The sequence below is a fragment of the Silurus meridionalis genome, chromosome 8, assembly GCF_014805685.1.
Source record: "Silurus meridionalis isolate SWU-2019-XX chromosome 8, ASM1480568v1, whole genome shotgun sequence".
NCBI classification, from domain to species: domain Eukaryota; kingdom Metazoa; phylum Chordata; class Actinopteri; order Siluriformes; family Siluridae; genus Silurus; species Silurus meridionalis.
This window is the reverse complement of record NC_060891.1, coordinates 10,105,703-10,249,881: the sequence shown is the minus strand read 5'-3', so window position 1 is coordinate 10,249,881 and position 144,179 is coordinate 10,105,703. Positions and strand designations below refer to the sequence as shown.

The 144,179-nt window shown below is 38.9% G+C and overlaps 1 protein-coding gene across 3 annotated transcripts; it reads left to right on the top strand.

The window, feature by feature from the left end:
* Positions 1–38,125: 38,125 nt before the first annotated feature.
* On the top strand, positions 38,126–142,615 carry insyn2ab (inhibitory synaptic factor 2Ab). Of its 3 annotated transcripts, none has more exons than XM_046855003.1 (4): positions 38,126–38,916; positions 49,169–50,288; positions 70,999–71,073; positions 142,565–142,615. In XM_046855003.1, the coding sequence occupies exons 2-4, from the start codon at positions 49,174–49,176 to the stop codon at positions 142,593–142,595; spliced, it is 1,221 nt and encodes a 406-aa protein (XP_046710959.1). In that variant the 5' UTR covers positions 38,126–38,916; positions 49,169–49,173; the 3' UTR covers positions 142,596–142,615. The 3 variants fall into 3 exon arrangements, with proteins under 3 accessions (XP_046710959.1, XP_046710958.1, XP_046710960.1); XM_046855002.1 differs by lacking the exon at positions 142,565–142,615 and adding an exon at positions 83,072–84,841; XM_046855004.1 differs by lacking the exon at positions 142,565–142,615 and adding an exon at positions 79,217–79,352.
* Positions 142,616–144,179: the final 1,564 nt, after the last annotated feature.

Sequence of the window (144,179 nt, the reverse complement as noted above, 5' to 3'; positions counted from 1 at the left end):
AGTACAGATATGTCAAAAAAAGCAACTTAAATACAGTAACGAATTACAGTTACTTTGTTACTGTATACCACTGCATAAAGTGTATATGTAAATCAACAGATGCTTAGTTCAGCTGCTGAACACTGAAATTAAATCTTGATTTTAATGTAATATTGTAAAACATCAAATGAGCTGAATAGTTAGGTCTCACCTGTACATGAAATCATTATCATGCATTGTCAGAATTAGAATCAGGTTTATTAGCCAAGTATGTTGACACACACAAGAAATTTGGTTCCAGCTGTTAGTTATGGTATCTGTCTTCATGATCATAAAAACGGCTCTATTTTGATTGATAGTCTTCTGCAATCAACCAATCAATCAATCTATTAATCAATCAATAAATAAGTCAAAATATTCTGATTTCATTACAATACACTCTAAAAAGTACCATTACACTGAAACACATTCAAATACTGTAGGGAGAGTCCATGTAGTTTATTATATTCCAGCCCTAATAATAGCATTAAAAAAAACATCTGTTCTATCCACCAGAGTGAAAACTAATCCATCTAAACAGGCCTAGAAGGAGATCTCAGTCAGCCTGCAGATGGCCTGCAAGCATCCAGCAGTCACCAAGAGACTATTAATACACAGCTCACACTGTTTACAGTAATGCACATGTGATTTGGCCTTGTCACATACCTGAACAGGCCATAGCTTTGTTTTTTTTAAATCAGCACTGTAAATCAAACCTACTAAAAGCAGGTGTGTGTTTTTCCCCCAGATGTTTAATTCTTGACATTGATGAATGTTGATTGAGCAAGGAGATATTGGTCGCACAGACTGCAAAAATAACATCTTTTTACTAATCTGTATGTTTTTATCTAACATTAGCTATCATTGTCATTTACTACTCTGACAAAAATGTAAACTCTTCCTAATCTTCAATAAAACTGAAGAAGGTGGTTGTCAGGGATCCACCTACCACGCCCCCCTCGGTAGCTGTCACACAGCCTCGTTCTGAGAATCAGGTGTCTCTCGTTACAGATTCCCCTATATAAGCCTCCATTCCCATCTCACTCGTGTCGAACCTACTCAATGGCTACGGACACCGACCTTACTCAGGTCTGCCAGCATTCCCCGCTGGTTCTGTGCATTTCCTTCATTCCGAGGATTACCTTAGTTCTGTGGATTACTCTCCTCCCGTGGATTACTATCCTCCTGTGGTATGCTTGCGTACCGTAGATTACTTACATCCCGTGGATTCTTTTCGTGATTCAGTTCATCTCCACATGACGTGTGTGTGTGTGTATGTATGTGTGTGTGTGTGTGTGTGTGTGTGTGTGTGTGTGTGTGTTCACAATAAACATGATAAAGCTACTTCCATTTCTGGTTCGTGGTCCGAACCCTGACAGTGGTCTTATTTATCTATGTAATTCATTATTTTAGTATTCAATTTTGTACTTTAAAAAACTTCTCAAATGCACTGCATATTTATGTACCCTATTTTTCGGACTATAAGCCGCTACTTTTTCCCCACGTTTTGAACCCCGCGGCTTAAACAACGAAGCGGCTTATGAATTTTTGCTGGGTTTTTCCTGGTTTCACAAACTTCAAGCCAAAAAACTGAGCCCCATTACATTACATTTCCGAACGGAAACAAAAAAACGCACCTCACCTGTGTTCTGAGCTGCACGGCATCGGGAGAAAAAAAGTTTTTTTTTTTTACGCACGACGATGCCAGAAGAAAAACTCCCGAGAGGAATAGTTGTGAAAGGAAGGAGGAAGACAGTGAACAATGACTTTCTTGGTAGGCTACTGTTTAGATACAAGCTGTTGTAACATGTTGAGTCTGGGTCAAGGGAGAGCTCGCTAACTCCAGTTGCAACAGAAATCCTATAAGCACAGACAGGTTTCCAAAACTCATGCTTTTGTATTTTTCTTGGCAACAGTGTTACGGGTTAGTCAAAGAAACTTAGAAATGAGCATCAGAAAATAATAAGGACATGCACACATGCAGTAATAGCGGAAAAATGCGATGGCAGGCTATTCCCAAAATGCCGCTCTGCTCTTAAAGGTGCCACAACATATTTCACCCGTGTAACAGACACTGTCTTTCGTTAAAAGCCTGTGTAAAGTTAATTAGTTTCAGTGTGGCTTATACACAGGTGCAGCTTATTTATGTTGTCAAATTCAGTGGGTGCGGCTTATATATGGTGGCGCTTTATAGTCCAGAAATTACAGTAACTCAATTGCTTTATTTCCATGTTTGGTCAGAGAAACCAAAGCATCCTTAATTATAATTTGGAATTCCCCCTTGGAGTTTGATGTAAATAATTTTTTCACTGAAAATGTATTAATAAAGTGCAAACACAAAAGAAGGATCAACAAGCAACATATTCATATTAATTCCTCCATTCATTCAAGTCTTAAATAGGCCTATCTCAATTTAAATACATGGCACTGCGACGCAGTGGGTAGTACTCCTATCCTCACAGCCCCAGTGTTCCCGTTTCTCAGCCTTGATCAATTTGGGCCCTCAGGAAATGGAGAGACGCCAACAATGGCCAGACAGGTGCAGAAACATCTCTTGTAGAATAAAATATCAACTGAGTAGCTGGATTATATATGGGCTTGTAATGGCTGATCTAGTCAAATGTCTATCTGTTTTGTTACCTTGTGTATAAACCATGGAGTCAGACTTATAATGCTAAGAAATGAAATACTGACAAATATTATTTTGAAGTAATACAACACAATACTTAAATTTTGTCCTATTTGTATTGTCATCTTTTTTTTAACAGTGTTATAAATAGATTTTCAGATGATGATGTGTAATCTTGTTTAAACAGTCAAACATGTTTAAAACATGTAACATTTAAAACATGTAACATGTTTAAACAGTCAAACAGACCTAAGGGTTTTTCAGCAGCCTGAATAAGATGTGTGGCTTTTCAAGCAATGTGTGGTTCTCCTCCAAAATTTTACCACAATGCTGCAGCCACACAATTGTAAACAAAGCTTTACAAAGGTATGGTTAACATGGGCTGGAGTGGAACATCTTGTGAGTGGCCTGCGGTAGAGCTCTGACATCAACCCTGGTGAACACCTTTAAAATAAATTGAAACTAGTGTGCAGTCAGTGTTTTAGTTCATCTTAAAGGTGTTCACTAGGGTTGATGTCAGAGCTCTATAGCAGGCCTCCTCATCCTACCTGAGTACCTGACTTTGCTTATGCTCCCCTTTTGTGACTGAATGAGTACAACCACACTTCAAAATCTAGTGTAATATCTTCCCAGAAGAGTGGAGGTTATTATGATATCAAATCAGGAATAAATGTGGAATTGGATGATTAATAGGAACACATGAATCTTATGGGTCAGGTGTTTGCAAACCTTTGTACATTTAGTGTACCTGGATATTATTTAGGGAGGAACAGAACTATAGGTCTCAAAGGTGCCGCACAGAATATTGCTTAGTGTGAAGCAGATGCAAGCAGATTATTTTAATAGCATGCAAACTGATAAAACACAAAACAAACAAGCCATAAAGTTAGCATAAAGACAACTGTGAATGACAAGTGTGAGACATAGCGTGTTGTGAAAGATGAGTTTATATACTAAGTGCTAATGAGCTGTAAATGTGATTCAGGTGTGCAGACAGTCACGTGACATGATTCAGTGAAGTGCATCAGTCTGGCAGATATTATAGCATCAATTTAGAGACAAACAATCCAGAACACAGGAAACATATGAAAAAACAAAGTGCACATTAATAATAATAATAATAATAATAATAATAATAAATAGCTACAAACAGTCTCATGGCTTTCCCCTTTAAGCACATCCACAGCTCATAAACAGGCCATAAAAGTGGCTCTAGAATTTATTATTTTCCTGGATAATAGTCATTATGAATTGTCAAAGCCTCATATTCAGTTTTATACTACATTGTTTAAAATGAAAGCGTCAATATAAAATTGGTTCACATTAAACAAACTTTTAATTATGCTAAGTAAAGTAATAAAGATTTTAAGGCCTGGTCAATAGATTTAGATGGTCAAAATGTTTCTTTTTTCCAACCAGAATCTGAGAACTGTTTTTAGTGGCTCTTTTTCACAGACTTTGTTCGAACAAAAGTAATTTTAGTAAAAAACAAAGGATGTCAGACAATACTATAATAAAAAACTGAATATACAGTATAAGAAGAAATGTTCCAGTGTCATTAACAATGTGATTAAGTAGCTTTTATTTTAACTCATGCTGATTGACAGGATTTTGTACTTAGCTAATGGTCGAATTGAGAAGATCAAAAGCTTTCCCATCTTCTCCCAGGATATGAATTTTAAAAGCTATACAAGTAGCCAGCAAATTTAGCTGACTTGAACATCTTAAACCATCTAACTCAGTGCAGCACTGCTGAAATAACACTGAATGTCACTTTTCCAGGGTGTGATTTTTTACTCATCCTGAAATATTAGACTAGCCAAGTTGAGTTATTCAGGTGTACAGCCTCCTTCAGCTCACCTCAGATTATTACTGGAGTCTGTAAGGTGAAAAATCTAATTTTTCTCTCTTTCACACATAACACACAATTTACACACATTTACACTGCCATTAATCTGTATTAATTACTCATGAGAGCAGAGAGCTTCTCTGCTTTAAGTGGAAGATTTACTGTGTTTGCCATCTCCAGCTTACTTACTATAAAGGACACTAGCCTAGTGATTTATATAATAGTCTTTATGTTTTAGAATCACATATGCTGTAATTCAGTATATACATTCAAATTGCTCAGAAAGTGTTGATTATTCTCCTACAGTATAAGAGCACAACTCTATGGCAGTATGGTAGAGCAGCATGCATTTTCTTGTCTGCCTGAGTTCTCTTCCAGGTTCTCTTGTTTACTCCCCCTCCAAAATTCACACTGGTACGAGGATGTGTGACTTTAATATGCTCTCAGGTGTGAATAGGTGTGTAAATTTGTGTGTGTGTGCACACGCTTGTAAGAATAGGATTTGGATTCACTATGACCTTAAATTTAGAAAAATCTAATGCAAAATGTTTTAGATTTGAAATCTAATGTAAAGCTATAAAAGGAAATGTATACAAAATATCTTGAATATTTAATATTCTGTGCTATTTGCAAAAAAAATAAATAAATGCAGTTTTATTAGACATACTGACTTGTAATAAACAATTGTATTGAATATTCATCTTGGTTGTTATTGTTGTTGTCAAGGCTGTGGTATTCTTGCTTGTGTTCATAGTCATTGTGTGTGTGTCTTTGTTACACATCTGCAGTGTTCAAAATGTTCTGCACTTGCCCTAGCCTTTGCTCATATTGAATGACACTGAGGCTGCATTTCCAGCTGGCCTACAGATTCGTGATCTTGCTAGGAGTTAGGTGTTAATGCTGCCATGTGTTAGTGCATATTAAAACTGTACATTAACATTAAACTTGGCATCTCTAGCTTTAGGCTGGAAGGCTGAGTGAACTAACTAGTTAAGCCGCAGATCTCATACTACTGGTTCCTGGCTCTTGGTGTCCAATTAAATAGTCTAGTTTCTAGCATTTTCATCTATTTTCAGATCGATTTTTTTATTTCTTTTCTTTCCCAATTACTATCATGCCTTTTTCTTTTTCTCGAGGTGGTGTGCTTTGTATAATTGGCTGATGGCTTTGGGTGATTTACATCTTTTTGTAAGAGCATCGCATGCTATGTAGAGCAGTCTTTGGACATCATTTTGTGCAAAAACAAACTAAATTTGACAACATTTTTAAGCAAAAGTGTATGCTTTTACATAGAAGTAAATGATTATAACTCACTCATAAATGTTTACAAAATGCCATTTTGTGCCCAAACAAACTGAGTTTGACTTTGCAGCATTGAGCGTAGGCCTGCAAGAAAAAGTTCAAGTGGATGAGTGCAGGCTACTACTGAGGTTAATGTGCTGTCTGTTCTGTTCTGTGATCGGCGTGACAATGTGCTGATTGTAATTGCAGAGCTCTAATAACGAGGAGGTGCTCTGGTGCTAATTAACCCTCGGATGCAGATTACAGGAGGAGAGGCAAGAGGCAAACAGAGAGGCGGCCCACTCTCTGCATTGCACACACACACACACACACACACACACACACACACACCAAATCTATCTATCTATCTATCTATCTATCTATCTATCTATCTATCTATCTATCTATCTATCTATCTATCTATCTATCTATACTGTATCTACCTCTTCTTATGCATTCTCAATAAACATTTTGGGTGTTCAGGATATAGCTTTTGTAACCATATCCCACTCCATTAAACAGTATGTAAAAATATTGTGCCATCGACATAACAATTTAAAGAGAAAATTACTTCATATAAATTAGATGAATATTTTTTTTTTATGCTTATACTTTAGTTTATGTTTCTATTGTAACAGTGGATGTCCAATCGTTCAGGTATGCATTTTTGAAATGTTGGTTGCATTTTAAAATTCTGTATCCACAGTGAGCAAGGTGGCCAAATACAGCACCTTTACTGTGAACCTTATGCTTCAGGGTCCTCGGTTATTTTCACTTACTCTTGTACTCAGTCAATCATTTTCAGTACCTCTTTTATTCTGGTCTGAGTTAAAGGGATTCTGAGTCTAGGCTGGCAACAATGGAACACGCCAGACTAAAACATTTCATAATTTCATATCCATTAACAAGTGGAGAGAGGGGTTTGGATGTTGGATGTTGTACAACTTTTTTGCAACTTGCTTGTATCTCTGACACGAGCTAGCTTACTTTACCATGAGGTGAAAAACTTGGTAACACTTTACAGTACAATTTATTTATTTATGCTAATAAATAAGCAGTAATCAAGTGTTAATGTAGTAGTTTTTCCATTTTGTGTCAGTTTAGTCATTAATCATCAAATAAATATTATGCTCATAAACAATTGTTCTTGGCACAGTGAATCTGTTTAGAATAGGCTGATTACACAATCAGTGTTAGTTTGATTTTATGCAATACAGAATCAATATTGGAATAAGAACTTAACTGTATAACAAATCCAGGCTAAAGGTTCCTTTTTTATGGTGATACTGTAAATTAGGTTGTACATGATTATGACACTGTATGGTCATTATTCCTATAGAATTCACTATTATAGCTATTTATATATATCTTAACAGCCTCATTGCATTTCAAAAGCTCTTTCTTCTTGGTGTTTTATTGTCTGCTTTTAGGGTTTTATATTTATTTTTACTGTGTTATTGCATGTTTTCCATCCTTTGAATATAATGTTCCATATTAGCTGAAAAGTGCTGAAGTAAATTCTACTAAAGCCAACTCTCTTTGTATAGCAAATAAGTTTAATCTCAAATCTCTTTGCTGGTGTCCTTTTAAGTCTCTCTGTTTAGCAAAGCCATTTAAAGTCTCATTTCAGTCTAGATACTGGATACCAAACCTTGCAATACCTGCCATTAATTTTAGAGTAAATTCTTATATAAACTTTATAACTTGTTTCTTGAATAATAACAAGACACAGCATGAAGATTCTGACCTGGAAGATATTCCAAATGGTTTAAATAGAGTAAAATGCAGTGGTTGCTGATCGGTATTTTTAACTGCCCATAAACTCATAATTGGTGTTTCATAGTAAACATGTAAAATATTTTTGCACTAACAAAATGCAACAAATTAAAGAGAGCTATTACATAACACTAACAACATAACAAGGATACCAGAGATCATTATGGGTATGTTAATTAGCACCTGCTAATTGCAGTAGTGTTACATTATTTTAATTTGACTGTTTTCTGATTTAAAAGAAAACTAAAAAAGATACTGTACTCAGCCAATTTGTGTCTAATTAAATGTCGTTGAGAATGCATATGACTTGCTCATGTAAACAACTGCTCTGATCTGAATGGTCATATTAAATTAAATCATGCAGCATCCAGCACTTATATACTATATATTGTGTGTGTGCTAATTACCATTTCAAGATCTTAAAATCTCTTTGGACCATCACCAGTTAAACCTAAGGAGGACTCATTAGAATTTGAGTTTTTTGCTGGAGTTTCTCTATGGATGTAGGCTGGAGTGGTAATGATGTGTGTGAGATATAGAGCAGCAGCCAAGAATAATCTTTTATTGAAAACAAGGTGATGGAATCTTTTGAAGAATGAACCATGGCATCCAGCATCATGGATGCAGCATTTTATATTTAATTGAGATGGTGTTGCATTCCCCAAACATAAATAGAATTGTAATCTAACACAACTGCAAATGTGGCTCTATGCTGGTGTGCTGCATTTGGAACCATACAATGGGACAAAGTAATTTTGTGTAAATGTGATTACAGGGCCCCACAGATTTACATCATTTTTATATAAGTATTTTCAATACTGCCAGATTATAAATAAAACATTTTAGAAGCTTGTGATAATGATATTTATTAAAAATGTAAACCATGGAAAGCAGATGAGTTGTTTAAAATGAAGCAAATCTACACAAATCTGTGCCTTATTTGTTTCTGCATGAAGGCAGAGGCATTTAATCAAGTATAAGCGTAATGCCTACAAACACTGCAAAAAATAAAAATACAACATTTAAATTACTGTGAAATATCAAAAATATCAATCATTCCCCAAATGCACTACATTCCACTGACAAAAAAAGGAATCACCTTTTATAACATCTCACTCATATTTTACTCCAGCTGTAAAAAAAAAAGTTTAGAGTGAAACAATGCAGACATGGAAATAATATTTAGGAAAATAACATTAAATCTTGGTTGCTAAGTACATTTCTGTATTTGAAAATTGAAAGGTACTACTAGTGCACCAATAAATGGTTTCTAACCTTTTTTTCGCTAAACAAACATCACTTTTATAGACCAGTGTGGGCAGTTAAAGGGTGGTAGGCTCACCATTAAGTAGGTTTTTATTCAGGGTTTTAGGCATTGCTGTGTTTATGTAGCCAACTATCAGCCTACAGCCCAACGGTTTTAAATCATGTATACAATGTTATAAATTAATAATGTGCCGTGTGCCAACTTAAAGTCAGAATTAATGATAAAACTGTCTTGTAAAATGGAGGCCAGTGTTTGTCAGTTTTAATTACATTCAGGCTACATTATATTAAAAATAAGAGCAATATTTTGACTGGGTATAAACATTTGAGCACACGTTTTAAATCCTGTGACACAAAACATACTGACTCATTCCTTTCAGAGGCATATTTACTCGCACCTACATAAGCCCTAATAAACAATTACCTTAGATAAATAAAAATAGGACAAGTAACCACTGGCCTACACCAAGCAACAATTCATGCGAATGTTGCTCTATACTTTTTCCTTTGTTTCTGAGACATGATTATGATGCCATGTTTGAATATAGTGTTGCAGTGCAGCTGACAAATGAATATTGAATTATAAATTCCACAGTTTTCATTGACAGAGATTACTACTACTCTGCCACATAAACATTTCCTTATGAATGTGGAGTCGCAAATTCATCAACTATTTACAAAGAAATGTTTTGTCTTAAATTAAAATTTATCATAAATGTCAGCACACAGCTGGGGCAAACAAGACTATAATCATAAATACTGTACATGTGTGTGCATATATATATATATATATATATATATATATATATATATTAGATTCAATGAAATGCAGTCTAACTAGAAGTGCACAAGTGTACTATTTACAATAAATAACAGTAAAATAAATAGGGTATAAGGTCCATATATACAGGGATGAGGGTGATTAATGTACAGAAGGTGTAGTAGATAAAATTGTATGGTAAATATTACAATATACAATATACTGTCAAGATTATGCATAGATGGACATGTCAGAAAATAATATGACTCAAATGACATGATATAGTTATGTACAAGTATGAATGTATGTATGATACAGTATATACAGTTTAAATATGGAAGGAATGTACAGTAGTGCAGATGTGAGTTATGGATGGTGCAAAATATATATATTTTTTTATATATACCATGAGCCACCAGAACAGTCTTTGCATTTGCAATCCATTCTACACAATCTTTCCATTTGTAATCCAAAACTGGTGGATTACAGTTCTCGATTGGTGTTTGTTTTGTTTTCTATAATATGCTGATTTAAAATCCCTATGTTTAATTGAATTAAGAGTCATTGTGTCCTGAGTAAAAATGATGTCCCTACCTACATCATGATATAAATATTTTATCATAGGATACATGTGATGACTAAGAATAACCTGTTAAAGATATGCAATGACTCTGCCCTCTAAAGGTCCAAGCTTATGCCAGTAAAATACATTCAAATATAAGAAGTAATTCCTTCCTTCATTTTCCTCTATGACTTAATATCAGTTGCTGAGTCTTCCAAAAGCTTGATAATTTCTATCAGCTTTATCTTTTTTTTCTTTTTTTGTATCTATCCTGTAACCATATTTCAACCTTCCTGTCCTACAAAGGACACTAAAGATTGCCTGAGTGTCACTTTGTCTCTCTGTTCTGCTTGCCATTCCTACTACGTTAAGGACTTTGCTCTGCCTCCTTACCCTGCTAAGGATTACAAACCACCTACCTGTTTATCCTTGGAAATCAATTTGCCACCTTGAGTCATTGAGGACACTGCTCCATCTCTTTGCTTCACAGTGTACATCACATTCTCCTCTTCATCGTAGATGTTGCTTTCCTCTGGCACTGCCTTGGGCTGTGCTTTCCCTCACTGGCTTTTCGTGGCCATTGCTTCACTCTTGAGCTATTCCTTAGGCCTCACACCAACTTTTAGCTGTGTGGAGATCACGCCGCCTCTCCGCTCAATAGAAAAAGTGGCGTCGCCTGCCTGCTGTGCTAAACATACCACACCCTGTCAGTGGAGAGTCTTTTTTGTCATAGTGGTGCTAAAAACTACAATTCTGAATTTTATCCCAAGTTAGGCAAAGCAAAAACCAGTGGAACAAATATTAATACAGGGGAATTAAAAATGTAAGGTAAAAACCTTATCCAAATATTATTATAACATTATACCACTGCTTTATTCCTGCTTTCATTAGTTTAATCAAATCCCTTATCCACCAGCTCCTAACCAAAAATGCTAGCCTGGACTTCCAGTTCAGCTGGCTCTGACCAGTTTAACTATTTAAGGATCCAAGCTGGTCTATATAAAATGTCAAAAACTTTTATTAACATATTTATGGTTCCTTTACTGAACTTGCATTTCCTCTTTTGCCACAAGCTTTTATCATCACTTTGCTTCACTATTTTCACCATTTTAGAGTAACATTTACAACTGTAATGTACACCTTATACAGAGTGAAAACAAAAGTCAAACACACTGGTATTGCTAAATTACTTCGCAAATGAAATAGAGGAGGAATGCAAGCAAAGTCTCAAAATCCATAAAGGTTTAAAGAGCTTGCCCAGCTTTGAAGCCTTTTAAATCAACTACCCTGTCAAAGTCACCAAAACTACCACTAGCACTAGTTGTTTAGTGTGTATATGAGCAGATGAGTAGATGTAAATATGTGACTGTATTAAGTGCACAACATAATGACAAAGTACATACTCATTTGCGCACCTTAATATGGATTTAATTTACAGAAATTTGTTAAGTTCATTTCAGGCAATAAAAAAAATTACTATTTTTCAAATAGTTGTTCTAACATTTTTAATAAAAATAAAGTGTTAGCTTGTTTACCTGACATTTAATAATCTAAATTATGTAAAAAAAAAAATAATTGCAACATTTTAATGTGTTGTTTTAATTGATGTGCTAGGTGGATATTCATGGTAATAAGGTAAGACTTTGATATTAAGAATTAATTTTGGGGTCATCAGTAATTATTATTAACAAAACACTCAAATATAGTTAAATAGTAGTTTGCCAGGAAAAATATAATTATTAATTAATTAATTGATCATATTAATAGATGTGAACTCATTAACATACTTACTGAGTAATTATCTTTTAGTTATTAGTATTTAAGACAGTAACTCATTTCCTGTATAGTTACCCAAGAGTTGTAACAGTTTTGCTCATTTAATAAATGTTATGCTTTTTAAATAAAAAATGTAGTTGAAATTGGCTCCTGATAATAAATTATGATGAGAATTAAGATTTAAAAAATGTATATTACATTATATAATTACATTTATGTTGACAAATAAAATTTTACCTTATTTGGGACTATATATTCATGTTGTAATATGTTCTCTGTAACATCATCTTGGAATTCTAATCCTTTTTAACATTTATGTACATTAAGTCAATTTGCTTTATTGTCATATACATTTGGTACAGTACAAGTGTGTGGTCATCCACAATGCTAGTGGCTTTGCGGATACAGCCTGTGGCATTAATGTCCCTGATGGGGGAAAAGAGAACCTGGTGAATTTCTGATTTTCTCAGCTGTCCTTGCTATATAGCAGGGTCTTGCTATCCGAGTCTGTGCACATTTTAAACCAGGCAGTGAAGCAGCTGTTTAGGATGCTCTTGATAGTCTCTCTGTAGAATTATGTTAAGCTGGGTTAAGTTGGGCTTTCCTCAGCCTTCACAGGAAATGGTAGCTGTGGGGAAAAATATTTTCCTGAACATGCTTGTCTTGGTTCGGAAGCTCCTGTAGCACCTCTGTGTGCAAACAATGTATGAGCAGGGTGAGAGAAATCATCTTTAGGTTACGTATGTAACCTTAGCCCCTGAGGGAATGAGAAGCTGCATCACAATGCTTTGGGAAGGATCCCGCTTTGCTCACGCTCTGAATCACTTGTGAAATCTGGCCAATGGCAAAGCGCGACGTCACCGGCAGAGTGACGTCACAACCAGGAAGCTACAAAATGCGCATGCAGTGGAGCCGGGAGATGGATTCTGAAAATGAGAATGGAAGCGTGGCAGGGATGCAGGGAGTGTGGCTTGGAGATGCAGTGTCTCATTCCCCTTAGGGAACTAAGGTTACATACATAACCTAGAGACGTTCCATTTTGGGAACTCGAGCTGTGTCACAACACTTTGGGAACGAGAGGTGGACCAGCCTGCAGCACTGCAAATGTCCTGGAGTGGAACTCCAGCGGACCAGGCAGTAGAAGCTGCCACACTCAGAGTGGAGTGAGCCTTTACCCCGAAAGGGTGTGGGGGCAGTGCCCGGCAGCCGTTGGGGCCTCCTGAGAGGTGGCGGGTCTCCTCCATCCACTACGACTCTGTGCAGAGGTGGAGGGAGACACCCACTGGAGGTGGCTGTGCCCTGAAGCACATCCTGTGGCAGGGTTAACAGCCTGACCTCCTGGTGGCACTTAGAAGAGACGGGACCGTGTAATGATTTGTACACCACCCTCCCAAGGTTGAGGCTCTCTGGTAGTCAGGGCCTGCGTGCCATGGTCCGCTTGCTGGAGAGGCTGACCCTCAGGTCTGCAGGTCCTTGGGCTTGGGCCTAGATCATCGTCGAGGGCCTTTGGGCCCCTCCAGAGGGGTGCGGGTGGCAATGGTCTGTTTTTGGGCTTCGCAGTGGCGGGCTGGGGCTGCACTTGCAGAGCAGGCCCCATGGGAGTGTCGAGGGAGATACCGCTGGAACGCCACTGACTGCTTCTTGACCTCCCAGATCTTGTCAACGACTGCACCTATGGCGTCACCGAACAAGCCAGGAGGGGCCATTGGGGCATTCAGCAGGAAAGCCCTGTTCCTATTGGAAGAATGCCTCTTCAGCCCCAGAGCTGAATCCCTCATCCATCTCCCGCAGCAGGTCAGCCTGGTATGCCTGCAACATACCTGTTGTGTGGAAGCAACCCGCAGCCTGACCCGCTGCCGCATAAGCCTTGCCCACTAGAAACGAAGTGGCTTGCAACGGTTTAGTGGGCAGTAACAGGGCCTTAAGGGACGATACTACACCCGGGGAGAGATAGCTAGCATCTCTTCCATCCACGGCATCGTCCCATAGCTGCACTCTTTCATCCCCACTATGTTCACATACAGTGAGGTTTGTTGGGTGAAGAGGTGGGCCGCATATGGGTTATCCTGAAACCTTGACACCTCAATGTGCAGATCCAAGAAAAATGGCAGGCACCGGCATGAAGGCTATGGTGCAAAAAGCGCTCATCCAGCTTTTTTCCGCTTCTCGTCCGGCCAAGGTAGCTCGAGCTTGGACAGGCCTGCGTCACTACCTCCAAAAGCTCCTCGTACAGCCCAGGCTGGGGGAAGTCTGTGGGCTCACTAGCTTCCATGATCTCTTCCTCCTCAGAGGAAGAAATGTGGAGCGACGCACTGTTCGCACCGGGGGAAGAAACCACTAAAGGGAAAGCACTCTCCCCGGAGAGTGAGCGCCGTTACCACCCCGGAAGACGCAAATCCAGATAACCCAACACCCCCCCACCCACCGCCCCCACACGCAGACACACACACACTCACTCACTTATTTACTCACCAAAAGGGAGCATACTTTTTATTAATTGAATAATAAATAAAGTGTTCCAAATTCGATGACATATACCTTTATCTTGTATGTGTATTCTCCTTTAAATAAACCTAGTGTTTAACTCTGTCTCAACAATAGTTACACTTTAAAAGTGTATTAATGTATCTCTGCTTTAATGCTCTCTTCTTTTAATGCTAAATATCAAAATGTTCACAAAATTATCTGTTCTTTATTTTCCAAAAATAGATGGAAAGGATGCATTTCTGTTCTCCAAACTAAGTATAAAGCGGAAAGCCTTCACAAACCCATTAACAAAGGATGTTTCTCCCTCCGAAAAGTTCATGCCTGGCATTGGCAATTCCACCAAAGATGGGTGTGGCTTGGGGACCTTTAAAATGTCCTGAACCCCACCATTCGGCGCTCAGAACCTCTTCTCCGAGACGGGACTCAAACCCTTTGAGGCAGATTTCCAGCAAGCTTTACCTTCAAGAACTTCTCCTACTTTTATTTTCAGGAGAACCTGGAAGAACTTCTAACTTTCTCCTAACAGACTCTGCAAAAATTTCCTTTGTCTACCGCATCTGGACTCTTGTCTCAACAAAGTAACCAATGCAAGTAACCTGTCAGGGTAGTGACAACGCGAAGGAAACGGGAGTAACTTAATTATTGTTTATTTAACTTTCCTCACACAAGCACAAGGCTGGGAGCGTTACGAACCGTAATGCTGGTATAGTCCATAATTCGTGGGCAATCCGTAAAGCGGGTAGGATCCGTGGTGCGGGGATAATCCGTAAAGCGGGTAGGATCCATAACATAGGGATAATCTGTAAAGGCAGGTAGAATCCGTAAAGCGAGTACAATCCGTAACACGAGTATACTCCTAAGGATCGGAACACAGAGTAGGAACCAGCAGGGAATGCTGGCAGTCACGGATCGGCACACAGAGCAGGAACCAGCAGGGAGTGCTGGCATTCGGGAATCCAGGAGATTACATGAGTGTGTAGAACCGACAGCCAGTGGGGTCGGGACGGGAACTTATATAGGGGAATGGTAATGTGGAACAGGTATCTGCGATTAGCACCGGGAGCAGCTAAAATAGAGACGCTGAAGTCGCGTAGCAGGGGGATCCCTGACATATCTGTTTTACCAATAAGTATAAATGCATGATTTAGTTTGAGCACCTTATTTTCAAGGTGAATTTGAATTTCTTGATGATTCTCATTTAGGTTGTGGTTATTTTGAAGTTAAACTTGCCATTCCTTTTCTTTATTTCTCTCTCTTTCTTTCTTTTTCGTTCTCTTCCTCCTTTTTATTTATTATTACATTTTTTTTTGTATGTTTGTGTAGTTAGTTCTATGTTGTGTTTGTCTCATTCATTAAAGCCGTATTTTTCATAAGTGATTGTCTCTGCTCAGATTTTAAAGTTCCGGCGATCTTAGCTAGATTCTCTATTAATTGTATGGTATAAAGTAAAAGGGGGTCGCATCTTTCTTTGCCCGGGGAGATACCCCTTTTATAGAATTAATAAAAGATTATACTGTTAACCCAGCCATTAGGTAGGCACAAGCCAGTGCACTCTTAGTGCTGGTCCCAAGCCCGGATAAATGGGGAGGGATGCGTTAGGAAGGGCATCATGCGTAAAACGCGCCAAATCGAATATGCGGATCACAAATAAGAATTTCATACTGGATTGGTCGAGGTCCAGGTTAACAACGACCGCCACAGGTATCGTTAGCCGACAGGGTACCGGTGAAAATTGGGCTACAGTTGACCGAAGGAGGAGAAGGAGAGGAGGAAGACGTCTACAGAGACAGCAGGAAAAAGAGAAGTGGAGGAGAGTGGAGGTTCGGGTTGGTACTTTAAATGTTGGTACTATGCAGTGGTTAAGGCTCTGGGTTACTGATCACAAGGTCAGCGGTTCGAACCCCAGCACAGCCAAGCTACCACTGTTGAGCCCTTGAGCAAGGCACTTAACCCTATCAGCTCCAGGGGCGCCGTACCATGGCTGACCCTGCGCTCTGACCCCAGTTTCCAGATGAGTTGGGATATGCGAAAAAACTAGAAATTTCCCCACTGTGGGACGAATAAAGGTTAAATTATTATTAATTATTATTAATTATTATTACATTGGAAGTGGGTTTAAACGGTTCTATCATGGTGTGGATGGAAAGAGAAATGGTGTAGGGGTGATTCTGAAGGAAGAGTACAGTAAGAGTGTAGTGGAGGTGAAGAGAGTTTTTGATAGGGTGCTGAACGTGAAGCTGGAAGTTGAAGGGATGATGATAAATGTCATCAGTGCCTATGCTTCACAAGTCGGCTGTGAGATGGAGGAGAAGGAAAGATTCTGGAGTGAATTAGATAAAGTGGTAGATGGTGTACCTAGGAAAGAACGATTGGTGATTGGGGCAGACTTTAATGGGCATGTAGGTGAAAGGAACAGAGGTGATGAGGAGGTTATGGGTAGGTATGGCCTTAAGGAGAGGAATGTGGAAGGGCAGATGTTGGTGGATTTTGCTAAAAGGATGGAAATGGCAGTGGTGAATACGTATTTTAAGAAGAAGGATGATTGTAGGGTGACCTATAAGAGTGGAGGAAGGTGCACACAGGTATGTTCTATGCAGGAGATGCAACCTGAAGGAGATTGGAGACTGTAAGCTGTTGGCGGGGGACAGTGTAGCTAGACAGCATCGGATGGTGGTCTGTAGGATGGTTTTGGAGGTGAAGAAGAAAAGGAGGAGAGTGAGGACTGAAAGAAGAATAAGATGGTGGAAGCTGAAGGAGGAAGGGTGTAGTGTGAGGTTCAGGGAAGAGGTCAGACAGGGGCTCGGTGGTGGTGAAAAGGTGTTGGATGATTGGGTAACTACTGCAGGAGTGATGAGGGTGGCAGCTAGAAAAATACTTGGTGTGACATCTGGAAATAGAAAGGAAGAAAAAGAGACATGGTGGTGGAATGAGGAAGTGCAGGAGGCATAAGGAGAAAGAGGTTGGCAAAACAGAAGTGGGATCGACAGAGTGATGAGAAAAGTAGGCAGGAGTACAAGGAGATGCGGCAGCAGGTGAAGAGGGATGTTGCGAAAGCCAAGGAAAAGACTTATAAGGAGCTGTATGAAAGGTTGGACACTAAGGGAGGAGAAATGAACAATGGACAATGGACAATGAACTGTCTTTTTTCCCACATATCGCTAATGTTGCTCGTTCTTGTCGATTTCTTCTCTATAACATCCGAAGGATTCGACCATTTCTGTCCATACAGGCTGCCCAGTTGCTTGTTCAGTCTCTTGTCATTTCAAGACTGGACTACTGCAACTCTCTGCTGGCAGGTCTTCCCCTGAACGCTATTCGTCCACTGCAAATGATCCAAAACGCAGCTGCACGACTTGTGTTCAATCAGCCCAAGTTTTCCCACACCACCCCACTGCTGCGCTCCCTTCACTGGCTTCCAGTAGCTGCGTATCAGATTCAAAACACTGATGCTTGCCTACAAGGCCAAAATGGACCAGCACCATCTTACCTCAGTGACCTCATCACATCTCGCACTGCACCACGCTGTCTGAGATCCTCCAGCACTGCTCGACTGGTACCACCTTCTCTCAGAATGAGAGGTAAGTACAATTCAAGGCTCTTCTCTGTTCTGGCACCGAGGTGGTGGAATGAACTTCCCCTAGATGTCCGTACAGCAGAGTCCCTGATTATCTTTAAGCGACGACTGAAGACCTACCTCTTCCTGAAATACCTAAATTAGCACTTTCCAAGTTTGTAGAATTCGAGTTATATTTATATTGAGTTTGTATTCTTGCATACCAGTGTAGATTTATTCACTACTAGAGATTTAAAGCACGTTTGTACGTCGCTCTGGATAAGGCGTCTGCTAAATGCCGCAAATGTAAATGTAAATGTAAAAGGATTTGTACCGATTGGCCAGACAGAGGGACCGAGCTGGGAAGGATGTACTGCAAGTTAGAGCAATAAAGGATGGAGATGGAAATGTGTTGACTAGTGAGGAGAGTGTGTTGAGAAGATGGAGGGAGTATTTTGAGCAGCTGATGAATGACGTATTTTAAGAAGAAGGATGATTGTAGGGTGACCTATAAGAGTGGAGGAAGGTGCACACAGGTATGTTCTATGCAGGAGATGCAACCTGAAGGAGATTGGAGACTGTAAGCTGTTGGCGGGGACAGTGTAGCTAGACAGCATCGGATGGTGGTCTGTAGGATGGTTTTGGAGGTGAAGAAGAAGAGGAGGAGAGTGAGGACTGAAAGAAGAATAAGATGGTGGAAGCTGAAGGAGGAAGGGTGTAGTGTGAGGTTCAGGGAAGAGGTCAGACAGGGGCTCGGTGGTGGTGAAAAGGTGTTGGATGATTGGGTAACTACTGCAGGAGTGATGAGGGTGGCAGCTAGAAAAATACTTGGTGTGACATCTGGAAATAGAAAGGAAGAAAAAGAGACATGGTGGTGGAATGAGGAAGTGCAGGAGGGCATAAGGAGAAAGAGGTTGGCAAAACAGAAGTGGGATCGACAGAGTGATGAGAAAAGTAGGCAGGAGTACAAGGAGATGCGGCAGCAGGTGAAGAGGGATGTTGCGAAAGCCAAGGAAAAGACTTATAAGGAGCTGTATGAAAGGTTGGACACTAAGGGAGGAGAAATGAACAATGGACAATGGACAATGGACAATGAACTGTCTTTTTCCCACATATCGCTAATGTTGCTCGTTCTTGTCGATTTCTTCTCTATAACATCCGAAGGATTCAACCATTTCTGTCCATACAGGCTGCCCAGTTGCTTGTTCAGTCTCTTGTCATTTCAAGACTGGACTACTGCAACTCTCTGCTGGCAGGTCTTCCCCTGAACGCTATTCGTCCACTGCAAATGATCCAAAACGCAGCTGCACGACTTGTGTTCAATCAGCCCAAGTTTTCCCACACCACCCCACTGCTGCGCTCCTTCACTGGCTTCCAGTAGCTGCGTATCAGATTCAAAACACTGATGCTTGCCTACAAGGCCAAAATGGACCAGCACCATCTTACCTCAGTGACCTCATCACATCTCGCACTGCACCACGCTGTCTGAGATCCTCCAGCACTGCTCGACTGGTACCACCTTCTCTCAGAATGAGAGGTAAGTACAATTCAAGGCTCTTCTCTGTTCTGGCACCGAGGTGGTGGAATGAACTTCCCCTAGATGTCCGTACAGCAGAGTCCCTGATTATCTTTAAGCGACGACTGAAGACCTACCTCTTCCTGAAATACCTAAATTAGCACTTTCCAAGTTTGTAGAATTCGAGTTATATTTATATTGAGTTTGTATTCTTGCATACCAGTGTAGATTTATTCACTACTAGAGATTTAAAGCACGTTTGTACGTCGCTCTGGATAAGGGCGTCTGCTAAATGCCGCAAATGTAAATGTAAATGTAAAAGGATTTGTACCGATTGGCCAGACAGAGGGACCGAGCTGGGAAGGATGTACTGCAAGTTAGAGCAATAAAGGATGGAGATGGAAATGTGTTGACTAGTGAGGAGAGTGTGTTGAGAAGATGGAGGGAGTATTTTGAGCAGCTGATGAATGAGGAAAATGAGAGAGAGAGAAGGTTGGATGATGTGGAGTTAGTGAAGGATGTGGATAGGTTTAGTTAGGAGGAAGTGAGAGCAGCGATTAAGAGGATGAAGAGTGGAAAGTCGGTTGGACCAGATGACATACCTGTAGAAGCATGGATATGTTTAGAAGAGATGGCAGTAGAGTTTTTAACCAGGTTGTTTAACAAGATTCTGGAAGGTAAGAAGATGCCTGAGGAATGGAGAAGGAGTGTGCTGGTACCGATCTTTAAGCATAAGGGAGATGTGCAAACCTGCAATAACTACAGGGGATTTAAGTTGATCAGTCACACCATGAAGTTATGGGAAAGAGTAGTGGAAGCCAGGCTGAGAGGTGACCATCTGTGAGCAACAGTATGGTTTCATGCCGAGGAAGAGCACCACAGATGCCTTATTTGCTTTAGGAATGTTGATGGAGAAGTATAGAGAAGGACAGAAGGAATTGCATTGTTCATTTGTGGATTTAGAGAAAGCGTAAAACAGAGTGCCAAGAGAGGAGTTGTGGTATTGTATGAGGAAGTCAGGTGTGTCAGAGAAGTATGTGAGGTTGGTGCAGGACATGTATGAGGACAGTGTGACAGCAGTGAATTGTGCAGTAGGAAGGACAGACTGGTTCAGGGTGAAGGTTGGACTGCATCAAGGATCGGCCCTAAGCCCTTTCCTGTTCGCAGTGGTGATGGACAGGTTGACGGATGAGGTCAGACAGGAGTCTACCTGGACTATGATGTTTGCAGATGATATTGTGATTTGTGGTAAGAGTAGTGAGCAGGTTGAGAAGAGCCCGGAGAGGTGGAGATATGCGCTGGAGAGAAGGGGAATGAAAGTCAGTAGGAGTAAAACAGAGTACATGTGCATAAATGAGAGGGAGGGCAGTGGAGTGGTGCGTTTACAGGGAGAAGAGGTGGAGAAGGTGAAGGAATTTAGGTACCTGGGGTCAACAGTGCAAAGTAATGGAGAGTGTGTTAGAGAAGTGAAGAAAAGAGTGCAGGCAGGGTGGAGTGGGTGGAGAAGAGTGACAGGAGTGATTTGTGATAGAAGAGTATCTGCAAGAATGAAAGGGAAAGTTTATAGGACTGTGGTGAGACCTGCAATGTTGTATGGTTTAGAGACAGTGGCATTGAGTAAAAGACTGGAGGTGGAGCTGGAGGTAGCAGAGCTGAAGATGTTGAGGTTTTCGTTGGGAGTGACGAGGATGGACAGGATTAGAAATGAGTTTATTAGAGGGACAGCCCATGTAGGATGTTTTGGTGACAAGGTGAGGGAGGCTAGATTGAAATGGTTTGGACATGTGCAGAGGAGGGACATGAGTTATATTGGTAGAAGAATGCTGAGGATGAAGCCACCAGGTAGAAGGAAAAGAGAAAGGCCAAGGAGGAGGTTCATGGATGTGATGAGGGAAGACATGCAGGTAGTTGGTGTGAAAGAGGCAGATGTAGAGGACAGGGTGGTATGGAGACGAATGATCCGCTGTGGCTACCCCTAATTGGAGCAGCCGAAAGAAGAAGAAGAAGAAGAAAAGATTATACTGTTGTTGTGTTTTATGCAATTCCTTGCGCTAGAGACGCTGGATAGGGAAAAGAAGGAAGATGAAGAAGGGTTAGCTGGGCTGGAACCTGTGAAGTTGCTGTTAAAAATAAAATGCAAAGTTTTGGAATTCTTGTCATCTTGCTTTTGCCTACAGATCTAACAACTGTCTGTTCGGTGGACAAACAGACCAAATAATTATACCGGTAATTCTATTACTTTTAATTCAACAACTTAATTTTAATATTTAGTTGTAAGTATAACCCATTATAATTACTTATAAATATTTATCTTTTTGCAAGCTAAATTCACTACAAGTCAGTAGGATCATAAAAATAAATCATGTTTTCTTTAATTTCTTTTAGCTGCAAAACGCAAGAAACATTCACACTCCTGATGAGCTAATTACTAATGAAGCATACGAAGAGGGATCTGTGTGTCATTAAAAAAAAAGGTTTATCACCACCTTATAAATCACATCCTTCAGTAAGCAGAGGCCAGCCCAGACCACAATTGTTGGACTCAACTCATCTCATTTATTGAAACCATAACCCTAACCTGACACTTTAAATCAAATTTTAATGCCTGTAATTACACTTTAACAAACCTAGCAGCAGGAAAACAAGATTAAATTACTTAATAATATGTTAGATTTTGGTATGTATTAGTCATTCAAAAGCAACATAGGATGGCTGTGATTACTAATTACACCTAAATACTCCCATTTTATTCGACAGGTTCCTTGTGACACTATTGACATCTGCAGGCATTGATTAATACGGTGATCTGAGATGGAGCTGCTGTTGATTATCATGCTTTAAGTTCATTTATTACTTCTACGTCTGCATATATTCTCTTTACAATATCTACAATGGACAGGTAAAAAAATCCTAAGAGAACATATTCAACCAGTAACACTGAGCATACAATTTATAATTGCTCTACTGTCCCAGTTGTGACATTAGCTAGCAGCCCAGTACTGCAAACACATTTCAATTTGATAGTTTTTTGTTCTTTGCTCCCTGATGTGACAAGTGTACGGTAAACAGCTGTGTGCTCTCCTTTGGGAAATTCAAGCCTGGGATATCCTCTGATAAAAAGACTGTCTTCTGAACTTATCACAGAACAACAGTTTTTGTCAAGCAGAGAGGCACATAGACTCCCCATGTTGAACATACTGAAGCATAGTGTAGGACATGCCACAGGTTCTAGTGTTTGTGTGACTGAATTAAAAATATTGCAGTCACTTGCTGCAGCATGAAACCTATGGTTGTTTGTAGTATATCCTTGCATAGTAGTGTCCAACAACAATACTTTGCATTTGTGCATTTTACAACCACAAAAAATGTCTTGTTTATACCATGCTTAAGTCTAAATTTTAATTGTTAAAAATGTGTATTCAAACCTATGTTTATACAGTTCCACTTTGGTTTATTGATGTTTTAATTGATGTGCTTGTAAACAGCCATAGTAACATACAATTACAGGTATATACAGAACAAGACAACTATTCTAAAGAAATATTAATGATCATGTTGTTTTTTTTTGTCATTTAACTGATATGGTGAATATGTGTCATGACAATGAACATGCGTAGGAAACAGGAGTAACTCTATCATTGTTTATTGAAAGTCAGATCAAAAACCAGAGCCAGAGAGAGCTACTAACCATAACACGGGGATAATCCATACAGCAATTATAATCCTTTAACTCGAAACATAGAGCATGAACCAGCGGAAAATGTTGGCAGTCTGGAATCCGGAAAATCACAAAACATGACAAGTAGATCCAACAGCGAGTGAGGTCTGAACGGGAACTTATTAAGGGGCGAGGTAATGTGGAACAGGTGTCGGCGATTAGCGCCGGGAGCGGCAGAGAGAGAGCCGCGAAGGGAGGCATAGCAGGAGGATAGGGGCAGCACCTGGGCACTCCGTGGAGGGTCTTGCCACCTGTCCAGGGCTAAAGGAGGAGGCATGGACGAGGGAAGACTTGGACAAGCCCGCATCGCCAAGAATCAGGGGAAGGCCAGGACGGACCTGAGGCGAAGCGAAGCCCTCTGCCAAAGTTGTAGTTTGTAGTAAAGGGACGCCCTTGATGGAGATCAGAGACTCAGGGGACGCCCTCGGTGGAAATCAGAGACTGAGTGACGCCCTCTGCGGAGGTTTGAAGCAGACACTGGGGTGCGACGGTGCCCTCGGTAGGACTCAGGAGCGCAGTGACGCCTTTCGCGGAACTCTGGGCCATGACGGCACCCTCCATGGGGTCCAAGGTGCAACAACACCCTCTGTGGCTGTTCGAGGCACGACGGCACCCACTATGGCTGTTGAAGAGACCATGGACCGTGACATCGCCTTTGGGGAGACTTTGAAGTGCGACGTCACCTTCAAAGGAACTTTGGGATGTGACAGCACCTTCAGAGAGACCTGGGACAGCGGCATTGCCTTAGGAGGCAATGCCTTGAAGCGCGACTGCGGGACACTGGAGCGGAGCGGCGCCCTCAGAGGGACACTGGAGCGGAGCGGCGCCCTCCTTTCAGCCTGGCAGCGGTGAGATGCCTTCCTTGCTCCCAGTAAATGTCTCCGGCGAAGCAATACCCCTAGCCGGATTAACGAACTGAGCGGCACCCCCAGTGGCATCAGAGACGGCTGGGGCGATGCCCCAAGTGGAACTTGGAGGCTGGGCGGGGTACTTCATGGAGCTTGGAGACTGAACTTGGGTTGGCTCCTCCTGACGTCGGTAACTCAGTCCGGGAACTTCCCAGAACCACGGGGCCTGTGAATTTCCTGGTAAAACTGGTAAACAGGCCAAAATTGCCCCGCAACATTTTCCAGGCCCAAGAGAGAGCTATCATTTATCATCATTTATTGAAAGTCAGCACAAAAACCAGAGTCAGGGAGAGTTACTAACTGTAACGCGGGGATAATCCGGAAGGCAGGTATAATCTGTATAGCGGGTATAATCCTTCCATCCTTCAAGTGCTGGGAAAGCGGGAAATGCTGGCGGTCAGGAATCTGGTAAATCACATAACATGACAAGTAGATCCGACAGCGAGTAAGGTTGGAACGGAAATTTATAAAGGGGCCATGTATTGTGGAACAGGTGTCGGCAATTAGCGCCGGGAGCAGCAGACAGAGAGCCACGGAAGGAGGCGTGGCTTCAGGATACCTGACAATATGGCAATATTGATAAATAAGCCAGGGCACAAAATTGGTAATGTTAAAATAAGAAACATAAACAACATAAAAATTTATAAGACACACACATAAAACTTTATAAGTTTTCCAAACCAAGCATAAACAGGTAATCCCCACAAATGCAAGATATCCTTAACTTTTTTCCTCTTTTATGTATGTTTGTGTACTTAGTTCTATGTTGTGTTTGTCTCGTTCATTAAATCTATTACTTGTAAGGTATAAATTAAAGGGGGGTCACGACTTTCTTGGCTGTGGAGATGCTACCCCTTTTGTAGAATTAATAAAAGATTATACTGTCTGTTTGGTGGACGAACAGACCAAATAATTGTAACGTTAATTCCACTACCGCTAATTCAACAACTTAATTTCATTATTAATGAGTAATTATAACCCATTAAAATTACTTATAAATATTTCTCTTTTTGCGAGCTAAATTCGCTAACGTATGCCTGCAAAAAGCTGTCTGAAGCCAAGAACTACCCCTCTACTCAACCGGGCCAGATGGTTTGGCTAATCACATGCATTTTCAAACTAAAGCTACTATGGAGAAAACTAAGCCATTTTTTCATCAGACCGTTCAAGATAGTAAGTAACAGGGTTGATCTGGCACTCTGTTTGCAACTGCCTTCTCAGTACTGTATTTCACCTTTCGTTCATGTCACTCTTCTCAAGCCGGTTTGCACACCACTGAACAACAATGACTTATTGATAAGTATGTTTGTAACAAAGGAAAAAAACTATCTTTCGTATGGCGAACTTTTAACTGTTTTTTAATGTTTGCTTTTTTAGCACTGGAAAGACAACTTTGCACTTTTTTGGTTTATCTATAACATTAATGTAAAGAGAGACAGAGGGTAAAAAACAGGCTGCAGAGAAAATTCACCTATTTATGGGTGCAGTAACATAAGTATTAACTGGAACAAACTTGCCTCACAGATGTTAGACAACATTAAAAGTAACTATGAACTGATGAAAAAAACAAACAAAGTGGAACTTTTTGTAGAACTCGGTGTGTGAAGGGTGTGTGTTTCCACCTTATTCAAGTTTCCATCACTCGCACAACACAACAGTGACTGAAAACATAACCAGACCCAACCTGACCATGCTCCCACAGCCTTACTTGCCTAAGCTTAAAGGGAAATCGTAATTCTAAAGCATACAATCTACATGTGTAATGACAGTAAAGTTGAATCTAATCTAATCTAATCTAATCTAATCTAATATAATATAATCTAATCTATGCAATATAAGAGTTGAGAAGGATCCACATATGGGCATGATGTCATAAATCTACATACATTTGGCGACATTGAGTAAGTGACATTGAGAAACCAGTGTATGTTTATTATTACTTTCCATATTCCTATAGAATGTTAAATTCCTTAGGTTTAAGAAATTGCTTTATTAGCATAGCATGTAACAGTGCAAGAGCATTACATTACAACAAAAATAATTTGCAGTTACCCTAAACACATCATTTTATATTGCATCCTGTTTGTTTAGATTAATTCCAGTAAAAATCTGACATTTTGTGATTTTTATGTTTGTATGTGAAGTGCACACATACAAACCAAACACAATAAAACAAAACACAAAATAAACAACAAAAAAAAAATTTAACACAACATAAGACATAGAACAATGGTACAAAAACAACCATGAACAAAAAAACATGAAAAGACAAACAAGAGACAAAATGTGCCCCTAAACACAGTTCATAAATTAATCCTGAAGTCTTTTACTTTCAGTCAGTGTTTGATTTGTAACACCATATTTAAATTACGATATGTTCTGAAGCACTGCTTTTTGAAAGAATTGGGGTCAGCGTGTTGCAATAAGTAGTACAGATAACAATTAAAGTTTGGCCATTTGAGCAGCCACCATCTGTGTCTAATGATCACTAAACCCCATGTTATTATGGAGATAACATTGTGTATTTGTGTGCATACAAGTATGTAAAGAGGAGAGAAACTGCTGAATGTGGGGAATGTACAAGTATTACTTACCTCTCTGTTTTCCTTTTAATGTACATACCAGCAGTTGTGCTCACACTGCAAAGATGGAATTGGAATTTAAACAATCAGCAATTATGATACTAATCACATCTGCTTTCCATCGACCATATGCTGCACTGGAGAGGACATTTAGATGCACTAGTTTCCTAAGGTCTCATTACATCTGCCCAAACCACATTTATAAAAATACACCTAGTAGTTACACAGCAAGCAGTTACCACAGGATTATAGTAAAAGACCTGGAGGCACTTACAGAGCCAAGCAGCCAAAGGATGATGTGCCCAAAAATGTATACTTTCTGTCCCAATTTAAAAAATAAACAAATAAATAAAATACATGTCAAAATGTCAATAGGTGGACTAACTTTCCTAATTTTAGATTCACACACATTCACACCTAGGGGCAGTTAAAAGCAAATAATCCACCTACTGTCATGTTTAAAAAAATGAGTGGAAGTTCTGATTAAACCCATCGACCACAGGGAGGACATGTAGCTCAGGAAACCCTGGATCTAAAAAGCAAAAATGATATCAACACTATGTCTAATTTCTTTGTGCTTTACATTTTAATAGATGGAAAATAAACAAATGCCATTGACTATAAATTAATTGTGACAAACCACACTACTAAACAGCAAAAAGGAAGTAAAATGACCTACAAGGGCACAGCTGAGGCATGAGTCAACAAGCTTATTCATGTGCAGGGAGATAAGAAAGCTTGAGCTTTCACTAGAGGAGAAGAGAGCAGATGGAGCAAAGAATTTTCCTTCTCATCATCACACTATATTTAGCTTTGGAGTATGGTTAACTATCAATGCAATGCAACTGTAAATAAGTGAAAAGAGTTTCTTTCCCTCCCAGGTACTTGCACGTCAGCCACAATCTTGGTATGTCCAATGGGTGGATAAGCAATTAGAGCTAAAATTATATTTATTAAAGAAAATGTTTTACTGTATTGAAAAAAATATATATAGATATTCATATACATTCACTCATTGCAGTGTTGCATTTCAGTGCTGTTGTAAATTTACATTATTAATAAACACATCATGAATGAACACATCAAAACATTGCAAAAGTAAGATTAATATAGAATCACAAGCCCAAGAACCAGATCATAATAAAAACGGGATTGCTGTAAGTATGAGAACAAATAGGGCTTCCTATAATTTCAACAAAAGCTGGACACTGGCATCTTTTATAGCAATGTGTGCATGCAAGTGGACAATAATCCACTTGTGCAATAATGTATAAATAATGCCTAAGATCAAAGAAAAATACAAGCAGGAACAAAACATCATTACCAAGGGAAGAAAAAATATACTTATATATAATAATAATACAAATAAAAATAACATAGCTAAATACATTTATAATTTTAACTGTAAATATTTAAACTTAACTAAATATTTAGAAGTCATTTGCCACAGTTGCAACAAAAAGTCTGATTTTACACTGTTTTTTCTTTTCTTTGTATTTGTATTAGCCCTTAGTTGAACACTGGATAGTGCAGACATCGTTTCATTCACATTTTTGTGATCCTGAACAGTGTGTTTACCATCATAGTCATTGCTTCCTTGACAATGTCACGATACGAGAATTATTATTTTGTGTTTTGTCAAAAAAACTAGGAACCCCAAATGAAGCTTCAGTTGCAAGGTCTGGATAAAATAAATGTGCCCTGCTTAATGTTGCTTTCAATTTAAACTTTTTTTTTTTCCTGTGTGATGTACCCAGAAGACAGCTGGCATTGAAGTTCCTGTGTGTTGTGTTTCTTGGCCACCGCTATGCTAGCTTTACATATGAGGCATACACTTTTTTCATTGACATTTGAAAAGAGGCAATCTGTCTCCCACTCCTTTTTACAGAATATGTCTTTTACTTTTTGCACAACTTGGTACATCATCAGCCATAGCATAGTTATTTTTCTCATTTTATACAAGTATAATGAAAAAAAAAAAAGGATTCAAATTAAGCCTATTTATAGAATCATGGTTCCTCGTTATCCTGTGCCTGCCTGAACGGCCGACAGCTGTGGTTCGTTACGGATCAGACTATATAGACTCACGTTCTCGAGTCACAGGCTGTCGGTTCTTAAATTGTCATGCTGGTCATTCCGCGACCACCTGCCTTCCCGCTGGTTCTGTCTCCAAGACTCTGTTTCCGCGTTGAGTTGCTTTCATTTTAGGTATTGTTTTCCGTGGGATATTTACTTTCGTGTTGGATTACTTGTCCCGAGCGGATATTCTTTGTTTGCTTTCCTTCGCGGCTTGTGAGTGTTTCTTTTTGTTGAACTGATTTTAAATAAAGACAATGATAGAGTTATTTCCGCTTCCACGTCATCAGCCTGACAGAAGAACCGACCTAAACCGAAAGCGGATTCGCCCAACCGCGATGCCAACCGCTATGGATCGGCAGCTGAACCTGGCTTCGGATTTCCACCGGAGCTCAGTGCTGCTCCTCGCGGTTCGGAACCACAGACGCCGGACCATGAGACCTCGGCTGCGCCACGCCCCTCCGCGAGCGCGAGGGGATTTCCAGCTCGCTTCTACGGGAAAGGAGAAGATTTGGGCAGCTTTCTGAGGAGCATCGGCGAGTATGTGGAGGAAAATTTTTCCCAGTTTCCCTCCGAACGAGCCAAGATCGCCTTCTGCGTTTCTCTCCTGTCTGGTGACGCTCTCTCAAAAACCAGCAGATTATGGAGCAATTTTGGCTCACTCGCCGAATTTTGTGAGCTTCTTCTGGGGATGTGTGGGATAGAGGTGGCGGATCTCCACGACAGTCCCCTCAGTGAGGACAATGCTCCGTTCCGGGGTTCTGCAGAGCACGTGACTTCGACTCAAGGTCCTCCCAAGCAAGCTGCTCTGGTTCAGGTGTTTTCAAGGTTTTCCTCATCCCAAGGTTCTTCAGAGTGCGCGGCTCTGGTTCTGGATTCTCCATCCGAGCGCGCCATGGCATCCCAGCATTCCCATGAGCTGTCCGTGCCGCCACAGAACATCTACAAGCGCGCTGCCCTGTTTCGAGGTTCCCGTGGGTGTGCCTCTCCGTCACAGTGTCTCCAGGAGCACGCCTCTCTGTCACAGTGCCTCCAGGAGTGCGCCTCTCCGCCACAGTGTCTCCAGGAGCGCACCTCTCTGCCACAGACCCGTCAAGAGAGCGCCGAGCCGCCACAGACCCGTCATGAGAGCGCCGAGCCACCACAGATCCTTCACGAGCGCGCCTCTCCGCCTCAGAGTCGTCATGAGAGCGGCGGGCCGCCACAAACCCTTCACGAGAGCTCCGGGCCGCCACAGACCCGTCACGAGGGCGCCGGGCCGCCACAGACCCGTCACGAGGCGCCAGGCCGCCAGGCCGCCACAGACCCATCACGAGGGCGCCGCTCAGCCACAGAGTTCCGCCGAGGGCGCCGCTCCGCCACGAGTTCCGCCAAGGTGCCGCTCCGCTGGCTCGCCCGGGCTCCACAGATGGCGAAGGCTCGCCCCAGGCTCCACAGATGGCAAAGGCTCACCCCCAAGTCCTCCTCAGGGCGAAGGCTCGCCCCCAAGTCCTCCACAGATCGACAGCGCTCCTCCAGGTTCTCTGCAGGTCGACGGCTTGCCTCCAGGTCCTCCGCAGGACGACGTCGGGCCTCCAGGTTCCCCGCAGGGCGATGTTGGGCCTCCAGGTTCCCCGCATGAAGACGTCAGGCCTCCAGGTTCCCCGCAGGGCGACGTTGGGCCTCCAGGTTCCCCGCAGGGCGGCGTCGGGCCTCCAGGTTCCCGCAGGGCGATGTTGGGCCTCCAGGTTCCCGCATGAAGGCGTCAGGCCTCCAGGTTCCCCGCAGGGCGACGTTGGGCCTCCAGGTTCCCCGCAGGGCGACGTCGGGCCTCCATGTTCCCCGCAGGGTGATGTCGGTCCTCCAGGTTCCCTGCATGACGACGTCAGTCCTCCAGGTCCCCCTGACGACGGCAAAGCTCTCCAGAGGCCCTTCGAGGGTGTCGTTACAGTTCAACGTCCTGCCGAGGGTGCCCCTGTGTTCCTGGTCTCTGCCGTGGACGTCGCTCGGCCTCTGGTCTCCGCCGTGGACGTCGCTCGGTTCAGGTTCCCCGCCGTGGAGGTCGCGCCACTGCTGATCTCCGCCAGTAATCCTGCTCAGCTTCCGGTCTTTTCGAGGGCCGCGGACCCGTTCCTGATCCCGACCGAGGATGCCGCTTTGCCTTGGGCCCCTTCCGATCTTCCCCTGTTCTGCTGCGATGCTCACGGGGCTTGGGTTTGCTCAGGTTTTGTTTTCCGTGGGACATTTACTTTCGTGTTGGATTACTCGACCCGGGCGGATATTCTTTGTTTGCTTTTCTTCGCGGGGTGTGAGTGTTTCTTTTTGTTGAACTGATTTTGAATAAAGACAATGATAGAGTTATTTCCACTTCCGCGTCATCAGCCTGACAAAAACAGACCACTTTATAGCCCAGAGACCCAAACAGACCAAAATCTTAATGTGCTAAAAAAAGAAATGAATGTTTATTTTTACATTTATTTAATTTAGCAAAAAAAATTTTAAAATAAATAAATAAATAAAAATAGTGGCCTTAACTTGAACAGATTAGGTATTTAAATATGCAAAATTTTCCATCATATAAATACATTGTAAGTAAAGGAAGAGATGACTACACTGCATGTCTAGATTTCTGAAAAGCTGCTTCACAGCTATAACTTAATGTCCTGAGAGAAAACCAATTCAGTACACATCGTGCTTCCTTTTCTTGGAATCACTTCTGGAAGTGCTTCGCCATGGAGTTCTCCATTTCCCATAGCTGGGCAGCTGAGACTGTCTTAACACCAACAGACAGAATGTGAGAGGCAGCTAAACCTTGTCCTGCTCTGCCTCTAGCACAAACTAATAGGGCTCTTAGAGACGTTACACACACAGCATTACAAAAACTCTCCCACAAGTCCCATCCAGATTGTTTTTCTTTTTGAAAGAATAATAATCATTCTGAAATATGTTGCACATACTATAACTCCAGTTCTAAAAAAAGTTGAGACACCCAGTAAAATGTAAACAAAACCAGGATGCAATGATTTGCAAATTTACACATCAAATGTACTGTCAGAATCTTCCGGGTTTGTGACATGCACTTTCGGGTTGGTGGCACGCATTTCCGGGTTGGCAACCATCTTGGCATTCTTTCCACGCCACCCAGTGTTTAAGGACACCAAAGACATTAACTTGACTGGGCCAGATTCTCTCACCAGCTTTTTGGACTTTGGACTAGAGACCTGCACTGCACAAAACGGATTTTTCCGCAAGGTTCTGTCCAAAAGGTTTTGTTTTACTTGCTTCCCTTCTATATATAAATAAAAATTAAACATAAAATAAATGTTTTATTTTATTAACATTTGGTTCTTGTGTACATGATGAACATAGAACATGAACAACAAACTTCTTAGAACATAGAACATCAATGGAAACAATATCATAAAAAAGGAAAATTTTCAATATTTAGCCTAATAATAATAATAATAATAATAATAATAATAATAATAATAATTAGAATTAGAATTAGAATAATAACAGAATTAACCTAAATTACACCTAGTTAATGAATAGGGCTTCAGATTATGCATCTTCGTTCGAGCATAATGAATACTGAAATAGTATACTGAAAGTTTTTTCTGATGGTGCACTGGAAGATGGAATACCCAATACAGAGCGTGGTAATTTGCTTAATCTTGAAAATTCTTGACCTTGTTTTTTCTACCACTGGAGAACATCCTTGGGCCCATGTGCTTCTGATCCATCCAAATTTATTGACACGTCTCTGTCTATGGTATCAGCAGCATCCCTCCATTCCAAGAAGTCATAAATAGTAGCCTTTTTTGCTTTTGGTGGTAGAATTCCCTGTGTCTTCATCAAACCCCAACTCCTCAACTAGCACTTTGACGGCATGTATCACAGCTTGTCTTTCATTATCATCAATCATCTTTAACTGTCGCAGTTTGGGAGTCATGAATGTAGAATGTGGCCAACTACGGGTGTTTTGTCAAATGTTTTCGCCATTTTTTAAAATGCCTGCATCAAATGGAATTGCAAACAGCATTCTTGACACCAAGTCATAATTTGCATCTATGTAATGTATTGTGGCTGATAGGAAAGAGGTTTTCCGATAATTTTTGGTCCAGATGTCAGTTGTCACTGTGGAATTACGTATATTTTACAATTGTATCGATCATGTCATTGACAACAGCTCTTCTTAGTGTTCGTGCCCTTTCACTCAGTGACAATGTCGTTAAATAAGGCAGCATTTCCTTCACATCGACTTTTCCAATCTTGGCTGCTGTGTCAACGAGGTGCTGTGCTAGTTTACTGAAACCCTTGCCAGAAACGGTGTTATAAGTTCTTAAGTTGGAACAAACAAAATCAACACATTTTTCTCTCATTTCATCTTTTAGTGCACTTTCGATTGCTTTGCGATTAACGACATAAACGCATTTGTTGCAGCAAAGTACTCATGCTGCTGTCACATACACTTTTCCTATATTTAGTTTTATTGTCTTATATGTTATGTTTTTTACCAATGATTTAATATTTGCAGCACTCAGAGACTCACCTCTGTCTTGTGCTTCAGACATTTTTGATTAGTGTATTCTAGATTATAGATTGTTCTAGTAGTCTAATAGTCTGCGCATGAACCACATGAGAGTTTGCAGTAGATATATATTTAATGAATAATATTTTTTAAATATATTTTTAACAGAATTTTGCAGAAGGATTGTATTCTCCCTCAACTCACACACACAAGTATTTTACTGCCCGCACCCGCGTTCACCCATCAAATCTTGTCCCGCGCCAAACTCTTTTGTGCTGGGTCCCGTGGGAGTGGAGGTCTCTTCTTTGGACTTTGATTTTTTTTTTTTTGCCTTATATTGCTCTGTTTGCTGTGCCTGATTTTGGAACTGTTATTGGATCTGATTCTGTCTGCCCTTTGTTGTTCTGTTTGCCTGTGTTCTGACCCCCAGACTGTTAATAGTTTTTCCTGACACTTTTATATTACCCTGTAGAAATTTTTATATGTTTTGGGACAGTCAGTATTGTCTCTGTTTGCTTTAGACTGCTTAATTATACTCCAAATGCGTCCTGCATTAGAGTAATTTCAGTCACACTCCTGACAAAACAGCTTTACAGAACTTAAGAATTAAAGGCAATTATGTGGTGATCAAGCCTGGGGCAACGGTGGCAAGGAAAAACTCCCTTAGATGGTATTAGGAAGAAACCTTGAGAGGAACCAGACTCAAAAGGGGAACCCCTCCTTATTTGGGTGATACCAAGAGAGAGAGAACTACCATGAGCACCCGAGTGTTTGATTATGAGTAATGTATGAGTAATGTTTACAGTCTTATACAGTCAATTGACATTGTGGAACCGGGGGCTACTAAGCAACTAAAAGTATAGCTCAACAAAAACTGTAAAATAGCTTACCAAACAAGGTCATTTTAAAAAAGATGGGACAGGGTGATCTTTATCACTGTTCAACATCCCTTTTCTTTTCAACAACAATCTGGGATCTGAAGAGATCATTTGCTGGAGTTTTGGGAGAAGAATGTTGTCCCATTCATTTGGCACAGGATTTTAACCCAACAGCAGTCCTGGGTCTTCTTTATAATATTTTAATATTTCATGATGCACCAAATGTTGATGTTGCAAACAGCTGGTAAACCAGGAACAAAGTCATAAGTTTCTGAAGACTTATAGATGTGTGTCGGGAGTGAATGTTAGCCTGTCTGGTCTGATGAATCACATCTTCTTTTACATCATGTAGACGACAGTGTTTATTTTTCTGTGATAGAGATGGCAGCAGGATACAATATGCCAAGAAGTCAAGCCAGTGGATGCAAGGCAATCTTTGCAATGCTTTGCTGGAAAATCTTGGACCTGGCATTTATATAGATGTTACTTTGATGCTAGCAAGCTAGCTAAGCACTCTGATGATAAGTATTAATATCTCTCAATCGCAAGCTCCGAGGTTCCACTGTGTGTATATATATATATATATATATATATATATATATATATATATATATATATATATACACAGTGGAACCTCGAGCTTCTAGGTTAGGACCAAGACCGGTCGGGAGTTCAATTTTCGCGACCTTTGATACGCCTTCCAACCCAGTAAAACCCAAAGAACACTATGAAATCGATTTAAATGAGTAAAAACACTTTCACTCCATAACACTTAATTATTAGACTATTTTAACAATACTTTATGTAAATTAACAGCAATTACAATGTTAAAGTACAGGTACAGTAAAGTATGCAGTAGAGAAGTACAGTATAAAAATACATAATAAAAATAGTTTTAAAGCATTTTTTAGACAATTTTAATGAGATAAACCTTGATTAGAAATGTTAAAACTAGCATTTTGAGCAGCTCGCGGTTGCTCACGAGCCGATCTGAATGAGAGTCGCCGGTTGGAATGAAAGTCGCGAGCATGCGAGGTCGCGAGCGCTGAGGCTGCGAGCTCCGAGGTTCCACTGTATATATATATATATATATATATATATATATATATATATATATATATATATATATATATATATATACAGTACAAACCAAAAGTTTGGACACACCTTCTCATTCAAAGAGTTTTCTTTATTTTCATGACTATTAAAATTGTAGATTCACACAGAAGGCATCAAAACTATGAATTAACACGTGGAATTATATATGGAATTATATACATAACAAAAAAGTGTGAAACAACTGAAAAATGTCATATTCTAGGTTCTTCAAAGTAGCCACCTTTTGCTTTGATTACTGCTTTGCACACTCTTGGTATTCTCTTGATGAGCTTCAAGAGGTAGTCACCTGAAATGGTCTTCCAACAGTCTTGAAGGAGTTCCTCAAGAGATGCTTGGCACTTGTTGGCCCTTTTGCCTTCACTCTGCGGTCCAGCTCACCCCTAAACCATCTCGATTGGGTTCAGGTCCGGTGACTGTGGAGGCCAGGTCATCTGGCGCAGCACCCCATCACTCTCCTTCTTGGTCAAATATCCCTTGATGCCTTCAGTGTGACTCTACAATTTTCATAGTCATGAAAATAAAGAAAACTATTTGAGTGAGAAGGTGTGTCCAAACTTTTGGTCTGTACTGTATATACTCAGATACTCAGACAGTCAGATGAAGTACATTCCACCACAGAGAAGATGCCTTGATGCATGTTTTCCTGTTACCACAAAAGATGGTGGTTCCAATTAAATTCATTTGGATGTTACCTTTAACTCTTTATTTTTCTTTTCTCTGAGCAGCAGGGTGCATTATTCCTACCTATTAGGAAATAGGAAATGTACAGTGAAATTATGTATTTGGTTTGTCACAATGCGTAGGTAGGTGATACATGTGAAGTAGTTGATAATGTTGTGAGCTCTGCACAGACCTCTGCTGTGGTAAAGGTGATCAATGGCAGGTAGCTGGGTGCCAGTGATGTGTTGGGTGATTTTGCCCACATTTTGCGGGGCTTTAAGTTCACACACAGTGAAGCTCCATACCGCACCCTGATTTAAAGCAGGATGCTTGCAAAGATGCAGTGATTAATATCCCTGGGGACATATGGACTTTCTTAAGTCTCCTCAACAAGTACAGATGCTGTTGCACCTATCTAAACAGAGCTAAAGCGTGCTGGTGCGAGGACAGATCCTCAGAGATGTGGACTCCTAAGGACTCAAAGCTGGAGACCCCAGTTCTGTTGATTTAGACAGGGGCGTGTCTCCTGCTGTTGCATTTCTGGAAGTCCACAATGAGCTCTTTAGTCTTCATGGCATTAAGAGACATGTATCACCTACCTACGCATTGTGACAGACCAAATACATAATTTCACTGTACATTTCCTATTTCCTAATAGGTAGGAATAATGCACCCTGCTGCTCAGAGAAAAGGAAAATAAAGAGTTAAAGGTAACATCCAAATCAATTTGATTGGAACCACCATCTTTTGTGGTAACAGGAAGACATGCATGAACTGTCTTTTTTCCCACATGTCGCTAATGTTGTTCGTTCTTGTCGATTTCTTCTCTATAACATCCAAAGGATTCAACCATTTCTGTCCATACAGGCTGCCCAGGTGCTTGTTCAGTCTCTTGTCATTTCAAGACTTGACTACTGCAACTCTCTGCTGGCAGGTCTCCCCCTGAACGCTATTCGTCCACTGCAAATGATCCAAAATGCAGCTGCACGACTTGTGTTCAATCAGCCCAAGTTTTCCCACACCACCCCACTGCTGCACTCCCTTCACTGGCTTCCAGTAGCTGCACGTATCAGATTCAAAACACTGATGCTTGCCTACAAGGCCAAAAATGGACCAGCACCATCTTACCTCAGTGACCTCATCACATCTCGCACTGCACCACGCTGTCTGAGATCCTCCAGCACTGCTCGATTGGTACCACCTTCTCTCAGAATGAGAGGTAAGTACAATTCAAGGCTCTTCTCTGTTCTGGCACCGAGGTGGTGGAATGAACTTTCCCTAGATGTCCGTACAGCAGAGTCCCTGATTATCTTTAAGCGACGACTGAAGACCTACCTCTTCCTAAAATACCTACATTAGCACTTTCCAAGTTTGTAGAATTCGAGTTATAGTTATATTGAGTTTGTAATCTTGCGTACCAGTGTAGATTTATTCATTACTAGAGATTTAAAGCACATTTGTACGTCGCTCTGGATAAGGGCGTCTGCTAAATGCCGCAAATGTAAATGTAAATGTAAATGCATCAAGGCATCTTCTCTGTCCTTACATATGTGGTGGAATGAACTTCATCTGACTGTCTGAGTATCTCTAAACAAAGACTAAAAACCTACCTTTTCACCAATCTCTTATAGCCACCGGATTATACAATCAAACCAACCTTTCAATCTTTTTATCATTCCTGTTCTTTCTTCCATCCTGTCCATAGCCAAAAAAGAGGCAACAGGGTTTCTTTTCAGAGAGGGTCCTTAGGAGTTAAGCGGCAGGCATTTAGCCTTGTCTAGCCTCCTTGTCTTGATTAGCTGGTTGATGGTGAGCCAAAAGTTTTTCAGTTTACAAAGCCTGAGGTGATGCAGATAAAATGTTTTTGCCTTTGAGTATGTTTTATAGATGGCAAAATATACTAAGAAATGAAGAGATTAAACAAGTATTCGAAATGCATACAAGACGTTCACATAGCATTTGGCCTAAGCTTGTGGTATCTTTGAATTAGGATCCCATCTGACAACAACAAAAACATACTACTAAGAAAAAAATGACAATGCGTGTGTGTGTTCCTGCTGTGTCAGAAGCAGTAGTTAAGTGGTTGATCCAGTCCCAGAGGATTGCTGTTAATTACTAGTCAAATAGTAGACACACATTAATTAACATTCTAATTACTGATGCATCCACCTTTCTCCTTTCTGTTGCCCTCTCTTTTTTTCTCCTCTCTTTTTCTGTGTCATTTTCTAATAAGCTAAAATCAATCTGACAGAACAGAAGACAAACATCAAGGCATACAAACACATACACGCACACACACACATTTCTCTCTTCCCTGTTCAGTGATTATATAACTGCTTACTGATCAACGCATGCTGACTAGTATGAGTCCGGACTTCCCCAGAGCACTCTCTCTCTCTCTAGCCTCTCTCTCTCTCTTTCTCTCCACCACACTTCTTTTCCTTCTCCTCTTTCTCACACTTCCCCCTCTCTATCTCTTCCCTAACCCTTTCCAATTCAATCTCCTGTTCTGCCTCCCTGTACACCCCTTTCCTTTTTTTTTTTTACATCTCCTCCTTACACACATCCACAAGACTGCAGCAGTGGGAGACCGAGAACCTCTGTGAATCTGTGCATGAGCGTGTGTGTCCGTGGTGTGTGCCAAGAGCGTGTTGAAGTGTGAGACCCCCTCAGTGATGCGAGAAACTGAGAAATATATCCTGGACTTTTCTGGAATTTAAACCCTCCTCCCAAGCTTCTTCGAGCAGATCCTCACTTTTTTTTATTCAGCGTGGACGTGCAACACCGTCCGTGTCTTCGCACTCACGCACACACTTTCTACGACGTGAGTGTGTGTGCTTGTGTGTGAGGCACAGTTCCGGCATCACCTTAAGCAACACTGCGAGTGTCTCAGCTCCTCGAGCCTTCCCCAGAGAGATGCGCTAAGTGAACGGAGATGTCCCAGTGCAACGGGAGGCTGCAGCTCTCGTTCTGCTCTCATGCTCCTCTCAGGGTGAGTGTGCCTTTCTGCGTTTCTCTTTTCTGCTTGCAATCAGATATGAGAACTGTGCGGCTGATGCAGACAAGCTGACGTCCAAGCAGTTAGAGAGTAAGTGCTTGATGAAGATATGCACAGCTGATGCACCTTTTTTTTGCTCAATAGCTTAGTGATTCTGCTAAATCATTTGTATTCTGTTTGTATAGCTTATTTTCAGTTTAAATGATCTTACATTGTAAAATCTGTACAATATAAAAAAAATTGCTGAATTGTTGTTATTGACGTAATAATACTTTTATGTAAGAGGTTTCAAAACCATTGGATTACCTGCACCATCATTTATTATAATTATAGACTTGGAACCCATTTGTCATATAGATTATGTGTTTTAAATCAATAATAGATAAATATGTTCAGGTCCATTTTGGTTAAATATTTTAGTCTCCAAACCAGTTGGCTGCCTTTAGACAGACCAGTGTTGTAATGCTTTTAGTTCCACCAGTTTTAAGTGGTTGGATTCAGAAATATCCTGAAGCACATAAGGGTTACTGGGGCCAACTCTGAGTGATAGAAGCTAAACTGGAACATTTACAGAAACAGAAAGGCTGTGTGAGTGTGTGAGAATGTGTATGTAGGTGCATATGGGAGATTGTGTGAGTGAAAGAGAAACATTTCCTTCTTGATGCTGCCTGAGCATGTGATGATCTCTTTTTCTCTGTGAAAGAATGATATAGTTCTTCAGTATGCGACAGTGGTTTACATTTATTCCTCAGAAAATAACTTTCTTGCTCGTGTGCTTGCTCACTGTACACTACTGGAAGAAATACCATATTACTTTTCAACATCTTCAGGAGGACATCAAACTCACCTCTATTTCTCCTTCTCCTTCTCATTCCCTTAACCATTCCATTTCTCTCTCTCTCTCTCTCTCTCTCTCTCTCTCTTTCTCTCTCTCTCTTTCTCTTTCTACCCCTCCCCACCTACTGGTGCATTCCCTCTAATTGTCCTGCTCTCCAATATATATATTTTTTCTACTTTCCTGTCACACTTTTCAAATGTCCAACCTATGTTTTCCATGGCAGGAAAACAAAGATGTTTTAAATTAGTTATGTCTCATCTTTGCAAACTCAACTTTTTTTCTGTCCCCTCCATCATTTGTCCATGGAGGCCAAATATTTTAAACACATTTTTAATTAGATTTAGTGACTTAAACAAAATAAATGTTTACTTACACAATTGTTCAAATATATAGATGGGTACAGCCTAGTTCAAAAGCACATAATTTTCTTTTATGCTTATTCATTCTATTACTCTTTTTGATATATGTACTTCTATGCCATCAATTCACCAGGATTTTCATCAGGATTTACAGGGATTCCTTCCCTCTCAAATATTTCCATTCGTCTGCTTTTTTTCCTTAGCAGGATTAGCTCTGAGTTTCTGATTCACATCCTTCCCTGCCGAGCAGTTGTAATAACAACCATTTGATCCTACTGTGCTCCTCCTCAGTTTGAAACCGTGGTTTGCCAATAAGGTGGCTAATCCGTAGTCTTGAAGAGCATCTTTATGTTGGCAGCAAGAAGAAGTAGAAGAAGAAGAAGAAACAAGGTCAGCCGAATCCAATACAGCAGGAATAGTCAGAGAACAGTCATTCATCTGCTAGGCAAAGGAATCGGCACAAAAGCAGCTGCTGATCAAAACAGAGCAGCTATAAATCCATTACTGCTAAAAATGCAACTAGGCCTGACAAGCTACCAGGTGAAAAAAACACAGGCAAAACTGGGAGACCAGTTTGCAATTTGCTTTTAACCTTTTTTAATAGATTGATCCAAAAATGTTAGTATTTTCCAATTGCCTTACTTTTCTGTTTTATAAATAACTACTAGCATTAGTAGCAGTAAGTCAGAAACTCCACCAGCACTATTCTTACATGCTGTATTTACCTGTCTTTTGGTAGCCGGCCTATCTTTTGATCACTTAACCCATCTCAACTCGGATATTGCTGGTACTTAAGTAAACAGTACCTGCATTTCTATTTTCTTTTGAATCCTATCTTTTTTTTTTTTCACATCACTTATACAGCACAAATACTGATATGACTATGTACATATCCCACATTGAATGGAGGTTCACAGCATATAGGAAGTGTAATTTACTTACTTTACTCACTGTGAGTGAAAGTGAAAAAATTGGGACAGCAAAAAATTAAATCCAGTGTCACACATGGGCTTGCATTTTACCTGCCTCTAAGGCAGCTGGTGTTGAATGAATTCTTTAAGATGGACAAGTAACTGCTGCATGTGGCACTCATCAGAAATGCGTCCAGTCTAAATTGGCTCGAATGGAGCCCGAAGATGACATAACATCGTCTCAGAATGAGAGTGACCCTGAATTCAACCAGATGCATCACATAGGGGTGGGTTTATGCAATTTTCCTTTGTTCATGTGTACACAAAATGGCAGGCACAAGTATCCGGCTTCATTCTGTGCTTTGATTGTGGAAGTGTGAAAAAAAAAAAAACACTGCAGTACTTATATAAATAGTGATGGCAGTATAATGTGACGTCTATAATAGATAAAAAAAAACTAGACCTGGGCTTTAAATTGTATACTTTTGCACTATTCCAGACATTTACAAGTATTCCCTATCATGATTACTGTATGGGAGTTGGCTTCAAACTTACCAAACCCAAAATTATTTATGTTTGTAAATACTTCAGATTATATGATCATGCATTACTACACATGTTTAAGTGTTGCAGCTGAATTTTGCATGTTACTGGCATGTGCTTGTCAGTAAATCATAAAGGAAAGCTGCAACTGAAGTTGGGCCATCTGTAATTATAACACAGCTTAATAAAAACATGACCTGAGATAATGAGCCTTTGCATAAACAGTCTATTTATCATTGTGTTCCTGGTTATATAAGATAATGCTTTTCAAAGAAACTACAGGGAAACAATTACTACATTAAATAAGGCATATAAAAATTGTTTTGGTGTGATTCCAGTGATTTTCTATTGGGTGTATGTTTCACTTACATTTGAGATAAAGATTACATAGAGAACTATAATAAGCATGCTTAAGGTTGACACACCTCTAGAATCAGGTTTATACTTTGCAGGTTGTGTGAACCCTCTGGGTCAAAATGATGTTGTGTCAACAGACAGGATTCTGCACAGGGCCTTGTGTGGTTGTCTCTCATCCCCTTTTGTCTGCATAAACATTTTTGTGTGTTAATGGTAGTGAAGCCATAGAAAGCACAACAAACATGGATAAACCACTAGTTTAAAACAAACAAAAAAACCCCTTTATGACTCATCCATGAGGGACTGTACAAAAAATACCTAAACTTTTAGCCTAAATTATTGAATGTAATTATCTATATCCAGTAAAAGGTTCCTAAGTTCAGGCTGAGTGAACTTTTCAGCTAACTTCACTTTTCACTTAATGGCAGTGCCCTTGGGATTTTAGATTGGTCGACCATGTGGAATAAACTTAACGCTACACTAGCTTCAGAAATCATTATGATTTTGGCTAGGCTAAGGTTTAGGGCTACTGCATCATCAACACAGTGTCCAGTAGAGGGGAAAAATCAGCTCAAGCCACACACACCACCCCCACTACCACCTGCAAAATGGGATTATGAAGAGAAAGATAAATCATGGATTAGATACATTATGTCTAATTAAAGACAAGTATAGAGAAATAAAAATAATTAAAAGTGAGAGAAGCACAATGCAATATAAATATCAAGATGACATAAATACAAATCAAAGTGACAACTGTATACTTTTTATATTCTTTGTAGTATATAACATTTTTGAAGGACTTACCCAGAAGATATGAAAGGAAACCAATTACTGATCATTTATAGACAGAAATCACCTATAGAGCAAAGTGTGTTTAAAGAAAAAACAACTATACACAAGGCAATGCCAGAGATATCAGTAATAACTTCTGTAAACATATGACCCCATTTTCTGTGTAAAATTTAAATAAAAACAGAATTGCAAAAATTTTTATAAACCCATATTTTATTCATAACATGACATAACATATCAAATGTTTAAAATGAGCAAATGTACTATTCTCAACAGTTCACATACTGTATGGCTTTTTCTTTGTATGATAGGGGTTTAACCTATATTTGTGGATGGCTGACTGTGTTCACAGATATTTAATTCTGGAGTTCATGCAGTGAAGAAATTAATTATGCATAATGAGTACATAGGGTCTAATACAAAGATGAAAGTACAAAAAATAACAATAGTGTGTATTAATATTTATTTCATCCTAATCACACCTCAAAAAAAATCACACCACCTGACAGGTGTGCTACAAGCATGATGTTATTTAAATGATCAAATCAATAAATCAATCAGCCATTGCCATCTGTTTACATAAGATAACATACTATAGTATCAAATGAAAGGTAGGTGAGACTGCACCTAAGGCTGTTAGTTCAAGTTTATAAAATTTAAGAATTTAAGTGAATTATGTGTATTTATCCCTGATGACACCTGAGGTGCAAACCTGAGCAAACCTGGGGTGACTGTGGCAAGGAAAAACTCCCTTGGATGAATAGGGAAGAAACCTTGAGAGGAACCAAACTCAAAATAAGAACTGAATCTCATTTGGGTGATATCAAGGGTGTAATTATAAATCCTAAAACAAAACAAAACACCAAAGAGTGAGAACTACCATTAGTACTTGAGTGTGTGATTATAAGTAATGTTCTGTCTACAGTCTTATACAGTCAGTTGACTTTGTAAAACCAGGAGCTACTGAGCAAATCATAAAATAGTTAAACATTTGAGATCATCATAGATCCAACACCAACTGCTCCATGCCAAAACCTTTAAACAAATGTAGAGGTTCAATGTCCAAACTCTGCATGAAGTGGGATTAAAATCGTGCTGGTACGTCTCTAGATGGTTTGGAATGTTTGTGGGGTCGGCATCTACTTCTTTGATAATCTTCATTAGGTGGGACACAACTGGAGTTGGTGCAACCTCGGGATGCCTCAGGAAGGGTAGAAAAATAAAAGCAGTGTGAAGGAATTAGCATAGCTGCTGTTTATAATATTAACAAGCAAAAGTTGATACTGTGCATTTGATCAGATGTACTGGAGCACAAGGTTATGATATGTGATATGTGTAGGCCTTGTTAAAAAGATGCGTCTTTAATCTATGCTTAAACTGGGAGTGTGTGTCTGATCTCCCAACACTGTCGGGAAGGCTATTCTAAAGTTTTGAAACTAAATGTAAGAATGCTCTACCAACTTTAGTGAACTTTGCTATTCTAGGAACTACTAGAAGTCCAGAGTTTTGAGATCTCAAAGAGTGTGGCGGATTTTAGCGTGTTAGAAGACTGGATAGATATATGGGAGCCAAACCATTTAGGGCCTTGTAGGTAAGTAGCAATAGCCAGTGTAGGGATAAGATCTAGTTATATGGTCATATTTTCTCAACCTTGTGAGAACCCCGCCTGCATTCTGGACTGACTGTAACCTGTTTTTTAATGATGCCGGACATTCACATAGTAATGCATTACAATAATTCAGTCTGGAGGTCAAGAATGCATGAACGACCTACTCTGCAACATATATAGGAGATATGGAGCCTTGGGCAGACCTTGTACAAAGGTCATCATCGACACACAGTTCTGTTATAGTTTATACATCTTACTTTCATTACTGGATGTATGATGTGTGATCAAATAATACATTAATTTGGCTTTTTTTTTTGCATCCTCTTTATTTGTTTGACAGAGCCTTCTGTTTGTTTATTTTTGAAAGGGCAAATTAGAATTAATGGTAGCTTATAAAGACAGCTTCATGATAAAGTGTGGATAAGTGTATTACTGTCTACTCAGATGAGCTTACACAGTGAAAATCAGACAACTAAAGACACTGAGGCTGCTGGGCAGCTCTGAGTGATTAAGTTGTCCAGCGATAGACTAAACTAATATTCATTGATAAATTAAGTGTGAAATGTCAAAAACACTTACAAAAAGCAATTGTAAATGTGGTATTGTGATGTTGCAGCTATTATTTAAAGAAATTAGTATATAGGAATACATCTATCTCTGCATCCAGTGTCATTTTGTAACATTGTGTATGAAATCATATCACTTAGTTAGTGTTTTAAGGTCTTTTTATTTGTTCTCTTTTAACCAGTTCAATAAAAGTCAGTTGTATTCACAAGGTTTTCAATGTCAGTTGCTCTGCTTGCAGCTAAAATTGTGAGCGTGAAAATAAAATGTGCCAGCTTAATGGAGTTTAGAATTAGTATTAGTATTACTATTAGTCTTAGTATTACTAATAGTACTGAATTTAGTATGACTGGCTGGTTGTGTGCCAAGTTTTGGCAGTGCAAATTTGTTTTTGTGAAACAAATGTTTATTTAACAAAAAAATTATAATAATTTGTTGCAATATTATTCAGAATAATCTTTGGTTGCAACATTTCACAAAATAATTTTTGGCTGCAACCACAGCTGCTGAAGTGTACTTCAGCTTTGCACATCAGTGTGCTGATATTTTTGCCCATTCATCCGGGCAAAATTGTGCAAGTTTTGTCAAATTGAATGGGGACCACTGGTTAACAGAAAATTTTACAAAAATGTAAATATTCCAATGATGCAAAAAGCTTAAAGGTGTGTTTATGTTAGAAGTTTGCTCTCAAATCTCTAACAGACTACATATGTTTTGCCTAGTATTGTAGTATATTAGGCTTTACAGATCTTGCTTTCACTGATGAATAATTTCTTATAATAAAAAGGCATCCCACAACATCATGCTATCCACCATGGTTTTGTGTAGTATTCTCCAAGCGAACAGCGTTGTTCTTCTGCCAAACATAATGATTTGTAGCAAAGCCAAAATGTTCATGTTTGAATCTTATCAGGTAAGAGAATGTTTTTTCATATGTTTGCTTAGTCTCTAAAATGCATTTTGGCATTTTACAGATTTAAACATACAGCCTGTATGAAGAGAGAAGCAGTTCTACAGGACAAACATAGCCCAAACACTTCAAATAACTTGGCTGTAAATTAAAGTAGCAACTCATAAAATCTGAGCTTTGCCTTTGCCAAAATGCATGTTGAAGATTGGGCAAACGTGGAAAAAACCTTTTCTGATCTGATGTTGTACATCTCTACAGTGCCTAGCAGATTTTTTTTGATACATGCCCATGCCATAAGAAGATGTCTTATGCTTTAGATCTTAAGCAGTTCCTTCCCTTTTCTGTACTCTTTATCCTGGTATAAGATGACCTGTGTTCAGAGGTGGGAAGTAACAAAGTACAAATACTTTTTCTAGTTTCTAGTTTTAGAAACTTTTTTTCTATTAATTTATTACATTTTACTCTTAGTCATAAAATTTTACACAAATATCTGAAATGTCAATATTTTTTCTTTTCACTGTTTGCCGATTTCAGACCATCAACCTATTTTCTGTCATTGCGTGGCTTTTTCATATCATTTTCTAGCTCTCACTTAACACAGATGTAGGCTAGTTTATGAAGAAAAAATGAGCAGGTTGAAGGCAACAAGAAGTATAGGGTTAACGTCGATTACACAGAGGGAGTCAGTGATGTAAACATGACAGAGACAGAAACAGAGTCATTCCTTTGTTCTATATGGTGGATGTTCAGCCTGGATACATTCATTAGGTAACAAAGTTTAAAATTCATTTTGTATTAATTAGGGCTGTCAAAATTCAAATTCATTTTAACTGCACAAAATGTTATTAATGCGCTATCAATGCAGCATGCATTTCTGTTTGACCATTTTTCTTAAGAATATAAATACATAAATAAATAACTTAATATAAAAAAGAAATTAAAACCTTCAGTGCAACATACATTTATTCACAATGTTCTTTCTTTACTAAGATATAAAATAAATAAATAAATATACTCCATCGAAAAATTTTTGTAATCAGTAAACATTTGTTTTACTCATGCGCCGAGTCTCAAATTTAACACCAAATCCGCTTTGACTCACATCATACAGAGAAATAAATCATTTGAATCTGTAAAGGGTCTACTTTTATTTGTATACACTCATAAAGAAAACAGACAGGGGGTGCTCGCTGCCATCTCTGTCATCTCCCTTTACAAACAAATAAATAAAACAACCAGAATCTTAGTGAATGCTTGCCTCACAGACATAATAAATATATGAATAGAAAGTTTGAAATGTCTTTTACATAAACCAGTTCACATTGAAAACAAATATTCTCTGATTATGTAATCAGTATGAAAGTTAGTAGAGGTACAGTTTTTCCGGTATCACCTCATTAACCGTCCGTGTGGAAACATAGCAAAAGTTCTGTTTGGTGTCCTGATGATTTACGTAATTTAAACCACCATAATTACTTTTAAACATTTACAAGAATTCGTTGTCTTCATGCTCTTTGTTGAGTTTGGTTTCACTAATAATAAACATACATTTGCATATATTATCAATATTTCTCCATGTCAATGTTGCTTAGAGCCCAAACTTCTTGACTTTAACTAAAACATTAATATCTGTACTTCTGATTAAGTGAAAGTTTTGTGTACTTTTGCCACCTCTGCCTGTGTCTCATCTGTCCATAAATGTCTTCTTCTGGTCTCACTGTTTTTTGAGACTTACCAGTGGTTTACATCTTGCAATAAACCATTGTATTAAAGTCTTCTCATGATTCTAGATTTTGACACAGACACAAGGTACCTCCTGCAAGGTGTCCTGAGCTGGCCAAATATTATGAAACGGTTTATTTTCACCAGGGAAAGGAATTTTTATTCGTCCACCATAAATAATTAATTTTTCCAGGCCTTTTTGTGTTCCTGAGCTCACCAGCACTTTCTTTATTTTAAATAATGAATCAAATAAATGTCTTAGCCACACATATTATCTTTGATTAGTTTGTTATTTATTTTCTTTATCTCAATGGCGGCCTTCCCTACTGACAGTGACAGTATTTTGCACTTCACAATTAGAGTTAAAAGCAACAGGTTCCAAAAATAAACACATGAATTTGATCTCAGAAATGTATTCTGCCAATATATACATTTATTAATAAGGGAATAACATACAACTTGATTGACTTAAATAACCGAATATTGCAAACCATATAACAATTTTATTATGCATAGGTAGACTACATTCACTAATAATGTTATCTCTGATTGCAGCTGATTACAATGAATTAAGGCTTCCATAGCCAGAGTGATGCATGGTTATGCAGTCATCATTTTACCTTTATAACTGTTAATTCATTTTTGTAAACTCACGTCATACTGTATATAAATGAAATAGTCAATTTTCAGTTTGAGGTTCTAGCATTACAAATACTAAAAATACTGTTTAAAAGTGACAAACATGGTGCTGCCTTGTATTTTCTTGTGCACTCAAAATTTCTTAGAAGAGTTGAGTTTAATATAAAATTTTCATGGGTAGCATGACAAACAAAAAATGGGCAGGCTGAGGTTAAGAACTGTACATTGACTGCTCTGTCTTTATCCCTCTGCTTTTTTATAGTCTATTACTCACGAGGTTATGTGATTTCAAGCAGTCACTTTATATTTTGCTAATTGCTGCCCTGTCACAAATTACAAACTGACACATTTTGCTTGTGACAATTTGCACAGCAAACAGTCTATTTTTTGCAGCAACCCCTTCCTTGCAGCAACCAACTGATAGTTGATGTTTGTGAATTTTTAACAAAATTTTTATTTTCGTTGACGCAAATGTTTTTCTCATTTAACAGTGCTAGTTAATCAGAAAGTCTGAGATTATTTAAATGGTATAGGCCTTAACGTTTGTGACAGTTATCAATGTAACAAGGAGAGTTTAATTTACCACCTATATAACTGTACAATTCAGGATTCAACATGTTTTACTTCAGCATAGACCTCATCTCGAATGCTATCAGATTGTTCTATCGTCAATTAATCTTTTTTGTTTCTATATTTGCTGTCAAAAATCGAAATACATAAACTAACTTTACAAAAAGCCTATCAGAGTACATTCTGTATCTACCTCATTCAGAGCATTTCTACACACCAAGCATCATTATCGATATGAGTCTGAATTCAACAAGCTCAATGTCAGTCACAGCATCTCCCTCTAAATAAAACAGGGACAAAAATGAGCTTTGACTGCCAGGATGTCATGAGTTATTGCAGTAAATAAAACTTGGCCATCTGTGCTGAAACTGCAATCACTGTCATTTTATGCACTGTATTTTCCCCTCTCTCTTTCTCCCTCTCACTTAGGAGTGATGGTTAGTAAGGAGGCTGGCCCCTGCGTCCTGTCAAATTCAGAGTCAGACTCAGAGGCCGGAGGTCCAACCCTTGGAAGTGAGAGCACTAGAAGTGGGGACGTAGTGCACAAAAGGAACAAAGCCTTGCAGGTCCGCTTCAAGGACATCTGCGAAGCCCAGAATGAGGCAGCACGTCTAGCCCGGGGAGACAGAGCACATTCTGTTTCATGCAAGGTCGTACACACAAGGTACATGACCATGCCGGCACGCCGATCCATACCTAATGTGACCAAGAGCACAGCAGTGCAAACATCACCTGAATTAAAAAAGCATTATCAGACTTTTCCCTTTGATCGCAAAAAGGGGCACACTATCAAACACACAGCTTTGGTGGAGAACTATGATAACCAAAACAATGGATTCTTAAGTGAAGTGCAAGCTACAGAGGAGGAAAGGCCACATGGGGCAAGGGTACAGAAGACTCGAGTGCTTCTGCACAGTATGCCATCATGTACTGATGTGCAGGATTTGTGCCCAGATAGCAGCCTGGATTCCACAGGTCAAGGCAGGGAGGCAGATGCAACACTGCATCAACCAGACTCAAAGGAAGAAGAGTGTGTCCAAGGAAGTAGCTCCAAGCACAAAGGATTACCCAATCAGACTGAAATCCGAATAGACCAAGAGCCCAACTGCACCAAAAGCTCCTCCTCATCTTCATCAACACAACCTCTGCAGGACAGAGGTGTCATTTCAAAGGTTACAGGTCCCATAGCATGGACATCTTTGACACAAGTGGAATGTCTGGACAGTCCCTCAGTGCAGTGTAAACGTAAAAAAGATCCTGTGCCATTGAACGGCCTGCAGTCTCAGACCTTACCACGTGCAGCCAGCTGCCCCTCCCAGGATACAAGTCAGGCTCACTCCCATGGTAGTTTTGGCTTTGGTGGTCTGGAAACCCATGAAGTCACCAGGGGCCATGTATGTGGGCAGATGATTTCACTGCCGGGAACAGATGGAGATGTGAAAGCCCGACTGCAGGCTATGGAAACTCTCATCAGTTCAAGCCAGGAGACTATTAAAGTGTTGCTGGGGGTCATTCAGGAACTAGAGAAGGGAGAGGCACAGAGGGAGGGGTGAGTCACTATATTTTAACATATTTTATACTTCCAAACTGTTATCTGTACCTTCTCAATATAGCATTTAGTGTTCATTGAAAGATGGATAAGTTTACAGTATGTGAATCTCAAACTGTTTTCAGGGTAATGAATGATGTATTAGTGTAATAGCCTTTCAAAAGACATATTAATTTTTGCATACTTACACATGTAATTTACTCCTTCCTCTTGCATATGCATGGAGCCAATGTTATATGATGTTCGATATGTTACTTTGACACAACAATTCCAAACAAGGAACAAAAAAAATTATAGGCCTATGTGGCTGCCACGAGATCCTATACCTAAACTGAATATGAATTAAAGAACAATGTTTTAGTAGAAAACACAAACCACAATTATCATATGTTGTGTTTTTAATAATAATCAATATCTCAATAATTATTATTGAGATCACATAGCTATTAGCCCACTTGACTGGCCACAAGAACCCCTACAAATTAATGTCAAGATTAAATAAACATTTTATAATTTGTTTAAAATGTGAGTAGAAAATGTAATTGTACACATACTCATTGCAACATACCTATATATTTCCACAGTGACAGTCACAGAGCCTCTGACTGTCCATATCATGGATTTCAGATCAGTCTAATTGACCATTCACTATGCAATACCTTTTGAAACATGCTTTTTCAGTGAAAAGGCTAAAGGAATGTGAAATACGTTTTAATTATTTGGAGCAAACCAATTTTCCATTTCCCTTATATACCCCTTTTTTATAGAGTTTTGTCTTAGTCCATAAGATTATGACCTCATAACAGAGCAATAATACTAAAAGTTTTACATATGAGGTGAAACACTGGAAGTCTGACCACATATTATCTTATCACAGATTATTATATAGCTATACAAAATAAAGCATATTCTCAGTTTGCTTGTTCAGCTACATGTGTTACATGTGTGCCAAGTATGTATTACATGTATGTGGTACTTGTGTATTCTATAGTTTTACACATCAGAGGTGTCAGACTCATTTCAGGGTATGGGCCACTTTTCACAATGTGAAGCAGGCTAAACAAAAAAAAAAAGATAACACATCAACCTCTTCAACACCACAGTGGAACCCCGTTGTACGAGCAACCTATAGTACGAGCAAACGGAGATACGAGCAACCTCGCTCGCAAAATTTTACCCTGTTTCACGAGCAAATTTCGAAGGCACGAGCAAACTCACGCTGCCGGTTCCCAGTTTTTGGCGGAGGGTCGCATCAGTCGCTTAGTTGATGCCGTATCACTCGGTCGCTCTCAATGTTCAGTGCAGCAAAAACGTAACTGTGGCAGCGGGGGCGTGGCCGAGCGGCGGTTTGTGAATGGAGGGCGGGTCCGGGAGCAGATAGGCAGGGGATTGCATCACCTGAAGTTAATGTGACCTAATGATTGTTCTCGCTTTTCAAGTGATCGGAGGGTGCATTTAAGGAGGAAACCGCGTGTGTGTGCGCGCGTGCATGCGTGCGTGTGTGCGCGTGCGTGCGCCAGAGACGTGCTGCGTGGGGCACTAAGCAGACCGACACAAAAAAACCCAAATAAAAGTGGCTCCCGTATTCATACGCTCTCCCACAGTAACTTTTTCAGTTTTATATTTTTTTTATATTTTTAGTGATTATTTCACTAGAAATCTTGAAAAATGTCTCCCAAGAAAATCAGTGATGGTGCTGTGAAAACGAAAGTAAATAGAATTACCATGGAAACCGAGGAGGTTATGAGCGTTTTGTGCATCTCACACTCGCAGTCAACCACTATTACTAATTTGCTGTGTATTTGTTTTTAAAAATAGGCTACAAATACTTTTTAAGTGCAGAAATAAGCGATCGGATGAGATCTCAGAACGGATTAAATCACTTTTACATTCATTCCTATGGGAAAAATCAGTTCGAACATACGAGCAAATGGACCTACGAGCAATTTTTTAAGAATGAATTATGCTCGTACAACGGGGTTCCACTGTATTGCTTTGAAACCTTTCATTAAATTCGTTTGAAAAGAGACATATATTTTATCCTGCTAATTAGGAATTTCATAGACCATATAAATTACACTTATATTTACTTTTTAAACATCCTATTCTAGACATAGTCTCCCATGATTGTTTTAATAACACTTTTCTTTGAAAGCTTTCTACTAGATCCAGTTCATCCAAAAGTTAAATAGAAGGGTTGAAGCAAGGACTTTCTGCTGGTCACTCAAGTTCTTTCATCCAACATTGGCAAACCATGCCTTTAATGTCTTAGCTTATTGGGCAGAATGATTGTTATTCCGAAACATGCTTGAAAAATGTTTTAAAGCTATAGAATGCCAAGATTCTAGACAATTGGATGCCCAGTTATAAACTGTTACAACAGATTGGGAAAGACCCATACATGAGTGAGATGGTCTGATGTCCAAATCTTTTGGCCATGCAGTATATTTAAGCACATTCTGGCAGTTGCTTAGTTTATAGTCCACTGTTATTTCTTTATTTTTCTTAATTAAAAGAGACAAACTCTATTTTCCCCATAAATATTTCAATGAATTTATATTCCACAAAAAACTTTTTTATCAAAAAAATTCACAACATTTTCATTTGGTTGGCTAGATTAGAACATATATCAGACCAGTTCAAGCCCATGGGCCAAGTTTTGGACACTTTTGGTTTAGTGTAAGACCTTGGTTACATGGTTCATTATTCAAACAAAAATTATTTTTTTCTATATATATATTTGGCAGTGGACCTGAGCTAAACCCTCTCAGTATCAACATTAAAGGGCCATCAGGGTTGTGAGTAGGGTAGATGGCTTTAAAACCTGCTTCACATGGTCACAGAAACAGTGGAGTACTGGCTAATTCCCCCTACTGGGAAAGAAGCAAAAGCCCTGCCTGGTCTTGGAAGTGCAAAATCACCACTCAAACAGCCTCAATTAGTAGTGCCTCATCAAGCAGGCCTTTCATCTTCCAAAGGAGTATACCCTTCTCTGTGTATGTGTGTGCATGTTAGAAAGCTTTCCAAGCCATTCTGCAGTTATTATTAGAGTGACACCCTCTGATCCCCTACTCAGGCCTGTGCTGTCTTTAAAGCAGCTGTGCTCATGAGGGGAAGCAGAGCAGCAGGGGCACATAAAAGCTCCTGTTTGTCTCAGCTGGCCAACAAAGCTTTGACAGAGGGATTTTCTGCATTCCTTGAGCATTGAATAGAGACTTAAAACAAATGACACCATTGCCTAGACCGGCAAGGTGGAAAGACCTGAAACATTAGAGTGTCCAGTAGTTCTGGTATTATTCTGCAATCTAATATACTGTAGACTTAGTGTTCCATATAATCCTGAAAAGTTTACACTAGGTATATTATATTTTATATGTATCTGTATTTCTTCTGTATCTATTTTGTTATTGTTTTCAATGAAATATGAATCCTCCTAGTCTGCTTTCATTTACTCAGAAATTTGGCCCATCTACTCTACTATGAACCACGCTCCCTAGACTTACACTTTAGAGACCTACTGTAGATGTAATTCTAACTTCATTGTCTCTGTTTTGCTAATGGACTTAATACTTAACTGTCTATGGGAATAATTATTTTGCTGGATGGTATTCATTTTGTGGGTATGCCTTTTTTGCAACAATAATTTCAAGGACTACTGTTCTACAACCTATCCAAAAATAAATTTAGCCACCTGAACCAATTTCTGATCATTATCACGGCTGGCTTGTCATGCAGACTGGCAACAGATCCTTGTAGCTGGCTGACAATAGTAATCACAAAGCAACCCCTAGCAAGGATGCCATATTAAAAAAAAAAAATAAGGTCCTTTCTCATGTGTTCATGAAGAATACACACATGATCAACATTTGAAAAGGGAATATGCATCTGATGGTATATAATTTTGAAGTGTCACTTTCCAATTATGAAATGTTGCCAGTGTTGGACAAAGTAAAAAAGCCAGAGTTTATATATTCATACTTTTCTTTTCATATATAACCGGGTGGTAGTTTAAGGTGCATTCATTTCTATATGCTACAGATTATGCCTGCCTGCTAAGAATGAACACGGGGGCTCTTTAAGAGATGCTTGGTGATGTCATTGCATGTGCATGTGGCGGGGTGCACCTGAGAGTTAAAATCGGGGAGTTAATAGGGATATAGGCTTTACATGTACTGTTTTCTAGATAAACGATCCAGTGTCATCAATTTATAAAGTAAATCTAAAAAAGGATTGCAAATTTCTTGTACCCGTGCTGTTTTCTAAAAAGTAATGTATGTCTGCAGTAATTTGTGTGGATGCAAGATTTCGAGGTGCAACTGCTAGCATAGTGTGAGCTAACGCACTAGCATGTGCAAGCCATATGAGTTTGCTTGGTGTGTTTGGCCTATCGGAGCATAAATGGCACTGAAGACTACCTTTGGAAAAATTGCCACTGCCGTATTTTGTTTACTGGATGACTGTTTATTGTTTTATATACTGCACTCCCTAAAACAGATTTTACACAGTAGTTAGTATTTTCTTTGATGATTAAAAAATAAATAAATAAATAATATATATATATATATATATATATATATATATATATATATATATATATATATATATTTTGTGTTAAATAATATTTGTTCCGCAATTTTTTTCTATTTAACTCCTCACTTATCATTTATATATACAGTGTTGTGCTCATTACTAAAAAATAGTAACTAGTTACAGTTACTCGTTACTTCATTCAAAAAGTAACTCCGTTACTTTGTTGATTACTTACACTAAAAAGTAATGCGTTACTGTTAAAAGTAACTTTTTTAAAAAACGTTCTTTAACCTCCAACGACCTGGGTGTCCACATACGTAAACATTGTGCACAATGGTGTCTTTATTGTTTTCTGTAGATACAGACCGAGTGTCACAAAGTCATTATCACAAGGATTTCTGAAATAAATAACAAAACAAGCTGAATAATATATTCACAATCAAAAACTAAAGTGGCTTCTGCTGTTGTGTTGAGCTCTTAAACATGTTCCTTTCACAGCTGAAGTAGGAAAACTACCCACAATGTAGAACAGAACAGCGGGTTAGCTTCTAGCTTCTAGCTCCTCAGGCATGGAGGTCAGGAGCAGCTTCAACATATTGGAGTTGCTGTTAATTGCAGTAGATATGAGCTTCGAACCAGAAAGACACAGCTTACATTTGACTTAAAAGTTTTTGTCTTTATACTCAACTAAAGTGAAATAATGAGCATATTTCCACTTTGAGAAACTCGTCTTGCTCTCGCCTCGACTTGCCATTACTGCCGCACAGACCTGAATAAACGGAGACATGCCCACAGCGCGTCTTCTTCGTGTATACAGAGGGTAATCCACCAATCCTACAGTGCGTCTTCTTCGTGTTTACAGAGGTTCATCCACCAATCCTACAATGCGACGCTGCTGTAAGCAAGTTAGGCTGTAGTCTACACTTCAGCCGAAATTAATTCATTAAAAAAGGTAACGGGTAACACACCATACGGTAACGGTAATGAAGTTACTTCATTTTTAAAAGTAACGCGTTACAGTATTAGTTACTGTAAAAAGTAAAAGTTGTAAAAGTTACTAGTAACGCGTGACTGCCCAACACTGTATATATATATATATATATATATATATATATATATATATATATATATATATATATATATATATATCATGCTTGTTAATTTCTATTTCTATATATATAAAAATTGTTAATTGGAATAAAACAACCCCAGTGGAATTAGTTGGTCTTCTGCATATCATTGCAACGGCCACAAATTTTGGTACCAGGAGTGGGGTATTCCAAGTGGTTAGAAGATTAAATCTTTTTTTTTTTTTTTTTTTTTGTGAAACTGTGCAGTACAAGCTACAGTAAATAATATGATGGACATTGGTGGATCGTCAAGGATTATAGCTGAGGCCCAGCCAGAGTTCAGCAGCAACCAGCACAAAGAGAGACTGTGCAGGAACTGCTACGTCTGATTGAAAGGACGTCAAGTCTTTATCCTTTTCTTAAAGTCTTTCAAGAACTTTTATCTCACAATGTTGGAACTAGATGATGACCATAGTAAAATTAGTTTGCCAGAACAGATAAGGGAATTACAGAATAGGCATGATGAAGCCATGGCTGCAATTTTTGCATTGAATCAGAGGTCTTATGTTTATGTCCCAAGAGAAACGCACATTTTGCCCTATTGTGGTAACACTGAGAAAGATGGCGGGTCAGTCGATGATTTTATAGAAGAGGCCGAGCGTGTTCTGCGTGCTAGTCATCAGTCTGACAATGACCAGAATGATTTTGTAATGTCTCTGTTAAGAGGGGCAACCCTTAAAGAGGAACGTTTATGCAGTGATGATGATGATGATGAGTTAGTGAACTGTTTGTATATCTCAGAGAAGGCTTTGGAGACAAGCGTAGTGCATCTCAGCTCCTACACAGTTTCTATAGTTGCAAGCAGTTAGAAAGGGAAAGCATCAGAGAGTTCTCTCATGCACTGTCACAAGCACTCAATTTGATTCTGAAATGTTCCTCGGATGCTGTAGCTCATGTGAAGGTAGCATTGAGGAATCAGTTTGTAGAATGATATTTCTCCACAATCGATCTAGCAAGTGTTTATTATCAAGTGGCAGTAGAGGAAGGACATTGGCACAAAACAGCATTCTCAACCCCTTTGGGTTATATGAGTACTTACGGATGCTGTTTGGTGTCTGCAATGGGCCTGTGACCTTTCAGAGGTTAATGCAAGCCACCATAATTGACAGATCTTCCAGATCCTGCTAGTCTACCTAGATCATATTTTAGTGTATTCGTCAACACTTCAGGAGCACTTGGCTAGACTTGACACTGTGTTTACATCGCTGCAAGAGACTGGTCTGAAGGTAAGGAGAAATCTAATTTTTTTTAGTCAGAGGTTGGTTTTTTAGGACACCAGATATCTGCGGATGGTATCAGCACAGAAGGTATCTTTTGTGAAGCAGTGGCCAGTTTCTACTACGTTAAAGAATTTAAGATCATTCCTTGGGTTCTGCAGTTACTATAGGCGATTCATTCAGGGGTTCCCCAAAATAGCTGGTCCCTTGCATGATGTGGTAAACTCAAACAGCAGGATTCTGTGCCTAGTGTATTTAGGAGGTTGTGGGAGCAAAAGAAGAGACCATATTGCAAGGAGCGCATTGCTCTGCCTAAACCTGTTCAGTCCATGTTAAAGCATTGGGATAGGATTAGGGAGTGTCAGGGTTTACTGTATCGAGTGATTAGGGATGTGGTAGATGGGGAATGTTATCAGCCTTCTAGCCTGAATAAACCAGTTCTGGAGTGTGTGCACAACTCTATGGGCCATCAAGGCATTGAGCGTACCTTGCACTTGCTGAGAAGCAGATGCTTTTTGGTGGGTATGCACAATGCAGTTGCCCAGTGGATTAAAGATTGTCAGCATTGTGTGTTAACTAAATGCTGCAACCAAAGGTCCATCCACTGATTAAATCATTCTTGGCTTCTAGGTTGCTGGAAGTAGTTGCTGTAGACTTCACTGTGCTGGAACCCACAATAGTTAAAAATGTCAAATGTCAAAAACAAAATTCACCCAGGCCTTGTGACCAAAAGGCAGACATTACAGCTAAGGTATTGCTTAGGAATAGTTTATAAAGTACGGGGTCCCAGAGTGCCTGCATTCAGACCAGGGCCGTAACTTCGAAAGCAAAGTTGTAACTGAACTCTGTAAACTTTATGGTGTAAAGAAGTGCCACACCACACCTTATCATCCTACTGGTAACAATAATGTGAGCGGTTCAACAGGACGCTGCATGACCTGTTATGCACTTTGCCACCGGGAAAGAAGCACAGTTGGCCAGAATATCTGCCAACTACATCTGAGTAATGCGCATGCCAGGGCAAGGGAATATTCTGAACAGAAAGCTGCTGAGCGTATTGAGCAGAAAGACAGAATTTATTGTTTGAGGATTAAAGTAGGTTCACTGTTGTACTTAAAAAACAGGCAATTAGGTCGCAACAAAATTCAGGATGCTTGGGGACCAACAGTCTTTCAAATAATAGACATTCTTGGAAATACCTATATGGTAGAGCCTCTGGAGGGAGGGCCAACAAAGAGGGTACACAGAGTTGATGTAAGGATGTGCGTAAATCTTCCTGTGCCAGCACCCAGAAAAAGATCCAAAGCTCCAGAAGTTAAGTCTGACCTCTCCAAAGAAGGGAGTCAAAAGATTCAGATGAAGACATGGTTTTAATGGAGATGAGTAATGGTAATGCAGTGCTGGGTATCCAGTCTGTCTGCCCACAAGGTGTTGAGTCAGTGGCTGATGCTGACCATGCCAGTTTAAGTGTGACTGATTTTGCTAGGACCTCTGAAACAGAGGAAATGTCTGACACAGCTCCTGAGACAAAGGGTCCTTTGGCTGCACCATGTAGGAGCAAGAGATCAAATGCAGGTCAGTACTCTCATGTACCTTGAACCCAAGTCTGTTTTGGACACAGCTACTGTAACTCATCCAACTAGTTCTACTGTATTCTGTGAAGCAGTAAAGGAGGTTGAGAGTATCCTGGTCCTGAAGGAGTAATCGAGGGCACTTACTCTAATGCAGGGGAGAATGTAACCTGGTGGTAGTTTAAGGTGCTGCATTTCTATATGATACAGATTATGCCTGCCTGGTGAGAATGAACACAGGGCTCTTTAAGAGATGCTTGGTGATGTCATCTTTTACCTAGATCCAGTATCATTGATTTATAAAGTAAATCTAAAAATGGATCGCAAGTTTCTTGTACCCGTGTTGTTTTCTGAAGAGTGATGTATGTCTGCAGTCATTTGTGTGGATGCAAGATTTCGAGGTGTAACTGTTAGCATAGTGTGAGCTAACATCAGCATGTGCAAGCCATACAAGTTCTTTCTGTGTGTTCGGCCTATCGGAGCATAATTAACTCTGAAGACTACGTTTGGAAAAATTGCCACTGCCGTATTTTGTTTACTGGATGACTGTTTGTTTATTGTTTTATATACTGCACACCCTAAAACAGATTCTACACAGTAGTTAGTATTTTCTTTTATGATTATGATTTATATATTTTTGTGTTAAATAATATTCATTATGTAATTTTGTTTTATTTACCTCCTCACTTATCTACTTCCACATAGAAATTAACAATATATATATATATATATATATATATATATATATATATATATATATATATATATATATATTATATAATATATAATTTATTGGCAAAAGTATGTAGATGACAGACCATGATCCTTATACTGTATGTTGGTCTTCTCTAAAATTTAAATACACATCATAATCTAGGATGTGGTTCTATTCACATTATTATTTTCTGTAATTAAAATCAAGGGGTCTTGGTTCTGAATTTATTTTCTGGATGTGGGCTGCCTCAGCCTTAATAGAGCTACACTATATGGACAAAAATCCTGACCTCAACAGCAACCTTAAAAAACACCATTGGAATGAAAAACACTGCATGCTAGGCATTATCATTCAACATCAGTTCCTGACCCCTCGAATGCTCTTGTGGCTAAAGGACAAATTCCCACAGACACGCTCCAAAATCTAGTAGAAAGTCTTCCCAAAAAAGTCTAGCAGGGAAGACAGAATCAACTCCATAAAATGCACTTGGTTTTAGGATAAGAATTTAACCAGGCACATGGGTGTGATGGTTAGGTGTTCGCATACTGTACTTTTGGCCAAAATACCATTTTCGTATGTACAACCACAATTCCATGAACGTTGGAAAACTTTGTATAAAATAAATAAAACAGAATGCAAGAATTTGCAAATCTTTTAAACGCGTATTTTATTAGCAACAGAACAGAAGATAAATGTAGGTAGTTTTTAAATTGATGGCTATAACAGGACAATTTGTGACAGGTTCATGTTTACAACTGTTTATCCCCCCATTCATCTGGTATTTAGGAGACCGTTTGCTGGAGTTTTGGGAGAGGAATGCTGTCCCATTTATGTCTTATACATGAGTCTATCTGGGTCTTTGTCATATTTTTTATTTCATTATGCACCACATGTTTTCAATTGCTGAAATGTCTGGACTGCAGACAGGCCAGTTCAGCATTTTGACTCTTCTACCACAAAGCCATGCTGTTGCAATAAATTCAGTTTGTGGTTTTAGCATTGTCCTGCTGAAATATGCAAGGCATTTCTTAAAAAAAGACATGAACTGGACAAAAACATATGCTCATCTAAAACCTGTATACATTTTTTCAGCACTAATAGTGCCTTTCCAGATGTGCAAGCTGCCCATTACATAGACAGTAATGCACTCCGTACCATCAGAGATGCAGGTTTTTCAATTGAGCACTGACAACAAGCTGGTTAGTCCCTTTCCTCTTTATTCCAGAGGATTTAGTGTTTATAGTTTCCAGAAAGAATAAAAAAAATATTTGTCTGACCACAACAGAAATCTAAACAGTTTTTTATTGTACTCAGTATATTTTAAATGAGCTTTGGCCCAGATAAGATCAGTATTCTTCATTGAATTATAAAACTTTATATTGAATTTGTGGAAGGCTCGGCAAACTGTGTTTACAGACAATGAAGTGTTTTTGAGCCCATGCAGTGATTCCATTACAGAATCATGCCTGTATTCAATGCTGTACCACCCGAGGGCTCAAAGATCACAGGATTTAAATATCGATTTTCCCCCAGATTTTCAAGATTTTTGATGGTAATACCTACTGTATATGATGCGATATTCAAAGTCTTTGCAATTTTTTGATAAACAATATTATTTTGAATTTTGTATATACAGGTGAATCTCGGCCTATATTTACTTTTGAGATATTCTGCCTTTATAAAAAGTATTTAAAATACCTAATACTAATACAGACCTGTCGCCATTTAACCTAATTAGTTGCAAAACGTTCCTCTATCTGTTTATTTTTTTTTAGCATTTAATGAGCATCAATAATTTTTTTAAATGTGTTCTAGCCATCAAATTTTAAACTACGTATTTATTTTCTTAAAATTTTACATTTTCTCGGTATAAACATTTGATATGTTTCCTATGTTCTGTTTTGGGTTTATGGAATTTGCAAATCATTGCATTCTGTATTTATTTACATTCCACACAGCATCTTTTTTAGAATTAAGGCCATATATTTTGGGTTCGATCCCCGGTCAGGGAACCAACCCAGCCACTTTCAGTGCCGGTCCCAAGCCCGGATAAATTGGGGAGGGTTGCGTTAGGAAGGGCATCCAGCGTAAAAAAAAACGTGCCAAATCAAACGTGTGGAGGATCCGCTGTGGCGACCCCTAACAGGAGAAGCCGAAAGAAAGTTTATTTCATAAAGCTAGCACAATGCAGCAGAATGCATAAATATATCCAAAGTGTTAATGAAAATAACAGCAGGTGCACTAGAGGAGCAACAAAGTGACAACCCCAAAACAGGAATGGGTTTGCAGGTGAAGGCCACTAAATGTTATGTTTTGGGGAAGAAACCTTGAGAGCAAGCAGACTCAAAAGGGGAACCCAGCCTCATTTGGGTATTATTAAGAGTGTGATTATAAGTCTTTAAAGCAATACAAAACACCGGCGAGTGAGAACTAACATGAGCACCGGAATGTACGATTGTGAGTAATGTCCTTTCTATAATCTTATACAGTCATTTGAGGTTATGGAACCAGGAGATAATGAGCAACTCATAAAATAGCTCAACGTTTGAGATCATCATAGATCCAACAGCAGTTTCTCCATGCCAGAGCCTCTAAACATTTAAAGAGGTCCAATGTCCAAACTTTACATGAAGTGGAATCCAACTGGTGCTGGTACGTCTCTAGATGGTTCAGAATGTTTGCTGGCTCAGTATCTTCTTTAAAAATCCATAATCTTCATGACTTGAGACACAACTCGAGCTGGTGCAACCTTAGGATGCCTTGGGATGGGTAGAGAAAGAGCAGCAGTGGAGAGGAATAGCGTAGCTGCTGTTAATAATATTAAAAAGCACAAGTTGATTATGTGCATTTGATCAGATGTACTGGAGCACAAGGTTATGATATGTGATATGTGTTATGTGTAGGCCTTGCTAAAAAGATATGCCTTTAATCTGCACTTAAACTGGGAGAGTGTGTCTGAGTCCCGAACACTGTCAGAAAGACTATTCCAAAGTTTAAGAGCTAAATGTGAGAATGTTTTACCACCTCTAATGGACTTTGATATTCTAGGAACTACTAGAAGTCCAGAGTTTTGAGATCTCCAAATGGAGCTAAACCATTTAGGGTTTTGTAGGTAAGTAGTAACAGTCTGTAGTCGATTCGAAGGGTGGTTTAATAATATAGAAATAACAGACACAGTCCTATCATTTGATATCAGTACAAGCAAAGACAATCCAAAGTCATTATTTCACTTTCACTTGCAATGAAGTTTGGCATAAGCCTACTATAATGACTGTCAAAATGTAATCCAATATTCTAGCTCCTTCTGTCAAAGAACACTAAACAAAATGACATGCATTTTTATGAGCTAAAATAGCTTGTAATTTGTTATCTGTAATATCTAGAATATGTGTCAGGTTCCCAAGAAAGACAAAATAACAGAACAACAATCCACCTGCATCTGACACCAACATGCTTACTTATATTATGTCATTGATCCCTACATTGATTTCTGTTGTGATAGGTAAGATTACTGTTTAATCTTAAGATTAGGCCCTAATTAAAGGTAATTCAATAAATAATCAGTAGTTGTTTCACTATTTTTTTCTAGCATTATTTTGGCAAAAAAAAAAACTAATCTCAGTTGCACAAAACACTGCATGGTTCAACTGTAAAGCAACAGTGATGCAGTGTGTAATGTAATGCAGGATGTACCTGCCAGGGTGTTTTTCACAGGTTAATGATAAAGCATGGTGCCATGCTCTGCTATTGTATTCCCATGGCTCCACTCCAAAATGTCTCTCCCAGTGTATATGATACTAAGCTAAATACTAAGGTGAGCACAAGATGTTGTGCCAGCTCCCTGCAGCAAAGTATGGAAAGACAAGAGCCCCTCTGTAAACACTGACATAGCACATCCAAAAAAGTCACAACTCCAAGAGAGCGTAGTTTAATTAGTATGATATTTGTGATATTTGTTTTGCACTTTGACAAATTGAGTACTTAAAGCCTAGAAGTTGCTGTTTAAAATGGTGCAAAAGTGAGCTGGGTTGCAAATTGGACTATTAAGTAAATCCCAAAAGGTTTTGTGATTACATGATTTGTGAAGGTCTACTGCAGACTGACGGTACAGAAATGATAAAGAGTTCCTTTAAATAGTGACTGCATTAATACGATAAAAATAACATTTTTCCATTTTTGGCATAGGTTTGCACAGTTCTTATTAAAAATCGTATGGCAATGTTAAACTTCAACAGGATATGAGTGGTTTGGTAAGCTTAACCTGGAACTAGGCAAATATTGCAAATACACTGAGCATAAAAAACTTTATACTTTATACCACTATTTACTAGAGGTGTAATGGTACACAAAATTAATGGTCCTGCACGTACATCAGTTTTTAAGTCACAGTCTGATACAATTTTGGTACAGTTGAGTGGAAGAAATGCAATTCATAAAATTGCTTGTTAACATTTGTGATCAACATTTGAACAGTACATTTTAAACAATTTAATAAAAAAACACCTGCTTGGTTAAACAATGTATAAAATAATAATTTATGATGTACAAAAATGAAATAAAATAGAATAAGTTAAATTAATGCAATACAATTTTATTATATTGATTAAATTGAGTAAAATGTAAGTAAAGAGTTTACATGTATACCCCTTTTTGGTAGTACAGATGTGTATGTAAGATATTGTGTTTGTGTGTGTGTAAATTAATATTTAACTTTCTAAAGATAACTGTTCTATTTATTTCATCATGCTTTAACAAATGTCTTTATTCCTTTCATCCTTCATTCATTCACTCCTTCGATATGCAGAATCATCAGGATTTTCTCCTTTTAAGAGAAATTTATTAAGCGGGATATAAAACGCTAAAGAATCCATAGCACTAGCATTAGCTGCTTGCCACTTGCCGTTTGCAAAAAAAATTGCGCTTAAACTGCAAGGTGGAGTCTAAACAAACTTGCGGTTTGACACTTAACACGTTTCTGAGGGAACTCAGAATTTAACTATGTTCCACATGTAAAATTTAAAAAACTTGATCATTTGGTTTTTGAACACTCCATTCCACATTTAGTCTCCATTCCTATTATAATAACCTCCACTCTTCTTAGAAGATGTTCCAATTGGATGGTGCCTATTCAGCCAAGACCAAAGACATCCTGTCCAACTTTGTGGTCACAGTTTGGAAAGGAACTATATATGGCTGGAAAAGTTGTGTCCCACTACTTGTGTTCATTAACATACCTGTAACTGATAAATGCTCCATATATTCATGTCTGAGTATCTTTGCTCTGACAGTTTCTCAAACTCAGCTACATAATTCAACACAAGTGCACAAGGCTAATCTCTAATTATCCCAAACTGTTTCTATTATAAACAAATTAGCAGCCCAAAAATACCATACAAAGCAGTTACTAAGGAGAAATTAACTTTTAATGGTTTGCATGCTTTTATTTATGTTAATGTTTTCTTGTGTCTTGCATGAACACAGTAACAATGCAGACCTCTGATGCCCTATGTCAGAAAAAGTGTAAGAGCTTGTCTTTTTTATATACAATGGGGTCCCAAAATTTAAGCAAACAAGTGAAAATGCTTCTATTTTGCAATCTTTACTCATTCCATTTATATTATTGACAACAAAAACAGTAACAAAAAGATACCTTTGTATATTTAGATGATTTCCTGAGTTTATTAGAAATCACATGGCAAAATAACACAATTGCTTACATTTAAATAGAGACCTGGAAATATAGTGCATAATCTTGAATATTAATTTTTCTTTTTCTAAAATCTGCTGTTTTTCAAAATTAGTAAATAAACTCGATAAATAAAAACGTGGTATCATACATCTTGACACCACTGTAGTCTCTGAACGTTCATAATATACTATACTATTCTATACTATACTATATGTATTCAGTTGCATCTTACACTGATATTCTTTTTTCATATATCAGAGAATCTACATCTATACTAGGCAACTGTAGGGTATGTGACGCACCACATAAAACACTGTTTTCCACGGGACTACGTACAGAATATCAATGACCACAATGACGTTCCAGTGCACTGACAAATAAAGTGATGCAATTAAGTTTTCATTAAGCTTTAATGAAAAGACATAACTGCATGGCCTCTGGGTGCTGAGTGTTTTCTCAGGAGGAATGAGAATCTCCTGTCATGGCAGCACACAAATAATACATCAATCTGTGAAAACTTGGCCAGAGTGATGCACAGCCAAATTCCTTGCCGTGCATATTCACAGAGCTATAGCTAGGGGGATATCATGAAAACCCTGGATTCTCAATGCCTTTCTGTAATCCTAAAATGATCTAGAATGCTGCCCTTCTACAGCTATTTAGTATTAAGCATTCAGGGCCACCATAGAACATTTAACCTACACTATACAGACAAAAGTATGGTAAGCTGATCATAAGATTTGCATGTTAATTTTTTGAACATCCCATTTTATATTTAGTCCCCATTTGCAGTTATAATAACCTCCACTGTGGTTGTAAAGTTGTGGCTAAATTAGCACTACTTTCCGCAAGTTCATTTGTAAATTCAGGTGCTGACTAAGAATGGTGAGGAGACCTGGGATGCAGTAAGTGTGTGATTCATCCTAAAAATAGACAGTAGGGTTATGGTCAGAGGTCTGTAGCAGACCACTCAATATCTTCCACTCACAAACATGTAAACACTATCTTCATGGAGGTCACATTGTGCACATGGGCACTGTTAAAGTGGAACGGGTTTGTATCTTCAAATGTATGTGAAGGAAATTTTTATTTTAGCAACCACATATGGCTGGAAAAGTCAGATGTCTTAATGCTTTTGTCCATATAATGTAGCTCTGTATGTGCATATAGTGTGTGTGTGTGTGTGTGTGTGTGTATGTATGTATGTACACACACACACACACACACACACACCCCCACACTGAGTTGTGTTGTATGCATTGTCCTTCAGTTATTTAATAGATCAAAATTAATTTGCTGATCCAAACATCCAAATATTTATAAATGAAAATCATGGACATTGTCAGCGGTTCCTTTTATTTATTTTTATTGGATTACCAGAAAATGCGCAATATGAATCAAAACGAAATTAGACGGGTGCATATATTTGGGCACCCCAACAGAAAAATCACATCAATATTTAGTAGAGCCTCCTTTAGCAGAAATAACAGCCTCTAGACGCTCCCTATAGCCTGTAATGAGTGTCTGTATTTTGGACCATTCCTCCTTACAAAACATCTCCAGTTCAGTTAGGTTTGATGGTTGCTGAGCAAAGACACCCTGCTTCAAATCACTCCACAGATGTTCAATGATATTCTGGTCTTGGGACTGTGATGGCCATTCCAGAACATTGTACTTGTTCCTCTACATAAATGCCCGAAGATTTCGAGCGATGTTTTGTGTCGTTGTCTTGTTGAAATATCTAGCTCCGGCGTAACTTCAACTTTGTGACCGATTCCTCAACATTATTCACAAGAATCTGCTGATATTGAGTGGAATCCATGCAACCCCTAAACTTTACCCAGATTCCCAGTACCAGAAGTGGCCACACAGCCCCACAGCATGATAGACCCTTGCCCCAAATTTTACTGTGCACTTACGATAGCAAGTGTTTTTCTTAGATGCATAACACCCCTTGTTATGACCAAATAACTCAATCTTTGTTTCATCCATCCACAGCACCTTATTTCAAAATGAAGCTGGCTTGTCCAAATGTGCGTTTGCATACCTCAAGCGACTCAGTTTTTGGCATGTGTGCAGAAAAGGCTTCTTTCGCATCACTCTCCCATACAGCTTCTTCTTGTGCAAAGTGCACTGAATTGTTGAACGATGCACAGTGACACCATCTGCAGCAAGTTGATGTTGTAGGTCTTTGGAGGTGTTCTGTGGGCTGTTTTTGACAGTTCTCACCATCCTTCGCCTTTGCCTGTCAAGATATTTTATGTGTCCTCCCACTTCTGGTCTTAACAAGAACTGTGCCTGTGGTCTTCCATTTCCTCACTATGTTCCTCACAGTGGACACTGACAGCTTATATCTCTGTGCTAACTTTTTGTAGCCTTCCCCTAAACCATAATGTTGAACAATCTTTGTTTTCAGTTCATTTAAGAGTTGTTTTGAGACCCCCATGTTGCCACTCTTCAGAGGAGAGTCAAAGAGAACAACAACTTGCAATTGGCCACCTCATATACCTTTTCTAATGATGGGATGAAACTGTTTATGAATTTCAAGGCTTAATGAGCTCACCAAACCAATTGTGTGTTCCAATTAATCAGTGCTAGACCAAAGAGCTGTCAAAAGACACTAAAAACAAAATTGTAGACCTGCACAAGGCTGGGGTGAGTGAATCTACAATAGGTAAGCAGCTTGGTGTGGAGAAATCAACTGTGGGAGCAATTATTAGAAAATGGAAGTCATACAAGATCACTGATAATCTCCCTCGATCTGGGGCTCCATGCAAGATCTCACCCCGTGGGGTCAAAATGATCACAAGAACAGTGAGCAAAAATCCCAGAACCACACGGAGGGACCTAGTGAATGACCTGCAGAGAGCTGGGACCAAAGTAACAAAGGCTACCATCAGTAACACAATACGCCGCCATGGACTTGAATCCTGCAGCGCCAGACGTGTCCCCCCTGCTTAAGCCAGTACATGTCCGAAAGAAAGAATGGGACCATGTAGCGTGAGATTTTGAGTAAAAACCTCCTTCCATCAGCAAGGGCATTGAAGATGAAACGTGGCTGGGTCATTAAGCATGACAATGATTCCAAACACATCGCCCGGGCAACGAAGGAGTGGCTTCGTAAGAAGCATTACAAGGTCCTGGAGTGGCCTAGCCAGTTTCCAGATTTGAACCCCATAGAAAATCTTTGGAGGGAGGTGAAAATCCGTGTTGCCCAGCAACAGCTCCAAAACATCACTGCTCTAGAGGAGATCTGCATGGAGGAATGAGCCAAACTACCAGCAACAGTGTGTAAAAACCTTGTGGAGACTTACAGAAAACATTTGATCTGTCATAGCCAACAAAGGGTATATAACAAAGTACTGAGATGAACTTTTGTTATGGACCAAATACTTATTTCCCAACATAATTTGCAAATAAATTCTTTAAATATCAGACAATGTGATTTTCGGGATTCTTTTTTCTCATTTTGTCTCTCATAGTTAAAGTGTGTACCTATGATGAAAATTACAGACCTCTCTCATTTTTTTAAGTGGGAGAACTTGCACAATTTGTGGCTGACCCACTGTGTGTGTGTGTGTGTGTGTGTGTGTGTGTGTGTGTGTAGTCAAGTCAAGTCAAGTCAAGAGGCTTTTATTGTCATTTCTACTATACACAGTGGTACACAGTACACAGTAAAAATGAGACAACATTTTTCCAGAACCCTGGTGCTACACTAAACAACAACAAACAAAACAAAATAGAGCTACAACACAAGTTACATAAAGTGCATCGAGTGCAACCTAGTGCAAACAGTGCAGACAGACAGTACAGACAGACAGTGCAGACAAACGACACAAGACAAGACACAAAACCTAATATAGCGCCGACCAGTAAACCTACTGTATACTTGATTATACAGTACTGTACGAGAAGACTGTAAAAACTATACAAACTAAAAACTATACCCCAGAAGTGAGTATAAACAGAACAATGTAGTGCAAAAATGCAGCAGCAGTCAAAGGTGCAAAAAAAAACAGCAAGTAAACAGTATAATACAGTGATAAATGATAAATGTGCAAAAAACAGCATTTAAGAGTGTAATACATTGAGAATAATAAATAATAAATAAATGAATGCTGGTGGAATGGATTTAGATGAGTGATGAGTGTGTGTTAAGTGTTAAGTCCAGGAAAAATTTTACAGTTCGTTTCACACATTTGAGTGCGTGTGTGTGTGAGAGTTCTGTTTCATTTCTGTGTATTAAGTAGCCTGATGGCTTGTGGAAAGAAACTGCATAGTCTTGTTGTGGCGGCCTGAATGCTTCGGAACCGTTTTCCTGATGGTAGGAGTGTAAAAAGTGTGTGTGAGGGGTGTGTGTGATCGTCCACAACGCTGTGTGCTTTGCGGATGCAGCTTGTAGTGTAAATGTCCATGATAGAGGGGAAAGAGACTCCGATGATCTTCTCAGATGTATATATCTGAGATGTATGTATATCTATCTATCTATCTATCTATCTATCTATCTATCTATCTATCTATCTATCTATCTATCTATCTATCTACAAATAAACTCTCTTCTTTATAAGCTCAGATAGCATATTTAAATATTGTGCATTCACTAACTAGATCAGTTACCTTTAGAGGTGGAAAGTAATGAAGTACAAATTCTTCGTTACTATACTTAATGCGCAGCTTTTGCAACCTACCACTGGTGTATCATTTTCTGGCTATCACACACCAGAGAGGTAGGTTAGACTATAAAGCTAACAATGAGCAAGGCAGAAGGCAACAAGAAGTCCAGTATTGCTAACATGGATGAGACAGAGGGAGTCAGCAATGTAAACATGACTCGGTACAGAGACATTCCTTATCACCTGATCATCATCTTTTCTCTACTTGTGTTCTATATAGTGGTTGTCCAACCTGGATACATTCATTAGGTAACAAAATATGAAATTCTTTTGTATTAATATATTAATATGATGTAAGGTCCAGTTACCAGCATGACACTAAAACAGGTAATAGTAATACTTCTTTATTTTAACTTAAGTGAAAAAAGTGTAGTCAGTACTTAACCAGAGTGTTTTACATGATACATGAGTACCTGTACTTCTACTTGAGTGAAGAATGTGTGTACTTTTGCCATCTCTGGTTACCTGGGGTGGAGTAGGTGGGTATTGTTTTAATTAGGGAAAAGTGCTTCTCTACAGCTGTCATCAATTTATGATAGTGGCTGATAACTGATAACAGTATACTGGAGAGCCATTAGCCAAGAGCCATTAATGACCCTGTCCTGCACTTACCTATAGCTTGTCTCACCTGTTGTTTGTTTATTTATATGTCAGCTTCATTACATAGACTTTAATTGTGGCATAAAAGTTTACAAATATGAGTGTACATTTGCATGGAATTAAAAAATAAATAAACATTTTATGCCGATATTCTTATATTTGTAAATATGGGTACAATAGATAGCTAGGTCACAGCACCAAGGCCCACCAAGGGTTATTTTCTATTCTATTTTGCATTTGTCTGTTTTCTGTTTCTCTAGTTTTCTAACACCTCTCAAGAACTTGCTGGGTGGTAGACCTCCTGGTATAACTGTGAATGAGTGAGCATGTGCGGTGTAGAGTAGAGTATGTGTGTGAGATCACTGCAGTGTTCTGGCCTCACATTCATGGTCCTGGGTCCTGCCTTGTCCCCACTGTTCCTGCTATAGAATCCAGCAACACTGCATGACCCAGACAAAGAAGTTAATCCAGTTAAAACATCTTTGAAACCTTGTATTTAATCACAATGTAATACATGTCTGTAGGACTACTGTTCTAGATCTATAGAGTAAATATTTTTTATATGTTTTCTTCTTTCTTTTGCAGCCGGCTATCATACCGAACAGGGCAGGATACAGCCAACTGTGACACATGCCGCAATAGTGCCTGCATCATCTACAGGTGAGACACTGTGGGTTGATGCTACTGTAACCCTGTATTTTGGGTTACTGGTTAAAATGGATTCAATTACTTTCAGTTTCCTTTTGAAAGCTTTGCTCTTTATATGGGCTCACACAATATGTTGCAGAAAAGCATTTTAATAAAAAAGAAAAAAAGAAAAGAAAAACACTAGACAGGGAATGTTTGGAAATTGGAAACAAAAAACATAAAGTCAGAAGAAAAAAAATCAAGCTATACAGTATTAACATCCACACAACTTTAAAATGAACATTGTAATTGCAAGACATAAAGTATACAGTGGGAAACAGGGAGTATAAATACACAGACTACTGAGTCGTTAAATGAAGTGATAATTATAAGCCTGGAGATGTTGAATGCTGATAGGTTCAAAGAGAGGTGGGAGTGTCTTAGGGCTTGACAGATGCTCACTCCACCAGACTAATGAAAACAACTTTGTGATTTCATATTGCATTAGTGTTTTATCAAGTGATGAATACTTATTTTAAGAAGAAGGAGGATCAAAGGGTGACGTATAATTGTGGAGGAAGGTGCACACAGGTGGACTATATTCTATGTGGGAGATGCAACCTAAAATATATTGAAAACTCTAAGGTGTTGGCAGGGGATAGTGTAGATAGACTGCATCGGATGGTGGTCTGTGCGATAGCTTTCGAGGTGAAGAAGTAGAGGAGGAGAGTGAGGACTGGAAGAAGAATAAGATGGTAAAAACAAGAAGGAAGACTATAGTGTGAAGTTCAAGGAAGAGATCAGACAGGGGCTCAGCTGGGGTAAAAGGGTACTGGAAGATTGGTTAACTACTACGGAAGTGATAAGGAAGACAGCTTGAAAGGTACTTGGAGTGACATCTGGAAAGGAAAACAAAGAGATGTGGAACAAGGAAGTGCCGGAAAGCATATGGAGAAAGAGGGTGGCAAAACAGGACTGGATCGGCAGAGAGATGAGAAAAGTAGGCAGGGGTACAAGAAGATGCAGCAGGTGAAGAGAGATGTGGTAAAAGCCAAGAAAATGGCATATGAGCTGTATTTGAAGCTGGACACAAAGGAAGGAGAAAATGATTTATACCGATTGGCCAGGCAGAGGGATCGAGCTGGGAAGGATGTGCTGCAAGTTAGAGCAAAAAAGGATGGAGATAGAAATGTGTTGACTAGTGAGGAGAGTATGTTGAGAAGGTGGAGGGAGTGTTTTGAGCAGCTGATGAATTAGGAAAATGAAAGAGAGAGAGAGAGAGAGAGAGAGAAAAGGTTGGATGATGTGGAGATGGTGGAATGAGTGGAAGGGGAATGAGTCAGTAGGATTAAGATAAGGTACATGTGTGTGAATGAGAGGGAGGGCAGTGGAGTGGTGCCATTGCAGGGAGAAGAGGTGGAGAAGATGGATGAGTTTAGGTACCTGTGGTCAACAGTGCAACGTAATGAAGAGTGTGTTAGAGAAGTGAAGGAAAGAGTGCAGGCAGGGTGGAGTGGGTGGAAGAGTGGCAGGAGTGATTTGTGATAATCTGTAATCTCTGCAAGAGTGAAAAGGAAAGTTTATAGGACTGTGGTGAGACCTGCGATGTTGTATGGTTTAGAGACAGCGGCATTGACTAAAAGACAGGAGGTGGAGCTGGGGGTAGCAGAACTGTTGAGATGTTGAGATTTTCATAGGGAGTGACAAGGAGCACAGGATTAGAAACGGAATTATTAGAGGGACAGTGCACTTAGGACGTTTTGGAGACAAGGTGAGCGGGGCTAGATTGAGATGGTTTGGACATGTACAGAGGAGAGACATGGGGTGTAACGTTAGGAGAATGATGAGGATGGACCTGCCACGAAGGAGGAAAACCTGTCAACCTGAATATAATGACCAATTCAGAACTACATTGCACATTTCTATTTATACAGTGTAAGACATCTTAATAGATTTCATAATGAATTGTCTCCAAAAAAGACTCTTTATATTATGCTATGTATGAGAATATGGGTATAGCGTACTGGCATGTATAGTTCTATAATGCACTGCAGATTCAGTTAGAGATTTTGCCTGGGCAAATCTTCAAAACTGTATCAGAGAGACAACACCATTCTTTCAAAAGATATTCCCTCGGTTGGTTTTTCATTAATGATGATGCTGATGGTGGCGGATAATCTAAATATGTTGATTTAAACTCTCCCATAGGTTTCCAGTTAAGTTATGGTCTGGTGACAGTAATGTCCATAGTAAATAATTTACATCTTTCTTATATACATCAAGATTAAAATTCATCACAGGGTAAGGAAGAGCCAGAATTAATTTGCAATGATTTGTAGTGACACTTCCCTGTAAGGGAATAATATCCAAAGTTCTTCCCACAGCACAAGCAACAAATTTTCCTTTAATTTATCACGTCTGCACATTAATTTCAACATCATTTAAAGAAATGCCTGTAATAAATTAAAAGTCAGATATAACATTTATTAAAATTAGTGCAATTTAATGCAATTGCATTTTATGCAATTAAATATTAAATATTCATATTTGTTCTCAGAATTTACTCACTTGTAGATACTCAATATTTATACTTTCACAAATCTTGTTAATGTTTTCTTATACAAAATTAATTTAAGATATTAATTAAAAAAAATCTAGGGCTGTCAAAATTAACGTGTTACTAACTAATTCTATTAACGTGCGATTAATGCAGCGCTCATTTCCGTTTGCCTATTTTTATTAAAAATATTAATAAATTAAAATAAAAGAGGCAAGATTAAAACCTTCGATGCAACATTTATTTACAACGTCCTTTCTTTACTCATAAAAAAAAAAATAATTAACTCCACAGAAAAATTTATTTTAATCAATAAACATTTGTTTTTGCAGTCTCAAATCAAGCACTAAAATCCACCATGATGCACACATCTGCCAACTAAAACCAGCTGTGTGGCAACATAGCAAAACTTCTGATGATTTCATAATTTAAAACACCATAATTACTTTAAAACATTTACAAGAATATTTTGTCTTCATGCTCTATGTTGGGTTTGGTTTCATTAATAATAAACATACATTTGCATAAAGCATCCATAGTTGTCCATGCCCATGTTGATTAAAGTATAAAAAATGTGAAAAGTATTAATTTAAGGTACATTTAGTACAGATAAAAATGTGCATTTAAGTTGATCACAAGGTTTATCGCAGAATTGCATTTGTGACATAACCAATTTATTTAGCTGATTTCCTTGGTCTCTCGTGGATAGCGTAAAATATTTATAAGAAAATGTATTCATAAAAAATATAATTATAAATTATAAAATTAAGTAAAATGTTAATACAGTACTGAGTACATAAACGGATACCACCCCAAAAATGCGATTTTATCTCAGTTTTCGTTTATTGCGGGCCGTTATGGAACGTACCCATCGCGATAAACAGGGGATTACTGTACCCTGCCTAACAATATGACTCCAGTAAAAGGAATTTTACATTTCAAGGCTAATTCGTGTAAAGATCATTTACAGAACATTTGTACTGTAAATATTTTGTTATTGAGTTGGGGAGTAGTTGACATGGACAGGACAGTTAATGATATTACCATATGTGTACATTTTACACACTGGCAGCAGTAACCACACATGCTGTATGAAACACAGCTAAATTTCTTTTAAAAAACCTTTCTAATTGCATTAAATAGAAGCCAGTGTTCAATTACATAGTCTTTAGTGCTCATTAGAGAAGATCTGATTTGCAAGTGCAAACTAGCTAGCTATGTAACTGACTATGCTGTTAATGTGTCTTTGGAGTGCCGTTATCAGAAAGCAGAAATCATTTTAATTGCACCAATTCCTTATAAAATTATAATACTGGATTACAATCATGTTATGGTCCAAAATTAAAATTAAACAGACAAGCTACATTTTCTTTAGAGATGAGACAAAAGAAAGCATACTTGGGAGTGTAATATCAGAGATGTTCAGTTTAATCAGCTATGGGAATTGTTTGACCTTTTTACAGATATTATTTGGTGCTATGGCCACTGTCGTTTAGACTAGACTACATGTTTCTTTTCTCTCAGTAAAAATGTGTTTGTTGTTTGCTCATGCTCATTGTGTGTCAAGGACAGATCATGGTCAGATTATGTCTGGTACATAAAATATTCTTAAAGCTATACAATGTTTATGAAACTATTAAAAGCACAAAATGTACCCTCAGTGCTAGCTTTATACAGTATATTGAAATGTAAACAGATAAGTCTGATCTCACACAGACTAGCTTGTCTAATTTCGACAGTAACCTTAACAGCTATGGGAACATAAAGAAATCTTAAACAAACAAACATAATCCATTGTAAGAAAGATGTTGATCAAGTACAGATTTAAAATGAATATCAGATAATGGGATTTTTTTCCTAAAAATGAATGAAAGAGCAAAGCAGGCTTTTCCTTCTGTGATCATTTATACTATACTGTGTGTTTGTATATGTAATACAGAGCAGGAGGGCATTCTTTCTGCAACATAGAGCATTGGATTGCATCATTATATAATCATAGGATGACCTATAAGATGTGTGCGAGTCAACAACAGAGTATGAGACAAGAGTGGAAAAACTCCTAGCGGAAAAACACTCTGGATCCTGTTGAAGAATTTTACACTCATAATGCACAGTGATGTTTTTGTCACCAAAGACCAACAAGGTTATTATGGTTCAGTGCTGTCACATGGATCCCTACAAACATACTGTACTTATATGCCACATTTTAGTTTAATATAGTTGAATATCTATTTGTGAATGCTTATTTAAAGTCAAAGTTGCTTGAGTTGAATTCTAGAAACCTGGATTTACTTAAAATGTACACTATATGGCTCAGTGTTTGTGGACACATGACCATTATACTCTGACAACACGTGTTACTTCTCCGAACTGTTGCAACAAACTTTAAAGTACACGATTGTATAGAATAACTTGCATGGTGGAGATTTAAGGTTTCTCCTTCACTTTAACAGACACAAAAGTGTTCCAACTTGACAATGCTCCTGCATGTTGCAGGTACAGAAGTTTACTCAGGTTCTGCGATGCGAGATCTATTCATGAATGGTTATATCAGCATGTAACAACACGAATACACTATGCACACACTTTTGCTTTTATCTACTGTACATGGACTCTCAAACCAAACAAGTTGCTGTGAATGTTAGCTTCCCATTTACCCGTAATAAAAGTGGCAGGCAACCACACAGCAGATGGCAATGGAAATGCATTTGTCTAGACGGATTAGAAATTAATTTAAATGTATTTGTAAAAACCAGGAAAGTCACTTAGCACCACTGATACAAAAGTCATAATTATTTATTATTATTATTTTTTTTTATAAATAAAGAGTTAAAACCAAGTGTAACAGCATTTTATCTTGATTTTGGGGGTTTCTTGAGTTTGATAATTGTTCAACGCATGCACATGTATCCAGCAGTGTAATAGGTTTTAAATAACAAAAGAAAACAAGCAATTTACAGGGTAATAATTACTCGGTTTGTAAAATGGAATTATAGGCTACACACAACACAAGATTTTAGTAGAGGAAGAACATGGGTCTGAAAATCATATTTACAAATGCATATTATTTTACTTGAAATTGTAACAATTGCATGCTAAACTAGCAAGGGATGTGGTTAGGATGACGAATAAAGGTAAATTATTCTAATATATCAGCATAGTGGTTGCTTGTCCCAGTTTGGCCATATGCCAGTTCCCACCCAATAGCTACCTTTCTACTAACAAACTGTAAAAGAAGTTGCTTGAGTAGCCTGCACAGAACCTCAATCTAACTGAACACCTTTCTGAAAAACTGGAAAACAGACTTTACTCCAGGCCTTTTACCAGACATCATTACCTGACTTCCCTAATGCTCATGCGGTTGAATGAACACAAATCTCCATAGCTACATTATAAAATTTTTCGGAAACCTTCCCAACAGAGTGAATGTTATTATAACATATACAGGGAATAATGAGAAAAGCATGAGCAAGCATGTACAGTATGTGTGATAGCTTATATGTAGTGTTTTTTTCTGTCAGTAAAAATTTTTTACACTTGTATCTCTACTTCAAGAAAATGTGGTTTATGCCTGCATACAGTGATGTTGTTCAGACAGAAAAATCAATTAAATTAATTTTTATTTGTATAGAACTTTTAACAATGGACATTGTCTCAAAGCGGCTTTACACAGATAATGCGGTAATAAAGAATGAATAAGATTGTTCTTTATAAGTGTAAGTATGTCCCCAGTAAGCAAGTTGGTGGCAACTGTCTCAAGGAAAAACTGAGATGGCATAAGGAAGAAACCTTGAGAGGAACCAGAATTAAGACAGAATCCATCCTCATCTGGGTTGCATCAAATGCACATTTTTTAAAGCTAAATGATGTTGAGGTATGCAGTGATGGTGATCAAATGCTACCTGTAGTCCTCAGTCATTGTAGCAGACTGTTGACAATAAGTATAGTCCAAATCCATCCTCAAAAGCTTCTGTGTTGCTCTGCAATTTCTTGGATCCCCAGGCCGTTGATGTAAAACATTCCCAGCTGCACGGAGTGGCCTCCAATCGAAGAAAATACCATCAAGAAGCAGGCAAGGATGAAGTGGGCATATCCGAGGAGAGGAGGGGGACAGGAACACTGGTCACTATTACCTCAGGAGCATGTTTAACTTGCAAGAGAGAGAGAGAGAGAGAGAGAGAGAGAAGAGGGTTAACAGGGAGAGAGAAATATGGGTTATTAAGTATTCTTATTGTATAAAAGTTAAAGACAATGTGCAGTTGGGGAATATATTTAGTCAACATAAGAGAACTAAAAGCAGGTTAAATGCTGCAAGTGAATTTTAACTCATCTAATGAGCTGGAGACTGATGTTAATAGGGCTCTAATAATCAAAGTGAGATCTCATTTCTCCTTGTTAATACGATTTTTTTTGCACTTTGCACTTTTTAAACATCTTTTAAACACTAGAACTTGTGATACGATTAAGATCCCTGCAACAGAGAAGGTCTTTTCAGGTCTGGAAAGGCTGTAATTTTCAGTATGAAGTAGAATGTGCCACCACATATACAGGTATTTATGTGTGTGGTGTCACAATTGATGTCACAGTAAGAAACAGTATGGGGCTTTAAATGAAAATGTTCTTCTATTTTAATTAGATACCCAGCATTTTCTATCTCTTTGTATAATTTATCATATTCATCTCAATAAACTTGCTGAAAGATTATGGAAAGAAGTATAAAGCCAGGCCATAGTATGTAGAGAACTAACATAAAGAAACATTTTAATGGATTTGTGTTTCATATCATCCAATATGAATTCAATATGACTGTCCACAAAAGAACTTAAATAACTGTAAGGTTTAGTGCCCACTGTTGTTTAAATGGTGTATTCTTATACTTTTTGCATGAAAAAACTTAACTGGAAGGTCCATGCATTTTTTATGGAAAGGCAACACTTCAGTTCCAACATCGTTTACATAAAGTTTATTTACACCAGGCTGTAGTAATCACTTTGCAGCATTTTTGCCTGTTTTTGTTTCTTTTTTTAGGATAATTATTGCTTCTGTCCTGTTAACATTAATTATTTACTTACTGGTTGATTTATTTCCCTGTCTCATTTTATATGAGCACTGTTTTTGCATTATAAGTCACAAGTCTGTTTCCAATAAAGAATTTATGGTAGTGGGATAAACTGAGACAATTCAATACTTTTATGGCAGGTCCAGATAAATATGTTCAGCTGTAGTAGCTCTCTCTCTTTCACTCTGTGTGATTAGCTTTTAGAAAAAGGGAGCATATGCTGTTATAAAAAGAGTTCAAGAGAGAACATAGTATGTGAGCCAGCAACGGTTTGAACGTTGGGCTGTAGTCAGCACTAATGAGATCTGCTGACTCATTGAAACAATCTGAAACAAAAAAAAGTGGAAAAAGACAATGTCTGATTGCACCAATCTGATCCTGAGCTGTCTAGAGAGCATGACCTGACAGTTGATGGCTAGCTCTGCATTTTAGCCTGAAGTTCCAATCAGGTGATTTGGTCCTGTCAGTCGTCCTGTTCCTCCTCCCTCTCTCTTGCTTCTGAGTGAATTATTTTCTGTTTTAGTAACTTGCCTTTCTTTGTATCCTCTATCCATTCCAAGCATCCTAGAGAATGGACATTGATGGCTCATTAAACAGACAAGGAAGCACAGCAGACAGATTCAGAAGCAGCAGTGATAACCATATTTTACAACAAAAAGCAGAAGATAATTGCAGCATTTCCTCCTTGTTTTAGCAGTTGTTTCTGAATAAAAATAATGCATTAAGTGCCAAGAATGATAACTATAATTAAACCACAGCACTCTTCAATGCTTAGTTCTGATTGGAGGGGATTGTTTATTTATTAATTTTTCTTTTAAAAAACATTATAGATTTGACCTACCTCTTTCAAGGATTATATTACAACACTTAAGGTCATTTAATTATAAAAACTAAAAATTGTTTGGTTAAAATAGCAAAGTTGTCTGAAAAAGGGTTTATGAAGGAGTTTTCATGTTAAAGAGGTACAATTTAAACGTTAGCTTTCTGATACAAGAGGCCTTAATGCTAACATGCTGATTTTATTTATTTATTTATTTATTTATTTATTTATTTATTTATTTATTTATTTATTTATTTATTCTGAATTAATATGAATTAATGAAATATTAAATAATGACAAATTAACAAATGGCTACAAAATATTTAGTATATGTTGTATTAAAAAAAATCCATAATCAGCTTGGTGTAGGGAGTGTCATCCAGGTAACCATCACTTTACACAATCCTTGATTAGTTTCCTATAAATGCATCATGTTTTATTATTTACTCACAATTATACATACATATACATTAATATATTTCTATATGGTCATAATGTGGCTTGCATTACAATATCTGATGTCTTACAGTATAGAGATGAAGCACAATTTTTGTGCACAGTTTAAGCCAAGCCTCCAGAATAAGCTCTTCCTCAATGGAACCAACTGAGATACAGACAGCTGGTACTCCAGTGTGCCTTCGCTTACTGCTAAAGATCCAGCAGCTTACAGAGTAAACACCACCCAATCTATCGCAATCAATCTTGATCTAACTATCTCGCTTTGTGCCAACACAGAAGCAGTGGCTTAATAGAAAAACCTTTTATTTAAATATTTATGGCAATACACAGAGCTAGACTAGTCTGTAATTTGGTGATAAAATACTCAAGGGGATTCTCTCTAAAATCCTATTTTTCTGAGCGTGTTAGAGTAGTGTACGTGTGTGTCAGCTAAAGCATCAGAGCATATAATTGAGAAAGACCTTAGGTTACTTTTATCAGGCACCAACAAAAGAAAGAGTTTTATGAATCCATAACTATGCTGTCAATCAAAGAAATGTAATGTAATGTATGCTGGAATAATACAAACACCATGTGATTGGACTGTGGTCCTTTAAAAGTTCAAACTATTGATTTAAAGTAATTCATTTAAATAAAAGCTTAAGTCAAAGTCTTTTTAATGGTTTAGAAAAGTACTTTATTTACCAGATATTAACATGAACTTGACCACATACAAGACAACACAGAACTACCAGCTACCAACTATCCAGATCTTAACCATTGATTAATTGTTTAGTACAATCTTAGACACATGCTGGAGCAGTGCACAGCTTCCCTATTCCTCTACAATCTATAGCAGCCAAGAATTGCTGAGCCTTCACAAACAGTGCAACAAGAATAATAAGTCTGTTACTTCTAAATTTAACACACTGAAGAGAAATTGAATCCAATCATTTGCACAGTGCTGTCAGTCAATAGAATTGCATCGGCTTGTCAACGCGCATAGTCAAAGTAAAAAAAAAGGGGGAATAAATATTTGGAGGATGTTTTTTTTCCTGCATTAAAGATTGGTGTAGATCATCACAGGCTGCAGTCTGTCTTTTACGAATGCTGTGTCTTCTTTTGCCAAGTGATCTCCTAACAAGCAAAAGGCTTTGTGCATGGGTGAATACAATTGCCTGCCAAAGTGGTTGTAATTTATTTGGAGCGCATATTAATCTTAAATAAATAGATGTAATTGACGATCATGACTGTACTCATATCCATCCTGGTATGTGTGTTTGAAATGAAATAAATTAGGGAAGGGGAAGGGGGGTTAATGCGCCTATGAACTGCAGAGCTTCTCAATCTCAGTGCTGTTCATCGATGAGTCACAGTATGCAGGACACGGCTGCATGCAGAGTGAATTTATGTAGATCAGATTAAATCTTCCAGGCCGCTAATCTGAGGTTTTAACTGCTCCTGTCCACGTAGATTATTTTATCAGATAGGGATCATAACTGTAGAGGAAGAGAGTGGGTCAGCTGGCTCAGACAAACACACACTGACACACAAACTGCACAACTAGTATCCTATGCAATTGTGGGTTCATATCAAACCTTTGCTAATGACAAAAAATATATATTAGTGTTATATTCAACCGTGATTCCAAATAAGTACTGTACTACACTATTCTATACTATTCTATACTATACTATACTATACTATACTATACTATACAAACTGTAAATAAAAACAGTATTCATTTATTATTTATTCACAATAAAATACGGAAAATATATTAGTGGTTTAAACTGAGGATATGTACCACTTAAAAAAAAAAGTAATTTTGGGTGTAATGACTGTAAAACATTTCTATACATATGGGAACTGACAACACCAGTTGCAGTTGGAGTTGGAGTTTTGTGAGAGGAATTCTCCCAAAATCCTAGATCTTCTTTGTTGTATTTTTTATTTCATGAGGTGCCAAATACTTTTCAGTTGGTGACAGGTGTGGTGTGCAGACAAGCTAGTTCAGCAGCCAGACTCCAACCACAAAAGTCATGCAGTTGCAGTATAGCATTAAGCATTGCCTTGCTAGAATATTAAAAAAAGAAAAAGACGCCATCTGGAGGGAAACATTTACTGTATTGCTCTAAAATCTGTACATATATTTCAGCATTGATATTACCTTTCCAGATGTGCAGACTATTCATTCCCTGTTCATGTTTAGGCACTAATGCATGCCCATACCATAAGAGATGCTGACTTTGAACTGAGTTCTGATGATAAGCCAGATGGATCCTCTCCTCTTTAGTCCAGAGAATGCAGCGTACATGGTTTCCAACAAGAATTGCACATTTTAATTTGTCAGACCAAAGAACAGTTTTTCACTTTTTTCAATCCATTTTAAATTAGCTTTTGCACAGGGAAGATTGCAGCATTTTTGGATCCTGTTCACATATGGCTTCTTGTTTGCATGATAGAGCTTTAACTTGTATTTGAGGAAGGCACAGACTTCACACTGTTGTGAACACTTTGTTCACAAACAGTTATTTCTGGAGACTAACGAAAAACTGTTGTTGTGGAAAGTGGAAAGTTGAAAAATTAACAATCTAAATAAAAAAAAAATGAAAAAAAAAAAAAATAAATAAATAAATAAATAAATACATTTTAATAAAAACCGAATGCAATGAATTGTATATTTTATAAACCCATATTTTTTCGCAATAGAACTTCAACATCAAATGTTTAAACTGAAGAAATGTTATATTTTAGGGAAAAATAAAAAGTAATTTTGTTGGCTGCAACATCTCTAATAAAAAAATAAATAGACAGGGCCATGTTCAACACTGTGTAGCAATCCCTCTTATAACAAAAGTCCATATGCATCTGGAAAGTGAGGGGACCAGTGGTTGCAGTTTTGGTTAATTAATGTTGTCCTGTCTGTGTGATTCCAGTTGCTCAACACCTCTAGGTCTTCTTTGTTGTATTTTTGTTTCATGAGGCACCAAAGGTTTTCAGTTAGTAAAACTCTGGACACATTGTTAAGCCATACATGAAGATTATTTGGTGTTTCTGTTCATTATAGCTGCAATGTACATATTATTGTTGCATTATATAATACTCATATTTCATTAAGGACTAAACCTCAAGTAATTGCATATATCTTTTTTAGTGTGGAGCTGGACTTTAAATTGCAAGAAGACAAACTCCAGCCATTGATGACAAGATTATGTCCAGCAGTAGAGCCGGCCTACCCTTCTCTGCCTTATACGCATGAAGTCTACACTTCCACCCCCAAACGCAAGTCCAAGACCGAAGCCAAGAAGCATGCACGCTGGAGACTCTGGTTTCTCTGAATCATGACTTTTACCTCTCTTATTTCACTTATCACACCATAACAAACACCCAGCAGCCCACTTGTCTAATTCTGCACTGACAAACAGACATTGGATTTGAATGAGGAATCACATTTGTTTTCATCCTATCCTTTTTTATAAGAGCCTGGAGACTGGAATCATGTTTACTAAAATTTTTTTGAATTTTTTTGTTTAATGTCTAAAGCAGGACGAACGATGGCGAGCATTTTGGATAAGAAAGATTAGGGCTACTAGTATAACCGAGAAAAAAGAACAAACAAAAGTCTTTATCTCTTTGTTTTGTTCTAAATCCTGTTTCCTTCTGCAGGGGCTCAATAGAGTGAAAGAAATAGTTTGATATTTATCTATCACAACCAGATGGCAAAGCACAAACTTTAGGGAGAATATGATTGTTTAATGTTATTTCCTTTCTTTCTTGCTTTCTTTTATTCAAAGAAATAGTAGATTGGCTCAGACTTTGAAAGACAATGTGTACATGCAGAATTAATTGACTGCATGCAAAACACATGGCTTTATATATGACTACTTTAGTTTGTAGCTAACTTTATATATTTTTCATTAAAATGTTAGATGTTGAGGAGTTGGCTCTTGAGGAGTAAATGAGTTGGGTGTTTGTAGTATTCTATAAGCTCAAGAGGAGCTTTCTCTTTATGTGCTCTCAGAAACAAATGCTTTACTATAAATTGTATGACTTTTGATTTCAACAATAGTCTGTTTTTCATATAGAATGATAGCTAAGGTAGTATGGCTAAGACGATTGTAAAACAACAACATTTAGTGGTACCCTCTCAGGCTAATTGTTTTATTACAACAACAGCCTAACAACACAACCACTGGAACTGTACCAGTTGTGTACAAAACTCAAAACTTAAAACTCTTTGCGACCTGAAAAGTGTAATGATACAGACTAAAAAGAGGGCTATGTAAATATCTTATTTATATAAATGTAAACAGTTATTACTTGTTTAGCTTTGTATTAGTCACTCAAGAATTGTTGACTTCCCTCAAGCTATTATTTAACCTACATTGACTTTAATGCAAAGTGCAGTATAATGTTAGGAACCAATCAATGGATATCCATACATCATTAAACCATATATTTTTTTATAATTCAGAAACATATTAGTTTAAATTTACAGTTGAATTGCACAGTGTGGACTAGCTGTAAGTGTAGCATTATGAGACACAGATGCATTGCTTTACCTTTGAGAAAGTGCAATTGATTTATATTGTGCAATATTCTACATTTTATACTCTTTCTACCCACAAACAATGCATTTACAATAAAGAAACTGCTGCAATGCCTGGCCTCTCATTTTTAAACAAAATCAATATTTCAAAAGCATGCAAAAGGAACACTGTCTTTGTTTAGGAACACCTAAAATGTAGATCATGGCAATCAGCTCATAGACCAGATTTAGCCATGCTCTGAAAAGGACTCAGCTGCAGGATTTGAAGGTGCAAACTTTTTTTTTTTGGTGAAATTGATTGGCTCCAGCTCTGGCATGCTGCACAGACATGCCCTGTGATTGGACTCCCTCCAGTGAAACACCTGCTGCCCAGATATTGCCAGTGAGTGCATGGGGATAAGATGTTTCTTCTCTCTCTCTCTCTCTCTCTCTCTCTCTCTCTCTCTCTCTCTCTCTCTCTCTCTCTTCAATTTAGCATAAAACAGTATCAGTTTTCTGTGTTAATACATGTTACTTAGAGTTGGTAACAATTTTAATACACTTCACCTGTTAGTCATTAACCAGCTGTGGTATATTTTGTGAGCAGAACAGCAGCAAGCTGTTTCAGTACATGCTGATAAGAGATTTCTATTATAAAGTGGAAGCTTGTGAAATCTAGATGAATCCTGTAGCATAAAATAACCTTTTATTTTTGCCTGCTGCTCTAATGACTCAAAAGCCATTAAATTGGTAATTTCTGTATTTACTTTAACCTGTTTTTGCCACAGCTTTTGGGCTTTTAAAATGCCCTGCCTAGATTTAAATGTTGACAGTTCCTGATAAAAGTAGGCTACATACACAATTTAAATATTTTTTGAGAAGACACTTTGAGCTTTACTGTCCATTATTTAAAGTATTGCTCAAAAAGATAATCATTTATAGAAAGTTATAAATGAAGTACCGTGAATATAAATTTCCTGAATTGAAATTTTTTTTTTCATATATAAATACATGAAATCAGTAATGGAGCAATCCAGAAAAGTACAGGGTAAAAGCCATGTCTGGTTCATCCCTCCCTGCTAAACTCAGGTGGCCATTCATACTCTATTCATTCAGTCTGCATATAAATTAATGGCTGACCATTAAAGCCTATTTTTATACATGTTTGGCTATTGATATTAAGTTGGCATTCATATTTATGGACAGGTAGCCAGACAAGCAATTGTTATATCATTAGAATCCTGAACTCATTGGTTACATTTTTCATCAATCATTTTGTATCCATAATGCTACTGGATAGAAATAAAAGGTTTGAAATAATAGGTGCTGCATAATAAAAACATCATGACACCTGCCTATAGAGTGGAGGCTTAAGCCCGAGATTCCGCCTCTTTTACCGTTTTCTTTTTTTTTTTTGTGTGTGTGTGGTCTTATTTGTTTTGTAACTACCAGCAATATTATTATTTTTTTACCACTTTATACCACCAAGATGCCGTCTTTTATGCAAAAGTTATTCCGAAACATATAAAAAACAATACACCAATCGAATTACTGTGATGTAAACAAAAGAATAATTATTTAAATTGATTGTTTGGTTGAAGCAAAAATGCTTTACAGCATGTTGTTCAGTGGAGCCTTATCTTTTCTAATAAACTTAGATTTGCAGCAGTGGATGTGTTTGTAAATTATTACAATAATTCTTTAAGTACTGCATTTTTTATGCATGTAGTTGTTGTGTACTGCTTACACAAATTCAGCAAATACATTCATTATACCTTTTCCACTGTTTTTGTAAAACAGTGATGTAAAATCGCTGCTTGAGGCTTGAACCTTTAAAATGGTTTATAGTTATTCGTGGTTACCCGTGTACCTTTTTATTTAATCTATTGCTAAAAATTAACACCTCCTAACAATGAGTTCCCTTTCAGGAACTCAAGCTGCGTCGCAATGCTTTGGGAATGCTTCGACGTAGTTCACGCTCTGAATCACGTGTGTAATCCGGCCAACGGCAAGACACGACGCCCAGGAAGCTACAAAATGCGCATGCAGTGGAGCCGACGCTAGCTTCTTGTTTAGGTTAGCGCTTTGTGTGTGAATCTGTGCAGGCATGAGCTTTAAAAGCAAGTAGAAATTCCGACTGTGTGTTCCTCCAGCCAGTGGCTTGAAGAGCAGCATGCTTAGTCGGCTCTTGAGGAAGTCGACTGCTTGCATTGTAGCCACTATGCGCATTCTCCGCTAGCAATGGCTATGCACACTCTCAGCTCGCTTTTTGAAGAGTGCTCTCCCTAGCAGCTCAGGCCCCTCTCTTGCCAAGGCAAAGCGGCACCGGGTGTCATAGGGTTTGCAAGCGGACCAGACAGAGGGCCTTGAGACGGCCGAGTCCCTTTCTCCCGCCTCACCTGTCGGGCCTAGCGAGTGCTCCCTGGGGGAAGCATGCCCTTCCACAGTTTCTTTCTCCGGCGCAAGCAGTCCCTGCGCTCCACATTTCTTCCTCCAAGGAGGGAGAGATTATGGAAGCTAGCAAACCCACAGACTCCTCCCAGCCTGTGCTGTACAAGTAGCTACTGGAGGCAGTGATGCGGGCCGTGTCCAAGTTCGAGCTAGCTTGGCCGGTCAAAAAGAGAAAGCAGTGCACACCCAGCAAGCTGGATGACTGCTTTCTGCACCCAGCGTCACAACCTCACAACCCCACCACTTCACCCCACAAGTCTCTCTGTGCGTGAACGTGGTGGGGATGAAAGCGTGCGGCTATGGGGCGATGCCACGGGTGAAAGAGACACTAGCTGTTTATCTCTCTTTGGCCATGAGTTGGTCCATGTCAGCCTTATTAGACACAGAAAGGCATCTGTGGCTCACCCTGTCGAATATTCCTGACAGAGACAGGGCTTTTCTGCTGAACACCCCGATGGCCCCTTCTGGCTTGTTCGGCGATGCCATAGGTGCGGTCGTCAACAAGTTGCAGAAGGCCAAAAAGTAGTCTGCTGCATTTGAGCGGTATCTCCCTCATTGCTCCCAAGGGGCCTCAACCTTAGGAGGGCGGTGTACACCTCATTACATGGTGCCTGTCCTACCTCAGTGCCACCGGGAGGTCAGGCTGTTAACCCTGCCACAGGATGTGCTTCAGGGCACAGCCACCTCCAGTGGGTGTCTTCCTCCACCTCCACCCGGTCGCATAGCAGATGAAGGAGACACGTGGTCTCTTAGGAGGCCCCAACATTTGCAGGGAACTGCTCCAGCTGCTCTGGATGGACCTGAGATGAGTCTTGAGAGGCTGGTTCCCTAATGAGACTTCCTGCAGGTTGGGGAAGCCTGCCAGACGTGTCTCAGTGGGTCCTGCACACGGTAGAGAAGGGCTACTTGATTCACTTCGGGTCCTCTCCTCCCTGTTTTATCAGGATGTGTCCCACTCTGGTGGGGAACGAGCAGGCTCTTGTCCTGGAACAGGAAGTACGCACTCTCTTAAGCCATCGGGGTTGTCCCTCCTTTACTCAGAGGGTCTGGGTTCTACAGCCAGATTTGTGGTTCCCAAGAAGGATCGGGGTTGCGTCTGATTCTAGATCTACCCTCCTTGAACCACTCCCTTATGAGGCTCAGGTTAAGAATGCTTATTTTTAAGCAGGTCGTGTTTCAGATCAGGTCTAAGGACTAGTTTGTCATGATAGATCTAAGGATGCATACTTTTACATATCCATCCTTCCTGCTCACAGGGGGTTCATGAGGTTTGCTTTTGGGGGTGAAGCTTACCAATATCTGGTCCTCCCATCCGACCTGCTGCTCACCCGTACCTTCACAAAATGCATGGATGCGGCTTTGACCCCGCTAAAACTTCGGGGCATCTGCATTCTGAACTATATCGATAATTCATTTATATTAGCTTGATCAGAGCTTTTGGCAATCCGTCATCGAGATGTCGTTCTTGCCTATATGAAGGAGCTGGGGTTAAGACTAAACACTAAGAACAATGTGTTTTCTCCAGTACAGAGAACCATCTTCTTAGGTGTGGTGTGGGACTTGACCATTATGCGGATCGAAGCTATCCTCACAACAGTCAAGAGAGTGAGAGAAGGTCAGTCCACTCTGCATTATTAAAGTCTCGCGGCGAGCCCTTCGAGCTTGAAATATGTGGATAGAACCGGCATTCCTGTCTCAAGGCCCCATCCTGGGAGCTCCTTGTTGTCACGCAATGCTAACGACAGGTGCATCCCTCATGGGGTGGGGAGCGATCATGACTAGCACAGGCTCCATCTTATGTGGCACATAAGCCTGCCACCAACACATCGGTGGTCTCTTACATCAACCACCAGGGGGGTCTCCGATCTCGGCCCCTGTACAGTCTGGCATGGCAGATCCTCCTGTGTTCCCAGGGGAAACTGCTCTTATTGAGGGCTGTCTACATCCCGGGATACTTTGTTTGCTTTTGTTTCGGGGCTTTGTTTGGGACCTTCCAGCCTTCTATTTCTAATCGTGGAAAGTCTGACTTTTTGCCTCCCCTTGATTTTGGCTTGCCCACCCCACTGAGCTTCATCAGGTTTTATGACCCCGACCTTAGAGCCACTTCCGGCTCCTCTGTCCTGCGCTCTGTATGTGCTCTCACACACTGGGCAAGGGACTGGTCATTGTGGCATGATTCCACTCTCGTTCCCAAAGTGTTGCGTCACAGCTCGAGTTCTTGAAAGGGAACGTCTCTAGGTTACGTATATAACGTATTAACTCCAACTTTTTTGCTTATACTTGAGCAAATTATACGACTACAAACCGTATTTTACATAATTATTATTTACTCTGTACCTAACATTTAAAAATTGTGTTTGATGCACTTACAATTTCATTAATAGAACTGTCCAACTTGCTATATCTTCTACACATGCTCTGGCTGATGTGTGTGATCATGATATGTGTCATTGCAAAAATAAATCAGATGATAATATACATTCAGATGATACATTGTGTGTTTGGTATTTATGTGACCATTTTCTGTAGCAATGTTGGTAACATTGTCAAGAACAGTTCAGTGCAGTTTACACTATTACAATTTTACATATTTGACTTATTAATTCACATTAATGTGTGATTATTCTTTAGCATTAGAAAAGACCACAACCTTTTATTAGTGATTATGTTACATTAAGCCAATCAGACTTGGACTGTAGCCATTCATGGTTTCTATGATGGAGAGAAACTGTAGCAAGATGTGACTAAATTCATGATGCGAGTAATGCTCCTGGAAAGCTTTAGACTGGATGGTTTGGTTCGGTTTTAAAACCAAGACATCGTAAAAATCAAAGAGAACAGTCTGGGGAGAGATTGCAGATTGTTTACTGCTGCGCCTCCACTTTTGCCAACTTACAGGCTAATAAAATAAAATGACAAAATGTAAGTGGTTTAACCGAGTTTTAAAGGATTTTTGGAAGGTGAAATTAATAATAAGAGAACTTACACCATTAAATATGGCCTATATTATGTTCTAGTTTAAAGACTTGTAGATCTTCAGTCCTTGGTGCTTGGAAAAATAAATTGTTCTTGCTGCTGTAGCCATGTAGCCTATTCCATCACATTCAAATTAAAACATTTTGATGAGGTTAAAGCACAAAATGTCAGTTTTAATTCTCATTCACAAGATGAGAAAGATTCTCACCGGCCTGTGATAACTAGACGTGATGTCTAGCACACTGAGCCCATTTACATGAGGAGTGTCTCGGGTCAACCTCATAGATATTCCCCATACACAAGTAGGCAGAGAAATAAAGAGAAAGGAAAGACAGCACAAATTAATGCACAGGGAGCGATCTCTCACCCACCCAGCACGAACAAGGTCATACTCTCTATTCAGATGGAAGAGGTTTTCACAAATACTCCCACTCTAATGAATTACAGCTGAGCATTAGGATTAATTACAATTGCAAAAGAGGGAAGTGGATAGAAAATGGCTGATAAAAATGACAGCGGATGGTACAGAGAGAAACAGAGTGAAGTAGCATCAGTGGAAAAAAAAGGCATGGAAAAGAAGGGATACAGCTCAGCTGGACTGCATTTTAATCACTGACCCCACATCGCTTTAAAATTACATGCCATCCTAAGAGCTTATTAAATAATGATGGAGTGCTTGTGCTTGGACAGCTGTAAAAAGTAAAGGAGAGTTACTCCCCCCACCTGCTTCTACATCCCCATGAATGTTTAGGAGACACCTTCCTCACTCTCAGCCATGAACCTTGTATAATGCTGTATAATAAAAGTGCAGAAAGGTGAAGAGGTTTAATGGGAATGACAGACAAAGGTTAACCTGTGAAGTAGCAAAGACAGCGCTAATGGAAAATGCTTACTCTGCACCAACTCATGTTGGCTTTTTTGAAATCTTCACTCTCCATCTCCACTGTGACCAATAAGTCAGTTAAAATTAGAATATGTGGTTTTTGTAATGAAGCTAAGGGGATTAGTCATTACTCCAGCCCATATAATATACACCAATGCTACACTGTTAGCTTTTACATGGCACAGCATATTTCAGAGACTTGTACATTTTAATCACATTACAATACATTAGTAAAGGACCAAAAAGCTGTATATAAATGAGCTGGTTTCCTCAGCATCTATTGAATACTACTCAAGCAAGCTGACTCTGATTAGTTGCTCAGGTAAAAGGCTTCTATTGTGTCAAACTGCATCACTGAAATTGTTCAGTAAACCATGCAAATCCTTTCATGTAAAAACTCACCAGTTTGCGAGAAATAGAGGACACTAGCATGGACACATTGTAAAAAAACACACTTGAAAAGTGAAGGTTCATATTATAAACAGAAAAACTATCCAGCTTATAATGCACAGTTCAATGTGCTTTTTTTATTGGCAAAATCATTATCAATGTCTGTAACATTAGCCATAGGTAGACAACATTAATAAACAGAGATAACTTATTTTGACAAAGAAAAGAGGCACACCACTTAAAAGTCATGCATGCTGGAAACAAGGAATCAATAAAGCATGGAAAAAAAATGTAGAAAGAGTTATTAAATTAACAAACGAATTAATAGTATAACATGAAACAGGTGCACACATTAGGGAAACATGCTGACGATAAGACAGGGTCTAGAGACAAAAAAAGGCACATGGCTTTATCGTGTCAGAATTATATTTCATGTCCTTTGCATTTACCAGATCTCAACTAAAGTGAACATCTAAAGAGAATTTTCAAGAAATGTATTAGATACACAACCAGGATCAAAAGAACAATAAGGGAATATATTTTGATAGAATGGTGTTAGACCAGTACATTCCTTGAGAGTAGAATATATACCTAGGCACTTCTAAACTGTTTTGATGGTTTGTGGTACATAATTTTTTTTCTTCATTTGTTATCCATCTGTACATTATGGATATTCATTGTCTGTCAAAAACGAAAAAAAAAAAAAATGTGGACAGCCTTTTGCTTTTAATTATGTGGCAACGTTTTGATAAGCTTATGCCATTTCACATTTATTTACATCCAGAGTTGATTTGAGATTTTACCAAGATCTTGTATTAATGATGAGAGAGTCAGACCACTGTATATTGTGTTCTCCAGCACATTCCATATATTCTAAAGGTGTCTGGCCAATCCATGTGTGAAAATCATGTCTCATGCTCCCTGAACCACTGCCCATTCTACCAGAGAAGAAAAGATACACTGATGGAAAAAAACTTTCAATTGAGTATATTCAGGTAGTCAGTTTACATTTTTCTGAGCACATAACTTTGCTTAACCAATACCTTTCGAACTGATGTAACCCCAGATCATAATGCTTCCCCCACAGTTTTGAATAGTAGGCACTTCAGTGGGTGCATCACATTACCCTGATGTTACCCGAAGTGGTTTTCTTAAGGCTACACTGCAGTTAAGTCACAATCACTTAAGTTCCTTTTGTGTTGTGCAAATGGAAATGCTCTAACTTTTATTAGTAAACATAGCAAATGTTTTTTACAATTTGATTTTTAGCAAATGTTTATGTGAACTTCAAAAATTATTATTCAGTTGTTTTTTTCTGACCACATTTGAAATGTGTGTATTTGAATGGAATGGTGTACCACTGATGAACCATCACATTTGAAAGTTCCTCTAGATAAGGGCTTCTGACAGTGCTGTAAATGTAAATGTACATTGATGGATTGGTGTACCATGCAAGGTGCATCCTAAGCCAAATGCTTTATTAATAGGCTCTAGACCCACCCTGACCAGGATAAAGAAAATACTATAAATAAATTAATTTGTATATTATGCAAGGGCTTGTACTGTTCCTAGTAAAGGAATAGACATGAGAAAAAAAAATTCAAGGACTGATTGATTGTTGACCATGCTGCAGGTGATATATAAAGAATAGCAGCATGAATTCATTATTTAACATAATGAGTTTGATGGGGAGATTGTGGAGTTGCACACCAAAAGGCCTCATATCCAGATCTATTATGAAAAGTCATTCGTTGAGTTTGAATGTTATTAAGAATTGTGATGACTTGATGAGTTTTGTTAAGGAAAAGTGGGTGTGAGAGTATTACATTCTCAGCATCTGAGACAAGCTGAGCAGATGCTGATAGGGCCTATAAACCTAAAGGAATACCCTGGATAACAGGTTTAAGGGATTTGGTTAAATATTTGAGTGGATGATAACATCTGCTCCGGGGCCAAGAGCCCCCATTACTGTGCCTTCATACTTAGACATAGATAAAAAGTTGAGTTGTAGTCTGGAAAAATTAGAGATTCCTTTAAATATCAAAATGGTTGATGTAATGAGTCATGTTAATATATGGTTTTCTTTTTAGATAACCCTGTTCAACTACTTTGTCATAATATGAACAGTCTGATGTGTACTTATGACAGTAATTCATAATTCAGTGAGTCAGTAAAACTAAGCATACCTTTATGTGTTATGGGACATCAATAATTGCTTTTACTGAATCATAGAAGAAGTGCTGCTCACATTGGCTGATGATAAAACCCAGATACTCCAGCAGGCAGAACTGGAGCATTGTGAGTGCCACCTTAAAACCACAGTGGGCAAGATATGAGAAGAGAAGCAAGAAATCCTCATTGAAAATCTGTTTATGTTTTGCTGAAAGCAGAATGTTGTCTGTATAATTGAGAATAACCATCACAACCATTGGGCAGTTGGAGAAAAGACTGAACAGTGTGCACCCTAGAAGAGAACCCAACAAGGGAATCAATAAACCCTTGAGGAAGACATGTGCAGGTGAAGTGACATTGCCTAAATTTGATTGAAGAATAGGCTGCATTTGGCTGCTCACTAAAACAGTCAGAAAGGAACTAAAGATCAACAACAATGAAACAAGTGTGTTCATGGGAAATAGAGGACAAGATTTAACTGACATAAGGTACCAGGTGACTAACTGGAATAATCAAATCATTAATATGTCTGAAATCTTGGGTGAAACACCACCCCTTACCCTTTTTCCTCCCAGTGTTGACAAGTGTATTGTAAGGAGAGAAGGGAGAGATTGGATGACCTCAAATACTCTTTATTCCTTTTCCTGTTAGAGTGGATACTGTTTACAGTAGACAGGTGTCTGGGAATGAAGTTTAACAACGTATAGAATAACTTAAATGTGCCCTAGTTCATTGTCATGGGTGACCCATTATGTTTATGGAATGCTAATAAGGGTCTTAAGGTATTACCAAGCTCTCCTGTGCAGTTAGATCAGAAGTCACCACAGAAGTGAATAGCAAATTTGTGGAAGTACAGAGGAGGAATTGTCCTGCTTTAAAGAAAAAGAAAGCAATGCAGATAAAATTTCACAACCTAAAAGATTAGCAGAAATTATTAGATTAGATTATCCAGGCTAAAACCCTAAGCGAAAAAGTCTTATGGCATGTGATGGAACCACATCTATACCAACAGCGTTACCTTCAGAAAAAGGCCCACAGTTTCCAAAATAGGTCCAACGATTCAATGAAACACTGTAATATCAATACATGTATGCACAATATGAAGGGTTAGTGGGTCGTTATACTATCATTATCAAAAGATTTCTGTCTAGGCTAAGGTCGCCACAGAATTTTTTGGTCTAAATAATCAAATAATTAATAAACTGTTATACAAAATATCTACTCTATAACCTTTGGAATACATGCAGTCATCAGATTTCATAATAGATTTGACAATTACATGTATTAGTTACATTCAACTGCTGTTCATGTAAACACTGACTTTATACAATACAAAATGATTCATTCATTAGTCTAAACTACAACCACAAATCCAAAAAGTTTAGACTCTGTGAAATTTTTTTTAATTAAAACTTAGTGTAGTCCAGACCTTTTACCAACTGAAAATGTTTGGCACATTATGAAAAAATGACTAGTCTGAATATGAAAAAAAATACTGTTAAGCAGGTAGAATCCTGTATCAGACACAAATTAGACACCATTCCTCTTTTAAAACCCCAACAACTGGTCTCCTCAGTTCCAAAATGGATATGGACTGTTGTTGAGAGAAGAGGGGATGCGAGACAGTGGTAAACATGTCCTAAACCTGTCCCAAATTTTGTGACCATGCAATTAAAAAATGCTATTTTTAAACATTTGATTTGTTTTCTATTTTCTATTATATATAAAATGTCATTGCATTCTGTTATTATTTATCTCAAAAATAATTAAATATCCTTGATATTTGAAGAGTCAAGAATGCCCTTTTTCTTTTATATAATTTATATAATTATCCCACTGGGGACAGGATAACTTTATACTTCAAATTTTTTATACAGTATCAGGACAGTGTGCAGATGTTCACGTTGGTGGTAAGGTACAGGATTTGGCATGATCCATGCAAGGCATAATTTAGCAGTTTCTAATCAAGTCCAAGAAAGTTATCGTTTCTGCTCCTGGCTGGAAACCCATCCAGAAAGTGTCCAGTAGTACAGTTGTGTTATCTGCTACTGTCAACAATCCTGGTTGGCCATTTTGTGCACTGTTCCCATTTCACCCTTAGATCAAGCCATCTGTGGGAACCAGGTGTTTCATATCTGCAAGAGCAACATCAATCTTCATAACACTGCACAGAAATATAACCGATATTAAGATTGTTGTATTATAGCTCATGTTTGCTAAGTAAACCATGTGGGACCTAAATGTGTGTTTTGGCTTTGGTGTTATGAGTGTGCACTCTTTTCACCCACCCACCTGCCTGACTGTGGAGCAACCTTGGCTGCATGTAGTGGCTAATGAAGCATGAGGGTCATTGAGATGGTTCAATATTTTTCATTAAAGCTCCAGCAGGACAGTCTAGTCGAAACCTGTGGCACTGGGCTGCACAGTTCTCAAGCTCCATGAAGCAGCTGTCAGGTATTTTTCTGCTTATTGTGGTAGAGGAGAATGGATATATTCTCTGTAGTCAATTAGAAGACACAGGAAGACCACAGAAAAAATTATCAATAAAGTTCATATGTATTTGTTCCTGTAATCTTATCAATAAACCAAAACAAACTTTCCACTAAGGAATATTAAGCTAGACAATTACACGAATAATGAATGATGTTCCTGAAGGCGCTTACATATTACAGATTTGTAACTGCATAATTCCTCTTCAGTGTCTTATATCTGCAGATGTGGATTTTCTATAGAATTAGCATTTAAAACTTTACTTTGTCATTGACACAAATCTCCAAATCTAGATAAAATCAACATGTGGTGCTCGAAGCATCAAGGACTTCTGGAAAATAATTCGGAAGCACTTTGCTTAATGCATTCAAACAGTTGGGGAAAAAATCATGCTGAAATGGCACAAAAAAAATTATCCACAGTAACTTTATAAATAAAAAGAAATTCACTATTGTTCATGATGCACTCTAATCACCAAATACATAAATTTTACTAATGAAGCTTGAGAGCACAAAATCTATGAATACCCTCTAATTAATGTCTGATGTGTGGAAATACACTCAAGAATCACCCCAATCATGCTAATATTTATGCAACAACAACAAAACCAGTAACAATGAACAATTATAACAGAAAATAATGATATATTGGAAATTTCATTTTAATTTTTTTTCATTATGAGATGTAGGATTTTTTTAAATGCACTTATACAATAATCAGTTACTTATAGCAGTGATTCCCAAAACCTTTTTATTATATAAAAATTCACAATATTATATTCAATATTAATTAGAGCCATACAACTTTTATATTTCACTAACAGAACATGCAGCATTTAATTCAAAATTATTATTTCAATTTATAATCATTTTAGGTATTTAAAGTTGTTTAATTTAATGTATATGAACAGACAAAGTAGCTAACATCTAATAAAACAATTTTATTTAAAGTAGATTGTCTTTATTGTTTTTATAATTTTTTTCATATAATAAAGAAATACTCTGTTCTCGTGTAGAAGATGATACATACATACATATACATTCCAAATGCATATTTTACATTCTTTTTTAATCTGGATGACCAGGGCCAGGAAATGATTAAATTATTATATCCTGTGTCACTGGAGTATAAATATGCGGTAACACAGGCCAAATTCCCTTTATTATTCATCACAATTGGTGAGACCAAGGAATTTTTTTTTAATTGTTATGAGTGGCAAAAGTTTGTTGAGCTTTACAAAATAGGAAGTGACTATAAGAAAAATAAAAATAAAACACAAAGTATGTCCATTTAAGAAGTTCCAACAAATAAGAACATTCATTCAAATGGAAATGTTAGGAAAGAGAACATGCGTCTGGATTCAATGAACATACTATAAAGGGCAAAAAAATCTTTTAGTATCACATTGAAGAATTGCAGGTCCAATATATTGTTTTGTACTCTCCAAACTCATCAAGTTTTAAACTCATATTAGTTTTTCAAAGTGAGGAAACAAAAATATTGACTAAAAGAATGCCAAAAGTGTGCCATACATATATTTAATAAAGATTCTGACCCCTAAAGATTCTAATAAAGATTAGGATCTACTGTGATTTAGCATAACGGCTTATATTTGTTATATCCCAGGGGTGAGTAACTGTGTGAAAAGAACATACCTTGCTAGGTTTGTAAGAAAAAGAAGGAGAATCAACAAGTCAGTATACAGACATATAAGACATGAATATTTCAGGTGGACTTCTGGGAAAAGGGGACTAAACACAGGTGGTGCCAAAGAAAAGAAAGAAAAAAAAGCAGGTTTTCCTATTCTTGATTTACACACACTTTCCCAGAAACCTAAATGAATCAAAAACATCTAGTTACCTTTTTCTTAAGACACTAACAGAAGTACAGGTGATGTGGCTTGACTCTTCCATGGGAATAGTTCATCTCAGGATCAAATCCAATGAGTTAGTGTGAGTTTCTTGTTTGTCTATCTAATGTATTTTTAAACTCTCAGTTCCAGATAAATATGCATGCTTCATCATAATAATTCCACTTCACAGACTGGTATTTTATTTACCCCTCCTGTCCCCATCACTTGACTTGACAATCTTGAGTACTGAATGTTTTTGGTACATTATTTCCTTCTTCTCAAAAACACCTAAGACCTCTGTTGGTGGCTTTAAATGTTATGATAACTGTTAATACTATTTGGACCAAAAATGGCCCTGAGCACACTGATTGAAATATAGACCACTCTGAAGGTTTTTGCCACAGCAGGTTTGGTTTATATTGACCTTTGCCAGATAAGATTTTAATAAAATATTTTACAATTATCATGCTGTACCTTGTCAGGGCCAGGGTAAAAAAAATAAAACATATGTATTCAATATTGACTCGTGAAGGATGCTTAATTCATGCAGGGGGTGACTGAGGGAGATAAAGGCACAGTAAAATGTCTCAATGCTTGGAAAGCTTTGGCATTGAGTGGGAGCTCACCAATGAGATTGGAAATTGTGCTTTGCAGGAGAATCTGAAAGAGGCAGATAAAGATTAGAGCTTTGGAGCAATCGATAGCACAAGCCACTTGCCGTGTGTCACTGCTATGATGAGTAGCTCCCAGCAGCACATGCTTGACTTTAGGTTTATCTCTATCATGTGCGGTTTTCCGCCAAGTACTGTCTGTGGTGCTGAAAAACTAGCTGTCGGTATTACTGTCGGTAAACTGCTGTTTGTACAGTGATCAGCAGTGCCACTTTATAAGGCATTATAATAATAGACATTATTATTTATCCAGGATTGAAATTTAAAAACTAAATTTTTGTCTTCAAATACAAAAACTGTATCTCAGTGTGGATGAAAGATATAGAAAAAAATACTGTATTTAAATGTATCCGAATTAAGGTGGACCTAGCTTTGTGTGACCAGATAGATAGATTTTTAATAAACAATTACAACAAATCACTAATAAATCTGAGGTGTGTATCTTCATGCTTGGAAAGCACCTACTAGTTTCTTTGTCTTGAATGTGAGGATTAGAACATTTTATAGATATAATGTTGATATTGTCAGATGTTCTTTAGAAAGACCTTATTGTTATACTATTTCCATGCTTCTAGTATCCATTAATGGTTTTATGGTTATAGAGTTTATGCTCTGCATCTATAATACTGCAGTGCTCTGTAAAAACATAAACCCGAACCGAACGAACCCCGGAGCTGTGAGATGTTAACACTACCCTTTGCTGCACCATGCTGCCAGAGAATGTAATGTGAAGTTATATTTCTGGGCATATGTTTATTGTTGCGGCATTGGTACACACACAATACCCGATTCAGGGCAGTGGACTGTTGAATAGAAACCTGGCACCTCAAGCACTGTTGATTCCTTCAGTGAATCCATGGTAAGCCTAAATAAAAAAGTAATTAGAATGATTACTTATGTCATAGAAATAAATCAGACACATAGACAAAGCATTCGTATTGCTGTTTTCAGGGGGAACAATTTTTAGTATATATTAGCAGAATTTGCATCTGGAGTCACAAGTGCCAATAACTGTTAATGCTAAGTCATTATAAGGTGATTTACTGACATTGTTGACAAGGACTCAACACACATTTAAAATAAAAAAAAGCCACAATAGCAAAAACATCTGGCTATACATACACACACACACACACACACACACACACACACACATACACATATATATATATATATATATATATATATATATATATATATATATATATATATATATATATATATATTGACCAGCACATCTGCGGCCACAGGAAAATAGCACCATGTGTATAGTGTCTGGATAGTGTTGAAACTTTTTTCACCACCTTGAATGGTTTATTTAATGAAGAAGAATCTGTAAAGCTACAAAAAAGGTGAAACAAAAAATTACCAAGAATGAGACATGCATCTGTTGTCTGTAGTGACTACTAAACATTTTATAATGCATTATTGCCTAAAGACTTATTTACTATCTGCTGAGAGGTAGCTATGGATAAATATAAGGCACCACCAAGAAAATTCTGTACCATTAAAACCCCCTCCCTCTCCAAAAATCTGTCGCTGTCTAAACACGTACACACTGCACTGTATGTCTCTCTGACAATGCTGAGCGCAGTACAATGCTGAAAGTCTAAATTACAAGATAAATTGTTTTGAACACAGTCAGCCAAATGTAGGCTATGCCAGTTAGGGATTAGCTAGGATTACAAACTAATCCTCAAGCCTTCCGAGAGAAAAAAATAGAATTTTATGGATTTGCTGGTAAAACTAGGACTATGAAAAATTACATAAATATGTATCAAGAACAATGGCACCACAGAAATAAACCCACAAAAAAATGAAATGAAAGAGTCAAAAAATGGCTTTGATTCAGGAGTCCAAATTGCAGATGATTATTGCTTTTCTTTTCTTTTTAGTTTTCTGGCAGACTCTGCTTAGGAAGAGCCAATGGGGCAGGTCTAGCAGAATGGAATTATCACTGAACATCACACCTCTCTCTCTTGCACACACACACAAACACACACACACACACACACACACACACACACACACAGTTCCTCAGTCAGTTCTCTGTATTTTTGCATTAGTTAGAAAGAAGTGAACAAAAGACTGAAGTGGAGCTGCAGGTTGCAGGAAACAGATGCAAGTGCAGAAAATGTCTTAAACACAAAACACAAAAGTAAAAACAACCATGAATGACAAACAAAGTACAAAAAGTGCTGTGAACAGTGACACTATATTCAAGTGTTAAAGAACTGGTTAGTGAATCATATTACATCTAGTTCCTAATGTAGTTTGTGTCCACAATCTTGACACAATTAAACAATTACAAGACATTTTAAACTTTGATTGGAACAGTATGTCAGTATTACGGTATTAATGAATATTTTATTCTAATTTCACTTTTAATTTCTCTTGTCATATATATATATATATATATATATATATATATATATATATATATATATATATATATATATATATACAATTACAATTAATATTATTATTATTATTATTTAACTTCGAAACATACACAAAAATGCCAGGGCTATAAAAAAAAAAAAAGGTTTGTGCAGTGTCACTGTGGCTACTTATTCCATATCAGAAATAAGATTTGTTTCACTCGTTACATCGAGTAAATGCTTAAGAATCCATAGCAATAGCATTACCTGCTAACCAGAAAATGGCTAGTGACTAACGCTCGCACTATGGATTCTTTCGTGTTTTATGTCTAGCTTAAAAAATGTATTTAAAAAAGAGAAAATCATGACAATTCCACATATCAATGGAGTGAATTAATGAAGGACGGAAGACATTTGTTAAAGTATGCTGAAATAAATATAACAGTTAAATTGTCACAAATCACCAGACAGCAGAACCCGGGAGTAAAACAAAGTCTAGTATTATTGAACCTACAAAAGTCAAACAAAAGGTAACTATGAAACTAAAGTGCAAACAAAAATTTAACTGAAGCAGGAAAAATTAGTACAGGGAAACACAGGAGCAGTAAGGAGCACGGTTGAAATGAAGTGTATGATAGATCGGATGGTGAGTGAATGGAGAGGGAGCTCTTTAAAGGGGACCTTGTTATGGAAAAAACAGGTGCAGGTGATTAAAAGGAAGGTGAGTGAGAGTGGTGAGAGTTTGAGGGGGGTTGTGGCTGGAGGTTCCCTGACATTACCCTCTTCTTCAGGGGCGACTCCTGGCACCCTAACATGGCGCCGGGGACGCCCACGACCTCTGGGTGCAGGGCAATCAGAGTGATTAAAGTGGAACTCCTCCAGGAGTGCCGGGTCCAGGACTTCCTGTCTGGGGACCCAGAAGCATTTCTCTTCTCCCAATTCAAGCAAGGGGGCCTTGACGTCATGAGTGGTGGGTTGACAGAGGGAGAAAAAGGCTTTAAAAGCGACACATTGAATGTAGGGTGGATGCAGTACCTGGGAGGGAGGTCAAGCTAATAGGACACGTCGTTAATACGCCTCAGAATAGTGACCGGTCTGATGTAACAAGGGCTGAGCTTCCTGCAGGACAGTCGGAGGCTAGACTCTCTCGCTCCCTTTGAACCAGTAATCCACCATGGGGACGTTGGAAGGTTCTTCCGTCCAGGGGAACAGTGGAGGTTGGAAGCCAAATATGCACTGGAATGGAGTCAGGCCGCTGGTTTCTTGACATAAGTAGTTCTGTGCATACTCGGCCCAGGGGAGGAACTGGTTCCAGCTGTTCTGATCGTGGTGGCAGTACGATCGGAGGTAGCATCCAAGTTCTTGTATTTTCCGCTGTGTCTGCCCGTTGGTCTGTGGATGGTAACCAGAAGATAAGTTTACTGTGACACCGAGTAGTTTAAAGAAAGCCTTCCAAATGTGGGAATTAAACTGCGAACCCTTGTCCGACACTATTTCTTCTGGAAGGCCATAATTATGAAACACGTGTTGAAATAGTAACTCAGCTGTTTCTAGGGCTGTAGGCAGACCTCAGAGAGGAACAAATCTGCAGGCTTTTGGAGAAGCGACCTGCGGCAACCAGGATACGGGTGTTACCATCAGAGTTAGGCAGACCAGTGACGAAATTGATTCCAAGATGGGACCAAGGTCGTTGTGGGACCGGTAGGGGAATGAGTTTGCCCACTGGTAAGTTTTGAGGTGTTTTTGTAATGGTAATGGAGCTGACAGCAGGTATTTGGGACGAATGGCCTCCCCTCAGGGCATTTTGATGAGGCAGGATCCGAAAGGGTTGCAGTTCTGATCTCTTCATTGATGTTTCACTCTATGGGACTGAGGATAAGATTGGGAGGAATGATAGGTTCCGGGTCCATGGGGTCATCTGGAGTGTAGATTCTTGAGAGGGTATCCGGGGTAACCAGGACGATAGGTGATTATATAGTTAAAATGGGTGAAGAATAATGCCCATCTGGCCTGAAGATGTTAAGAGGTATTTGAGTTTCTTGTGATCGGTGACAACAGTAAATGGGTGAGTTGCCCCTTCCAACCAGTGGCGCCACTACTCCAGAGCCAGTTTAAATTCTCGATTACCAATATCATAGTTTTCTTCGGCAGGAGAGAGTTTCTTGAAGTAGAAGGCACAGGTTTGGAGGCATGGAGAATATCCCATATGTTGTGACCGTGCAGCCCCTAGGCCTGTGGAGGAGGCGTCCACCTTTACTATAAATAGAAACTGGGGATCAGGGTGTCATAGGAGAGGTGGGGTACTGAATTTCTGCTTGATCTCAGTGAAGGCCTCATCGGCTTCCTGATTCCAGACTATGTTCTTGGACTTTCCCTTCAGGAGAGAGGTGAGCAGGGAAGTGAACAATCTAAAATTTGTATATGAACCTCCATTAGAAGTTAGCAAATACTAGAAATTGTTGGAGTTCTTTCATGGAGCCCGGGCTAGTCTAGGAATGCCTTCACTTTCCCCTGGTCCAATTGTACCCCCGATGGACTGAGTACGTTCCCCTAGGAACTCTACACAAGACTGATGCTATACTGATACTGTTCCCATAATTGTTCCAAGTCTCCGGTGACATGAAACCAATGTTCAGTCAGACTATGAGAATATATCAGGATGTCATCGATACTATGACAAACCGATGGAGGAACTGTCTGGACACTGCATTCAAAAATGTCTGGAACACTGCTGGAGAAATGGAGAGTCCATATGGCATGACCCAGTGAAGAAGGCCGTCTTCCATTCATCACCTTTGCGCATGCGCACTAGATTGTATGCACTCCGTAGATCTAATTTGGTGAATACTCGGGCTCCACGGAGGTCCTCTAGGGCGGTTGGGACCAGAGGGAGCGCTCTAGGCATTCTTGGGAGATAAAATTTCCAGAGGAGCCAGAGTCTGCAAGGGTCAAAAGAAGAAGTGACAATGTAGGGGTGATAAGTTTGACTGGCAATTTTGAGAGGTTGGTTATCTCTGAGGTGAGATGGTCTGTACTCAAAGGACGTATGGGTTTGACGAGGCACTAGCGCATTAAGTGACCTACATTACCACAATATAGGCATGCTCTAGCCGCCAGGTGGCGTTCTTTCTCTTTCGATATCCGTTGGGTACCGATTTGCATGGGTATTGGTTCTGGAAGGGACAGTTGGATAAAGTGGTAGTTTAGCCTCACAGGATTGACAGGCTGAAACTGAGGTACAACTGAGGTACTGAACCATGAATTTTGTTTACCCCCATTTCAGCAACCATTTTATTGTATCTTCTCAAGTGACACTATAGAAATGAAACTTGTATATATTTTAGAGTAGTCAATGTGCAGCTTGTATAGTAATATAGATGAACTTTCCTCTGAAACAACTGAAATTTTATTGTGCAAATAGCTGCCAAGAAAAGTAAGTACAAAACCGATTCCAAAAAAGTTGGGACACTGTACAAATTGTGAATAAAAAATGAATGCAATAATTTACAAATCTCATAAACATTTATTCACAATAGAATAAAGATAACATATTAAATGTTGAAAGTGAGACATTTTGAAATGTCATGCCAAATATTGGCTTATTTTGGATTTCATGAGAGCTCCAAAAAAGTTGGAACGGGTAGCAATAAGAGCCCGGAAAAGTTAAATGTACATATAAGGAAAAGAAGGACCAATTTGCAACTTATTAGGTTAATTGGATGATGAACATGGTTGGTATAAAAAGAGCCTCTCAGAGTGGCAGTGTCTCTCAGAAGTCAAGATGGGCAAAGGATCATCAATTCCCCCAATGCTGCGGCGAAAAATAGTGGAGCAATATCAGAAAGGAGTTTCGTAAAGAAAATTGGAAAGCGATTGAAGTTATCATCATCTACACTGCATAATATCATCCAAAAATTCAGAGAATCTGGAACAATCTCTGTGCGTAAGGGTCAAGGCCGGAAAACCATACTGGATGCAAGTAATCTTCGGGCCCTTAGACAGCACATACAGGAATGCTACTGTAATGGAAATCAAAACATGGGCTCAGGAATACTTCCAGAAAACATTGTCGGTGAACACAATCCACCGTGTCATTCGCCATTGCCGGCTCAAAAAAGAAGCCATATTTAAACATGATCCAGAAGCGCAGGCATTTTCTCTGGACCAAAGCTCATTTAAAATGGACTGTGGCAAAGTGAAAAACTGTTCTGTGGTCAGATGTATCAAAATTTGAAGTTATTTTTTTAAAACTGGGACGCCATATAATCCGGATTAAAGAGGATAAGGACAACCCAAGTTGTTATCAGCACTCAGTTCAGAAGCCTGCATCTCTGATGGTGTGTGGTTGCATGAGTGCGTGTGGCATGGAAACACTTACACATCTGGAAAGGCACCATCAATGCTGAAAGGTATATCCAAGTTCTAGAACAACATATGCTCCCATCCAGACATCATCTCTTTCAGGGAAGACCTTGCCTTTTCCAACATTACAATGCCAGATCACATATTGCATCAATTGCATCATAATGGCTGCGTAGAAAAAGGTACTGAAATGGCCAGCCTGCAGTCCAGATTTTTCACACATAGAAAACATTTGGCACATCATAAAGAGGAAGATGTGACAAAGAAGACCTAAGACAGCAACTAGAAGCCTGTATTATACAAGAATGGGGCAACATTCCTATTCCTAAACTTGAGCAACTCGTCTCCTCAGTCCCCAGACGTTTGCAGACTGTTATAAAAAGAAGAGGGGATGCCACACAGTGGTTAGCATGGCCTTGTGTTGACACCATGAAATTTAAAATCAACTTATTTTTACCTTAAAATTATATATTTTCTCAGTTTAAACATTTTATATGTCATCTATGATGTATTCTGAATAAAATATTGAAACATCATTATTGAAATATTGAAACTTCCACATCATTGCATTCTGGTTTTTTTTTGTACAGTGTCCCAACTTTCTTGGAATTGGGTTTGTACACCCTGAGTGAACATGTCAAAACTGCCCACTCCATCACCTTTACCTTCATGGCAGTTGTCATCTTGGCAGTGTGTTTGGGGTTGTTATTATGTTGGAAAACTGCCGTTTGGCCCAGTTTCTGAAATGAGGGCATCATGTTCTGCTTCAGAATGTTACAGTGCATGTTGGAATACATGGTTTCCTCAATGAAATACAGCTCCCTAGTACGAGCAGCACTCATGCAAAAGTTCTATTTTGGTCTCATCTGACCACATGACTTTCTCCCATGACTCCCATGGATCATCCAAATGGTCATTGGCAAACTAAAAAAACGTGCCTGGACATGTGCTGGTTTAAGCAGGGGAACCTTCTGTGCCATGCATGATTTCAAACCATGTCGTCTTAGTGTATTACCAACAGTAACCCTGGAAACGGTGGTCCCAGCTCTTTTTAGGTCATTGACCAGCTCCTCCCGTGTGGTTCTGGGCTGATTTCTCACCTTCCTTAGGATCATTGAGACCCCACGAGGTGAGATCTTGCATGGAGCCCCAGTCTGAGGGAGACAGTCATGTTTAGCTTCTTCCATTTTCTAATGATTGCTCCAACAGTGGACCTTTTTTCACCAAGCTGCTTGGCAATTTCCACATAGCCCTTTCCAGCCTTGTGGAGGTGTACAATTTTGTCTCTAGTGTCTTTGGACAGCTCTTTGGTCTTGGCCATGTTAGTAGTTGGATTCTTACTGATTATATGGGGTGGACAGGTGTCTTTATGCAGCTAACGACCTCAAACAGGTGCATCTAATTTAGGATAACAAATGTAGTGGAGGTGGACATTTTAAAGGCAGACTAACAGGTTTTCAAGGGTCACAATTCTAGCTGATAGACAGGTGTTCAAATACTTATTTGCAGCTGTATCATACAAATAAATAGTTTAAAAATCATATATTGTGATTTCTGGATTTTTTAGGTTTTTTTTAGATTATGTCTCTCACAGTGGACATGCACCTACGATGACAATTTCAGACCCCTCCATAATTTCAAAGTGAGAGAACTTTCAAAATAGCAGGGTGTTCAAATACTTATTCGCATTTGTATTATGCGAAACAAACACAGTCTCTTGATACTGATGTATTACAGTTGCGACACGACCAAAATATTAATTGGACTTTTTTGAATCTAATCTTTGTGAAAAGTAAGGCTTATTTACATTTAATAAACTTGTAATTTGTTATGGCAGAGGTGGCAAAGGTGAACGCATCCTTCACTTAAGTAGAAGTACAGATATTCATATTTTAAAATACTCGGGTAAAAGTTGAAGTACTGACTATACTTTTTTACTCAAGTTAAAGTATGAGCTCTGAAATGTACTTAGCCTTACTACTACCTGTTTTAGTGTTACTTTAGTGTAATTAGCCCAGCCACAGACACAGACTCCACAACTCCAGGTGGGGGTAAAATAGAGTGCCCCTGTCTAAGAAAAAAGATCCTGCCTGAGAGGAATCTCTAAGGGAGGGTGTTAGAAAAAGGGCTACCAGGTCCCGGTACCAGTGCAATGGGGGGAAGGCATACAGGCATGGCCTGTGGTCTGTAGCATGACACAACTCTAGGATGCCGTTGTTCTTAATACCTATTCCCTTGTTCCAGCTCTTTAAGCAGGTCAGTCTGGCATGCCTGCAAGACTGCCATGGTATGCAGGCAGCCACCAACCTGACTCGCCGCTGTGTACACTTATGATCTGGACACCTTGGTAAACAAGCCCCCTAATGAGCAAGCTTCTGAACCCTGAAAGAAGGTACTGGATCTGGCAGGTGAGGAAAAAGACAGAGATGGGCACAAACCGGCAAGGAAACTGGTGAGAGTGGCCTTCTCGAAGCGTGTGCTGCGGGGAGCATAGACATGCGTGTACGGCTGTCAAAGACCTTGGTGTGATTATTGACCTGAGTCTTTCCTTTGAGTCTCACGTGGATAATATCACCAGGATCTCCTTCTTTCACCTTTCAAATATTGCTAAAATTAGAAATAGGATGTCGTTACAGGATGCAGAAAAACTAGTTCATGCTTTTGTTACTTCTAGATCAGACTACTGTAACGCTTTACTGTCTGGGTGTGTGAGTAAGTGCATAAATAAGCTTAGTTCAGAATGCAGCAGCAAGAGTCCTCACTAGATCTAGGAAATATGACCACATCACCCCTGTTTTAATCAGTCTACACTGGCTCCCAATTAAATCTCGCATTGATTATAAAATACTACTACTGACGTATAAAGCACTTAATGGTCTCGCACCACAGTATCTGAGTGAACTTCTGTACCAGTATGATCCTCCACGCCTACTTAGATCAAAAGGTGCTGGCTATCTGTTGGTTCCTCAAATAATGAAGACTACAGCAGGGGGCAGATCTTTCTCTTATAAAGCCCCACAGTTATGGAACAGCCTTCCAACCAGTGTTCGGGACTCAGACACAGTCTCAGTGTTCAAGTCGAGGTTGAAAACTTATTTATTTAGTCAAGCCTTTTATCAGTAGATTTTTCTTAGGTAAAGTCTCAGATCTGGAGGGAGCATGGATATACAGTGGAACCTCGGGTTACGAACGCCCCAGCATACGTATAATTCAGGTTACGAATCGCAGTTCATCAAATTTTTTGCCCCTGGTTACGGACAATATATCAGGATATAAACGTCGCTCACCAAAAAATCGCAGGCAAGTTGGTTGTTTTTGCTCTATCCACGCAGCTCGTCACATCAGTTAGCGTCCTGTGTCCCTAGCGAGAGCATCGTGTTACTTATCCGCTTGAACTTTTCCCGGCGGCAGCGTAACAACTCGTTAGTTGATGCTCGTGGAATGATGAGATGGACAACATTAGCCGATGCATAACCACTTTACTTGTTTTTATGAAGATAGATTAGCAGGGTTACAGTGTTTTCCGAAGTACAATACCCATAATGAATTTCACTCTGGACTTCAATACCAACTGATAGTAGCCTTAAAGAAACAGCTCTCATTTTCCTCTAATGCAACAATTGTCTCAGCGTCGTGTTAATAACACTGTCTTTAATATTCTATAATATAATATATAATAATATATAATAATATAATATAATAAGATTCTCCTTCCAAACAATAACTCTCCTCCTCCCCTTCTACGAACGCCGCCTCCTGCAGCGAGTCTTCTCAAAGGAAAGTACCGGTAAAGATGTTTTCCTCTTTTGTATGTTTTTATGTGGTATAATTTTAATATAACGTGTTAAAAGTAAATAATATTAGTGAATATTGGCTTTATTTTTATTTAAGTAATATTTTTGGTTGTCCAGAACGAATTACCAAAGTTTCTGTTCATTATTATGGGGAAATTTGTATCGGGATACGAACTTTTCAGGTTACGAATAAAGTACCGAAACAAATTAAATTCATAACCCGAGGTTCCACTGTAGAGTGTTTGGTGAACTGGTATATTTGTATGCTGTCGTCCCCTCACATTCACACGTTCACTCGGGTTTGTTGACGGTGGTGTGGTGGGTCGTCTCTTATCCCAGAGATCCCTCATGTCTGTGTTACCTTCTGGTTCTCCCTTTTAGTTATGCTGCCATAGCGAGTCTTGCTGGAGTCCAAACTGCACAGTGACATTAACTTTCATACACCAATAGGGACACTTAATAATCCATATCCTTCTCTTCCTGTCACCCTCTTCTTTCTCTCTCTCTCTCTCTCTCTCTCTCTCTCTCTCTCGGTCGAGTTAAACATGCTCCTGAGGCTCCAGTGACCACTGTTCCTGCCCCTCTCCCCTCCATGGCTCTTTACACTTCTGTGCAGCTTGGGATGGTCTCTCATCAACACCTTGGGTGGTTCCATGTAATTCCGGAGTAGAACGGCTGCTTTGAGGATGGATTGGACTGTAGTTAATGTCAACAGTCTGCTACACTGACTCAGGAATACAGTTCGCTTCTGATCATCATTATCACTGTACCCCACCACATTGTATATCTGCTTCAAATGGACATTTGGTGCAACCCAGATGAGGATGGGTTCCCTCTTGAGTCTGGTTCCTCTCAAGGTTTCTTCCTTATGCCATCTCGGGGAGTTTTTCCTTGCCACAGTTGCTCATCAGGGACGAACTTACTTACAAAGAACATATTTACGTTTAATCACCACATTATCTGTGTAAAGCTGCTTTGAGACAATGTTCATTGTTAAAAGCGCTATACAAATAAAAATGAATTGAATTGAATTGAATTGAATGCGTACGCAATGCGGACAGTCAGCACAGAAACTCTGTATTTCCACCCATGACTAAGGGGAGGCAAGGAGAAATGCACAGCCTAAAGGATTGCTTGTTCTTACCCATTTTTTTTTCTTTTACCTTCTTACATTCTTACCTTTCCAGAAGGCTTTTATAGCTTCCTAGTCGCTACGTCACCTATCGCTACGTGTGTGTGTGTGTGTTCAATATGTGCTATGTAACAGTCATGTTATGGGTAGTGAAGTTTATTGCCAATTTGGGCATAAAGTAGCTGTCAATTTATCCACAGATTTCAATGTTTGTTAAAAAAATTCTAGTCCAATCACATATCAAAATTTACACCAGAGAAACAACGGAAGGATTCCTGGGATTATAAAGGTAATATCTAATAGGTAATATCAGCTACTGCATGGGAACCATGCTTAGCATTGTTCATACTCACTTCTCATGTATATGGTCCACATGAAAACAAGGAAATACAATAGAAATGGTTCTGTATAGGAAAGACACAAATTGCAATTATAATAAACCTTTGATTGTGAAAATTTATTTGACTGACCTTTTTTCTTTTTTGGTGACAATCTGTAATTAATAAAATGTTTGGGGGATGTTTGTTGCAGTCTTATTCCAAGTAAGATTCTGCAAGGTTTTAAACGTTGGAACAGGGGCATATTTACCACTGTTAGGATCCCCTCTTCTTTTAACAACATTCCTTATACACTTATACAAATTGATTTTTGGGAGAGGAAGGTGTCCCTTTGTTTCTGATCAAGGATTCAAGCTGCAAAACAGTTTTGGGTTCCTTTGTTGTATATTTTGTTCAATGACAAACCAAATGTTTTCTATTGGTGGAAAGTCTGGACTGCAGACAGGCCAGTTCAGCACCTGGATCCTTCTAGTGTAAAGCCATGCTGTTGAAACAGATGAATTATGCTGTTTGGCATTGACTTGCTGATATATGCAAGGCATTCCCTGAAACAAAAATGTCATCTAAAACCTTTATAGACCTCTCAGCATTAATGGTGCCTTTCCAGACGGTGTTTGCTTTTCCAGCAAGCTGCCTATTCTATAGGTACTAATGCACACACATACCATTAGAGAGAGCTTCCAATATTGATTTTCACCCTTGTCCCTTGCAAAAAATTATTGGAATCTTTTAATTATATCATGACTAATGAGATATTCAAAGTCTTCACAATTTTACATTGATCAACATAAATTTTCCCACAATTTGAAAGTAAAGTAGAATAAGTGCATGTGCAATATGCTATACATATATTTGCATTAGTGAGCAGGTCTACAGACAACATTGAAAATTTGTGTATATTATAAAAAAAATAAATGTATAACCCAGCCATTATGCTTGCACAAGCCAGTGCACTCTTAGTGCCGGTCCCAAGCCAGGATAAATGAAGAGGGTATTTATTAGGAAAGGCATCCAGCATAAAACATGCGGATCACAAATAAGAAATTCAAACTGGATCGGCCGAGGCCCAAGTTACCAACGACCGCCACAGGTATCGTTGGCCAACAGGGTACCGGTGGAAATTGGGCTACTGTTGGCTGAAGAAAGAGAAGGAGAGGAGAAAGATGTCTACAGAGACTGCAGGGAAAGGAGAAGTGTAGGAGAGTAGAGGTTAGGGTTGGTACTTTAAATATTGGCACTATGACTGGTAAAGGGAGAGACGTAGCTGATATGATGGAGAGGAGAAAGGTAGACATGTTGTGTGTTCAGGAGACCAAGTGGAAAGGGAGTAAAGCCAGGAATATTGGAGGTGGGTTTAAACTGTTCTATCATGGTGTGGATGGAAAGAGAAATGGTGTAGGTGTGATTCTGGAAGAGTTTAGTAAGAGTGTACTGGAGATGAAGAGAGGTTCTGATAGGGTAATGAACGTGAAGCTGGAAGTTGAAGGGTTAATGATAAATGTCATCAGTGCTTATGCTCCACAAGTCGGCTGTGAAATAGAGGAGAAGGAAAAACTCTGGAGTGAATTAGATGAAGTGGTAGAAGGTGTACCTAGGAATGAACGATTGGTGATTGGGGCAGATTAAATGGGCATGTAGGTGAAGGGAACAGAGGTGATGAAGAGGTGATGGGTAGGTATGATCTTAATAAGAGGAATGTGGAAGAGCAGATGGTGGTAAATTTTGTTAAAAGGATGGAAATGGCAGTGGTGAATACTTATTTTAAGAAGGGGGCTCATGTATAAGAATGTATGTATCTGAATGGAGGAAGGTGCACACAGGTGGACTATGTTCTATGTAGGAGATGCAACCTGAAGGAGATTGGAAACTGTAAGGTGTTGGCAGGGGACAATGTAGCTAGACAGCATCAGATAGTGGTCTGTAGGATGGTTTTGGAAGTGAAGAAGAAGAGGAGGAGAGTGAGGAATAAAAGTAGATTTAGATGGTGGAAACTGAAGAAGGAAGACTGTAGTGTGAGGTTCAGGGAAGAGACAGGGGCAGACAGGGGCTTGTGGTGGTAAAGAGGTGCTGGATGATTGGGCAACTACTGCTGAAGTGATAAGGGAGACAGCAAGAAAGGTACTTGGTGTGACATCTGGAAATAGAAAGAAAGACAAAGTGGTGGTGAAATGAGGAAGTGAAGGACAGCATAAGGAGAAAGAGGTTGGCAAAACAGAAGTGGGATCAACAGAGTGATGAGAAAAGTAGGCAGGAGTACAAGGAGATGGGGCAGCAGGTAAAGAGGGATGTGGCGAAAGCCAAGTGCAGTGGGACGAACTGTGGGTGTCTCTTTAAATTGTCATGAAAGCATCAGTTGTCCAATCAGATACATGCACGACTATATAAAAGGGGACTTTTAATGCACCATGTTGTGTGATCACCGCTTGTGTGTCATTGCCCAAGGCCCGCCCCTTCCTGGTTTAGACTCTTCCTGTCTCACAGGTATGTGCTTGCTAGCAAGTGTGTATCAACGTGTGTGTTTGTGGTAACCAGCTTTATTTGAATTATAGTTTCCAACGTGTAATCATTCCATGTTGCTCGGCGACTGCTTTTAAACATGAACCCGCCGTAATCCCGTGCCTTCTTGCCGGTTTGATGTCCGTTTGCCTGTGCGGCTGGACTTGTGGTCGAAACGACAATATTAAGGTATGTGTAGCTATCTCTGCTGAGGTTTGTGGTGTTTGGTGGGATAGTTTTAAGAGGAGTCATTCAGTGCGGCCTGCGGGGCAACGTACTTTAAAGCTGCTGCTTTCTTTACTTTACTTTGTTTGTTTATGTAAGTTGTCTGATTTGTGATTGTGCTTTGTTTGATTTAAGTTTTTATTTGTTTGATTCATTGTATATTCATTCAACACTCAACATTCAATTATTATTCTCATTATTATTTCTTTGATTACTATTATTTCTTGCTTTGAGATTTAAATTTGGTTAACAGTGTCTTTTGTTATAGGAACCGAGGCTTCAGGCAGACGGCTAGTTGGCCTTTGCGTGCGGTGGTGGGACTCAATCACAGGGTGCAGTGTGTTCACGCTTGATCTTACCGTGTGTGTGTGTGTGTGTGTGTGTGTGTGTGGTGCGTCTTGTGCACTTGGCGTTATGCTCCTGGCGATATAGTAGCCGCATACTCATTAAGCTAGTTTACCTGCTTTTTGTTTTTTATGCCTATTTTATTCCAGCCCATAGTTATGTTTTAAGATGAATACCCATATTTACTGTTGAAATAAAACATTTTTTGTATTTTTGGTATCCACGTCTCTTGCCTCTGTTTCTTGAAACCACGTACCTGTGTGTCTTTTGTAAATGATTAATCTATAATAGTGTTCCCTGTTAACAGGGTGGCGTAGTCAGCTGAGTTATAGTTTCTGTCTAATTAACCTCCCGCCACACAAGGAAAAGGCATATGAGGAGATTTATGAGAAGTTGGATGAAGAGTGGAAAGTCAGTAGGACCAGATGACATACCGGTAGAAGCATGGAGATGTTTAGGAGAGATGGCACTGGAGTTTTTAACCAAATTGTTTAACAAGATTCTGGAAGGTGGAAGGATGCCTGAGGAATGGAGAAGGAGTGTGCTGGTCCCATTTTTTTAAGAATAAGGGAGATCTGCAGACCTGTTATAGGAAAGAGTAGTGGAAGCCAGGCTAAGAGAGAGGTGACCATCTGTGAGCAATAGTATGGTTTTATGCCAAGGAAGAGCACCACAGATGCCTTATTTGCTTTAAGAATGTTGAAGGAGAAGGTCAGAAGAGTTGCATTGTGTGTTTGTGGATTTAGAGAAAGTGTACGACAGGGTGCCGAGAAGTGAAGAAAAGAGTGCAGGAAGGGTGGAGTGGGTGGAAAATAGTGGCAGGAGTGATTTGTGATAGAAGAGTATCTGTGAGAGAGTAAAAGGGAAAGTTTATAGGGCTGTGGTGAGACCTGCTATGTTGTATGGTATAGACACAGTGGCACTGAGTAAAAGACAGGAGGTGGAGCTGGAGGTAGCAGAGTTGAAGATGTTAAGGTTTTCATTGGGAGTGATGAGGATGGACAGAATTAGAAATGAGGGGTATATTGGTAGGAGAATGCTGAGGATGGAGCTACCAGGAAGCTGATTATTGCTGATTGTTACTGACGATAACTGCTTTGCTGAAAAGGTCTGATTTTCTTCATATCTGTTAAAGAACTTGCTCAGATGAGGCTGCAATTAAATTCTTTAATTTTAACTTGAAGAGTCCATGCCAGCTGAATTATACATTGCCATGCAAAATGGGGTACAAAACAAATACTTAAAAACTCAATTTATGTAATTATTTTAGAGACCGACACCCACCCACCCACACACTGGCTAATCACTCTAATCACAACTGTAAAATTTTCTTAGTAAATATTTGTGAAATACTGAGAACAGGAGGAAGTTAAAATATTTAAACTTTTCAGAACACAAAACTATTTTGTACATTGCTTTTTTATTGTTGTACTCAATGAGACAAATAAAAAGTTACTTACTGTATTTATTATACGATTATGAGCCAAAGACAGATCCATTGGTTTGGTAATGTATTCTGCTTTCATGCAATAATAATAATAATAATAATAATAATAATAACAATAATAATAATAATAATAATAATATTATTATTATTATTATTATTATTATTATTATCATTATTGTTATTATTATTATTATCCATTTCATCCTTCCCCATTTGTAAATCAGTAAATCTGTTACTTTTTTAAATTTGCATATGTACATTTGAAATAATAACAATAATAATAATATTATTAAAATTATTCTTAAAGCATTATTTGCTTTGAGAATGTTGATGGAGAAGTATAGAGAAGATCAGAAGGAGTTGCATTTAGAGAAAGCGTACGACAGGGTGCCGAGAGAGTAGTTGTATTGTATGAGGAAATCAGGTGTGTCAGAGAAGTATGTAAGGGTGGTGCAGGACATGTATGAGGATAGTGTGATAGCAGTAAAGTGTGCAGTAGGAACGACAGACTGGTTTAAGGTGGACGTTGGATTGCATCAAGGATCGGCTCTGAGCCCTTTCCTGTTTGCAGTGGTGATGGACACGTTGACGGACAATGTCAGAAACGAGTTTCCATAATCTATGATGTTTGCAGATGATATTGTGATTTGTGGTTAGAGTATGGAGCAGGTTGAGAAGAGCCTGGAGAGGTGGAGGTACGCTCTGGAGAGAAGGGAAATGAAAGTTAGTAGGAGTAAGACAGAGTATATGTGTGAGAATGAGAGGGAGGGCAGTGGAGGTATGTGGTTGCAAGGAGAAGAGATTGAGAAGGTGAAGAGGTTGAGGTACCTGGGGTAAACAGTTCAAAGAAAATGGAAAGTGTGTTAGAGAAGTGAAGAAAAGTGTGCAGACAGGGTGGAGTGGGTGGAGAAGAGTGTCAGGAGTGATTCATGATAGAAGGGTATCTGCAAGAGTAAGTATATAGGACTGTGGTGAGACCTGCCATGTTGTATGGTTTAGAGACAGTAGCATTGTGTAAAAGACAGGAGGTGGAGCTGGAGGTAGCAGAGCTGAAGATGTTAAGGTTTTCGTTGGTACTGATGAGGATGGACAGGATTAGAAATGAGTTTATATATAGGACGTTTTGGAGACAAGGTGAGGGAGACCCTATTGAGATGGATTGGACATGTGCAGAGGAGGGACATAGGTTATATCAGTATAAGAATGCTGAGAATGCAGCCACCAGAACGGAGGAAAGAGGAAGGCCAAGGAGGAGGTTTATGTATGTGGTGACCGAAGACATGCAGGTAGTTGGTTTGAAAGAGGCAGATGTAGAGGACAGGGGGGTATGGAGATGAAGGATCTACTGTGGTGACCCCTAATGGGAGAAGCCAAAAGAAGAAGAAGATTATTATTATTATTATTATTATTATTATTATTATTATTATTATTGTTATTTTAAAGGTACATATGCAAATAAAAAAAAAATAACAAAGTTACTGCTTTACAAATGGAGAAGGATAAAATGGAGTATTTACATTAAACAATGCAATTAAAGTAAGGATGTGTATGATAGGCACAACAAGGACTGCAATAAAGCACACAGCTTTATTGCCAAACAGAAGTGAAAGAAAAGATTCAGCATTATTCAACAACAAATCAAATTTATTTATGTATTATTATATTTGTGTTTTTAGCTATTGTGTATGACTGTTTTTTAGTTTATTGTTTGCCTGCTACACAATATAAACTACATGGAAGAATTGGGACACCTGTCGTTTCCTACCATATTTGGTTTCTCTTCAAACTGTTATCACAAACTAGGAGGCACATGATTGTATAGGATGTCTTCGGATGCTGTAATCTTCTTTTCACTAGAACTATGAGTCCCCAACCTGTTCCTTGACTTTACCAATGCCCTTATGGCTGAACCCTCTAAAAACTAGTGAAACATCTTCCAAGAAGATTGGAGGTTACTATAACAGCAAATTGGGACTAAATGTGGAATGGGATATTTAAAAAGCAAATATGGACCTTATAGCCAGGTGTCCAAAAATATTTGTTCATATAATGTATTGTATAGTGTAGTTTTATTAATTTGTATTATGGTATGCATTTTATGACCTTTATAGTTTTTTGTTTACACTGAGTAATTTTAAATGTGTACTCTGGTTATTTAACACAATGTCTTTAACTATTATGTAACAAAAAGGATACTAAGAATTCCTAATAATGCACGTGTCTCTCTTTCCATAATTCCCCCACAGGTTACTGTGGATTGCTCATTAACGCTAAACTAATAGGGACTAATATTTTTAGGATAGTTTCATGATGCACCAAATGTTTTCAGTGCAAAAAGGCCAGTTCAGCACCCAGACTCTTCTATTAAGAAGCAATGCTGTTGTAAAAGATGTGGTATGGGGTTAGCATTGGTTTGCTGAAATAGGCAAGGCCTTCCCTAAAAAAATGTGTTGCTTGTATTTGTGGATAACATGGTAAACTGTGTTCATAGACAATAACTTCACAATGTGTTTCTGAGCCTATGCAGTGATTTCTATTACAGAATTTTGCTTGTTTTTAATGCAGTGCCAGCTATGGGCCCAAAGATCAAGGTCATCTAATGTCCATTCCACCCTTGCCACTTGCATGCAGAGATTTCTCAAGATTCTCAGAACCTTTGATAATATTATGTTCTGTAGATGATGAGATTAAAAAAACATCATTCAGAATTATTTCCACAATCTGTAGATACAGTTTTCACAGTTTTTTTAACCTCTGCCCATCTTTACTTCTGAGAGATTCTGGTACTCTTTTATACCCAGTCATGTTGCCAATTTACTTAATTAACTGCAAAATGTTTCTCCAGCTGTTTGGCAATTGTTTAGCAACCTTTACTTTCCAGTTTTTTGATGCATTTTATAAGAAGTGTTGCTGCTATCAAATTCAAAATTATCTTTTTTTCCCCCTTAAAAATAGTCAAATTTCTCAGTTTAAACATTTGATATGTTTTCTTTTTTATTGTGAATAAAATATGGGTTTATTATATTTGTTAATCACTGCATTATTATTATTTTATTTTTGTACACAGTGTGGGATCCATTTTCTTTTTTTTAAACGGGGTTCTGTACATAAAATTGAAAAGAACGACAGATAGTTTCCTAATTCGAATAGTTGTGAATGGTTTCCTAAAATGAATAAGACTGTTAGAAAAATACCTCTTCTGTCTTTGTAGTATGTCATAAAGATGGGTGAAATGGATTGTCTTTGATAGAGAGCAGTTTGGTCAGTGGCCTCCTACTCCTCACTGACTCAAAAATCTTCAGTATTTGTCCATTGATAGTTCGAATTATATCACAAAATGCAGTTTGGCATCAACCAGAGTTGCAAAAAGTAGCAATTGTGCAAATAGTGCAGATAAATATGTAGCATGTCAAGTCAAGTCAAGTTTATTTCCATAGCGCTTTTAACAACAGACATTGTCTCAAAGCAGCTTTACAGAATTTAACAGTTAAGGTGAATGGTGTACATTTCTGATGAGCAAGCCATGGTGACATATGTTAACATATATACAGTGAATAAAGGAGATAGCAGTACAGAGATATAAAGACATAAATAAACAACTCCACTCTCTCTCTCTCTCTATATATATATATATATATATATATATATATATATATATATATATATATATATATATAAAGAAAAAAAAAACTATCTATCTCTCTCTCTCTCTCTCTCTCTCTCTCTCTATATATATATATATATATATATATATATATATATATATATATATATATATTTTTTATTTTTTTTTTCCTTCTTATATACACATATATACATTTATATGAAATATTAGGCAGAATATATAGTAATGTATATATAAATACATAAATAAAATAGTGCAGCACAATATGTGTGGAGAATAAGGAGTATAAAAAATTCAGTATGTAATATGTACATTGTATGTATAACTGTACAGATGTTTTATACAGTGTTTTTACAGTGAACTAACGGTGTAGTGTACAGTTCAGTAGTGTGATGGTGGATGGAAAAATGCTGTCCCTGAACCTGCTGGTTCTTGTGCGTATGTTTCTGTATCTCCTTCTTAATGGAAGGAGGTTAAACACTTTGTGACTGGGATGTGAAGAGTCCTTGATGATGTTGTGAGATCTGCTGTGGTGAAGGTGTTTAATGGCAGGTAGTTGGGTGCCAGTGATGCGTCGTGCGATTTTGCAGGGCTTTGCATTCACACACAGTGGAGACGCTGATGCAGCGGTAGAAACCCGTTAAAATCCCTGGCGAAAGATGAGCATTCTTGAGACTTCTCAAGAAGTACAGGCGTTTTTCTGCCTTCCCAACCAGAGCTGAAGTGTTCTGTGTTCTGGTGCCAGTACAGATCCTCAGAGATGTGTACACCCAAATTAAAGCTGGAGATTTGCTCTATATCAGTTCCATTGATGTTGACTGGGAAATGTCTCCTTCTGTTAGATTTCTGAAAGTCCACGGTGAGCTCTTTAGTCTTTGTGGCATTGAGGGTCAGGTTGTCGGTGACAGACCATGCTGTCAGGCATCGGATCTTTTCCCTGTGTTCCGATTCGTCGTTGTTGCTGATCTGGCCGACCACGGTGGTGTCATCTGCATACTTGATGAAGATGTTGGAGTTATACTATATAAAATAGTAATTGGTACATAATTATACTCTATAACAGATTATGTAAACACACAATTTATAGATAACATTCTTGAATTAATAGCCATTAATCACGTTTCACTGGAAAGTCACTGTGACCACATTATATACAGGATTATTAGCTTTCGCTGTTTCGGGAGCACTGGTCTTGAGCCATATATTTAGCATACTCCTTGAGTGCCAAAATTAATATGTTTGTAAAAATGATCAAATGCAATCAGTTACAAATTAAAGTAAATAATACAGTACCTAATGTTTGCAATTATATTTTAGCTTGCATTAGCTGCAAACAGTTACATTCTTCTTCCAGTTGTTCTGTGTTTTTTGTTCCCTCAGTTTTTTTTTTTTTTTTTTTTACTTAAATGCTGTTAATGAATTGGGTAGTAATTGTAGTGTTTGACTTGGTCAGCCTGTCAAACACTAAACTTTCACTTTTTCCCCCTGAAGTCTTTTATTGTGTTGGTAATGTGTTTTTGGCCACTGTCACCCTAATTAGATTGAATGCATTTATCTGTAAATTGGCAGACAATGTGTTCCTGTAGACTTCTGAATTCAATCTGCTTCTACCATCATGACGAAGTTCATCAATCAAGATTAGTGACTGTGTTTCAGAAGCAGCCTTAGAAGCCATGCAAACACTAACTCCTTGTTGCTTGACCAATGGGTCATGCACAGATCCTTTCTTTCTGCACACATTAGTTTTTTTCTTAACATTTCTCACAGTGTTTTTGTAATCAACTGGTGTGGGGCTTCCTGAATGGATTAATCATTGTCTGGTTGTTAGTATACACGCAGCTTGTATCTTTTTAAGACATTCATAATACTTGTGGAGTTTTTCAACTTTTCATACCTTGCTTGCTTTTCTTCCCCAAACAGCAGATATTGGTTTATCTTTTTTTAAACATAAATCTTGTTTTACAGCAAAAAATTGGGCTCAAACCAAGAGATATTCAAAGCTTTTAATTGTTTAATGCTCTATTCTTTTTGATCACTTATATGGAAATGAACAGGTTTATACAAAAATGCTTTGCTCTTCATAAAAATTTAACTAGCTGTCAGGGTACACCCTGCTTCTTCTCCTGCGCGTGCCCCGCCCGCTCGGAGCTCATCACCATCCTACTGATTCCGAACACTTGCCTCTCGTTTATCATGCCCATATAACCCCCTCTCTCACCCCACTTCTGCGTCCGTTATTGTTTTCGTTGGTGTCTATGTGTTTTGCTGCAAGTTCTCCATTAAAGCTTCCTTGTTTTCGGTGCTTCGTCTTCCGCCTCAGTCACTCAGAATAACGGACCTAGTAAAGAGAAAGAAAGTCAAGAAGAGAAACGGTGTAGGAGAGGATCAAACTGGGCAAAACCCCCCCGCCTCCACCGGCACTCCTATGGCGCTCCCGGCTGCCTTTTCCGGAGAAGCTTCCGAATGCCGCAGATTCTTGCTCCATGTAAATCTATACATCGAGATGCAACCGCAGCGATTTCCCACTGAACGCTCTAAGGTGGCGTTTTGCATCTCTCTTCTCTCTGGAAGAGCGTTGGATTGGGCACAATCGTTGTGGGACGCCACCAGCCCGGCTACGCAATCCTACGCTCGGTTCACCACGCACTTCCTGGAAGTGTTTTGCGGCTCCTCTGGCGCCCTCACCATGGCCGACCAGCTGCTCAGTATACGGCAGGGGAATGACAACGTCATGGATTACAGCCTCCATTTCCGCACTCTGGCAGCATCTTGTGGCTGGAACGAGTCAGCACTGCTCAGCATTTATCGGCTGGGATTAAATCCAGAGTTTAGACAAGCTATGGCGGTGCATGAGGATTCAGTGGGGTTAGAGAGCTTCATCCAGAAATCCATCGGGCTCTCTCAGCGCTTAGCCGCATGTCATCCGACCGAACTCCAACCAGAATGCCTGCGAGGTGCAACGGCAGCTCCTGAACCCGAACCCATGCAGCTGGGTTCGCAGAGACTGTCCCGGAGAGAGAGAAACCGCCGTCTGGCCACGGGGAGGTGCCTGTACTGCGGATTACAGGGACACTCCGTCACTAGGTGTTCCACATGCCCTGTTCGTGCTGCGGTGAGTACCGTTGAATTTCCAAAAGTTATCTCACCCCTATCCAAGCTGACAGTGTCTCTCCTAACCCCCGCTCTGTCCATCTCTGTGCCTGATCTAGTCGACTCCGGCTCGGCGGGGAACTTCATCTCCCAAGCCTGCCTCGACCGCTTACGCCTTCCCCGAGAGAGGGGTTCCCAGGACCTAGCGGTCCAAACCATCCAGGGACGTCCACTGGGAAAGGGTTGGGTGAAGTACTGCACGCCGTGGTGACGCTACAAGTGGGGTTGTTCCATAGAGAGGAGATCCGGTTTCTGGTTCTGGAGAGTTCCACCGTCAGCGTGATCCTGGGGAGGCCGTGGTTACAAAAGCATGCGCCGAGGTGTTCCTAGGATCCCTGTGACATCCTGGAGTGGAGTCCCCACTGTAAGGAGCACTGTCTCGCTCAACTTCCGACGCGGGCCCAGGAAGCGGTGATTGGTGCCACCCGGGTGGAGGAAGCCACCATCACGACCCAGGTGGAGATCCCTGAGGAGTATCAGGCCTTCGAGGATGTGTTCAGTACCCAGGCCGCCACCCGTCTCCCCCCTCATCGACCTTGGGACTGCTGCATCGACCTCCTCTCCGGTGCTAAGCTACCCAAGGGCCGTGTGTACCCGTTGTCCGCTCCTGAACATCGGGCAATGGAGGAATACATCCAGCAGGCTCTCCAGCAGGGATTTATCAGACATTCATCCTCCCCAGCAGCCTCAAGCTTCTTCTTCGTGGGAAAGAAGGACGGAGGTCTTCGTCCCTGCATCGACTATCGACAGCTGAACTCCCAGATCGCACCTCTTCCATACCCACTCCCACTCGTGCCTGCTGCTCTGGAGGACCTGAGGGAGGCGAGGGTCTTCACCAAGCTCGATCTTCGGAGTGCTTACAACCTGGTCACACCCTCGGGGCAATATGAATACCGGGTCATGCCGTATGGTCTTTCCATCTCTCCAGCGGTCTTCCAGGGGTTCATGAACGAGGTACTTCGGCCCTATCTCCAGAGGTTCGTTATGGTCTACATAGATGACATCTTGATCTATTCCCGGAACCTGGAGGAACATCTGGGACACGTGCGCGCCGTCCTGAAAGTGCTCCGTTCTCACCAACTCTTCCTAAACCTCTCGAGGTGCGAGTTCCACCGCCCATCAATCCACTTCCTGGGTTACATCATCAGTGCCAAGGGGATCCAGATGGACGAGAGGAAGGTGAAGGCAGCGAGAGAGTGGCCCGTTCCAGAATCGATCAAGGAGCTCCAGCGTTTCCTGGGCTTCGCAAACTTCTACCGCCGGTTCATCCAGGGGTACAGCCGGATACTAGCCCCCCTCACCTCGCTCCTTGGGGTAGGGCTCGAACCTTGAAATGGACCGAGAAGGCTCAGGAGGCCTTTCAAGAGCTCCGCACGCGTTTCTGTAGCGCTCCTGTTCTACGTCACCCAGACCCCCAGAAGCCCTTTGTGGTTGAGGTCAACGCCTCATCAACCGGGGTGGGGGCCACTCTCTCCCAGCGATCAGGAACCCCGGCACAGCTCCACCCATGTGCCTTCTTCTCCCACAAGCTCTCCACCGAACAAAACTACGACATGTTCACTGTGGTCACCGATCACAAGAACCTCCAGTATCTACAGGAGGCACGGAGACCCAACTTACGACAGGCACGCTGGGCCCTCTTTTTCACCACGTTCCGGTTTCACATCACTTACCGTGCAGGTGCACTGAACGGCAAAGCCGACGCGCTATCTCGGATGTACGGGCCGGACGAACCCAGTGACCCAAGACCAATCATTCCTCCTGCACTCATCCTGGGGCCCATCGTTTGGAATATCAACCGAGAAATACGCGCGGCATCCCTCCATGAGGTCACGCCTGCGGGGTGTCCAGAAGGACGTGTCTCACCTGGGCATCGACTTTGTGACGGATCTGCCCCCGTCGGAGGGGAACACTTGCATCCTGGTGGTGGTGGACCGTTTCTCCAAGGCCTGCCGCTTTGTGCCCCTGAAGAGCCTGCCTACCGCCCTCGAGACCGCGGAAGCACTGTTCCATCACGTCTTCCGGAACTACGGACTCCCTGAGGAGATCGTCTCGGACTGGGGTCCCCAGTTCACGTCTCGGGTCTGGAGAGCATTCTTCAAACTCCTGGGAGTCTCAGTTAACCTAACATCGGGGTACCACCCACAGTCCAGTGGCCAGGCCGAGCGAAAGATCCAAGAGCTGAGTCGCTATCTGAGGACCTATTGCGGCCAGGACCAAGGAGAGTGGTGTCGGTTCTTGCCGTGGGCGGAATACGCTCAGAACTTGCTTCGCCAGGACACGACGGGACTCACCCCATTCCAGTGTGTGCTGGGGTTCTAGCCGCCCCTGTTCCCCTGGTGGTGGATTACTGGTTCCGGGAGAGCAGTAGAATCTGGGAGTCAGCACACACTCAGCTGCGTCGGGCCCTCCGCACCACCCGCCGGCACGGTTGGACTCTCCGCACTTCTGTCCCGGGGATCTGGTGTGGTTGTCTACCAGGGACCTGAAGCTGAAGCTGCCCTGCTGCAAGCTAAACCCCCGGTTCATCGGGCCCTTTCGGGTCGCCGACCAGGTCAACGACCTGTCCTACCGGCTGGAACTGCCACCGAGGTACCATATTCACCTTACTTTCCATGTGTCCTTGCTCAAACCTTGTGCCTCTCCTGTCTTTCGCCCTCCAGGTGACCCCGCAGCGACCGCCCAGCCGGAAGTCGTGGACCAGCCCGGTGTCTACGCGGTAAAGGAGGTCCTGGACTCTAGGCGGCGCGGGGGTCGCCTTGAGTACCTGGTGGATTGGGATGGGTATGGTCCAGAAGAGCGGACGTGGGTGGCCCGGCGGGACGTGCTGGATCCTGCTCTGCTGGCGGAGTTCCACGCTTCACAATCACGCTGCCCGGCACCCCGGGCGAGGGGCCGTCCTCGTCGCCGGGTCAGGTCATCTGGTGCTGCCCCTGGGGGACTGGGTGGTGTCAGGGTACACCCTGCTTCTTCTCCTGCGCGTGCCCCGTCCGCTCGGAGCTCATCACCATCCTACTGATTCTGAACACCTGCCTCTCGTTTATCATGCCCATATAACCCCCTCGCTCACCCCACTTCTGCGTCTGTTATTGTTTTCGTTGGTGTCTATGTGTTTTGCTGCAAGTTCTCCATTTAAGCTTCCTTGTTTTCGGTGCTTCGGCTTCCGCCTCAGTCACTCGCCTAACACTAGCAAAACAATTAGCTGAAATTCTGATCTGATCTATAGTGCAATTGATTATTTATATATATATATATATATATATATATATATATATATATATATATATATATATATATATATATATATAACCATATAATAATCAAATAACCAAAATAACAAACAGACAAACTAAACAAATTTGCTGTTCCAATACTTTTGCAGGGAGCTCCAGATTTCTTGTTTATGGTGAAAAGCTCATTATAAATAACTATTATTATTATTATTATTATTATTATTATTATTATTATCATTATTATTATTATTCCTACTACTATTTTAGAAGGCATTCTGGTATCAACAGCCATCAGAAAGTACTTATGGCTAAAAGTTAATGAACTGTCACCAGAACAGTTTATAGCTCCCAAACTAACTGTGTATGGCAACAGTGACCTTCAAATACAGCATGACGAGGCAGCTCTTTTGTGCTTCTCATCATGAGCAGCCTGACACAAAGTTTTGGCAGCGTGGCGCACATGCATTTGTTTGTCTCCAATGTGTTGACAGGGAGTAGCTGTGATCTGGGGTTGGTGTCACTTGTGTGAGCTTCTGTTAATCTATTCATGCATTTAAGCATCAGCAATCACCTTTAATTTGGTTTTTCATTGTACAAGATGTCAAAATGGTCTTTGACTTTAAATTAAATATTTACAAACATACTGTACATAGATTTACCAATCAAATCCAAGGACATGTTGCCATATTGTAACATATTGTCACCTAGTGTGAGGAAAAGGCAAATATTTATATAGAATTAGCAAACTTACAAACAAAATATAAAATCAGTAAATGCATGAACAAGAAACTGAAACCCTAAACATGAACATGAACAAGTACAACCATGAACAACAAATGCAAGACAAATAGTGAAGTGTAATGTTAGATTACATGTGCTCATTAACAATGAACCAGGAAACAGATGTGTGTGATCAAGTGACCATTTTAGTTTCAGTTAGATCAATTGTGCATAAAAAGTTTGATTATATTATCTTTTAAAAGCATTTCTTGTTTATTTGATTTTATTAATGTTTTAGTTTAATTTCAGAAATAATTAAACATCAGAAAAAAAAAATTCTGAGCACTTCCTTATCATGACCAATAGCATTTAACATGTATTTGCAGTTAATTTCACTGGAACTTAAATCATGTCAATTATTTGCTTGTTTTTGCTTACAAAAAATATTTTTCCACTGATAGTTTTTGTGACAGTTTTTGTTTACTATGGTAAACTTGGTAATCAAAAATGGACATGCAGTCGCTTCTAGGAAATGGGAAATATATACACATTAATGCTTTCATTACTCTTGCCTGCAGATCATCAGTCAGTCACCGTTTATTACACATAATCTCAGTAGAATCCTGAAAGAAGGAGAAGAAGTGCTGAAGGGTGAACTAAGGAGCCAAACACAGCTAATCCTCATGATTATAGTTACGATTTTGAGACTAAGGGACACTCAAGCCCTGATGAGGTGCCATCAAAACTTGGTAATCAAATGTTTTGTTGTTTGTTTCTAGGTAAAATGGGACAAATCAAAGAGTTATACACATGATGGTAAAAAATAGTCAATGTAAGTTGTATTTTTTTCCTCTTGTTTTATGGCAAATAATATTCTTGATATTTGGCTATGCTATGTTCTTAGTCTCAAACACTTTAAATGACACAGGTTGCTTTTAGATACTCTTCTGGATAAAAAAAACTGAGAAACAGTTTGCCCAAAGCTGCCAAAGATTCCCATGACTCCTAATTACACTATGCAGATTATGCAAATTTTTAGCTCATTACTGAACAGAAAAAAGCATTTAATTACATGACAAGGTATCTTGTCATGTCACTACATAAAAATAATATAGTGTAACAAATATTGTATGTTGAAATTATATTTGTAAAGAAGAGTGTTGGTTGTGAGATGCTGGTGGGTATTTAGCTCATGGCTAAATGGTCTTGAACTGTTTAATTTTCTCTAAATGGCAAGTAGTGCTAATTAGTTGTTAATGTGTGCTAATTAGTTGGTAATGTATGCACATGTGGTGTAATGACTTTATCGGCAAAGGCTTGAAAAGTGGCACACTGTTAGCGTCAACAATGACAAGTGTTCTGAAGAGAAATTACCCTCTAGGTGCCAGTAAATTAACATTTTTGTGTGTAGATTTGTGTGTGTGTTTGATGTGTGTGTGTGATAAACTTGTTGGTATGTGTGTAGCAATGGCTGTTCTCAATGTCTTGGTTCTAGAAGATATCTTTGAGAAATTATTCACGATCTATTTGCAGCGCTCCTTCGCACTTCTGAGCCCGAAGGTAGTCTCGCCTTTTTTCCAAACGGTTCCCCAAGATCAATTTTTAATTTACTGACAGTTCAACTAATAACAAATCCAATTACACAGCAGCTGCTTCCAAATAGACTTATTGAGGGCTTCTTGCTGATTTGCCCATTTAAAAGAGGAAGATGCTAGCAGGAAAGAATCAAGCGTTGAAGAAAGCGAGCTGGATCTTATTAGCATTCAGGAGGAAGAAGGTCTCACACCAAAGGGGTCTACTGTCCTCAGAAGAAATCAGTGGCTGTTGTCTGGTTTATTTCAACAGGATGAATGCACAGGTCAGCTTTAGCATCTGCCATCACAACTTGTGCTTTTTTTTTTGTAGTAGCCATAATGGTCAAGTTAGGTCAAATCTTTTGAGTCGAAAAGTCAATTGAAGGTAGGTTGGTGCCCCCTCTCCACACACACACACACACACACACACACACACACACACACAACTGAACAAATATACAACTTAATCAGGAATTTAGATTGTATAATCTATTTTATTAATTGGTTATTATGTAATACAGAGATTCAGTTCATGAAAAGAAAAGAGTAAGTCACTTTCTCCAAGTCAGCTTTTATCAGAAGGCGATTCATCCATCACTAAACAGCCATCCAGTTATTTCAAACCCGTTATCCATTACAAATGCTTTTCAAAAGATTATTAATAGTATCATAGTATCGGCACATCAGACATAAATCTTCAACATTTCACAGCCCCTGCAGCTAAATGACATAAATTTGCCTCATTTAGATCTGTTTACAAATTAAATGCTGACCCTCAGAGTGATGCCCGGGATCGCCTACCCAGTTGATGTACAGATATATGTGACAGACTTTGATTGGACAGCAATTTATCAGACTGGCTGTGTGGATGAATATTTTAAATATAAATAAGAAATTTGACATAAGTCTTGCTTTGTGGTTCATGATTGAATGTGATAATTTGTAGTGATTGTGTTGCATAAGATAAGATGAGTGACTTACTAGGTCAGATTTCAGAAAATAAGTTTGATTGTTTAACTAAGTTCAGATTTAATTCCCAGTATGCTGTTATAATGCCTTCACTCTTCTGGTAATATTTTTGGAAGGTCAAGTACATGAGTCAGGTAAGATGCTAACTGTAAATATATTGCACACATATTTTGAATGAGAATTTGAACATTTCTATTAATCCCAAAGATGTTCATTGAGTTGAGGTCAGAACTCAATTGAGTGAGATGAAATGAGTGGTTCACTTGATTTGTTGCACACCAAGCTTGGTGAATCATGTCTCCAGAATTGTCTTGAAATCACAGAGCCATTGTCATGCTGAAACATGTTTGGTTCCATTAGTTTTAATAAGGGGAAATCTTAATGCTACAGTATAAAAATAAATTATGTACTGTACTAATGTGTGCTTTCATCTTTGTGGAACAGTTTGGGAAAGAAGCACGTGTGTGAGGGACAGGTTTCCACATACTGTTCCCTTAACCATATAGTGGCGGTATAGAGATTACCAGAGATTTATAATATGAACATCGGCATACCTACTCTTCTATGTAGTTATTTAAACAGTCAAATATTTGGCTGCATAAAATCATGTAGACACAGGTCAAGAGCTTCAGTAATGTTCATGGCAAACATTAGAATAATGTGTTCTTACAATAATTCTCAGTGGCTTTGACCTGGGCATATTTGATGACGGAATGGCTGGATTGAGTATTTCAAAAGCTGATCTCCAGGGATGTCTTTTTAATGACAGAAGACAAGAAGGACTGGCCAGACTGGACTGAGCTACAGTAATTAAAGCAACCCCTTTTTAGAAAAATTTTAGCAGAAATTTATCTCAATACACACAACATGATAAACATCATATTTTTTCCAGTATTGGATGACAAAAGTGGACCTCATTGTGGTCTGCTCTTGTAACCATTCCTTAAAGTTTGTCCACTGAGACTATAGCATGTGAAAATACCAGGAGATTAGCAGTTTTCAAAATACCTTCTTAATAAAAATAAAACAAGACCATCTTGGACTACTAAAATACCACTGGGATTACATTTTCTTCCTATTCATATTTTTGATGTAAACAATAACTACACATCTTGACCCATATCTGCATACAGTAATTTTATACTATACATTGTGCTACTCCCATATGGTTGGTTGAGAATGCCTAAACGAGCAGCATACAAATATTATCCTTTTAACATGACGCGTGTGTACAACCCTAATTCAGTGCAGATAACTATCTAGCATATTTACAGCAAGTGGTATATATATATATGAAAGTATATACAGTGAATAAATATAAAGGCTATTTCAGTGCAGAGATGTGTGGACATTCAAGAGTACAGTGAATAAATATAAAGGCGTACAGTAATTAAGAAAAATGTGCAGAAATGAAAGGTTACAGATCACAAGATTATGGCATTTAAGGAGTAGCAAGCTGAATAAACAGTCTGCTATATATATATATATATAAAAATATATATATATATATATATATATATATATATATATATATATATATATATATATATATATATATATATATATATACATATATATATATATATACATACACATACATTATATACACAAATAAATGTGAAATGTTGGGCAGAATGTACAGTAATGATAAAGATACATACAGATATAAAAAGTGCAGATGTAATTAGGAGTGAAAAGATATAATATGTAGTATGAACATGTATTGTACAGAGGTTATATACAGTCTTTTGTTTGTGTTTGTTTTGTAGTGATTAGCGGTGTAGTGTAGAGTTCAGTAATGTGATGGTGGATGGAAAAAAGCTGTCCCTGAACCTGCTGGTTCTGGTGCATAAGTTCCTGTATCTCCTTCGTGATGGAAGGAGGTTAAACATTTTATGACTGGGATGTGAAGAGTCCTTGATGATGTTGTGGGCTCTGCGCAGACATCTGCTGTGGTGAAGGTGTTCAATAGGTGAACCAATGAAACTCTTTATATTAAATCAGATGTGCTCCCACTGAATCGGGCCTGCACCACATCATAAATATCGATGAGGTTCCTCTGACGTTTGACCTGCCACTCACTCGGATTGTCTACAGGAAATGCGAATCATTCGTCACGCTGAAAACAACCAGGCATGAAAAAATGCACTTCACCTGTGTGCTGAGCTGCACGGCATCGGGAGAAAAGCTTCACTGATGGTGATTTTAAACTCTCGAGAGAAACTGTTGTAAAAAGAAGGAGGGAAGACAGTGAACAATTACTTTCTTGGTAGGCTACTGTTTAGATACAAACCGTTGTAACGCGTTGAGTAAGGCTTTTTTTTTTCTTGGCAACAGCGTTACGGGTTAGTCAAAGAAACTTAGAAATAAGCATCAGAAAATAATAAGGACATATTCCTCGGTCTTGCACACATGCAATAATGCTGGAAAAATGAGGCGGCAGCCTATTCTCAAAATGCCGCTCTGCTCTTAAAGGAGCCACAACATATTTTACCCGTTACACCGGGTTACAGTCACTGTCTTTCGTTAAAGCCTGTGTAAAGGTTATAAGTTTCAGTGTCAACACCTGTGGCTTATAGACAGGTGCGGCTTATTTATGTATAAAATAAAAATCATTGTAAAATTCAGTGGGTGTGGCTTATATTTGGGTGCGCTTAATAGTCCGGAAATTGCGGTAAATAAAAACAGAATACAATGATTTGCCAATGTCATAAAACCATATTTATTTACAATAGAACATAGAAAACATATCAAATGTTTGGGACTTATGCTGGTTTGGGACATTTTGCAGTGATCAACTTCAAAATGACCTTATTTTTTCTATACAGTTACACATTTCATCAAAGTGATGAAATGTGTAACTGTATAGAAAAAATAAGGTCATTTTGAAGTTGATCACTGCAAAATGTCTCAAAAAAGGCATTGATTCATAAATCTGCAAAAATCAGCATCTTACAATTGTGGAACAATTTTAGACCATTATTCCTCAACATAACCCAGCCACTGTCAGTGCCGGTCCCAAGCCCGGATAAATGGGGAGGGTTGCGTTAGGAAGGGCATCCAGTGTAAAAACGTGCCAAATCAAACATGCCCAGGATCCGCTGTGGCGACCCCTAAAGGGAGAAGCGGGAAGAAAGTATTCCTCAACATAAAATTCATTGTGAAATCACTATGCACAAGTAACAAGGGTAAAATAAATAGTGTGTAACAGAGGTATTTTTTTAGGGGATTTGTATTTTAGTGGGCTGCCCTGTTTTCAGTATGTTCGCGGAAGATGAAAAGACATATTGTTAAAAAAGTAGAGAGGGCAGTGTTACGAGGAAGATGTGCCATGGTTGCTGTGTTGGAGGTCAATAGTTTTGCAGCAGAAAACGCAAAGAAAGATAGTAATACACAGTTAATTTGAGTTTGAGTGAACACTAACTCCATCGTGTGAGACTGGAGATGTAGTTTTGAGTAAGTTCGGCTGATTGCATTATTGAACAGAGTTTTCACTGTTGTCTTTGCCTTGTTTATACCATTTTGAGAGTTTCATTGCTTCTCAGAGTCATTTATTAACTGTGTTTTAAATTGAGAGACATTGGTTTCTTCCCGCACATAATTAAGTGCAATTGTTAGTGTGTGAAAACAGGTAGATGAACCGTGTTTAATTTTTTTCCCTCTCTCTCTCTCTCTCTCTCTGAGTACATATATTTTTTTGCATTTTTGTAGAGACCGTTCATCGCCTATGATCAGTTTTGCTTTTGGGAGGCACTTGTCTCAAAGACAGGGTTCAGGGAAAGTTCCTTAGTTTTTCAGGACAGTGCTGAGCTTTTGCTTGTTTTTTTCTTTTTTACTCTTACCTTGCCATCCGGAAGACATTTCCTCACTGTAATACCCGAACTGTTCATTTCACTACCACAAGTCATCACAAGTCATCTCATCACACTCATTGTTGCTACAGACTGATACAAACATTTTTTGCATGCACACACACACACACACACACACACACACACACACACAAATTCTTAACTGATTGAACTGAACTATGAGCCTGAGCAAAGTAATTTAATTGGGTTGGTGAGAGAACTGAATAATGCGTTGATTCATAAGAGTTGTTTGAATTAAGTCAAGAGTTATTTAAGATTTAATTGAAAGTGCATCATTTGAATTCAACTGTAAGAGTCATCTACATGATGCACAGTTTGTTTGAGACATCCTGTGCTGTTTAAAAATTAATTTGTGTGTTCTGATGTTGAATTAAATACTGGAAAACTTGTGTATGGAGAAGTTAAATATTATGAACGGCTTATCCAAAGCTAAAGAAAAACTTAAGAGAACTTTTTATTAATTATTTGATTTATTTTTATATTTTCCTTCAACTTGAGCCAATCCTTTCAAGAGAACAAGCCTACTTTTCTTATTCCTATGCTTTACAATTGTCAGGAATCCGCCTGCCACGCCTCCTTCAGAGGCTGCCTTTGCCGCTGCGCGCTCCCAAGCACGCAGCGCAAATCGCACACAGCTGAAGCACATTATCCTCTCATTTCCTGCCACCATATAAACCACTCACTCACCCACATTCCGGGTCCGTTATTAGACGTTCATGCGTGGTCGTGCAGGTTCCTGCTGAGTATTCGCTTATGTGCTTCTCCCGCTGCGTGCCTTCTTCGCCCGGACTCCTCGCTCACTCCACGGCCGCGTTTGGCTTCCCCAGCGCACCTCGGACTACCGACGCTTCCCCGTCGCTTCCCTCCGTGCCGCGCTTCCTCCATAACGCACCGTGGGTAATATAATTGAACTGCCGTTTGCCGGATTGTCCCGAACTGCACGGGGGTTTTGTGTTGGCTCTGCCTTGGTTCTAATAAAGTTTCTGTTTGCCGTTACTCCGGCTTCCGCCTCCGTGCCACGCCTAACAGCAAAAGTGTAAGCTAAACCATATATCTACATAGTTAATACCGAGACTAAAAGCACCGGGATGGGGCCTAAGATCCTATCACTTTTAGGTCTTAAAAGGACACACAGTAATTTCCCCAACAAGGCAGGACTTATAGTCTTGATACATTTGGCATAACAAACAAGATCGAATTGGACAGTGTGTTAACTTTTCTGAGTATCACCAGTCCCAGGCCTATAAGCTAAAAAATGGCAGAGTTCGAAGGACAGGATTAGAAATTAGTTTATTAGAATGACAGCGCATGTAGGACGTTTTGGAGACAAGGTGAGGGAAGCGAGATTGAGATGGTTTGACATATTCAGAGGAGGGACATGGGTTATATCAATGAGGATGGAGCCGCCAAGGAGTAGGAAAAGAGGTTGATTTAGAGGTTCTGTGTAAGCCTGGATGACTGAACACCAATGCTGATGCCCTTTCAAGACTTCCCTATGGAGAACACCCTAAACAAAATAAGGATTTATATTTTTAACAGAGAAGGATTTCATCGGGATGAACTTAGGAAGTGCGTGCATCCTGTGGCCTGCTCAAGAGACCAAGCAGGAAAAAAGACTTTATGTTAAAGTGGCTGTAAAAGCATTAAGGAAAAAAAAACAGTTAACGGTTACAACTGGGATAAAATTAAGGGGTTGCATAGACGTGATCCCTTGATAGGGCTCATATACCTTGCCATATCCAAAAATTTTAAACCGAGCCAAGCAGGACAGCAAAGTAGGTTTCTAGAGTTAAGAAAGCTTTGCAGAGAATTTGAACAGCTTCAGTTGCACCATGGAGTGATGTCCCCTCACACGTTCAAGTCAAGAGTCAAGTCAAGTCAAGAAGCTTTTATTGTCATTTAAACCATATATAGCTGACGCAGTACACAGTGAAATGAAACAACGTTCCTCCTGAACCCTGATGCTACATACAACAACAATCACACAAACAGAAAACACAGGGCTAAGGACTAAGGACTAGTAAGTGTAAAAATCAGTGTACCGCTCAGGTTTGTTGATGATGGTGGTCTGGGTCGTGTCTTATGCCAGAGATCCCTCATGTCTGTGTTAACTTCTGACTCTCAACATGAACATGGAGGTCATTTTTGATGGAAGAGTACTTTGACATTCATTAATCTCCTGAACAAACATCTGGACTGAACTCTCTCTCTCTCACACACACACACACACACACACACACACACACACACACACACACACACACACTTACACACAACTGAGTGACTGATCTGTACAACCGGACTCAACACACATACACTTCACACACCCAGGTTTCAGCACCATTCACACCTCTCATTATAGCATAATGTTTACATGCCGTTTGTTGCTGATCTCCGGGACTTGCTCTATTTGCACAATATTCTGTTAATCCCTTGGTCACTGATCACTTTATCTTGATTGCTGCTACCATATTTTTTACACTATTATAGAATTGCAAAATTCTGTTTATATTTGTTTACATTTCTGCTACTGTGCACCTTATCCTGTCACGACAGGTTTTACTGGCGGAGCTACTGCTGCTTTTATTTTTATATTTTGTGTATTGTGTATTGTCCTGCACTGTCCTGTGTTGTCTTGCACTGTCTTGTGTTGTCTCTTGCACTGTTTGCACCAGTTGCACACATGCACTTTATGTGGTGAGGATCTTAGTTCCTGGCCCTGTGTTCTTCTGTTCTGTGACTGTTGTTTTATGTTGTTTTATGTAGCACCTGGGTTCAGGAGAAACGTTGTTTCATTTCACTGTATACTGCATCAGCTATATATGGTTGAAATGACAATAAAAGCTTCTTGACTTGACTTGACTTGACTTGACATTGATGAGATGGAACTACTATTGGCCCAGCATGTCTGAAGATGTACAAGAGTGGATAGAACAGTGTAAAAGATGTACTCTTGCAAAAGATGTCTTTCCAAAAACCCCGAGCCCCAATGACATGCAGCTCCAATGGAAGTTCTGGCCAAGGACTACACCAGCTTTAAATGTCCTTCGTGGGGTATGGAAATGTACTTGTCCTGACTGACATGTTCCCTCGGTTTGCAGTTGCTGTCCCAACCAAGAACCAAACAGTGAATACCGCCCCTCATCAGACATTGGTTAATCTACAATGGTTGCCCAGATCTTCAGCATTTTGATCAGGGAACTCTGTAAAGCATATGGTATCAGGAAGAGCCATACAAGTCCCTATTATCCTTAAGGAAACTCTCAATGTGAGAGGTTTAACTGCACAATGCATGATATACAACCACCTCCACTTGCTATTCTCCTTTTTACTTGATGATTGAGAGGGATATGTGCCTTCCTTAGATGACCTGGGTGGGAAGAATTTGGAGGAGAACAATGCAGAGAACTTGCATGATTGGGTGAAGAGTCACCAGAGCCGACTGAAGACTGCCGTAGAAGTTGTGAACACAGTTGCACAGGAAGCCTTTAAAAGACGAAAGAGAGTGTATGAACGCAAGTCCTATGAAGCGCTTGTCATACACATACACAAACTTGACAAGCCAAGTCATGTCAAGTTTTTTCTTTAGCGCTTTCACAATGGACATTGTCTTAAAACAGCTTTACAGAATTAAAGTGAATGATGTTTTTTTATCTCTGATGAGCAAGCCTGGGGCGACTGTGGCAAGGACAAACTAGATATTATGAGGAAGAAACCTTGAGAGGATCCAAACTTAAAAGGGGAACACATCCTCATTTGGGTGATATCAAGAGTGTGATTATAATTCTTAAAAACAATACTAACCACCACAGAGTAAAAACTAACATAAGCACCAAAATGTAAGATTGTGAGTAATGTCCTTTCTACAGTCTTATAGAGTCAGTTGATGTTTTAGAACCAGGAGCTACTGAGCAACTCATAAAATAGCTCAACATTTGAGATCAATATAGATCCAACACTAGCTTCTCTATGCCAGCGCCTTTAAGCACTCAAAGAGGTCCAATGTCCAAACTCTACATGAAGGGAAATCCAAACGGCACTGGTACGTCTCTAGATGGTTTGGGATGTTTGCGGTGTCTGCATTTACTTCTTTAAAGGTCCATAATCTTAATGAGGTGAGATGTGACTGGAGCTGGTGCAACCTAAGGATGCCTCGGGATGGGTAGAGAAAGAGAAGCATTGGAGAAGAATTAGCGTAGCTGCTGTTTATAATATTAAAAAGCACAAGTTGATGATGTGCATTTGATCAGATGTACTGGAACACAATGTTATGTGTTATTTGTTAGACTCGCTAAAAAGACATGTTTTTAATCTGCACTTAAACTGGGAGAGTGTGTCTGAGCCCTGAACACTGTCAGGAAGGCTATTCCAAAGATTAGGAGCTAAATATCAGAATGCTCTACCACCTTAAGTAGACTTTGCTATTCTAGGAAACTGTGAAAAACTTAAGCAGAATCATTTAGACAAACCTGTATTCACTGTCAATCCTGAAAAGGGGGGTCTATCTAGGGTAGTACACAGAGACCAACTTCGTCACTGCACATTTCCCTTATCGCCATTTACTACACCACATAAAATCACATACCGACCTGAAAACAGAGATGTGTCAGATTCTGAAACAAAATTCCCAGATATTGTGTTTTTTTCCCCACCAGAATATAGACAGAATAGACAGAATATGGGTAAAGAGGTAATAGAGGTGGAAACAATGTTGTAGAACTAAGACTGAGTGTAGTGCAAGAACAGGGAAAAGTAGCACAAGATGGAATTCCAGAAGGTAATTGGAAATACAAAAAGTGTCAGATGATGCTGACATTTCAGACCTTGAAAGTGTTTCAGAGCTTAGACGCTCTCAAAGACAAAACCGTGGAAATTACCTTTTAGGTATAGAGATGATTATCTTATGAAATAAGATCCTAAAAGAAAACTTAACTAAGATTGTAGTGAAAAATATGTATGAATTTGTTAAAATGTGGAAAGTTTGAAAGAATGTGTCTTTTGTACTTCAAAATTGTTTATTTTTTATGTTCTAGGGCCAGGCTGGAGATGTTGATGGTATGGCAGGGTATTGCAGGGGGAAATAAAACTGAGGTTTTTTTTAATGATTTACTTCACATGAACACACATCAGGTGGCTGCCATACTGACACCCACTTACTTGAAGCCAGCTTTTATTATACCTATGGTTTACAATTGTGTAAGCTAAACCATATATCTACATAGTTCATACCGAGACTAAAACCACCAGGGTGGGGACTAAGCTCCTATCACTTTTATGTCTTCCAAGGACACACAGTAATTTTCCTCATTTACAAATACAGGATAAAGCTTTATCATGCAAAGAAGAAGCCAAATGTGAATATGTTCTAGGAATGCCACCATCTTTTCAGACTAAAGAGAAGAGGGACCATCTGACAATGTAAATGCCTGCATTTCTGATGGTATGACCCGTATAATGCCTATAAAACAGGCAGCTTGCACTTTTAGAAAGGCACTAAAAAGTACTTTAATTTTTACTTAAGGCAACATATGCTTCCATCCTAATAATGTCTTTTTTAAGGAATGCCCTGCATATTTCAGCAAAAACAATGCTGAATGTAGTGCTGGAATGGCCTGTCGGCAGTCTGTAGTTACATCATGAAACAAAAAATATGAAAAGTAGACCCAGTACTGTTGAGCAGCTGGAATTCTGTATCAGACATGAATGAAACACCATTCCATGTTTACACTTTGGTAAACATGGACCTGTCCTACACTTTTTCAGACGTGTTGCAGCCAGTCTTTATATGATTTGCAAATCATTGCATTCTAGTTTTATTTACATTTAACACAACTTTTTCTAACTATATTGCCTATTGCCAGTTTTTGGACTGATTTTCATAGACCCTTTAGATCCAGTAAAAGAAAAACTTGCTTTTACAGCATACAAGGATATTGCAGGCAATTGTCAATTTAGTGGTCAAAGTTTAGAAAAGATCCACATGTATTTGCAATGGTGTCCATTTAGCTCTGGCCTTAGAACTTAAATTTAATTATCTGAGATATATAGCCATCTGTCTATCTGGCTGGACTAAAAAAATAAAAATCTCTTTACCATTTGACAACACTACAGCAGGCAGGGATATTCAGTTGCTATCCACTTTCATCTGTGATGCAGCCAATGTAAATCTAAATTAGAAAGATAACATTTGATTATTTTAATGTTTTTCTTTTGCAAGCTTTTTTGGACTACTGTATAGGGTTAATATTACACTGCTATATTTTTTAAATATAATTTTCAAGGGTTTGAAGAAAAAACGTATTGTCAGGGAACCACCGGACACGCCTTCCCTTAGCACCAGCACGCTCGCAGCGCCTCACACACTTATAAATCACCGTTAACTGTTTCCCATCATCTCCCCTTACTTAAGGCACTCACTCTCATTCACTTATCGTCTGTTCAACTGTGCATTCTGGAGATCATACATGGACTACCCATTCTATGGACTTTACCCGTTTCCTGGTTCTATTACGGACTACACCCGTTTTCCGGTACGGCTACTTCCTGGCTGTTTGTATTCTGTTAAAGACTATTAAACCTCGTTTTAGTTTGTAAAACATTGCTTAGTTTGCCAGGTTTGTGATTTATGGTCGAAAACTGTCAAAAAAATCAAATAAAAAAAGGGTTCATCATGTTTTTATTGAACCCTCACAAATCCAAATTTGGATTTGTGGACCTTTACAAAGAACCATTTGTACAAATATATCAGCTGATTTGCCTAGTTGCATGAGTTTTTTACTTTGAAATCAATAATTTTAGAAGACAATTTTTGCATGTCTCTAGACCAGGGGTGGCCAACCCGTGGCTCTCGAGCTGCATGCGGCTCTTTGCCTGGTTTCATGCGGCTCTTACGTTCATATGGAAGTTTGTGTTTGTGTTTTTTTTATGTGAGTGAGTTTGAGTTCAATACGGTATTTTTGAGACTTAAATGATCTTGCCCCTACTGGGAAACTCTGCGGTATTTTTATCTCACGCACAGGCGCATTTGATGAAAATACCTTAATGAACTCAAGAGAAGCGAACACGCACATTAAAAAAAAACACAAACACAAATTGCGATAAAACTTAAATTTTAAGTAAACAATTTGTGTCAAGTTCGCTCTCAAAATTTGCAGGAACAAATGCACAGCAAAACGAAAATATGAAGATGAACACAGAACGTTTTTTTAACAGAGTGGGAGAGTTTATATTTTTTTTGTTAAACATAATGACAAGTCATTCTGCATTATGTAAGGCATCATTAGCAAGTTTCAAATCTTCAGCGCCACTTCAGCTCACACTCCATGCTAACATCAACCAGGAATTTTCAAAAGGGACTGAACTTCACAAACACAAGTTGGTCACTTTGAAAAGTCAGGCAGAAAAGCAGATACAGTTTTAACTGGTTTGGAACAGTACACAAGCTAAAAAGCCATGCAATGGACTTCATTAAAAAATGCCTCAGTGACGTTGTTGAAATCTTGTGTGAGTGGAAGGGATGGGTGATGTTCGTGTGTGCCCATGTGTATGATGTGGCTCTTTGCAGTAACACAGTAAAAATGTGGCTCTTGGTCTTTTGACTGGTTGGCCACCCGTGCTCTAGACAGAGGACATAACAACTTGGAACAAACAATTTTAACATTTACAACTTTACAATTTTTGTATCTGCTCATGCATGCAGGCTAACATACACCCATACTCACACACTTGGCTCTACAGTTTAAGAATTTCTTAAGATGTGTTATTTCTGAGGAGGTGTAAAAGATCGTTTGGTTGCTAGGAAACATTTTAGTGATGAAAACCCTTGCAGTTCTGATGCTTAAATCCCACACGTCAGAACTCTGTGTAAACTGTAGTTATACAACAGAATAGTGTACTTCACTTACTATATCATACTCACTACCAGTTAAATGTATGTTATCAATTACTATACATGCACGTATATGCTTCTTCTTACTACATTGTACTATATTTGAAAAGCAAATTAATTTTATTTATTAATGACAAGGACAAAAGACACAGAGGCAATCGAAATGGCGAGGTCTTATTAATGGCTAGAGAGCAGGTTGTTCTTTGCATGGTATGGACTGATTTCCCAAAGGGCCTTGTGATTGACACTATTATTCTCAGTAGTGAATTTCTTTAGATAGATACATGCAGCTATGTTACCGTGAAATCTCTTCTTCTACTTAGAAATCTCAGATATGTGCTTGACCTGAAAGAAATAATCATGTACAGTTCCCAAAATTGTACATGTACTGGGGTGCATTAATAATCTAGCTACATTAGAGCTATATTAAAGTATATTTTGAGCAGAGCTTACACCTAAGGTTGGACCACTAGCTCTGGAAACTCAACATTTCACTTATTTCTTGCAATATATTGTTTAATGTGTCCGGCTGTTGTCATTTAAGCATTTTTTACTATAAATTGATTAAAGTGGAGAGCTCATCTGTGGACCTTGAAGCTCCCTTTTAATATGGATGGAAATTAACCCACTGATATCCCATGGACGAGCCATTTTTGGGCACATTTACTTAACCTCTCTTAGTACTGGCTTGCGCTCTAACCGTTACAGGCATTTCATGCCATCATAAAGCACTTGTGCAGTAAATGGACATGAGCAGTATGGACTGATTTTCTGGCACAGAAAGAGAGAGGAAGCATAACTTTTGTTCTTCAGAGATCCATGGACATGAAGATGGCTACATTAGTTGCAGTTTTGGGAATAGTGCCAGTTTATTGTTCTACAGAAAACCTACTGACCTTCACATCAAGCTGCTCTTTTTTTATGGTGTTTCTTAAATGTGCTGGTGAGTAAAACAAACAAGCATTTAAGACAAAAACAAACTAGAATGATTCATTTTTGTGTCATCTTTGAATGTCAAAGAAAATTAAAGGAACTAGCATTATAAAATTAAGAAAAGTTATAAACAAGGAAGAAACCAGGGAAAAGGAAAAGAAGGATAAAACAATCAGTAACTGAACAAGAATGAGCTGGTATAATAAGGGTCATCTCAATTGTAAGACAGAGCTGCCTTAATACAAACTAGGATGACAATGCAGACAAAATGGAAGCTAAAATATTAGCCCAGCATAGAATTTGTTCTATACATTTTTTTTTTCATTCATTATTAGAATATTATAAATGTTTTATAAACAAATTATTGTGCATCCCATCCATATCTTTAATCAGAATATAGCATTTATTTGGATGCATACTTATTTCTCACCTGATGGTTCCTGTGTGTTTAAGGATTTACCTACAAAGTAAAATACACAGCATCTACATTTCCATATAATGCATATGTCAAGTGGTCCCTGTCTCAATGTCCTCCGCACTCTTAAGTGTGCACTGCAGCTTTCAGCATTGTTTGGTTATATGGCCATGTAAATTTTATTTTGGTTTATGTTGGGTCCCCAACCATCTTGTCAAATGTTTTATTTTTAAAGTCTCATGATCACTTACATTTTCATCTCTTGTCCATCTTTTCTATGTGATAGCATCATGCATTCTGATGGCATGTAAATATCAATTACAAGTCTAGAATCATAACAGATGAACACATCCCCAAAATCAGTAGAACAGTTTTGCCTAATTGTAGTAATTATGCCACAACCCACGGTCTGTATATGCTAATCAGCAGTCTAGGATTTGTGAGCTGTGGCGTCATATGGGCCACAAATATACACAAAGAGAAAGTAATGTGTGGTAAAAATTTTGATTGGGTAACACAGTTCTGTTGTATTTATATTTCACAGCTGTTTTAATTGATATAAAAAAGTCTTAAAATTCCTGTTAAAATGGCAGGCTTTTGTGATGCAAAAATCACAGTCTGAAAAACTGTAAGAACAATTTTTGGGAAAAAATAACAATAGAAATCTTACAATAGCCTTAACTAATTTGTATGGTTTTTAGAAAGCAGATGCAAGTTTGGATATTAAAGTGCAAACATACAAAATAAACAAAGTAAAAACAACCATAAAACTAAAAGGGAAGAACGAAAAGATCTTGAACTTTGTTAAACTATCATTTGATTTTAGTCTTTTTCTGAATCTCGTGTTCTGGGTGATTTAAAGTAATTTCTTTGTGAATTTGTATACATGCCTTTTTTGGTTATTCTATTGTTGAAAGAAAAAAATATTTCTATTGTATTAGCAGACATCTGAAGGTTTTGCAATAGAAAATGTAGTATTTGTAGTTACTTCCTCCACATTCATAAAAAAACCTTCTGGTTCATTAAAAGCAGCCATAAAACACAATCACATGTTTTGGGTTTCATTTAGTAGAGCTTTGAATGTGTATGCATGGTGCCCTGTGATCGTGTACAATTCAACAACTCTGACCAGGATAAAGTGGTTACTAAAAATACCCCAAAAATTGTATCAATCGAACTCAGCCAATGCTTTTATTTTTTGGAATGAATATGGTACATCCCTATCTGCCACAGGATGTTGGATGTTGTGGATTAGCTAATTCTGGAGTATGTATTTGTGTGTAAACTGAAAACTATAAATGTTTTTATAGTTTTTTTTTTTTATGTTTTCCATAGGAAATCCCATGTGAACACAAAGACAACATGAAACAAAGAAACCCCAAATCAGGACCAACTGGGAACACTGGAGCTGTGAGGCAGCAACATTACCTGTTACACCACATTTCTGTCTTTAATTAAATGGTTTAACTATCTATTAACAATCAAAACAGATTATGTGAGTAATTTAGATAGTTCAGTTTATAATATATTGATAATAAATATAATAAATAATAATAATAATAATAATAATAATAATAGCAATTATAGAAAAGTGGGTTTAATAGTAGTAGTAGTAAGGTTGATTTATTAGTGAGTGGCAGGTGCATTGTGCACAGTGTGCAAAAAAATAGGCAAGTTAATAGGCAAGTGCACCATGCACTGTGCAAAATGATGGAACATATTAGGAAATGTCAGTAAATGTCAGACAAGATATTAATAGACATCTGCTGCCTTTGTGGTTAAACACCTTAGTTAAGCGGAGGAAACAGAGAAACCGCATGACGTCTTGCCTCATCTTGCATAACAGGGTGCATAAAATTTCACATGTAAGTTCAGTTTAAGAGAGCTTTAGCTGTCAATAAGAGTATATAGTAACATTTAATATCATTTAGCAATATGCTTACGTTAACATATAAAGTTGCTTATATTTAGTATAAGTTCAAACTTAATTCATGTAACCATTATCATTAGTGCAGTATAGTACTCAGCTTTGCAGAGAACTCAGTGTATAAACGGCATTCACAAAAATCAATAGCCATGCTTTAAAGTAAAGTGTAGCATATATAAAATTTTGCATTAATTATATTATCACAATGCTTGTAAATGTAGTACATATCAATACTGGTGAGCAGATAACGCTGATGGATTGGGTAAGGGATTAGAAAAGGGAAAAAAAAGGCAGCTGTAAAAAGCAAGGGTAAATTCGTGGATAAAAGAACAATAGTGTCAGGTCCTTAGTAATAGCATGGACCAGGATCGTCTCAGTTGCCATTAGAGAAGTTGGGGTATAGTCAGGAGAGACGGAGCCTGGGGAAAAAAGTTTGATCAGTAGATTTAAGTACAGGTTTAAGTAAAGTAGTTTAAGTACAGGTGTCACAAGTATGAACTGGAAGAGTTATTCAAGGTGGAAGATAGAGATGCATTTGAGGACCAAAAAGTCGCTCCAGAAAACAGATATAGATACAGTAGAAGGTGGCGACCATGCACACCATGCAAATGACGTCAGCCAGAGGTTTGCCAAGGAGACACAGATAGGAAAATATAACAGAAAATAAAATAAGCAAGCAGCACGCAGGCAACATGCATCAACTATACTCAAACAGCATATATGCTTATATATTCAAAGCACAGGTAGAAACTTAAGTTAAAAGAATCATATAAAAATTAGAAGAGTAATTGGGTAATAGGCACAACACACCATCAGATAATAAAGAACGTAGGAGAATAGTTGCAAGAAATTGTATGAGCTCCAATGCCCAAATCACACAGGAAGTAAGATGTTTCTCTGAGTTACACTCCCACATGACATGCCACCAGTCAGCCCACCAGAGCATGAGCTGAATATCAGTCCACCCAGGTGGAGTGAGGTAGAACAAACCGTGCGTAGAGCAAGGGCCGCATCGTCTCCAGG

Bases quoted from the DNA above. Each gene is read 5' to 3' on its own strand.
- insyn2ab (XM_046855002.1), top strand. From the start codon at position 49,174: ATGGTTAGTAAGGAGGCTGGCCCCTGCGTCCTGTCAAATTCAGAGTCA. The intron at 50,289-70,998 runs GTGAGTCACTAT...TTTCTTTTGCAG, and splicing joins GGAGAGGCACAGAGGGAGGG to CCGGCTATCATACCGAACAG. The intron at 71,074-83,071 runs GTGAGACACTGT...TATCTTTTTTAG, and splicing joins AGTGCCTGCATCATCTACAG to TGTGGAGCTGGACTTTAAAT.